A 143526-nucleotide genomic window follows, 5' to 3' on the forward strand; every position below is an offset into this window, starting at 1 on the left:
CACAGCAGGTGGGGAAAGGGTGGGGGTATACACAGCAGGTGGGGGTGGTGTATATAGGGGACGGGGTAGGATGTATCAGCAGTGAGAGGGTGGTGTCACATCCCGGGACTCTATAGCAGGTGAAGGGTGTGCTGTGTGTGGAGGATTAGGCTGGCCCTTGTCGCGTCCTCCTGCGACAGGAATGAAGAGTCCATGAAGAAGTGGAGAGGAAGAAAAAGTTGTCACTCCCGGAGAGGTGATGGCAGGTGTCACAGGCGCTGGATGGAGGAAGCGGCAGAGGGCAAGAGGGCGGGGCTGAAGGGCAGGAGGTGGGGGGAAGGCAGGGCTCCCTGTGCGCCCTGCGCTCAGGGACAAGCGCGGACTCGGGGGGGCGGGGCCGGGGTCTAAGGGGCGGGGCCTCGGGGCTCGGAGAGGCGGGGCCGGGGTCTGAGGGGAGGGGCCGGAGGCGCGGGGAGCGGGGCCTCGCGCGTCCGCCGCCGCCGCCGCCGCGAGCCCGGCGCTGTCCTCCGCGCTGTCCCCGCGCGTCCCGCCGCGTCCCAGTGCCGCCGCCCCGGTCCCGCCATGCTCCTGCTGCTCGGGCTGTGCTTGGCGCTGCCCCTCTGCGCGGGGTCGCTGGAAGAGGCGGGGACCTGGGGGGACACTTCGGAGCAAGTAAGTGGAGCTCTGGGGGTCCCAGGGCGGGCCTTAGGCGCCGGCTGCGGTCCCTTCCCACCGCCTCGTTCGCGCGCGGCTGCGGGACAGGCTCCTGGACGGGAGGGAGGGAGGGAGGACCCCATCCTCTGGCACATCGTTCCCCTTCTCTCTGTCCCCAACCTTCTGCTCAGGAGCTTCCCCGTCTGCTGCTCCAGGCGAGCGTCTGGATGGTGAAGTTTCTTGTAGAATTGTTCTGCCACCTTGGAAGTCCTGCAGAATCAAGCCTTCTTGGCCTCTGCTACCTGCGCGGATTTCTGGTAGTTTTTTTGTTGTGCATTTCTGAGCCAGAGCCCCAAGTAAACTACCACTTTCTTTAAGACGCGTGTATGGGGTCGTGTATTGCTGCTGTGGGTTCCTAGTTACTCCAGAGAGAAAGCACATTCTAGGAAAAGTTCCACGCACCTGGAAGGCTCCGCTTTTCCCATAGGAAACCCCAGAAAACACAGCTTTCGGTCAGGTTCTTGTCAGTGGTTTAAAGGTGGCAAGATGATAGCAGAGGACCAAAAACCAAAGGGTCTCAGTTCCATTTGTTCTTTGCTTTTTAGGGCCACACCCGATGCATATGGAGTTTCCCAGGCTAGGAGTGGAGTTGGAGCTGCAGTTGCCAGCCTACACCACAGCCACAGCCACAGCCATGCCAGATTCCAGAGGTGTCTGTGGCCTCACAGCAACGCTGGATCCTCTAACCCCCTGGGTGGGGCCGGGGATCAAACCCACGTCCTCATGGATCCTAGTCAGGTTCTTTACCGCTGAACCGCAGTGGGAACTCCCCTTAGCTGTTATTCTGTGTAAATGGCTTAACCTCACAGCTGAATGAAATGAAATCTGGAGCTATGAAATCTGGAGCAGCAGCAGCTATGAAATCTGGAGACAGTGCCCGTGGGAAGGAAAGCACTTTGAAGAGTATAAAACAGGTTCCTACAGTTATCAACGCACAGACCATAGAGGGAGAAATGGCTCCGACCTGATTAAAGCAGACAGGGCATTTCTTTTTATTTTTCTTTTTTCATCTGGAAACCAGGAAAATTTTATTTAGATACAGCACTATGATCGAATCACTGAGTAGATACAGATTAATCTTTTTATAATTCTGAAGATTTTGGACAGAAAAGTTCAAAACCCTGTTTACTATATTCAGATGCTTTAGACCCTGCCTTTCTGCATCTCCTGGTACTGTTTCCACATGGTATTTAAATTGTTTAGCTTAAAGCGTGTTTTCACAGGATGGAAGAAGAGATAAGCAGGTCGACTTTCTGTCCCCTTTCTGAGCATCTTGGTGGGAAGAGCAGATCTGGAAAACAGAATCTGCCTAAACAGCCCGCGCTTCCTTTCATGTTGCCTCTGCCTCAAGGATGTGCTTCTCTGGAACTTGGCAGAAACGGCCATTCTCTCACAGGACTGTCAGGAAGAACAATCCATACAAATTCCAGGAGGCCAAGCGGTGGAGGGGGAATATGTGCAGGCTTGGGATCCGGAGAGCACAGAGGCTTGGTCTTCCCGTTGCCATTTGCAGCTGGGTGGCCTGGACAAGCTGCTGACTCTCTCTGTGCTTTTCTTTCCAGGCGGTCACAGCAGGGCAGCCACCCCCTCCTGTGTGTTACTTGTAAGGACCCAGATGCTAGTTTGTGCAAAGGACCTGGTATACAGTGGGTGCTCAATAAGTGGTGGAGGTCTCGGTCAGTGGGTAAGGACGTGGGCTTGGTGCCAGGCTGGCTGCGTTTGGCTCTTGATCCTGGCACTTTGCAGCTCTGTGGCGCAGGGCAAGGTCCCGGGGGCTTCAATTTCCTGTTGTGTAAAGTGTGGAAGCATGAAATGAGGATGGGGTCTGTTCATACACCTGGCGGGCTCGGAACGCTGTGGGCACTTACTGGTAGCGCCTGTGGGCAGGCAGGGCTGCTCAAGTGCTGAGGGAAGGAATTTCGGGTAAAGATCTTAAAAGTTTTAGGGGGCGGAGGGCGGAGAGTGTGGGAATCGCTGGAACAAAGATTGTGTTTATGAGCGAAGAAGAGGAGGATTTAAAGCTCTGACATCTGCGAGTCCAAGTAGGCTTCACACTGAACTTTGCTGCATAGAATAACACGGATTTGGCCCGTCTGAGTGATTTCGTGCTGTTGTCAGTCCCTGGCCCTATTTATATCCAGAAAAGGACTAAATCAGAAAAAAAAAAAAAAATGCCAAGTAGAAAGTTCTGTGAAAATTGGCAATTTTACCTTTTGATCTCTATTCTATTAAAAAAAAAATTGTATGTGTTTCAGATGTGGGATTTGAGGAATTGCTGTTGTGGCTCAGTGGTAATGAACCCGACTAATAACCATGAGGACACAGGTTCGATCCCTGGCCTCGCTCAGTGGGTTAAGGATCCTGCATTGCCATGAGTTGTGGTGTAGGTCGCAGACATGGCTCGGATCCTGCGTTGCTGTGGCTGTGGTGTAGGCTGGAGGCTATAGCTCCTATTTGACCCCTAGCCTGGGAACCTCTATGTGCCGTGTGTGCCACCCTAAAATTGCAAAAAAAAAGAGTGGGATTTGAGAGCACAGACTCCAGAAACAGACTTTCTGGGTTCAACTCCTGGCTCTGCACTTGCCAGAGAATTGCTTAACTTCTCCAAGCCTCTATTTACCCATCTCTAGAATGGGGATGATGAGGTGACTTAAGTAGAAGAATTCTAAAGATGAAAGTAATCTACTTAGGAGTTCCCGTCATGGCTCAGTGGTTAACGAATCCGACTAGGAACCATGAGGTTGGCCTCACTCAGTGAATCAAGGATCTGGCGTTGCCTTGAGCTGTGGTATAGGCCACAGACGCGGCTCGCATCCTGCATTGCTGTGGCTGTGGTGTAGGCCAGCAGCAATAGCTCTGATCAGACCCCTAGCCTGGGAACATCCATATGCCACAGGTGCAGCCCTAGAAAAGACAGAAAGACAAAAAAAGAAAAAAAGAGTCATATACTTAAAACTTAAGGCGATGCCTGGCAATGGAGTCAGTGCTCGAGCGTCAGTCATTAGGGTCTTTAGAATGACAGGTGAACAATTTAAAAGTATCAATGAATATGTGAGTATTAATGCACCTGTTAGCATTGGCTGCAATGTTTGTTATTTACCTTTAATTGAAAATATTACTAATAATATCCTGGATTCAAGTTCCTTCCTCCCCCACCCCCACCTCAGCAGTACACAGTAGTTCCCACAGAGAGGGGCTCCCGTTAGCTGTGGTTTTCACACTTCCTCTTGCAGAAAGACACTCAGGGAGCTTATTAAACATTCAGATTCCTGAGCCCCACCGATTTCGATCCACCAGGTTGGGGTGAAACCCAGATGATGCTGATGCAGAGATCACACTTAGACTGATTCGGATGTGAAAGAATCTTGTAGGAGCTTAACCTTCACGAGCAAACCTCCCTGCTTTCAAATTGATATGATTTTTCCTTAAATAAGGAGGAGGCTGCACTCCTGTGATGACAAAAGCAGCTTTTGGTTTACAGAATGACAGGAGCCACTAAGTATTGAGTGTCACGGAGAGTTTGCTGGGAGCTTTGGGTAAAAATAAGAGGAAGCAATAAAGGATATGGTTAAGATCATTCCAGATGGAGCCAGACCACCCTGGATCCGAATCTGGAGCCGCCATTTACTGGCTGTGTGTACTTGGGCAGGTCACTTAACCTCTCTGGGTCTCTGTTTCCTTACCTGCAAGATCGTGTGGTTAATGGTTCCTACCTCACAGGCAAGAGGGGATCTGAAGTTTGAGAAGGGGGTCAAGTTTACCTCATTAGCAAAGCCCTCTCAAAGAAAAAGAATCTCAGAGTTCCCACTGTGGCTCAGTGGTTAGCGAACCCAACTAGGGTCCATGAGGATGTGGGTTCGATCCCTGGCCTTGCTCGGTGGGTTAAGGGTCTGGCGTTGCTGTGGCTGTGGTGTAGGCCAGCAGCTGTAGCTCCAGTTCGACCCCTAGCCTGGGAACCTCCATGTGCCACAAGTGTGGCCCTAAAAAGACAAGACAAAAAAAGAAAGAAAGAAAGAAAAAGAATCTCAAGTGGTGACTACCAAGTTAGGTGGTAAAACAAACATTTATTTAGAATGATAAATAAATCACCACAAATGACACATTTTGACAGGCTGACAAACACCCCACACATCACCCTTTGTTAAGGGATCAAGCAAGGGAGGGACCTGAAGCTTATGTTTCATTAGCCTCTAAATAATAATAAATTATTAAGTAGAAAATAATAAACCCACTTCTGCTCTTCTGCTGGTTGTGAGGATGAAATGAATTAATTCAGGCAAAGCACTTACACAGAATGAGCCCTCAGGCCACATTAGCTATTTTTTTTTTTTTTTGACTGTACCTGAGGTGTGTGGAAGTTCCCAGGCTAGGGATTGAACCCACGCTACAGCAGTGATTTGAGCGACAGCAGGGACAAAGCCAGATCCTTCACTGCTGGGCCACCAGGGAATTCTACCAGTAGCCATTTTATTATTTATGTATGGCCTGGTCGAATCTCTACTGCAAGAAGTGTCTCAGGAGAACTTTGGCGGCCCAAAGTGACCGGGAAATGACACACCCATGTGACATTGCAGGACCTAGAGGAGAAGCCAGGCATGCTGAATGCAAAGGCAGGCTCTCAACGACCCCTCCAAAGACAAAGCCACTTTCATATTTAGAGCGTAATGTCATTTGTTTAAATGCAATTTGTGTTCAGAGCTCCTGGCACACAGCTAGGGTTGAGCATAGACTTCTGGTAGCACATCCTGCGTGGCGATCCATGTCTGATTCCCCGAGCTGAGCAATTGTGCGGTTTTACCTTGTGTAATCTCTCACTGGGAACCTTTGCACTTGGGAGAACACAGAAAATCAAGGCGACTTAAAACTCTTTGAAAAATAAAGTCATTGAAAGATTTTGTGAGCTCCAGACCACTCAATAACGCCTCCTTTATGTGCATGGGTAGGATGTTGAGACGGAGTCACAAGGCTGAATGGGGAAGGAGGAAGTTGTGGGAGAGATGCCAGTGGTTTGCTCACCGCCAAACCAGCCGAATCTGGTTTTTTGAGGGGAGATGGGGAGAAGGGTCAGGGAGTCCTGAGAGTTGCGTGATGAGTCGCGTGTGACTTTGGGTTCCTGCCTAGGACTTGTCCCAAAGTCTCAGATGCTCTAACCTAAAGCAGCCTTGCCCACCGTGCTGGCAGAGATCCAGCTGGAGATCAGCGAGCTTTTGGTATCTAAGGAACAGAGAATCGATTGAGGAAGGTGGGGCCGTGGGATGGAGACCTGAGACTCTTTTTTTTTTTTTGTCTTTTTGCCATTTCTTGGGCTGCTCCCGCAGCATATGGAGGTTCCCAGGCTAGGGGTTGAATTGGAGCTGTAGCTACCAGCCTACACCACAGCCACAGCAACACGGGATCCAAGCCATGTCTGCGAGCTACACCACAGCTCAGGGCAACGCCGGATCCTTAACCCACTGAGCAAGGCCAGGGATCGAACCTGCAACTTCATGGTTCCTAGTCGGATTTGTTAACCACTGAGCCATGATGGGAACTCCATGAGACTCTTTTTTAAAACAGGATTCCACCCTCACCATCATTTTTCTAGAGGCCAGATTCACTTCCCTTATTTCTAATAGGTTGAAAGAAACAGGGTGGCTTGCCTAAGGCTGGTGGGTTTGGGTTTTATTTTGTTTTTTCAGCTGCCTGGCAATGGTCAGGGATTTTAGCCTCCAGATGTCATTTCTTCTTCCATTGCTGAGGGCGTGGGGACCCCGAGTTGCCAGTGGGTGATAGCCAGACAACCTGCAGCAACATTTCTCCGAAGGAAGAGGACTTCTGTGTGGGTGACAGGGACCCGATGGGGATCTCCCCAGACTAACTCTCCCCTGCCGGGTGGCGGACGGCATCTCCCCTGGCTTTCCCACCCGCAGTCCTGGGTTTTATGTCAGGTCTGGTACCAGATCTCTGGGGGCAGCTGACTCCTGAGTTCCTGGGTCTTGGTTTCTGGGATTCGGGGTGCCCTCAGAAGATGGAGGCCCACTGGGGGTAACTTCCTGCCCCAGGGCCCTCTCACTGGGCTTCACCCCTGCAGCCGTTTGATGGTGTCTGGCTGAGGCCGACCGAAGTGCAGCCTCGCCCAGGACCTATGGTGACCGAGCCGAGCCCGAGCTCAGAGGAAGAGCAGCCGGCAGGAGCCCCCCCTTCTGTCTCTTCCAGTGGACCTGGGGCCTTAAGGCGTCCACCCCCAAAGCGGAATCTCCCTCACCCTGGGTGGGATCAGAGTTGGCTCCCGCCTCCTTCCGTGCTCTTCCCACCTGGGGACGTGCCTTAGCCGCCTTCCGCTTCCCTCCAGATCCTGCTCCAGCCTGTGATTGGCCCTGGGCAAGAAGTACCACCTCTGTGGCCCAAAGGATGACCATTAAGTCGTGCCTGCTGTGTTGTGTTTCCTGTGGTTGGACTGTCTGATGATGGGGTGGGGGGATGTTTTGGATTCTCTGATGCTGGGGTGGGGGAGTTGAACTAGCTGATGATTGGGTGGGGGTTGTTGGACTCTCTGATGATGGGGTGGGAGGGAATTCTAGTCACCGAAGCCGGGATGGTGTCATTGCTACATGCTTTGGGCAGAGGAGATCTTTAGCCGCCACCATTGCTGGTAGTGCGTGCTGCTTGGTCTGTGTGAGTTAAAGACTCAGTATCATGTCTCAGCATGGTTCCTGGTGTGGGATGTGATTCTCTTTAGCTTTCTCCTCTCCTTTCATCCCACTCCTGCAAACACCCATCCCTCCATCATAAAGTCACCCAGGTATGTCTTTTTCCCACTTCCTCTGTAACTTATAAAAATGACCTTGTCTATTCAGTTTTCACGAGCCTATTGCTTTCCAGTGGGAGAGTACGGTCTTTGGTGGCAACCGTGGTGGTTGATTTTTCTCCGCACGTAGATGTCACACCTGGTCTGGACACCTGTTTCAAGGCTGGAGAAATCAGCTCAGCTCAGGAGGAGCAAAGAATCCTATCTGGGCCATCTCTCTCTCTTTTTTTTTTAATTAAAGTGTGGTTGACTTACAGTGTTGTGTCAATTTCTGCTCTATGGCAAAGTGACCCAGTCATACATTTATAGACATTTGGGCTGTCTCTAAGTCTGTGATTTGGGGCCGCAAGGGCTAAGATTACTCTTCATGACTGTCCCTGACATTAAGCTGGAAGTAGTTCCTCGTCCATCACCCCCGCTCCCAGAATTTTATAAGGCAAAGGGGAAAACTCTCAAGATGAAAAGGGATCAGGACTCCCTAACTAAAGACAATAAGGACGCTATGGCTGTCATTCCCATTTCTGCTGCTGGCTGGCACCAGGGACCTCTGAGCACCGGGAAATGTTGATCCTGGTTCTGAGTCTAAATTCGGACTGAAGGGTAGCCATCACGATCCCTTGGGATGTCAGACAGGCATCTCAAAAATGAAATGTTCTCTTGTTCTCCTTGCCGCTTGCTTATTTTCTTGGAAAACTTATTTTACGAAGGAGGAGACTTCAAAGAAAATACTTTAGATCAACCAGAGAACATAATACCTGAGAGGGGCCTGGCTTCCCTTCTAATCAGAGTTATTTCAAGTGGTCCCCAGCCTATTCCACAGGCTTGTGAAGGGAGAGGCCTGAGATGAACCTGCAGAACTGGTGGAGTTTTTTTTTTTTTTTTAGCTTTTTAGGGCCGCACCTGCAGCATATGAAGGTTCCCAGGCTAGGGGTCTAATGGGAGCTACAACTGCCGGCCTACACCACAGCCACAGCAACGCCAGATCCAAGCCATATCTGTGACCTACACCATGGCTCCTGGCAATGCCGGACCCTTAGCCCACTGAATGGGGCCAGGGATCGAACCCACATCCTCATGGATACAAGTTGAGCTCGTGAGCCCTGAGCCACACGGGAACTCTGCACCCACAGAACTGGTGGAGATTTTGCCTTTGCTGGGCAGTTGCATACAGCTCACCTCCTTTTAGAAAATCAAAAGCACTGCTTCCTCGGAGTTGGTTCTCACTTGGAGCCAAGGCAGCAGCCAACCTGGATCCTGTACTGATTCTTCTGTTCCACGTTCTGTAGCAGAGGAGGCCCTGTAATGGCTTATAATGGTAATTTCCAGTAGAGTATGTGCATCTATTTGCAGGGATTAGGGAGAGGATAGCAATTAAACCAGTTTCTGTTATACTTTTAGTTGACAACATGGAAGTATCTTTACTGTCTTTTTCTATTTGGAAGTCATACAAGGTCCTTTGTCCAGAACTGAGGTCTTTTGTCCAAAACTGAGAAGAGTGTGAAGCACAAGAATTCAGCCGCCTGGAGGTAACTGCCATTAGCATCTGGGCACGTTCTGCACATATGCAGACACTTATTTTTTCAAAAATGAGATCGTGTTAAATGCAGCATTTTGTTACCTGATCGAATTACTTAAAATGCGCCTGAATATAACAGTCAGGACGGGCGAGGCTGTACTGGGGTGACAGCCCTCAGATCTCAGTGACCTCAAGAACAAAGGTGCATTTCTTGCTTGTCCGTCTTGTCCGTCTTGGGATGTTGGTGGAGCAGGTGTGTAGGCTGTGGTGACTGGGAACGGGGGCTTCACGGGGCAGCGACGTCTCAGAAATCACTCACCTCTATGCCGTCGAGGAAAGGCAGCTGGAGGATCTCACACCTGCAGTCGAGTCCTCCGTGCAGAAGTGACACCTGCCCCTCACCTTCATAGCTCATGGGCCAGAACCAGTCACGTGGTCCAGTCTTCCCACAAAGGGGTCTGGAAATTCCATCCTTTTGGCAGAAAGGGAAATATTTGGTGAACAGCACAGAAGTCCAGTTAACAATTATTTTAAAAGTTGCAAAGGTTTTTTTTTTTGTACGTTCCTTTTTTACTCTTGATTTTTTTCCCCCATGTGATACTTTCCTGAAAGTAGGAATTGCACTGATATCAATAAAGTTAGGTCCATATCATTATTTTCGATAGCTGCATTCTCATTACTTAAAGTTTCATAATATATTTCACCAAACCATTATATATTTTACCTTACTTTTAAAAATTTATTTTATTAAAGTATAGCTGATTTACAATGCTGTGTTAATTTCTGCTGTACAGCAGAGTGGCTCGGTTATACGCATATATTATATATATATTATTTTTTATATTCTTTTCCGTTATGCTTTATCACAGGATGTTGAATATCGTTCCCCGTGCTCAACAGTAGGACCTTGTTGTGTTTATATTCTGTGTACAGTAATAACCAAACCACCTTTAAAGGGTATGTTAGGCTATTCCCAATGATTAACAATTATTTTAAAAGTTGCAAGGAATTTTTTTGTACATTCATGTTTTTTCCTATTGATTTCCCCCCGTATGATACTTTTCTGAAAGGAGGCTTTCTCAAGTAAAAGACATGCATTCTGGTGGGAAAGTAAAAGGTTACAGGCACTTTGAAAACTGGTGTGTCAATTTCTTAAACGTTAAGCTGAAGTTTACCATGTGACCTGGGAATTCCACTCGCAGGTATCTGCCCAAGGGAAATAAAAACGTATTCCACATAAAGACCTCCACGAGAAGGTCTGTGCAAGTCCACATGATAAATAAATAATAGCTCCAAGGTGGCAATAACCTAAGGGTCCATCCGCTGGTCAATGGATATACAGAATGCCGTGGAATGTTTATTCGGAGGTAGAAAAGAATGAAGTACAGACATATGCTACAAGCTGATGCGAGTGAAAAAAGCCGGTAATAAAAGACCACATATTGTATGATTCCATTTATAGGAAATGTCCAGAATAAGCAAATCCATGGAAACAAAGTAGATTACTGGTTGCCTAGGGCGGGGGAAAGGCTGGGGGTGGGAGGTGTTGGCTAAAGGGTGCAGGGCTTCTTGGGGGATAAAAATGTTCTAAATTAATGGTGATGATGGTTGCACAACTCTGTGAATATACTAAAAAAACATTGAATTGTGCACTTTAAATGAATGAGTACTATTGCTTATCAAGTGCACCCCAAAGAGCTATTTTAAAAGGTATGCATAAAATCTCAGCATATTTTCCAAGTTTTTGAGCAGCATTGTTAAACTGCCCTCCAGAAAGGCTGATTTATTATTATTTATTATTCACTGCAGCGATAGTTCACACCTCTGTTGTTTAAACAGGGATTTGCCCTGATAAAGCTGGGACTCTTTGGTTAGTCCAGAGGGTCTGGTTAATTCATATATGATTTTTTAAAATAAGGATGTTGTCATCTTCCCACCGCCCTCACTGCGTGTGGGAAGCACAGCACATCATCCAGAAAGCACATGGAGAGAAAGGTCAAGGTGGGTCCAGTTTTGCTTCCAGAGCTTCCTGGAGTTTTGAGGGGAACAAATGAGCCCATCAGAGCAAAGCGAATGTGTTTACTCGTTGTAACAGACACAACAGCAAAGAGCTTATTTTCAGGCCAAAAATAAATGGAAACCAAACACAGATATGCTTTTTTCTTTTTCTTTTTCTTTTTTTGCATGTCATGGGTCAGTTGTATTAAAAGCATCGTTGCTACAGTTGGCAGCGGTTTACATTAGATCTTCCATGATAGCAGCTTTCAAAGAAAAAAAACATGCAAGGATATCACAACAAAGAAAAACAATACATTTACCAAGTCCTGTCTGTAAACATCAAGGCTCGTTTAGAGCTGAGGTCAGGCTGCTTTAGCGTTGTGGCTAAAGTAACCAAGTCTTTAATTTAAAAAGGGTGCCTGTGAGGAGTTCCCACTGTGGCTCAGTGGGGTAAGAACCCGAGTAGTATCCATGAGGATGCAGGTTCAATCCCCGGCCTCGATCTGTGGGTTATGGATCCAGTGTTGCCGTGAGCTATGGTGTGTGTCCCAGATGGGGACGGGCCCTGCCTTGCTGTGGCTGTGGTGTAGGCCTGGTGTCCGTTTGACCCATAGCCTGGGAACGTCCATATGCCACAGGTGGGGCCCTTAAATAAATAAATAAACAAATAAATATATAAACAAATAAATAAAAATTTAAAAAAAAAGTACCTGTGGATACGGATATTGTAATGTCCTCTGTTCTGGTCATTTTGTCTGGTCATTTCTTCCCCAAGATGTGGGAACCGTGGGAATCCAAGCTCGTGGGGCCAGGGGTTCGGCAGGTAGCCGGGACTGAGCAGATTGAGTTCTGATCCTGGCCTGGCTCCCTGGGGAAAGGTCAAATCCACTTTTCAGGATGGATAATGCCTGGTGCAAATTCAAATGGGTTTTAACCCCCCTCGTCTAACTCACTTGAGAAGGACCTCACAGTCATGCTTCCTGTCTCGTTTCTTCTTCTAGGTTGGCCTCCGGGTCCCAAGGCAAGTCAGGCTGTTGCAAAGGCTGGTACGTATGTTCCCGACACAGCTCTCGGGTCCGTCCCCCTCACTGTTCAGTGTGTTTTGAACCAGGCCGTAGCTATGCTTGCAGCTCCTCCAAAGCTTAGAAAGTCGCATGTGGAAGAAATCGAGCATGAACTGGCATAACTTTTATTCATATGTATGTATTTTTATATATAAATATATTTTATATATTTGTATATCTCATATACATATATTATATATATTAAATACATATAGTATATAATATATATTTTTGTAAAAAAAAATATATTTTTTGTCTTTTTGTTCTTTTTAGGGCCATACCCGTGGCATATGGAGGTTCCCAGGCTTGGGGTCGAATCGGAGCTGTAGCCACCGGCCTACGCCAGAGCCACAGCAACGCGGGATCTGAGCCATGTCTGCAACCTACACCACAGCTCATGGCAACTCCGGATCCTTAACTCACTGAGCGAGGCCAGGGATCAAACCCGCAACCTCATGGATACTAGTCGGATTTGTTTCCACTGAGTCATGACGGGAACTCCTGATGTAGCTTTTATAAGGTTTTCTTTTATAGGCCTTTCTTGTATAAGACTTTAAGTGCATTTCTTTTTTTTTCCTGCAAAGAGACCTGATTATTTCAGTAGAACAGTCTGGACAAAGAGTGAGGTTTTCAAAGACCTTCTTAGTGGAGGAAAAAAAAACAAACAAACAAAATAACACAACACCTAAGCGAATCTTTACTTTCTTATGACACAAGACCTGACGGCTCTGCTGGGACGTAAGCAGCTGAAGCAAGCAGAGTTCACATTTGTAAGTTGAAGCTTCGTGGGCAGGCAGGTAGGCGAGGCTCTCAGTGCTTGCTGGAGGCTCACCCAGAGTGGTGGCAGGTGCTCAGGAGTTCTCAGAGTGCGTTTGAAATGATCCCAGCCCTTCCTCCCCACTGTGTGTTCAGTGTCCTATCGAAACATGGGGACACACCTTCGGCCCTGAGGACGTGGATGGCTCAGCAGAGCCGCGTGGGTGGGTGGGGCGTTTACCCACCGCCTCAGCTCCTGGATGGTTTGAGTCTTCATCAGGTTCATTGTGACCAGTGTCACAACCATCACCATCTGCATTTGGGCCAGGACCTTGCTGTCTTCTCTTTTTTAGGGCCGCCCCTGTGGCACGTGGAGGCTTCCAGACTAGGGCTCGAATCAGAGCTGCATCTGCCGACCTACACCACAGCCACAGCAACATGGGAGCTGAGCCACATCTGTGACCTATACCACAATACCGCAGCACAGGGCAATGCCCGATCCTTAACCCACTGAGCAAGGCCAGGGATCAAACCCGCATCCTCATGGAGACTATGTCGGGTTCTTAACCCACTGAGCCACAAGGGAACTCCTGGACCAGGACTTTGTATTCTCGTCATTTTCTGCTTAACTCCCTCCTCCCTGCTTTCCCTGATGCTCCCAATCCTGCCTCTCCAGACCCCAGATTTGTTAACCTTGGATTCATTCTTTCACATGTTTCTCCATGCTCACATCATCGTAAGCCATGTGGGAACACAAACATATCAAGAAGTGTGAAAAATCTAGACTTCTACCCTACTTCCAAGCCAACAAGCTAGTTTGTTGTTGTTTCACGGATGCGGGCACAAAACAGGAGACTCCTGGGCCAGAGACAAAAGATGGTTTATTACTCACAGTACGAGAAGTGTCCGCATATCAGGATCTGTGCCTGCACTCAGTTCTCATGCAGTGACACAGAGAGGGCCAGGTGACACCTACACGTGCAGTTGGTTCATCACACATCACAAGAGAGGGGCCCCGAGCCTAGGGAACCCGACTCTTTTATAACAAGCACCACACCTGCCTGATCTTTGCAGAAAGAGACGTTCTCTTTATTCTTCTCGACTTTAAGCCGACCTGCCCTTTGCCTGAAGAGAAACCCCACCTTTCTCTTCCCAGGCCGTTCATCATACAAACATCCTGGGAAACACAGTACAAAACAGATGGAGCCAGTGCCTCTCCTCACAGAACGTGCAGAGATACCAGACTCATGGACAGGAGTCCCCCAGCAAAGACCTAGATACACACCCCCATGCTTTCAACAAGTGTTTTTCTTGAAACAGCACAGTTCAAAGCCTTGAGAACATAGCAATAAACAAAACAGGCAAAAGACCCTGTCTTTCATGGAATTTGAATGCCACAGGGAGGCAGAGAGAGAGAGAAAGTAAAGAAAATAAAAGGTTTAGTGTGTTAGTAACAGAGAAGATGACAAGTGACACTGAGAAAAATGACACGGCAGAGGAAGGTAGGGGAGCTTCCTACAGGCCACAGCTCACTGAGGCATTTTACAGACGAGGAAACGGATTCTGAGTCACTTGTCCGAAATGACAGTTTCAGTAGGAGGTGATCAAACCAGGATTTTGAGTCCCGCAGTCTAGCTTCTAAATCTGTGCTCACCGGTGCACCAAACGCCCTTCCCAACCATATGTATTTTTCTTATTATTTTTACTCGACGGTGCATCACCTGGCCGGGCTCTATCTGTTCTTTTAGATGGTGAAAAATAGGAGTTCTTATTGTGGCTCAGCAGTAAGAACCAGACATAGTTTCCATGAGGATATGGATTCTTCCCTAGCCTCACTCAGCAGGTTAAGGATCTGGCATTGCCGTGAGCTGTGGTATAGGCACAGCTCAGATCCTGCGTTGCTGTGGCTGTGGTATAGGCCAGCAGCTGTAGCTCTGATTCGACCCCTAGCCTGGGAACCTCCATATGCATCAGGTGTGGCCGTAAAAAGAAAAAAATATATACCAGGTCGTTGGCACACTATAATTTAGCAAAGATTCTACTATTGATGACCTTTCAGTATGTTTCCAGGTTTTTGCTCCTATAAATGCTGCTGGAAAAAAAAAAACAAAAAAACAAAAAAACTTTTGTTTTTTCCAACACATGGGTGCTTTTAATTCTGTGGCCTAGAGTTTCAGTAGGGAGATTGCTGGATCAGAGTGTGTATATGCTTTTAATTTTTTTTGGCCACTCCACAGTGTGCAGAAGTTCCCAGCTTAGGGATTGAACTTTCGCCACAGCAGTGACCTGAGCCACAGCGTTGACAACAGCAGATCCTTAACCTGCTGAGCCACCAGGGAACTCCTACACTTTTAATTTTGATCGATATGGTCAGACTACTTTTTGAATACTCCTAGTATTTTCTGTTTTCCATTTCTTTTTTTTTTTTTGTCTTTTTGCCATTTCCAGGGCTGCTCCCACAGCATATGGAAGTTCCCAGGCTAGGGGTCGAATCGAAGCTGTAGCCACCAGCCTACACCACAGCCACAGCAATGCGGGATCCAAGCCTCGTCTGCAACCTACACCACAGCTCACAGCAACGCCAGTTCCTTAACCCACTGAGCAAGTCCCGGGATCGAACCCACAACCTCGTGGTTCCTAGTCGGATTCGTTAACCACTGCGCCACGGCGGGAACTCCCTGGTTTCCATTTCTATCAGCAATGATTAATATGCATAGTTCTACCGGCAATGCAATAATTGCTCGTTTTGATTAGTCAGTCTCTTAGGTGTAAAGTGGTATCTCATTGTTCTTATAATGTGCATTTCCCTGACTACTTAAGAGTTTGGACTTTTCCCCAGACGTTAACTGGCCGTTCAGAGTTGTTCTGTGAATTTTTTTTTCAGGCCCTATGCCCATTTTTCTATTGTGTTTTTTTATCCCCTCATTGCCAGTACGTGGGAGATCTTTGTATGTTACAGATACTGTATCTTCTGAGTTGGAAGAGTCCTAGATCTGTCATTTGTCTATTAACTTTGTTTGTGGTTTATTTCCCATAATTAAAGCTTATGAGTAATACATAAGTTCATCTGGTCTTTGTACCCTTAAAGGTTTCATTCTTGGTTACAAAGATTTTCCTGCCCCCTTCTCTTAGATTCTATCATCCAATCGCTCCGATATTCTTAGCAATCTCTAGGGATGTTAAAAGCCTTTTACGGGTATTAGCATTTTTTTTGATGCGGATTTTATCTGCCCATCCAAACAGTAGCAGAATGATTTTTCCAGCACAGGCCTGGTGCAGATGCCTTTTGCAAATGTCTTTACAAAATTGACCAAAAAATATCCTTTGCGAATATCTCCAGTGACTTTGTATCCCCTGCGGGATGTAGTCTGAGGACCTCTAAAGCTCTGTGTGGTCTGCCTCCTGCCGGGCTCTGTAGCCTTCGTGTACCGGCGGCGTCTCCTTGTGTTTCGTGTTCTGGCCACGCAATGCTAATCTGATTGTTCTCTGCTCTAGTGAATGAGGAGGATGGTGGTGACAACAACTGGCAATCTCCTGTCACCACCAGCTCATGGACCCCCTTGGAGATTTGCTTGATTTTATTTTTAATTAATTCGATATCCTTTTTAATGAAGCTCTCTGGCATCAGAGACATCAAAAATGTTTATATTTTGGAAAGCACAAGTACCCTCTTTTTCTGCATCTCCATGATGCGTAACAGCGACTGGTCTGGTTTTCCTGCAATAATTCTCTGTCATTGTTTAACCTCCTGATGGCAGGGCTGTGTCTTGGCATGGCCTTCAGAGCAGATATTCTAAAATTTGTAGCCAGGATTTGTTTTGAGCAGATGGGGTGAGACACGCAGACACAGAAACGAGGGTCACAAAGGAGGAGGACATTTGTACTCACAGGTCCCAAGGGAGAAGAGGCACACGAGGCCAGGCAGGGTTTCGTGGGGCAGCCGCAGGGCCGGTGGGGGTCGGCAGGGGAGGGAGTGGCCAAGGGTTTTTAGGGTTTTCGCAGGAAGGAATCGATGAGTCAGGCTAGGTTTGCAGAACAAGCTTTAGGACTGGACAGGTTGGAAAATGTTGGCAGGCTCTGGGCTGGAGGGATGGTCCACAGTTATCAGGTGGCTGGCCCCTGGGGTGGTTTGGGGCAGGGGAAAGGTTGGCCTGGGGTGAGTGCCTGGTGAGGGAGGTGGTAGGGGTGGACCCTGGGCTGGTTGGTTGTATATGGAGGCTGTGTTCACAGGGCACTCTTTGTCCTCTTCTCTAGGCATCAGCCCTGCCCTGGGAGGAGCAGCCTCTCCAAGATCAAAGCCCCATATGCCAGAGCATCAAGCATAGGGGAAATAGGAGTTCCCTGGTGGTGCAGCGGGTCAAGGATCTGGCGTTGTCACTGCTGTGACTCTGGTCACTGCTTTGGCGTCTGTTCAATCCCAGGCTCCCTGTTTGGGAATTTCCACATGTTTCTGGTTCAGCCAAAAAAAAGCAGGGGAGTGGGGGGAGTTCCCATCGTGGCTCAGTGGAAATTAATCTATCATCCATGAGGACGCAGGCTCGATCCCTGGCCTTGCTCAGTGGGTTAAGGATCCAGTGTTACCGTGAGCTGTGGTGTAGGTCACAGACGTGGCTCGGGTCTGACATGGCTGTGGCTGTGGCTGTGGCATAGGCTGACAGTTACAGCTCCGATTCGACCCCTAGCCTGGGAACCTCCATATGCCACAGGTTCAGCCCTAAAAAGACAAAGATATATATTTGAATGACAAATACATATATAAAGGAATGAGAAAATACTGTCAGTCCAGCAGGTAGCGTGGTGCTGGGCGCCGTTCCCTCTCTGTGTGTGTCAGTCATCCTCTCCCAGCTCTGCCATCACGGCTTATCCTTTTTGGGAGGTAGATAGAATAGGGATTTTTTTTTTTTCTTCTGAATAAAGGTCATGATTGCCTTCTGTGTTTCCTCTCGAAACATCACATGCACTATTGCTAAATAGAACGTATTTCTGCACATGGGCGATCCAGCGCCCAGGACACCCTCTGTCCACAGAGGGAAGATTCTGTCTCCAAGGTGGCAGATGCGGTCCTCCAGGCCTTCTGCTTCGTGTCGTAACTCTGTTTCTCTCCAAAAGGAGAAGCATTACGGCTTAGCAGAGATCTCTGGCCCGGGAGGCAGCCAGCTGCTGGGCCCCAGTGAGTTTTACAGTGCGGGGCACCGGTGGTTTCTGACCTGATTTCTCCTAATGGTCTATGAGGGTCGGTTAGGCTGGAATAAAACAGCAAAGGTCACTCTTCTGGGGAGAGGCCTGGCTTCGGGCAAAGGCAAGCGCCTCTCTGTCCCTTTTCCAAACGGCATCTTGGCGGGTTGAGGACGTCCTGCGCGGGGGCTGGATTTTAAGGGACTCACATGAGTCACACACACCTCTGGTCCCCCCCAAGCAGCAATTAAGACGCTCCGGCCTCAAAACGCTTTTCCATCTGTTTGGCTTTTGGAGGGAACATAAGGAAGGAGTGATCATGTCACAGGAAGACCGGATTCCGCCCCCTGTTTTCCAGCCTGCGGCCCCAGACAAAGTCCTGGGTCGAATAAAGACATGGAGGGCACGGCAGACTCTTCAAAACTGTGCTTCGGGGAAAATGGAGCCACTGTCATCTGTCCTTTCTTTTAGGACATTTTTGTCGACTTTCAGGTTCAGTCTTGGCCTTTGGGTGCTTCACCTCCTCACAATTGTATATGCCTGGCCAGTATTGTTTGCACAGTGTACCCTCCATTCTTTGTCATCTTGGTGGGGGGGGGCGGATGTGGAGTGCTGCACCTGCAACCTGTGGAGGTTCCCAGGCTAGGGGTCCAATCAGAGCTGCATCTGCGACCTACACCACAGCTCACGGCAACGCCGGATCCTTAACCCACGGAGTGAGGCCAGGGATCGAACCTGCGTCCTCATGGATACTAGTTGGGTTCTTAACCCACTGAACAGCAACAGGAACTCCCTTCAAATTAAGCTGCTCTGTTCTTATTCCAGAAATGGGTTAAGGTTCATTCCTGTTTCTGTGTCTTTTGTGATTTTAGAATATTCTTTTTTGTTCTCTTTCACCGCATATAAATGCTGCATCTCTTTCAGAGCCTTTTGTCACTTTTACGATCTTGACTGATTTCCTTCTGAGCTCTGGAAAATCTTCTAGCCAATAAGTAAACGTACATACATCTCCCCACGCCTTCCTGTGTTTCTCTCTAATTTTTGCACTTTCTTTCCATTGTGATCTTAAGTGCCTTGAGAGGAGGGAATGGGTGTGATATTTCTTTCTGGTCCATCACAGAGTTCAGTCTATTGCTTACTAAATACTGGTTTATTACTATTTCCTTTGGGGGAGATAGATACTTTTCTTTAATTGTTCAAGATGCAGAGAATTCAATTGTATAAACATTTTTTGCTTTTGACTCTATAGTGAAAGCTGTGGATGAAAAAACAAAAAAACAAAAACCAGAATCAGCCACAGCCCCTGTTTTCCACGTGTTTACCGTCCAGGAAGGGGCGGGGGAAGGGACGAGTAGGGAAGAGACGTCGTTGTCCGTAGATGGGGGTTGGAGAGGTGACTTACCCGGAAGGCAAGGGCTTTGCTTGTAAATAACAGCAGGGCTCCTGTGGGAAAACAGTTACTGGGCAGAAGCAGCCAAACTAAAATAGATTCTTCAGACTTTTCTCGGCCCGTCTCTTGGGGGCTTCCTCTTCTTGATGTAGTGTTGTGGAAACTTCTGCTACATCCATATGCTTAATTTAAGGCCAAAGAAGATGGCAGAGTAGTCAAACTGTATTTTGTCAGGCGTCTTCTAATTTTCACATTTTTAAGTTCTGTGAACTTTTAAGTGAAAATTGGGAATTCCCGTTGTGACTCAGCAGAAACGAACCAGACTAGTATCCACGAGGATGCGGGTTTGATCCCTGGCCTTGCTCAGTGGATTAAGGATCTGGTGTTGCTGTGAGCTGTGGCGCTCAGGTCACAGATGTGGCTTTGGACCCAGTATTGCTGTGGCTGTGGTATAGGCTGGCAGCTGCAGCTCTGATTTTGCCCCTAGCCTGGGAACTTCCATATGCTGCAGGTGCAGCCCTAAAAAGCCAAAAAAATTTTTTTTCAGTGAAAATCATATCATCAGTGAGAACAAATTAGTGTGACATCAAAAAGAGTCAACAGGACACCAAGCGCAGAAAGTCTTTACATTAGAAGCAATACTGGACCAAGACTATCTAGGGAAGAAATGCAGTTTTACTTGGAATGCTGTGCAGCTAGAGCTGGTGTCTGTTTATCACAGTCGGAAACCTCACAGTGTCTTTCCCTCGCAGCCCTTGACTTTTGCGTAAAGAAGTGACAAGTTGATAGGGAAAAAATGTTTGGAAAATGGCAGAACGAGACACTAGTGCAGAATGGATTCAGCTCCATGTCCTGTCTTGAGTGTTTATAATTTAAGGGAGAAAAACCATGGTTCCCAGGTATCTCTTTTCTTTTTTTTCTTTCTTTTTCTTTTTAGGGCTGTGCCTTTAGTTCCCAGTCTAGGAGTCAAATTGCAGCTGCAGCTCCAGCCTACACCACAGGCACAGCAACGCCAGATCTGAGTTGCCTCTGTGACCTACACCACAGCTTGTGGCAATGCCAGATCCTTAACCCACTGATTGAGGCCAGGGCTCGGACCCGCATCTTCATGGATACTAGTCAGTTTCTTAACCTGCTGAGCCACAACGGGAACTCCCAGATGATCAGTTTCTCTTGCTGTATGAACATCTGCTCCAAACTCAGCAGCTTAAAGTAAGAGGTTTTGTCCTGACGAGACTAGATATTCATAAAGAATATTTTGAAATCGACTGTTTCAGATTTCAGGAATAATTTCCTAAAACCCAAGGTTTTCCTCCTTACTTTTGGCTTCGCCTCAGGTTCTTGGATCTCAGAAGAAAACATAATTTGGGTCATTTACTCAGGCCGTCTCCATTTAGAGATATTTTAAAATGATAAAAGAAATATATGCAGAGTCATCTGTGCTGCAGCTGCAGCAACACAGGATCCTTAACCCACAGCGCTGGGCCAGGGATCGAATCCACCCCAAGCCTCAGCAGTGACCTGAGCCACTGCAGAGACAACCCGAGATCCTTAACCTGCTGTGCCACATCGGGAACTCCCCTTTAATGCTTCTTTACTCCCTCAGCGTCAGCTGTCAAAGGAGGTAGCATTGTGAAAAATGTGAAAAACACTGGATAGATTTGCTTTTCTATTTAAAGATGATTTACTTTGGCATTTATATGTTTGTTCTTCAGACAGATAAGTACCAGCCAAATGTCAGATACTGGGCTAAATATTTATAATACAGAGATGAATAGCCAGATTCCCTACTTTAAAGACATTCTCAGCCTAGGGAGGAAGACACTCAACAGAAATGATAATGCAGTGAGATAGAAGCATACACACACGTTACAGGTGCACAGAAAACAGTGAGTAATTTTAACTGGCTTTTATTTATTTATTTTTAAATGATTTTTATTGTTTCCATCACAGCTGGTGTACAGTGTTCTGTCAATTTTCTACTGTACAGCAAGGGGACCCAGTCACACTTACGCATATACATTCCTTTTTCTCACAGGATCCTGCTCCATCATAAGGGACTAGATACAGTTCCCCGGGCTGCACAGCAGGTTCTCATGGTATTTTGGGTTTTTTTTTTTAATTTTTATTTTTTTATTACTCAAATGAATTGATCATATGTATAGTTATATAATGATCATCACAATCCAGTTTCACAGGATTTCCATCCCATAACCCAAGCACATCCCCCCACCCCCCAAACTGTCTCCTCCGGAGACCTTAAGTTTTTCAATGTCTGTGAGTCAGCATCTGTTCTGCAAAGGTCAGTCTGTCCTTTTTCACATTCCACGTGTCAGTGAAAGCGTTTGATGTTGGTGTCTCATACGGCTGACCAGGTTCTCCTTGTTAACTAGCTTTTAAATTCACACTCTCTAGCTAGTGTCCTTATCAGAAGCTTTAGCATAGATATTCCTCTTTCTAGGCTCTAATTCCTCAAATACTTTCTTGAGCTCAGTATTGATCTTATTTTACAGTAATGTGATCGGAGGCCAAGTGGGAAGGTCTTGGAGTATCATTTCTCCAAGGGGATGCTGAAATTAATTTGGAAAAATGAAAATTTCCTTTTTTTTTTTGGCTTTTTAGAGCCGCACCCGTAGCATATGGAGGTTCTCAGGCTAGGGGTTGAATTGGAGGTGCAGCCGCCAGCCTACACCACAGCCACAGCAACTTGGGATCTGAGCCATGTCTGTGACCTGCACCACAGCTCATGGCAGCGCCAGATCCTTAACCCACTGAGCGAGGCCAGGGATTGAACCCGTGTCCTCATGGATGCCATTTGGGTTTGTAACCGTCTGAGCCACAACGGAAACTCCTGAAAATTTCTGCAGGCATGCTCTGATGTTGTGATCAAGTCAGTGATCCTAGAGAGAAATGTGATCTAAAAATTCACAACAGAAAAGTGTTACATACTTCACGCACTTCCAACATTCCAATAATTTATTAAACTCTTGAGGCAGAGTGTATTCTCAGTTAAAATGGAAATCATAGCTGTTCATTTCTTAAAACCTGGCTAAGCAATTTGTTTCTGTCTCCTGTGCTTGTTCAGCAATGTTTTGCAAGCGGAGGGGAAAATCAGGGAAAATCAGGACAAGACAAAGAAAGAAGACAACAGTCGCGTGTCAGGGGCTCTCAGGTTGAAGACTATTTCTCTTATGGAAAAAAGAACCACACCTAACCCCCACGGTTGAATCATGCGTTCATGTGCCGTTGAAAAGAGTGTGGTGTTTTTACGCAAGTACACCTGATTTACAGCGTCGTGAGAGTTTCAGGTGCTCAGCCCGCTGTGCGTTTTGATTCCAACAGAAAACCAAACCCTTGATGACGGAATTCTCGGTGAAATCTACTATCATCTCCCGTTACGCCTTCACCACGGTTTCCTGCAGGATGCTCAACAGAGCGTCCAAGGACCAGGAAGTCACCTTCCAGATGCAGATTCCAGCCGCAGCCTTCATCACTAACTTCACGATGTAGGTGACACGCTGGTCAGAGACCTGGGGACGAAGCTTTCTCTGCGGGGTGCTGGGGGGCGGGGCTTAGATGCTCTGAGGACCGCAGCTGCTGAGACTCAAATTACCAGCCCAGCAGATGGTACAGGAAGGTCGAGCAGCTCCCTCCCGCCGCCTTCTTCGCCCGCCCATCTCCTCTCTCTCCTTTCCATCATCTCTCCTTCTGTTCCATCCCTTTCTCTCTCCCCTCCCTCCTTCCATCCCCTCTTCATTTCCTCTTGCTTTCCAACTCCACCAAATGGGTGCCCGCCTGGGCCGGGCATGCTTTAAGGTGACTGGTCTACTTCTACGAAAAAGAGGCTTTTCTCAGCTCCAGAGGTTCCAGTGGGGAGAAACAATGCATAAGCAAACAGATGAAGAAATGGGACAACTGCAGAGATGAGTGGATGCTGTGACGATGGCAGGGGCTTGGGCGGGCGGGGGAATCTGGAGGAGGCAGGGTCTGAACGATGGGACAGCGTGAAACCTTCGATATACGAGGTTGAACGTATTTCCTCTTTTCTCCTGAACTGAGTGGTAAAGAGATGCAAGATGGCTGTTTGGGTTTAATTTTAGGTCTGGGCCAGAGTCAAGTCGGTGAATTCGCTTGGAAGCTTGTTTGGGCAAATCTTCCCATTTCCTCCTGGGAGACTCAGAGGTCCCAGGAGTTGAGTCTTATGATTTGGATCTGTTGAAAACTGCCCTAGAACGAAACGAGGGATGCAGGGGCAGTGCCCTGGTCTGGAATGCATTCCCTCTGCCTGTCCAAGAGGCAAATAAAAACATTTGCTAGGGTTGCCATGGTTATGAGAGCCATGCTCGAGGTTGTCTTGGATGGCAGGCTGGCAACGCAGTGGTCTCTTGTGTTTCAGGCTTATTGGAAACCAGGTGTATCAGGGAGAAATTACGGAGAGAGACGAGAAACCTGGCGGTCAGGTAAAAGAGAAGAGGAATAAAACCACGGAAGATATCGGGTAAGTACCGCCTCATTCAGGAATGAAAAGTCCACATCAGCCGAGTGTCAGATTTCCTACCTCTTTGCCTACCCACCTTCTTCTCTCCCTTTTTCAACTATTTATCTTTTTATTTTGATCATAATCATACGGTATTAAATATGTCTGGTTAGCAACATAGTAGTTATGAGCTTATGATGAAAAGGACCATTTTATCACTTCTGTTCCCCAGTTCTTACTTCCTAGAAACATCCACTTTGAATATTTCTGTCATTTTCTGGTAGTTACCTCCCTCCCTCTGAATATGGCGATAGTCTTGCTTTTTAAAAATGTGGTCCTTTGAGGGCAGCGAGGGCGTCGGGAGTGCGGGGCGGGCGGGGTGGCGGTCCGCGGGGGAGCTGGAGCGAGAATCAGCGAGAGTCTAGGAGAGCGAGATGAAGCGCTCGCGCTCCCTCCCTCCCTCCAGATCTGCTCTCTCCTCACCCTCCCACCTCCCTCTCTCTCTCTCTCTCCCTCTCTCTCTCTCTCTCTTTCTTTCTCTTCCTTTCTTTTTGCTTTTTAGGGCCGCACCCGTGGCATGTGGAAGTTCCCAGGCTAGGGGTCTAATCGGAGCTGTAGCCGCTGGCCTACGCCAGAGCCACAGCAACACGGGATCCAAGCTGTGTCTGCAACCTACACCACAGCTCATGGCAACGCCGGATCCTTAACCCACTAAGTGAGGTCAGGGACCGAACCCGAAACCTCATGGTTTCTAATCGGATTCGTTTCCTCTGTGCCACAACGGGAACGCCTAAAAATTTCTTAATTAAAGATCAGAAATTATCTGTTGATTCTTTGCTGCAAAGAAAGAGAATGTAGCATATTTACAATGCTCCACTTTCCCTCCGCATTCCAGATTTTTGTCCTATTATTTCTTTTTCTTCTTCCATCAAGATAAGCAGAGTCGTACCATCGTAGAGGAGTCCTCGTGTCTTAAATGATAATAGTTTCTCTCCTTCGGGTCGCCCTGCCTTTCCTTTTCAGCATCACTTTTCCGTCTTAATCACGTACTTTTGCATTCTCAGTTATCCACATGTACATTCCCACAGGTCAGAGCATTTGCATTCTTTCTCTATAAATCGAATCTAAACATTGAAAGCCAATAAATCAATTCACTTTTTTTTTTTGCCTTTTTGCCTTTTTGCCTGTTTCAGGGCTGCTCCCATAGCATATGGAGGTTCCCAGGCTAGGGGTCTAATCAGAGCTGTAGCCACCGCCCTACGCCAGAGCCACAGCAACGCAGGATCTGAGCTGCATCTGCGACCTACACCACAGCTCACGGCAACGCCGGATCCTTAACCCGCTGAGCAAGGCCAGGGATCGAACCCTAGTCGGATTCGTTAACCACTGCGCCACGACGGGAACTCCCTCAATTCACTTTTAATGACTCCATAAATAACATTACCTGCAGAGCCACCTAGGATACTGAGATTCTTTTTCCTTCTCTAGCAGCCCATTTGGGAAAAAGTCCTCTGTTCCTGCTGAGAAGACAGATCATAGTATCCTGAGAAAATGGGGTGGGACTTAGGCGGATTATCTTTTCTTATGCTTCATAAATTGTTCAGAATCATGTCACCGTTCCCTTTAGTGAGGTCCCAACACATCTTTTTCCCGGAGGTCACCAGTTTCCCTCCCCTTCCCCTCCAAGCCCTTGGGTCTGGTCTGACTCAGGGAGAGCGGGTCTCGAGAGCTGAGAAGGCTCTGACTCGCCTGCTCTTTAGTAATCCTGCGACCTGTGCTCGTGCAGCCTTTCTTATCCTCGCAACACGCCTAGCTTTTCTCCCTAATGTCAACTGAAAAATATGTACCACCTAAAAGCCGAGAATTATGTTTCCTTGGGGGCATTACCGAAGACCCTAGCCTGGGGGTGCAGCCCCCCAGATCTCCCTGAGGACCAGTCCCAGAGAGGTGCGGGAGGAGCCAGGCTGTAGAGGAGTTTTGGGGGGAAATGTATTTGAACATCACAGGATTATTGCTAACCCTCCCAAAGCCCCCCACCTCTCCAGTGAATGATTTTCCTGCTTTTCTCTGTACAGGAGTCTGGCTCAGTGAACTTATTCCTTAGATATGCATCTTACCCATCTCGGGCCAGTCTCCTGCTTTTCTCCATCCTGGATGCCCTCAGGGGGCACCGTGGGGGCGGCTGCCGTGCCTGGTGGCTCCATGGCCGTTACCCTCGTGGTCCACGCTAAGGCCTCTCATTGCGAGAGTCTGGCCAGGGTCCTGGGGACTCAGAACCTGGCTTTCTGCCGCCCCATGTTCCCCTCTCTCTTCCTTCCAGGGAGAAGGGGACCGAGATGTTCAGAGCCTCCGTGGTGCTCCCCAGCAAAGACAAGGCTGCCTTCTTCCTGAGTTACGAGGAGCTCCTGCAGCGGCGGCTCGGGAAGTACGAGCACGTGGTCAGCGTGCGGCCCCAGCAGCTGGTGGGGCGGCTGACCGTGGAGGTGAACGTTCTGGAAAGGTCAGGCATCGCGGAGCTGGAGGTGCTGCGGCTGCAGAACAGCCGGCGCAAAGGCAGCGGGAGCGGAGGAGGTGAGTGGGGCTCACGGAGGCGCTCGGTGTCCTGGGCTGATGCCCAGCTGGGTGGGGGCGCTGAACCAGATGGTACCCCCTCTGCGCAGGCCCCCCTGTGCGGCAGAACAGAGATGGTGTCCTGTGTGTGTGTAAATGTCAAGTCTCTTATTTTTCATTTTTAAAACTGTTACTGAAGTATAGTTGATTTACAGTGTTGTGTTCATTTCTGCTGTACAACAGTGATTCGGTTATACATATAGACGTACCCATGCATTTTCAGATTTTTTTCCCGTATCGGTTATCACAGAATATTGAGTAGAGTTCCCCATGCTCTACAGCAGGTCCCTGTTGACCAACCATCCCATATACAAGAGTGTGCATGCGTATTTTTAAAGCTAGGCTCTATCAGGAGATTTTTATTTTATTTTATTTTATTTTTTGTGGCTTTTTAAAATTTTTAGGGTGCACCTGCAGCACATGGAAGTTCCCAGGCTAGGGGTTGAGTCAGAGCTTCAGCTGCCAGCCTCCAACACAGCCACAGCCATGCCAGATCCAAGCCTCATCTGCAACTTACACCACAGCTCATGGCAATGCCAGATCCTTAAGCCCCCGAGCGAGGCCGGGTATTGAACCTGCGTCCTCATGGATGCTCGGCAGATTCATTTTCACTGAGCCACGATGGGAACTCCAGATTTTTTTTTTCTAAAATGCATAATCCTAAGTGAGAGAAGCCAGTATGAAAAAAGCTACATATTGCATGGTTCCAAATATATGATATTCTGGAAAAGGCAAAAATATGGAAACAATAAAAAGATCAGCACTTACCACAGATGGGAGTAGGGGATGCAGAGGCAGAGCAGAGAGGGGCTTTTTAGGACAGTGGAAATACTCCCTATAACATAATGACGTATTGTCCTGTGTCATTGAGCATTTGTCCACACTCAGAGTAAGAATGTCTAACACTAACAATGAACCCTAAAGTCAACCATGGCCAGAGGGAACTCCAGCTTCTTAAGTGCTTAAATCATTTGACACTGTCATCTCACGGCTGGGCATCTAACCTGGGTGAAACCTCCAAGATATTGGGACCGTTATGCCTAAGGACCCGTTTGATAGTATGTGTAGGACCCAAAACATTCCATCATCCTAAAATAACCACATGGGTGTGACTAGTAAAATATGATTATAACAACAATTCGGCATGTGATAGGGAAAAACGAGCCACGATTATACATCCCTTTTATTTCTTTATTTCTTTTTGATTTGTGAAAGTGGATAGTTTATTTGCAGTGCCCTCCTTAAGGCTCAGTTATTTCCTTGGGGTAAATTCCTAGAGGTGGAGTTTTTGGATAAAAAGGTCTGTACATCTTAAGCCTTTGGAGAAACCCCGTTCTCCAGAAATGGACCACTTTCTGCTCCCACGTTTCATGCTCAGTTTTGCCATCATTGATGCTGTGCATCCAGTTTAATGTTAAATACATTAACTGTGAAGCTGACAAAAGAAGACTGGTAGGTTCTGTAAAATCATCACTTTATATTAGGAGTCAGGGATGATGGGGCCATTGTCTGATACACTGCTTTTATTATTTTATTTTATTTTTTAATACTCTGTTTTTAAAACAAACCTTGGATGTTAACATAAACATCTAAATTCAGGTCTTTGTTACATGTTGACTCTGAACAGTGAGCTGGCACTCCATCCGGGTCTCACTCAGGAGTTAAACATGTCAGAGTTCCCTGGTGACTCAGCCTGTTAAGGAGCCAGTGTTGGCACTGCTGTGGCTCGGGTACAATCCCTGACCCAGGAACTTCTGTGTGCCATGGGAGCAGCAACAACAACAAAAAAGTTTAAAATATAGGGAGTTCCTGTCGTGGCTCAGCAGAAATGAATCTGACTAGCATCTGTGAGGACACAGGTTGGATCCCTGGCTTTGCTCAGTGGGTTAAGGATCCGGCATTGCTGTGAGCTGTGGTGTAGGTCACAGATGTGGCTCGGATGTGGTGTTGCTGTGGCTCTGGTGTAGACTGGCAGCTGTGGCTCCAATTTGATCCCTAGCCTGGGAACTTCCACATGCCGCAGGTGCGGCCCTAAAAAGACAAAAAAAAAAAAAAGTTAAAAATATTGTCAAGGTACCTGGCATTCAAAAGTGCCATGAGAAAAGTACACCATCCTTAGGTCATAGAAGCCACTGCGTATCTGGTTAATGAGTTTTCGATCGGTTATGAACTATAACTTTATCACTTTATGTTTGCCTTTCTTCTCTGCAAGTCTAATCCCCTATTAGATTATAACTGATTTTGAGGGCAGGTCTTTGACAATCATTTGTCTCCTTACAGCATGAGACACGGTGCCTTTTAAAGAGTAGATTATATAGCTCATTAGGTATCTGGAAAGAAAAATACACCCCCAGGGAGTTCCCTGGTGGCTCAGCAGATTAAGGATCTGGGGTTGTCACTGCTGTCTGCTGTGACTCAGGTTTGATCCCTGGCCTGGGAACTTTTGCCTGCCATGGGCCAGGCCAAAGAAAAGAAAAGAAAAATACACGCTTAAACTAGCAGCAAAGGATCCTTTAAAATTTCATTTCTTCCCTATCACAGTTTAGTGGGAACTCTTGCAGGGTACAGCTGTGTGGAGGGAGGGTGTTTTCAGGGGGTAAAGGCGGGTCAGTCGGGCTTTGGGGAGTGCTGAGCAGCGGTGCTGTGTCAGGGCTGGAGGCGCAGGGCTCAGCAGCTCTTTCCGGGCGTTCAGCTGGAGACTCTGAGGGGCGTCCTGCCGCAGGGACGCAGTGTGTGTTTCGCCTGGTGGTCGGAACCTCTTCCAAGCTGTGTCTGCGTCCTGGTGTGGCTTCTGCTTGGAGGGGCAGGTGTGAGTCATCCCCCCAGTTGTAGATTTGCTCGCTGCTTATCTGCAGGGCCTGTGGGAATCTCAGAGGAATTGTTCCAGACCATTGATCTCTGGAGAGTCTGTTTATTTTTAAGAAAATCGTTTCCGTGGCTCTCTGTCCCAGAGCAGAGATGTGGCCTTCCTGAGCACGAGGTCTCACAGGCATTTCCCAGGCCAGGGGCAGCAGGCCACCCCCCCCCCCTTTTTGTCCCCGTCTTTCAGAGCTCAGCTGTTTTTGTTTCTGGAGCCAGAGGCCCAGGATGTTGGGATTTTGTCTGGATGCTGTTGCGTGTCTCCAAAAAGAGATCCAGGGCAGAGATGAAGCTCGGAGGGCGCTCAGACGGGGCCACGGGCTGGGGCGGGTGAATGTGGGTGGGTGTCAGCGAGTTCCCCTGATAGATCTGGCTGTGCTTAAGAGGCTTCTGGGCCTTCTCTGAGCAAGTCCCCGACCCAGTTCAAGATGAGGATTACTATGCACTCGCCACTAGACTGGCCCTTGCGGATATTATCTCCTCCAGTCTCTAGAACAACCCTCTCGGGCAGCTTCTGTAAAATACCAAGGGCGTGAGTTCAAATTCCAAGCCCCTCCCTAGTTACATAAAAAGAAAGAAAAAGGCTAAAAGCGATGGAACCTATTCATGCCTCAGTTTACCTGTCTGATATATCTGGAGGGGGACCCCGGCTCTTGAATCACAAATTAACAGGCTTTTTCTCAGTGTGAAAGCCGGTTCTATGAGAGGTCTTTGGAAGCCAAAGCATTATACTTTCAGGCTTATTAAAATAGTTAACTCAGAGTTCCCCTTGTGGCTCAGTGGGTTAAGAACCTGACTAGTATCCATGAGGATACGGGTTCAATCCCTGGCCTCGCTCAGTGAGTCAGGGATCCGGCCATTGCTGTGAGCTGTGGTGTAGGTTGCAGATGAGACGTGGATCTGGCATGGCTGGCGGCTACAGCTCCTCTTGGACCCCTAGCCTGGGAACCTCCTTATGCCATGGATGCAGCCCTAAAAAAAAAAAAATGTAATTAGATGATTTTTGAGGGCATTTGCAGTTTCGAAACCATCCATACCGTCCAAGTTTAGAGCTTTCCTGTCCACCCCCCAAAGGTATTTACACTATTTGCAGTCACTCTCCGTTCCCACCCCAGCCCCGGGCAACCCCCAATGCACTCTGTCTCTATTTTCAGACGGCTGCAGTGTTCAAAGCACCGCAGGTGATGCGCAGGCTCAGCAAACGTCAGGGACCCTGACTTTGGACTTTCCAGCAGAATTTAGGGACATTAAGTTGACCTGCAGAAGCGACTTTTACATTAAACCAGAATGTCCCTTTGACCCCCCGGGGCCCTTTAGAACACTTTGACCTTTGATCCTTATTAAGATGCATATCGTTCCTTTTTTCCACCCACTGGTTTTACTGTTGGATCCAAGCAACACAGAAATAATCACACAGTTGGTAGAAAAGAACCCTTTCCATAGGCGGCTTCTTCTGCTCATCCAGGTAGATGGCGAGTGCCCACAGGCGGCCCAGGGAGGCGGGTCCTTCCTTGAGCCCATGAAACTAGGGACCCCCTTGGCAAAGGTAAACATGCTTGCTCAGTGCATTTGGGGTATCAGAAGAGCCTCTCTGCTCCCCTGGCTTCCTGGACCTGAGAGAATTCCTCCTCTGCTCTTCCCCCACAAGTCCCCCACCCCAGTGCCAGAAGAGGCTCCTGCCTTTGGGAGCCTGGCTTAGCACCTGCCTGCATCCTGGCTGTTCTCATACCCTCGCCCAGTGGGTCCTGCACGCTGGCGCACTTTAGAATCAGCCTGGGGGCCTTTATAGATCTGTTGCCCAAGCCTGACCCACGCCAGTGAAATCCGAATGGCAGGGATGGAAACCAAGCATTGGAATTTTTTTTTTTTTTTTTGGTCTTTTTAGGGCCACACCCACAGCATATGGAGGTTCCCAGGTTAGGGGTCGAATCGGAGCTATAGCCGCCGGCCTACCCCACAGCCACAGCAGTGCCAGATCCAAGCCACGTCTGCAACCTACACCACAGCTCACGGCAAAGTCAGATCCTTAACCCAATGAGTGAGGCCAGGGATCGAACCTGTATCCTCATGGATCCTAGTCAGGTTCATTTCTGCTGCACCAGGACGGAACACCTGGTGTTTTTGTTTGTTTGTTTGTTTGTTTTTTAACAATCCCCAGGTGATTCCATTGTGGAGCAGAGTCTGGGGTCTAGATCCTGACCTCTTGTTTTCAAATGTTATTTGGCTTTAGTTCCTACCCCTTTGTTCCCTAAGATTCTTTTTAAATTTTTTTTTAATTTTTAATTTTTATTAAAGTATAGTTGATTTACAGTGTTGTGTCAATTTCTGCTCTGCAGCATGGTGACCAGTCATGTACGTTCTTTTCTCATATTATCACCCATCACATTTTATCCCAAGCGACTGGACATAGTTCCCTGTTCTGTGCAGCAGGACTGCGTTGCTTAACCATGCTATTTAAGTATTTATTTATTTATTTTGCTTTTTTTTCTTCTTTTTTTGGTCTTTTTGTCTTACTGGGGCTGCACCCTCAGCATATGGAGGTTCCCAGGCTAGGGAGCTTCAGCTGCCGGCCCACTCCAGAGCCACAGCAACGTGGGATCTGAGCTGCATCTGCAGCCTACACCACAGCTCGCAGCAGTGCCTGATCCTTCACCCACTGAGCGAGGCCATCCTTGTGGATCCTAGCCATGGTGGTTAACTGCTGAGCCTTGAAAGGAAGTCCTGCTTATCTTTCTAAATCGAATAGCTTGCATCTACCCCACACCCACCCATCCCACTTCACCCCACCCTTGTCAACCACAAGTCTGTTCTCTATGCCCGTGAGTGTGTTTCTGTTTGTAGATTGGTTCATTTGTGCCCTATTTTATGATTCCACATATAGGTGATATCATATGGTGTTTGTCTTTCTCTTTTTTGACTTAACTTCACTTAGTATGAGAATCTCTAGTTGCATCCATGTTGCTGCAAATGGCATTGTTTTGCTCTTTTTTATGGCTGAGTAGTATTCCATTGTGTATATGTACCACACCTTCTTAATCCATTCATCTTTTCCCGGGGGGCTGACTCTGTTTCCAAGCCTCTCGTCAGGAGTTCCCAAGTAATTCCAGCTCTTCCTCGTCTGTGAGAACTGATGGACTCGTGTGACCTGACCCTAATCTGACATTCAAAGGAGGTTTTTGTTCCAGGAGCGAGAAGACTTTCATAATGTTCTCATGTTCTCTGTGTCTGGTTCACCATTGAGGGTGCTCCACACTTGAGAACATCACCTTGTGCTCCTTTTAAAAAAAATACATCCTAGGAGGTCCCTTCCTGGCTCAGTGGTTAATAAACCCGACTAGTATCCATGAGGATGTGGTTTCAATCCCTGGCCTTGTTCTATGGGTTAAGGATCTGGCCTTGAAGTCAGCTGTGGTGTAGGTTGCAGACGTGGCTCGGATCCGGCATTGCTGTGGCTGTGGAACCTCTATATGCTGCAGATGAGGCCCTAAAAAGACAAAAAAATTAAATAAATAAAAATAAATACATCCTAAAAAGACAGCCTACAGAATGGAAGAAAATATTTGTGAATCAGGTATTTGGCAAGAGTCTAGTGTCCAGGAAATATAAAGAATTCTTACAGCTCAGATACACAAAGGCCAACAATGCAGTGAAGATGTGGGCAAAGAATCTGCGTAGACATTTCTCCAGAGCAGATGCCCAAACGGCCAACACACGTGTGAAAAGATGGTCAAGGCCATGGTTCCTTAAGGAAATACAAATCCAAACCCCAGTGAAATGCCACTTCACACCCGCTATGATGACTGTAAAAGGAAAAGGAAACAGACATGGAAAAAAACAGGTTTAGGCAAAGATGCGGAAAATCGAGACCCTTTATAACACAGTGGGATTATAAAAGAGTGTAACCACTGTGGAAACCAGTTTGATGGTTCCTCAAGAAGTTAAATGTAGAATTACCTTAGGACCTGGCAATTTCTCTAAGTATATACAGGAAAGACTTGAAAACGGGTACCCAAGTGTTTGTACATGAATGTTCATAGCAGAGCTATTGACCATAGCCCACACTCAACCCAGATGTCCACCAGTGGAAGAATGGATCAATTCACGGGGTCTCTCCATACGATGGAATATTACTCAGCCGTGCAAAGGAGTGCCATGCAAACACAGGCTGCCAGGTGGATGAACCTTGACAACGTGATGCTAAGTGAAGGAAGCCAGGCTCAGAAGGTCACCTGTTGTGTGATTCTGCTCCTATGAAATATACAGAATAGATAAATCCATAGAAACAGAAAGCAGAGGAGTTGTCGGCTGTGTCTGGGGGTACGGAGGGGTGGGAGTGACGGGGATGGGGTTGGCTTCGGGGGTTAATGAAGAGGTTTTGAAACTGGACAGAGGTGTTGGTTGCACAATGTGGTGAATGTACTCAGTGCCCCTGGATGGTTTGCTCTAATTTAATTTAATTTTTTTCTTTTTCTTTTTTAGGCCCACACCAGAGGCATATGAAAGTTCCCAGACTAGGGGTCTAATCGGAGCTGCAGCTGCCGGCCTACGCCACAGCCACAGCAACGCCACATCTGCGACCTATACCACAGCTTAAGGCAACGCTGCATCCTTAACCCACTGAACCAGACCAGGGGTTGAACTCAAGGGAACCAGTTGGTTTGTAACCGCTGAGCCATGACGGGAACTCCTGGTTCACTTTAAAGTGGTTAGTTTTATGTGATACAAATTCTACCTCAAAAAGTAAAAGGGAAAAAGTTGTATTTTATTTATTTTTTAAAATTATGATATTTTAAAATTGAAGGATGGTTGACTTACAGTGTTGTGTTGGTTTCAGATTGTAGCAAAGTGATTCAGTCATGTATACTTCTGTATCTATTTTTTTCAGATTCTTTTCCCTTATAGGTTATTGCAAGACATTGACCCTGTGCTCCGTAGAAGGTCCTTAGTAGTTTTCTGTATATAGTGGTATGTGTGTGTAATTCCCAAACTCCTCATTTATCTCTCCATCCCCAGCTTTCCCCTGTGGTAGCCGTAAGTTAGTTTTCCATGTCTGTAGGTCTGTTTCTGTTTTGTATAATACAAGTTCATTTGTATCTTTTTTTTTTTTTTTGGAAAAAAAATACATTTTAGGTTGTTAGAATCTCACTTGCCCCAAGGGCTCTGGAAGCAGTGTTTGCTGTGCTCTCCAGGGTTAGGCATGCCTCGAATGTGCCCAGGAACTCAGCTTCCAGTTTGCTTTGTAATTGTGTCACTTCTAGGTAAGATTCCCATTGAATAATCCTAAGAACCAAGCATGCTTAATTAGAAAGAAGAGAACCCCTCAAAGTACAGTTTCATGACCTCTTATGTTGGAAGGTGGGGTTGTTGACCCCACAGAGGTCATTGAGAATAAATTGATGACCAGCCACCCATCCTGCAAGATCAAGGCACCTTTGCGGAGGAGCCGGTGTGTCTTGACTATCCATAGCTGCTCAGTGAAGGGTTCATTGAATCTGTTTGAAAAACCTTACTTAGCTTTTTCTTTCCTGGGTCCGTTATCCTCATGACTCTGCCTTTTGCTGTGAAGGCTTTCTTAGGACTGTGTTCTGGGTACCTAGCATGGTGCTTGGCCTAGAAGGGGATACTCAGTAAAGAGCTGTTAAAAGAATTTAGGCATCCGTAAGTTTTGGCCATGAAGATGCTATTAGGTTTTCAACACATTCTGGGTTTAAGTTCATTTTTCCAAATCTTGGGTGTAGCTCTTATTTTATTGTGAAGGAAGGATTAAGAGACAGAATTTGGTTCCAGATGGCTGGTTACAAGAATCTAGATCTCTCCTTTTTCCAGAATTGCCAGATAAAAGACAGGCTGCTCAGTTCAATTTGAATTTCAGATAAACGATATTCTCTATGTGAAACATACTAATCCTGAAAAAAAATCATTGTTTATCTGAAATTCAAATTTAACTGGGCATCCTGTCTTTTTATTTGCTAAGTCTGGCAGCTCTGTCCTGTCAAGGGCTGCATTGTGACTAACGTTCGCCCCCAGCTGCAGTTCCTGCTGTGGGGTGTCCTTCCCCAGATCCAAGCCCCACACCACAGCTGGAAGGGCATGGCCCCATTTGGCCTCTGTATGTTTGCCAGGAAACAGTCTGGTTGTTATTTGAGGCTTTCCAACATTGTTCCGTGCCTAAATCATTTAGGTATGAATCATCTGGCTCCATCGCTGGATTTGTTTTTTGTTTTGCTTTTCATCGCTGACACGAAAGCCATGTGGCCTTGTTTGTTCCGACGTCGGCTGTAGCTCGGCGAGGATGGTACCCAGGAGGGTGAGCAGGATGGTACCCACGAGGGTGGCCTTCTCTCTTTTATGTGATGCTGGGTGAGCATTCTCCCCTTCCGTGGCAGACCTCACTCCGCTTCTTCCTTTTTCCTGCTGTCTCCGTTTGCTCTGTGAGGTGGGACGCTTTCTGGGTCCATGGCACTGTCTACCACGGGTGTGGCTGAAGCCCGAGGTGGATGCAGGGCTGATGACAGGTGGTACGCAGAGCTCCTGCCACACCCACCAGAACACTTTCCTCTGGAAAGGCCCCTCCATCCATCTGCCCAAGATGGGGCCCATGTGCTGACATGTGTCCATGGTAACTGTTCAGCAAGCTTATCTTGAGTCCTCACCACATTCCTGGTCCTGGGCTAGATGCCTGGCAGCTGCAGACGTCCAAGACATTGTCACTGCCCTTGAAGAACTTAGAGTCAGCAATTTTTAAAAATGAACAAAAGTGTTTTTTTAAAAAGTTGAAGTATGGCTGCTTTACAATATTGTGTTAGTTCCAGGTGTACAGCACAGCGATAGATAGATTCCTTTGCAGATTCTGGTCCCTTATAGGCAACTGCAAGCTGTGAAACAGTGGGTCTTTGTTGGCTATGTATTTTATAGATAGGAGTGTGTATCTGTGAACCCCAAACTCCTAATTTATCCCCCCACTTTCCCCTTTGGTGACTGTAAGTCTGTTTTCAAAGTCTGTACATTTATTTTTGTTTTGTAAAGAAGTTCACTTAAAAGTTAACAAAATTTTAAGTTGTGGTAAAAAGCGTGTGACATGAAACCGACCATCCTCATGACAGTTCCTGAGTGTACAGTCCAGTTGTGTTGAGTTTATTCACTGTCACGCAATTTATCTCCAGAATTTTCTCATCTTCCCAAACTGAACCTCTATATCTATTCAAAAACGACTCCCGGGAGCGCCTGTTGTAGCACAGTGGAAACAAATCCTCCTGGTATCCATGAGGATGTGGGTTCCCTCCCTGGCCTCACTCAGTGAGTTGAGGATTTGGCGTTGCCGTGAGCTGTGGTGTTGGTCACAGATGCAGCTCGGGTCCTGCGTTGCTGTGGCTGTGGGGTAGGCCGGCAGCTGCAGCTCCCATTCGACCCCTAGCCTGGGAACCTCCATATGCCAGAGGTGTGGCCCTAAAAACATAGAAAAAAACAAAACCAAAAAACCCCACTCCCTCTTCTCTCACTGACACCAAACCCTGGCAGCCACCATTCTGCTTTCTGCCTCAATGCGTTTGACAACTCTAGGGACCTCGTCTAAATAGAATCACATAGTGTTTGTCTTTTTGTGACGGGCTTCTTTTACGTAGCGTCATGTTGTCAGATTCATCCATAGTGTGGCATATGACAGGCCCTTCCTTTTCATGGCTGAGTAATACTCCATTGCATGTATAGGCAACATTTTGTTCGTCCATTTACCTGTGAAAGGACACCTGGGTTGCTTCCACCTCTAGGCTGTTGAGAATAGCGCTGCTCTGAACAGGATGTGTAGGATCTTTGAGACCCTGCTTTTTATTCTATGGGGTGTATGTCCAAAAGCAGAATTGCTGGATCAGAAGATGGCTCTGCTTTTAATTTTTTGAGGAACTGTCATACCGTTCTGCATAGCTTTACACCATTTTACCTCCCCACCAGCAGTGCACGAGGGTTCCAGTTTTTCCACATTCTTGCCATTACTTGATATATATATATATTTGAAATAGCAACCATCCTAATGTGTGTGAAGAATAGGCAGTTTTGAATAAGAGTTCAAGAAGACCCTCTGTAAGGTTGGCGATCAGTGCCACCCAGGTTTTTTCCGTGATTGAGCCATGCACTACCTGCACAAGAGAGGACAGTGTAGAGGATTTAACAGAAATTGCTCCATCTTATATTCCTTTGCTGCCTTGGCACTGCTTTTGGTGGGCTTCCATTTGGGCCAGTTTCAAGCACCGAGGGCTGCTAATATTTCAGCTCTGATGGACACAAAATGGTATCTTGAAGGGGGTTCTGCCTGTTTTTAGGGGTTACCTGAATTTAGAATGTATAGGTTGTTGTACTTGTTTTCATGCATAGTTTCTCTGGGCAGGTCAATTAAATAGGGAAAACCCAGACTCAGTAACGTTATTTGGGGGGGATAAAAAGAACTTTGAGTTTGTAGTGAAGTAGCAAACTAATTTGCTAAGACATCTGGGTAGACACTGCTTAAACTATAAAGTGAGGGAGTTAACTTCGAACCCCTTCAATTGTAAATTTACATTATCTTTCCATGCTATACATTCTGTCATATCTATATGATGCTATTTTCCAAAAGGATTTAAAATACCAACTGTTTTGCAGTTCCCTGGTGGCTCAGCAGGTTAGGGATCCAGCATTGTCACTGCTTGTGGCGTAGGTAACTGCTGTGACACAGTTTCCATCCTTGGCTTGGGACCTTCTGCATGCTGAGGGCGTGGCCAAGAAATAAAATAAAATACCAGCTATCAATATAGGCAGAAAGTCCCTTTCCAATTAGAAAACAATATATAATAGGAGACATATGGTTGTATTTTAATTCCGTTCCACCTTCATTGCCTCAACTTTTCCTCCTTCTCGGAGACCTCGCCGATATAAATGCTTTTTGCGGTACATTGTGTTCGTTTCAAGTGTACAGTGTAATGATTTGACATGTGTACAGGAGGCACAGTGATGACCACGGCAAATCCAGTGCACACCCCTCATCACACACCACCCCAGAACGCTTTTTCTGGTGATGAGAACTTTTAAGATCGACTCCCTTAGCAGCTCCTCAGTATGCACTACAACAGTATTAAGCATAGTTGCCGTACGATACACTACCCTCCCATCGCTCTCTTTTCACCCTCGGCCCATGTGCTTGAACGTTGCGTTCATCAGAGGGAAGGACAGTGGCGCAGTTTTTTCATGTATTTTTGACAGCCCTGTGGTGAAGGAATCTCCCCACGGGAGCCCAGGTGAGCAGGTCACATAAACAAACAGAGACAGTTTAGCCTCTTTTCCAAGGGGAAATGAGGAGACGGTGTTTGTTTGGAGATCCTTTTGTCAAATCACCAGGTGTTGGCTGCTTTTCTCGGACAGTAACCAAACCCAAAGCCCACAGGAAACAGAGGCCAGGAAACCCCTTCCCTGCCCTGCCCCCGGTGGACCCAAAGGGGCGTGGCTTTTAGCTGATGACCTTGATGCGGGTTCTTTGCTCCAAAGCCTCTTCACCTTTAGCCATTTTACATAGCACTTGGCTTCCCTTTCCCCCGAGGGGTTGTCTAGGAGGGCAGTGTTTACTTGTGAATAACATCCATCTTCTTTGTCTTCCTCCTTTATGCAGAATATCGTTACCAGATAGAATCAGTGGGAAGCACAGGAATATTTAATAGCTCTTGTCTGCGGGATTCTTAACCTTATAAAGACTCCTTGGAGACTCTGGTGGAAGCCATGGACGCTCTCCAGAAAAAAGATACGCATTGTACATCTTCATACAAAATTCTGTGTATAGTCTCAGAGCTCTTAGGAAGCTCCTCGCTCCGTTATGCTTTACAGGATTGTTCTCTACATAAACATTCTTGAATTCTCTGTTTGTGAATGTTCATTATAATGTGCCTTTTTTTCCCCCTGCAGATAATAATTGTTTTTACTAAGCTCTCAGTGGTGTAGAGAAACCTGTTAGGGGAAAGCATACATGGTATGTTATCCAGGAGTCTTTTTTCCCTCTTGCATTGCCTTTCATCCTAGACAAAGAGAAGAGGGAGGTGCTTCTGAGGGGGGGGGGTGGAGGCTGGGGGCGAATATGCATTGAGCACCTACTGTGTGCTGGTCACCATCCACAGTTCCTTTTATGCATCCTTGGTGATGTGATGTCACTTAATTCGGACCAGGAGTCTATGGTATGGATTTCAAAGATGTGGGACTGAGGCTCAGAGATATGAAGGCAGTCATTTTGAGGCTACCAAACCCTAGAGCCCACGTCCTTCACATTATGTGGCTTTGAAAATACCGGGCTTTGGACAGGAAGAGGGCAGCGTGGGGATGCAGATGACCCAAGGGGCAGGGGCAGGTAGAGAGCAGCAGGTGGATCTTGCCAAGGGCACACTCAGGCAGTCGTGTGACCTTGAAGGTCTTTGTGCACAAGACCACTGAGGCTTGGATGAAAACAGGGAGGTGAGGGAGTTCCCTGGTGGCTCAGTGGGTTAAGGATCTGGTGTCATCACTGCTGTGGCTCAGGTCACTGACGTGGCGAGGGTTCGATCCCTGGCTCCGGAACTTCTGCCCCCAAAGCCCCCAGAGAGGTGACATAAGAGGATAGCTTCCTCCAATTCAGAGCAGTCACCACCATTCACTCCTCCCCGTGGCCAGCCGGCAGGAAAGAGGGCAGACCCAAAGGAGGGAAAGACAACGTGTGTTCTCATTAGGAAAGTAGGTCAGGTCTCACTCTTTGGGTCTGCTCCCAACCTGTTTTCCCGTGCACTCTTCATTATGTTTGGGGTGCATCCCTTGACTGCCGAGGGCCCTGCTCACAAAGCTCATTGTGCTTACGAGTCTGTGGCCATCAGCGCAGTGAGCCTCAATTCACAGTAAGGACGAGCAAAATAGTGCTGTGCTGCTTGGAGATTTGGTCAATAACTGTGGGCAGCCTAGACTAACCTCACAGATGAAAATCCCTTTTTCTTCCTCTAATGAAAAGAGGACTTTATTTTCCAGAGCTCCTACTCTGGAATTTTCCCCAGGAGACTTTTTTTTTTTTTTTTTTTTTTTTGCTAGGTAGTGGCAAATTCATCAGGTCCCACATTGTGCTCTGCTGCTTAATGGGTGGTGGTCAACCTTAGGAACTGGGCTTCTCAGTGAATAAGCCAGCTGGGAATTGACCCGCTCTTTGGGTGCATAAAATAAGCCCATTTAGAGGAATCTCATGAATTTTCATCATGAACTAGCAAACCTCAGAGTCCAGTAGGAAACTGAAATAATAATACCCTATCCTTTCTCATGGCTTCTATCAAAGACCCTAGTCAAACGAATTGTGAAGAGAGAAATGATCCATTTTTAATCCTCAGTGCTTTCATTCAGCCATGAATGGTGTTAATTCAGGGTAGTTCTAAAGACCATTTGAATGAGAGGCTTGAAACATGAAATAGTAGGTATATCCTGACAGTGTAAAGAGTCAAGTCTCGTTAATGTAGAATTGTGTGTGTGTGTGTGTTTAGAATCACACTCATGGCACATGGAAGCTCCCAGGCTAGTGGTCAAATTGGAGCTGTAGCTGCCGGCCTACACCATAGCCCGAACAATGTGGGATCCAAGCCGCGTCTGCGACCTGCACCCCAGCTCATGGCAACGCCAGATCCTTCACCCACTGAGCGAGGCCAGGGATCAAACCCGAATCCTCATGGGTATGAGTTGGGTTCATTACCACTGAGCCACAATGGGAACGCTTTCATTAATGTAGAATTTTAAAGTCAGAATTTAGTGCTGCCCAGGTAATCAAAGGCATGTGACCATTGTCTTTGTGCAGGAACCAGAATCACCTGGAAGCCTTCTTTTTTGAAAAAAAAAAAATTATTGTGGTTGCTTTATAATGTTCTGTCAATTTCTGTACAGCAAAGTGACCCAGTTATACCTTCTTTTCTCATATCATTCTTTTTCTCGTACATTCTTTTTCTCATGTCATCCTCCATCATGTCCCACTGCAAGTGATTGGGTAGAACACCCTGTGCTGTGCGGCTGTGGAAGCTTCATAGAACAGATCCCTGGTCCCACCTGCAGGGTTTTGGACGTAGAGTTTCCAGGATGAGCCCGAGAATTTGTGTTTCCAGCAAGTTGCCAGCTGATGCTGATGCTGCTGGGCCAAAACCACGTGGTCTGCACCTACCTGCAGGTGGCGACCTCACCTGGGGTTCGGTGGAACACGTCTGGTGAGAAGAGGAGTGACAGCTGCCTCTGCCCACCAACCATCTTTCTTGGAGCTACAGATGCTGCTCAGCCCGTGCTTCTCTTAACTCTGGGCCTGGTCATCATTTTGCCAGCTGGAACTAGGCTCACGACACCTCATCCCCGTATAGGTGCCCACGCCGACAGACTTAGCCTCAGGACAGTAACAGGTCGAGGTCCAGTTGGCAAATACTACTTTGTGCCATCCTGGGGATGGCTTTTTCGATCGATTATGCTGTCCAGCTGAGTGTGCATGTCTTAAAAAATGGGGGCATGCACAGAAATAAGGATATAATGAATTTTTACATGTGTAGACAATCAACCCATTACTTTCAAGTCAAGATGTGGAGTATTTTCAGCGCCCCAAAGGGCCCCGTTATCCTCTTCCCCATCAGTGTTCACCTCTCAAAGGGAACCGCTACAGTGCTTCAGTTGCCATGAATGAGTTGTGTTGGCTCTTGAGCTTTGTGTAAGTGGAAGCGTAGTGAATACAACGCCAGATCCTTAACCTCTAGGCTGCCAGGGAACTCCGTGAATTAGTTCTTCCTTCCTCCCTCCCTCCCTCCTTCTTTCTCTTTTTTTAGGTCCTTTCATAATGTTCTACCAAGACAGGTATTTTTTTCATCAGCCGCTGGTTGGTTTACATACTGTGTTGAAACCCATTCGTTGACATTAGATTGCAACTCTCAGAAATGTTACAGTCTGGCCTCTAATATAAAGTACTCTTTTTTAAAGTCCCAATTTCTTTTCACATAAAGTAGCATAAAATACAGGATCTTTTTATTTTATTTTATTTTATTTTTTCTTTTTTTGGCTGCCCCTCGGCCTGTGGAACTCCCAGGCCAGGAATCAGATCTGAGCCCCAGTTGCAACCTACAGCACGGCTGCAGCAATGCCGCCAGATCCTTAACCCACTGTGCTGGGCTGGGGATTGAACCTGCATCCCAGCATGCAGGAGACACCACTGATCCCGTTATGCTACAGTGGGAACTCCAGTATTTTCTTTTGTATCTTAAGTTTTCACTCAAAATGACTCTGAGATTCGCTCATGCTGTGAATGGAGGTGGTTCTTTTCTTTTCACTGCACATTGTATCCCAACTTTGAGACGTTGTATTGTCTTAATTCACCCGCCCTTCTTCTATTTTGGACCTATTCAGGGTTGATACCCTTGTGTGACTGGTCACCATGGATCAGAATGGCGCCAAATACACCACATCACAGTCGTTTCAATAGCGTGAGTTTGGTTGGCCCTTAATCCATTCGGTCGTCAAGATAACCAAGTATCTCGGGAACTTGCCCAGTGTCTCCTAGATAATAAGCGGCAGACCCAGTGTTGAATGCAGGTTCTTGTCACACTGGTCATGCTGAGTTCTTAGCGAGGGGGCTGTCCTGCCTCTCACTCTTGGTGCTTTACCAATAATCACCAATGTGAGATTGACTCCAGAGAACATAGTTTCATTTTTTTTTCTAGGACCTTTCCGTTTTCAGCTTCTCTCCTTTCCCTCATCTAATGGTTCTAAGGTACCATCGGATATCAAGCTTTCGAGCTGGAGGCTGGCGCTTGTCAACGTGCCCCCAAGACTTTCCCAGCTCCTCCTTCAGATGCGCAGATCTGGTGGAAGTATGTTATCTGGCGCACAGCGATCTTTCTGCAAGAACAGACTTTCCTGTTTACTAGCTCTCTGGTCACTCCTGAAGCCCCTGCCCTTGAAAAGTGCAGAAAATAGGAGAATTAGTTCTGCCCTGTGGTTCTTGTTACACCTAAATGGTCTCTAAGGATTGTCTGTTCTCTTGAAGGAAATGTTTAAACTTCCTTTGACTTTTGTCTAATGAGCCCTTAGCAGAAGGAAGTTTATTCTTTTTTTTTTTTTTTGTCTTTTTGCCATTTCTTGAGCCGCTCCCGTGGCATATGGAGGTTCACAGGCTAGGGGTCGAATCAGAGCTGTAGCCACGGGCCTACGCCAGAGCCACAGCAACGCGGGATCTGAGCCGCGTCTGCAACCTACACCACAGCTCACGGCAACGCCGGATCCTTAACCCCCTGAGCAAGGCCAGGGATCGAACCCAAAACCTCATGGTTCCTAGTCAGATTCGTTAACCACTGAGCCACGACGGGAACTCTGGAAGTTTATTCTTAAGTACAAATTACCATGGGCAAATTATGTCTCATTTCCTTTATTATTTTGCTAATTAGGGATGGAACATTGCTGGTCAGTGTATTCTGTGGTATCAACTTGAATAGATTTAAAAAGAGAATCAGAACAGACTTGTGGTTGCCAAGGAGGAAAGGGCCTGGGGGAGGAGTGGACTGAGAGTTTGGGGTTAATAGATGCAAACTATTACATACAGAATGAATAAACAACAACGCCCTACTGTACAGCACAGGGAACTATATTTAATGTCCTATGAGAAACCATATAGAAAAGAATATAGAAAGAATGTATATATGTGTGTAAGTGAGTCGCTTTGCTGTGCAGCAGAAATTATCACAACATTGTAAATCAACTATACTTCAATAAAAAAATAAATTAAAATAGAGAGTCAGGAGTTCCTGTTGTGGCGCAGAGGAAACAAATCCGAGTAGGAACCATGAGGTTGCGGGTTCAATCTCTGGCCTCGCTCAGTGGGTTAAGGATCCGGCGTTGCTGTGAGCTGTGGTGTGGGTCATAGATGTGACCCGGATCTGGCGTGGCTGTGGCTGTGGTGTAGGCCGGCAGCTGCAGCTCTGATTGGACCCCTGGCCTGGGAACCTCCATATGCCACGGGAGCGGCTCAAGAAATGGCAAAAAGACAAAAAAAAAAAAAAAAAGAGAGAGAGAGAGAGAGAGAGAACCATATATTACATGCCTCACAGCAGTTTAAAGCCAGGTTTTGATTCAGTATCTGGATTAAAAAGTCTCCATTCACTGATGTTTGTGAATTGTCCAATTTATTTTCATAATCTTCATAATGCACATGCAGGTCTCAAAAATGTGGATGTTGTTTGGGTGTGTAAAGGTAGGGAGTCTGTGAAATGACCCTCGGTGTGTTCTACTGAAGGAAGTCAAGGTCATGAGTGAAAATGGGGATGCTCTTTGCCTAGTCTGTCATCTCACTAATTTTTCCTTTTTTTTTTTTTTTTTTTGCTATTTTAGGGCAGCACCCACAGCACATGGAGGTTCCCAGGCTACGGACTGAATTGGAGCTACCGCTGCTGGCCTATGCCACAGCCACAGCAATGCCAGATCCAAGCCGTGTCTGTGACCTACACCACAGCTCACAGCTACACTGGATCCTTAACCCGCTGATCGAGGCCAGGGATGGAACCCGCATGCCATGGATCCCAGTCAGGTTCATTAACCACTGAGCCATGAAGGGAACTCCTCACTAATTTTTCTTAAAGTACATAAAATCCACTTAGCTGTTCCTGCTTCTGAAATCCTAATTTATATCCTGAGTTTTGTGCTGGAGGAGGCTTTGGGACTTTTTTTTTTTTTTTAAAGAGTCATAAACTTTCTGGACTGACAGTGTGTAAGGGCAAGCAAATGATGAACGGAGGAAAAGGGTTCCTTCCGGGAGAATTCAGTATGGAAGGAATGATAAAATTAAACCACCCTTTTGCGACTCTAGTGAAATAGTGAACAAGCATCATCCGTGATTGATAAAACTATGACAGGGAAGATTGATGAGGAATTTTATCCTGGGTAATCAGATTCCCAATACCAGAACTCACCATTCGTCTTATTACAACTCAAAGTAGACAGCTAGATCTGAGGTACCTTCTGATGTGATAAAGTGCTAAGCACTCAGCATCACCAAGACATGTTCTTTCTCAGTACCATTGAACCTGAGTCTAACCAGCCTGGAATTCTATCCACCAGAACACAAGGAAATGCAGGGGATTGAACTGTGCTTCTCAGCCTTGACTGGGCATTAGACTCACATGGGGAATTTAGAAGTCCTGATGCCCAGGGCTTTTTCATTTAATTGGTGTCCCAGACCAATTAAATGAGCTCTGGGCCTGAGCCAAGGATTTTTTTTCTACTCCCTTGGATGTTACATGGGAGCCAAGATTGGAGAGCAGAGCAATAGAAAATCAAGTTCTAAGATAGGACAAGAGAAGTTCCTGCTGTGGCACGATGGGATTGGCAGCGTCTCTGCAGCGCTGGGATGTGGGATCAACCCCTGGCCCAGCACAGCAGGTTAAAGATCTGGTGTTGCCACAACGGCAGTGTAGTTGCTACTGCATCTCAGATCTGGTCCCTGGCCCGGGAACTTCCAGGGGGTGGCTGCAAAAAGAAAAAAAAAAAAGGATAGGACAAGAAAACAGTCATGAAATACAGAATGTGAGAAAGCCCATAGGACAAATGACCAGTATTTTACAACTCGTATGTGTAGCCTTAGAAAAAAGGTAGGGAGAGGGCACACTTGTGGATTAAAAGAGCTTTAAGAAACAAACCAAATGTGATGGGGGACTCTGGTTTGATCCTGATTCAAAACAAATCACCATTTCAAGACATGTTCTAAAGCATCAGGAAAAATTACTTACTTGTATTTTTTTAAAGTCCACACCGGTGGCATATGGAAGTTCCCAGGCTAAGAGTCTAATCAGAGCTTCAGCTGCCAGCCTACGCCACAGCCACAGCCATGGCGACACTGGATCCAAGCTGCACTGTAACCTACACCAAAGCTTGTGGCAAGGCCAGATCCTTAGCCCACTGAACAAGGCCAGGAATCGAACCTGCGTCATTACAGACACTGTGTCGGGTTCATAACCCGCTGAGCCACGATGGGAACTCCCCAAATCAGGAAAACTTAAATACAAACTGAATATTCAATGATAATAAAGCACTGAGCATTAATTTCGTTACTTGTGATGATGGTTTTGTGGTTACTCTAAAAAAAATTCTTGCAATTAGAGATACACACTGAGGTATATATGGATGAAATACGATGGCTTGGATTTGTTCTAAAATTCTAGCAAAAATAGTGATCAGAGACGTTAAAAACAGATATAAAAGATTGGTAAAAAGTTGATAATTGTTAAAGCTGAGACATGGGAGTTCATTTTGCTATTCTCTTGTGTTTTAAAATTCTTATAAGAGGAGTTCCTGTTGTGGCTCAGCAGGTTAAGGACCCAATGTTGTCTCTGTGAGGATGGGGGTTCGATTCCTGGCTTTGCTTAGTGGGTTAAGCATACGGTATTGCCCTGAGCTTCAGCGTAGGTCGCAAATGTGCCTTGGACCCTGTGTTGTTGTGGCTGTGGTGTAGGTCTCAGCTGTAGCTCTAATTTGACCCTTAGCCTGGAAACTTCCATATACCGCAGGTGTAGCCATAAAAAAGATTCTTATAAGAAAAAAAAAATTCTTTTTTTTTTGGTCTTTAGTCCTTTTAGGGCAGCACCCATGGCATATGGAGGTTCCCAGGCTAGGGGTCTAATCGGAGATATAGCCGCCGGCCTACACCAGAGCCACAGCAACGTGGGATCCGAGCCACATCTGCAACCTACACCACAGCTCACGGCAACACCGGATCCTTAACCCACTGAGCAAGGCCAGGGATCAAACCCGCAACCTCATGGTTCCTAGTCAGATTCGTTTCCACTGCGCCATGATGGGAACTCCCTAAGAAAAAGTTTAAGGGAAGACATAGAGGTGAAATATAAGCTAACGTATCTTGTGCCCTGTGGTATGTGATCAGTACAAACCTGTAATAAAATACAATCTAACCTTCCATGTCCAGGCAAAACAGACCTTACTTCTTTTCAGAAAAATATTTATATGTTCAGTTATTAATGATGTTTCTATCTCACTTGCAGATGATTCTGGGCCACCTCCTTCTACAGTTATCCACCACAACGAAACTTTTGCCCACGTCGTGTTTAAGCCCAGTGTGGTCCAGCAAGCCAAGATTGCCCAGAATGGCATTTTGGGAGATTTCATCGTTAGATACGACGTCAATAGGGAACAGAGCATTGGGGACATCCAGGTAAGGGTTCCTCGTTGCCGTTCCATGTTAGGTGCTTGGTACTATTAGTAGAACCAGAACTAGGGCTTTCAGTACTCAGCTAAGGGGAGAGGGAGCTGCTGATTCTTAGGCAATTTGTTTTAACTCCAAGCATGTCTCTGAGAAGACCGGTGGCGTTCCACTGCTGGAGGCTGTGGGGATCGAGCTCCTGCTCCAGTGCAGGCAAAGGAAACCTATGATGTAATCTGTGGTGTTTTAGATGAAGTTATAACTTCGCTCATCTTTAATTTTAATTTAGACGGGCCCTGGGTTAGATTGCTTCAGAGTCAGGGTGGGAATTCAAAAATGCGTTTGTGCGCATCCAGGATGCAGCCACAGTCCTGATGTCTTAACATGAAAGATGCTTCGTAAAAACCTGACATTGAAGGAAGCGGGGTCTCAAGGGACGGGGCAGGAAGGGATGGGTAATTCAAATTGATTTTGTCGATGTAGTGGATACACTTTTAAGGAACGATTGTATCCTTATACAGATTAAATTAGCCATTTGCTGGAAGGGTCGGGACTGTAGGGGCTTTCACCCTGCGTGTGAAATCTGGCCGTCGACTCTGTTTCCTGCTGTCTTTGACTTTCGGAAGTTCCATAGACTGTCTGTTTAGGTCAGCTTTCCTGCCCAATCTGGGAACTACCATTTTTTCCTTTCTTTTCCCTCCACCAGGTTCTAAACGGCTATTTTGTGCATTACTTCGCCCCCAGACACCTTCCTCCTCTACCCAAGAATGTGGTGTTTGTGCTTGACAGCAGTGCCTCCATGGTGGGAGCCAAACTCCGGCAGGTGGGTGAGAGCCGGCTGCCCATTCTTTGCTCTCTCAGCGTTTCCCGGGGACAGTGATGTCCTCAGGGAATACAGTTCAGCTGATGCTAAATGTCTGCTTTACCATCCAGCTATTCCTGCCTACAGGGGACATTCCTCAGCTGATTCAGTTAAGCCATTGACATGAACCATCCTTTCAGCATGGCGGTCTGAGGAGAGCAGGGCACTATAGAAACGTTTCGAAAACAGGGCACTGGGAGGGTGTTTAATGTGAGTGAGACAGGAATAGACTGAAGAGGCCCCTCGAGGGCGAGACTGTTGATGGAATGACTCTATTCGGGAGTGACGTCCTTTGAGAACAATGGAATAAGATCATTGGCAGCCCCCTTGTCCTGTGGTTAGAAGGACTTGTATCTCGTAAATCAGGACTGATAATCTCACAGTAGGTAGGATGATCGGGCACTTCTAAGGATGCAGGGACATTAAAGGAACATGTAGTCCATGTTGAAAAATTAAATGATCCTGAAACTAAAACTGTTTACATTTTTTTACAAACCACTGGAAAAGGCTAGTCTTTATCTTCCTCTGATAGTTATCACAAATATCAGAAACTTGCATTTGTAATATGTTTCCAGCTCACTTTCATAATATGTTTATAGTATGTTTCCAACTCTTTCTGGAAAACAGAAAGAGCTACCAGTTGTCAGACCCACGAATATCTCTATATTCCATCAAAAATTCGATCTCTTCCATTTTCTTTCTTAATTCATTATCTGTGTTTATCAATGAATGATACAGATGTAGTCTCATGAGTAAGATAATAACATCTCAAACCTCGTCCACTCTCTCCATCCCTCTGTTTCCATCTCCAGGTGCTCCTCCACTTAGCAGTTTACAGTCTATACCCGATAATTCCAAACTCTAGAGCCACTTAGCTGTTTTTATCATTACTCATCTTCTTTCTTTGCATGACTGGTTATCTTTGATTGTGTGATAGACAGTATAGTAAAAAATTGTGGAAATAACTTGAGGCCTAAGATCATGATCTATTCCCCTAGAGAAAGTTTTGGGTTGTTTCTATCAGATATCTGGGGAATTTCAATCTGGGATCATTTTAGTCCATTTTCAGGGCTTGAAATTTTTCTGGGCAGCCCAGGTGGCTCAAAGCCAGATTGCGGCCCTTTCAAAAGGTGGTGTATCATTTCTGTTTTGCACCAAGTGTAGAGGGTTAACCTGAACACTTATCCTTGGGGGGCTCTGAACCTCAACTTTTTGACCATTAATCCTAGATGCTGTGCCTTCCTCTTTAAATTTTCATCTTCTTCCAGATATTTTTTCTCACTGTTTTGTTAACTCTCTGATACTGTAAGGCTTTTAAAACATATACATTTTGTTTAGCCTTTTAAACTGTCCTTGGGGAAGAGTGGATATGAATTGCCTGTAGGTTTTATTTGCAGGTACCATTTCCCTATGTTTTATTCATATATCAGTGAAGCATTCGTTCATTGTGGTAGATTATTTACTGTCATTTGGGAAGCTTCAACCTTTCCAGATTTACTAAGTACTCTTTAAAGTTCTTTGCTTTATATACTCCAAGTTCTTAAATGCCACTTGTTGGCCGAGTTGCTTTTGTGACTTTGGTGGGTGGATAATAGATATTGTCAAAAGGCTCATCATGGCTTCTTTTGAGACCTCTGCTGGCCACAGAACACACTCTCAATTAGGCCTTGGCTCTGACCAGTGTAATAATTCCCATTTAGAACTTGAATCAATTAACAGCTACAGAGTAGGTACCACATGCTAGGTTTCTCTGTGTCTCATTATATTCCTATACACCTATGAATCTTCAGATTTTTTTTTTCTTTTCACTTTAAGACAACAGTCTTCATGAGGGCGGGGTTTGGGTTTCCTCTGGGGAAAAAAAAAACATAATTTGATGGAGGCATTTATGATTAAAGTTGCTGCCGCCAATTGGAATTCATGTTACCATTAGATATTTTGTATTTTGGTATTTTTACTTACTACCATATTATGAATATATCCAGTGCTTTAAAATGTTCTTTAAAAACCTGGTTTTAGTGGTTTTTTATCACTATTAAATAGAAACATCTATAAGCACCGGTATGCTCTGTACCTCTGCTCTCCAGTGTGGTAGCCACCAGTCCCGTGTGGCTGCTGGACACTTGAGTATCTGAGGAACTGAATACTTAATTTATTTCATTTTAGATACCACCTGCAGCTAGTGGGTCCTGTGTTGGACTGTGCAGTTGAAGGGCATTTTCTCTCTATACCACCCATGAGAGACCTTGAGGTTATTTCTGGGTTTTTTTCTTTCCTAAATCGTGATGACTCTCTTCATCTACAAATTGTTGGCCACTTGCCTAAACATTTTCTTTTCTTTATCTTTTTAGGGCTGCACCCGCAGCATTTGGGGGTTCCTAGGCTAGGGGTTGGATCAGAGCTGTAACCACCAACCTGTACCACGACCATAGCAACGTGGGATCCGAGCTGCATCTGTGACCTGCACCACAGCCCACAGCAACGCTGGATCCTTAGTCCACTGAGTGAAGTCAGGGATTGAACCCTCGTCCTTATGGAAACTAGTTGGGTTCGTTACTGCTGAGCCATGATGGGAATTCTGACATTTTCTTTAGGGTTTTTTTAGAAGTCAGGCAAAGAACACCAACTCATTTGTGGGTTTTGATTCATACTGCAAAAGCATTTTCCAGAAAGACTATACCAATTTATAGCATTTAAACCTGTTACCAGAATAAGAACGCTAAATGAATTAAGCAGTTAAAAGTAATCAAATGAACCACATTCAAAAATGTGTAAGGAAAGATAGGTACAGGTGCATATTTAACGCCTTTTGAAATGAGAAAGACTTTCTAAGCTTAAAAGCAATGAAAGTAATTATAAAGGAAAAAATCGATAACATTAGCTATGTAAAAATTTTAAACTTTTAAATAAAAAGAATAAAAACAAACAAAAGACAGAGAAACATTTATGCAACATATATCTTTAATGTATCAAGTCCTATATCACGAAGAAGGAAGTTTAATATGCAAAGAGCTACTAAAGATGTGAATCATTTTAAAAAATGGATATTGAATCTTTACGATGCTTTCGGTGTCATCCCCATTTTACTGGCAGAGAAACTGAGGCTTTGCAAAGGCAGATAACACAGCAAGGAAATGGCAGGGCCAGGCTTCAAAGCCAGGTCTGACGCAGAAGCTCATGAAGCAAACCAGGAGGCTGTGGGGTCTCAGTGCAGGTCACGGTGGGATGGCGTGGTGTCCCCATGTGCTGTGATAGACGTGCACTTGGCCTCGAGGTCAGCGCCTTGACATTTCAAGACGCAAATGAGAAGGCTGCCTGTCAGCAGCGGGATTTCCTTGCCTTGCGCAAGACCAGGGTAATGATAGATGCCACTCTGTTTATTATTCTCCCCCTTCCTTCATTCCTGGAGAGTGACATCCATTCCTTACTTGGCTCTGAACGTCTGGCATGCACTCGGTTGGCTTTTGCGCCACAGCGTGGCCGCTTTCCAAGAGAACCAGCCGACACCAGCCAAGCACATGTCAGAAGCCCTCCAGGCAATTTCTAAGGCCCACGGCTGCCTTGAGTGGTTTGGAAAACAGCTGAGTGTGTTTGCAGCCCTTAGCTTCTCTAAGTGAACAGCTTAGCTGGCTCCCTGTTGAATCTGGAACACAACACCCTGTCCACTGGTGAGGAGGAAAATTAGCCCCAAGCACAGGGGCTTTGGCGACATGTCCACAGGCTTGGCGACATCAGACATTTGTCACATGTCCCCTGGAAGGATGTGAAAAATCATTCCTTCCCTGTTTTCCTGGATGGTCTCAGCTCCTCTCCTCTTTGATGGGCCGGAGATGCTTCACTGCATTTATCACGGTCTCGGGCACGTCACGATACCGAGTGAGGGCTTGAACCATCGACCTATAAAAGGTGGCAAGGTCATTTAATGGTAAGCTGTGCTCTTAATAAGGACTCTGTCGGTTCCTGGGGAGCCTGAAGTGGTGTGCCTTTGGCTTTTCTGGTTCTGGTCCTAATCCCTGTGGGAATGTGGGTCTGGACGCCAGGACTAGGCATCCCGGGCACCTTCAGCATCTCCCGCAGCTGCTGGCACCGGGCTTGGCTCCGTTTCCTCCCCACGTGGTCTTGCTGACAGATATGTTGAAATGACTCTGAGGCGGGGTCACTAAGACGTCTCAGTGAGGGGGGAGCTGAAGGGGACAAAAAGCCGTGAACACAGGAGACCTTTTTTTTCCCCTCTAGTTGCCTCCTCCTGGCTTGGTGTGAGCAAACACCTGTGTCCGTGGGGACACTGGGCTCAGTAGGCGTCCCCTAAATACAGGTTTCCTTGACCAGGGTCTGCACATACCTCACCTCCTTTCCCCTGATCTGTATAATTTCTACCACTTCTGCCTCCTCCGAAAGAGCTTGGCTAAAGCACCCCTTTGGCAAACAGAGCAGTGGCATGTGAGTCACCAGGTGTCTGTCACTCTATGACCTGCTACAAACTTGTTCCCATAACTGGTGCCATCCCGTGTCAACCCCAGATCCCCACATGCCTTGGGAAGGTTGTCTTCCCTCTCCTTTGAATGTGGTCAGCACTTTTAGAGGGTAAAGAACAAGCCCGGTGTTTCTTAGCTGCAGTTCCCAAACTCAAAAGAGGGCCAGTGTGAGCTGGCGGATCAGAGGGCTGGCATCCGCGTTTTACCTGTGCCCCCTTCGCTGGCTCGCTTCATGCTCTGGGACGTGGCTCTCTGCGTCTCTGTGAACACTGGGCTTCCAAGTGCTATTGGGGCACCATATGTGTCGCCTTATAGGAAGACCATCTGTGAACTCCAGGGATTTGGGGACCCTCACTAGAGTACACACTCCCAGCTCCTAGCCCTATACCTGGCCTGTATCAGGTAATGGCTTTTGCTGAAAAACCCACCGGCACATACATTGCTAACCATAACTTGCATTTTCTAAGGCACAACAGCTACTGCCTGTGGGTGATCAGCAGGTCCCCAGCACTCCAAGGGTTTCACATAGATTTTTTCATTTCATCTTCCGGCAGCCCAGTGAAAGAGACGTGGTTATCCCTTTTTTATAGATGAGCCAGGAACGTGACGTACCTGCACGGAAATACCCAAAGTCATAAGTAGGAAAGTTTGGGGTCAAGCCCCGGGCCCCCCACTCTGAAGCTCTTTTCCGTAACATTCTTCCCAGTATCGCGATTCAGCTTCAGACCGGCTCTCACGCTCTCAGGCTCTACCTGTTCTTATGCCAAGAGGTGAGAAGGCTTGAGTGCTTGCCCATGTCAGGTGAGTGCACGCCAAAGTCACCTGCCCAGGGAGGTGCCAGCCAGCCGCGTGATGCTGGTGGTGCTGTGGGAATCGAGCAGGCTGCTCTGCTCTGGGGCGTGGAGTTAACTCCTGGCGTTCGCTCGTCTGGCTTTATGCACGCGTGGGGCATGCACAGGGCTGAAGGCTGCTTTCCCTTTTGCGATTTGGGTGGGACAGGCGAAGAGCAAGGATGGAGACCTTAGACGTGCAGAGTGAGGACTCACTCAGTAGGGGACCACGAGGTCCAGAGATGCCTATGGTCCGTTCCTTCTGGGAAGAACAGTTTGAAAGGAAGGATGCTGGAAAGACATTGATGCGGAGGAAGTAGCTTTTAATCCTTTTTATTTTATTGATTTACAACGTATAGTTGACTTACAATATTGTATTAGTTCTAGGTGTTCAGCAGAGCGAATCAACTATGTATATATGATGCATTCTTTTTTCCCATCTGGGTTATTACAAGCTCTTGAGATTTCCCTGTGCTATGCAGTACGGTCTTGGTAATTATCTATTTTATGCAGTGTCTGTTACCCCCATCTTCCTGATTCCTCCCTCCCCGCCACGGTTCCCCCTATGGTAGCCTTAAGTTTGGTTTTGAAATCTGTGAGTTTGTTTTCATTCTATAAATAAGTTCTTTTATATCATTTTTATTAGATTCTGCATGTAAGTGATACCACATGGTATTTCTCTGTCTGACTTACTTACTCACATATGATAACCTCTAGGTCTATCCACATTGCTGCAAATGGCATTATTTCATTATTTTCATGGCTGAGTAGTACTCCGTTTTGTAGATGTCCCACATCTTCTTTATCCAGTCCTCGCTCAGTGGGTATTTAGGTTGCTTCCATGTCTTGGCTATTGCAAATAGTGCTGCAGTGAATGGAGAAAAGTAACTTTTAAGTGAGGGGGGGCGGGGAGGGGGGTGTCTGAGGTTCACTAAACAGTCCAGAAGAATGTTGAACAAGGCCAGCCCAGCCTAGAAGGGCCAGTGGGAGTTGTGAACTGGTTGGAGGAGAGAGAGAGTTCCCTGAACAAATGAAGGCTTAGAAAAGGAAGGATGCAGGAGTTCCCGTCGTGGCTCAGCAGAAACAAATCTGAGTAGCATCCATGACAACACAGGTTCGATTCCTGGCCTCACTCAGTGGGTTAAGGATCCAGCATGGCCATGAGCTGTGGTGTAGGTTGCAGATCGTGTGTTGCTGTGACTGTGGCGTAGGCCAGCGACTAGAGCTCCGATCTGACCCCTAGCCTGGGAACCGCCATATGCCGCGGGTGCGGCGCTGAAAAAGACAAAAGCACAAAAAAAAAGAAAGAAAAGGAGGGGTGCAGGCTTATGAAGTGAGGCTGTGTCTGAGAAATTTGGAGAGTCTCCAGGTGTAGCAAGCACCATGTAGCTATCATGCCAATAAAAAATGGCCAATGTAGGGCTTGGGTCCTCCTGCCTGACTTTTTCAGGCTGCAGGCCTTGCCATAAGCCCCTGAAAGCCTTGCTCCAGTTCATAACAGAATGTTCAGCCTCCCTCTTTCTGTTTTTTTGTGACAGGGATCAGCAAGGTTTTTTTCTAAAAATGACAGATTAGCAAACATCATCAGCTTCGCAGGCCTCTGTTGTAATGACTCAATTTCTCTTGAGTGGAAAGGCAGCTGTTGCAACAGCAAAGAAATGGGTGTGTGGTGGTCCATGTAACCGGACTTCTTAAAGACAGGGAGCAGCCTGGATTCACCCCCAGGCCGTGGTTTGCTGACTCCTGGTCTAGAGCGAAGGCTGATTGGGATTGGCTCTGAAGACGAATTCAGTCGATAGTATTTACTCTCATCTCCTGAGCTGCCCTCGTCCAGACCGAGCCGCTGGCAGATGTGTGTCTCAAGAAATGCATTGCAAAACGGAGGTCTGGGCCTTGGGGCTGTGGACAGAAGGTAGTGGGGGAACTGCTGTCTTTTGACTCAGAATATGAGGAAATAAATGATGTGCAGAGGGCAAAATCTGTCTCCCCGAGGTAAAATCCAAATTTTTTTTGTCTTAAAAAAATGTGCTCTTCAAAAAAAAGGGCTCCCCAACAATAAATATGTGGATAATTTAAAATAATTTCGAGGCACCCATTTAAAAAAATAGTTATTGAGGCAGTTAAGATTTGGCCCAGGGAGGTCATGTTTAGAAAGTTTGGGGCGTCTCTGAGCAAAGGTACTACGTGGCTGCAGAGCTTTGGGCAGGCCCGTGGCATCATCGTCGTCATCATCATTGTTATTATTTCAGAGGGCAGGCTTGTTGTTGGACGCATGGTCCTGGCATAACCCAAAGCCCAGCTTTCCCTTCCTGGCATCCAGATCTTGCCCTTAAGCCTCTCCAGTGAGGATGGCAATCAGCAGACTTTCTCTGTAAAGGGTTCGATAGGAAACTTATGCTACAATTAACAACGAGATAAACTCCTAAGTCAGTGAGGATTAAATGAGATACCCAACGAGGACATGCTTGTCGGCATGTCAGGAAGCTTTGTTATTCCTGGTTGCACCTGCTTGATGGCCTGAGCGATGCTGCAGCCGGTGCGATTCCTAAGAGCTGCCGGTGCCTGACGTCACGGCAACCTCCTCCTCTGGTTTCGGACACCACTGCCCCTCCGGATCCCATCCTGGCTTTCAGTCCAGACTTTAGATTCTCCAAGAATGAAAGACGTGTTGGTGTGCGCTATAGGAGAGGCACTAGGTGTAGAGGATACAAAGATAAGTAAGACAGAGCCTTTTTCTCCCAAGAGGCGGAGAGAGAAGAAAAGTCATGTGGAAAGTTGTGTGCGAAGGACTCCCTGTGATACAGATACACGTGGGGTCCCGCATGGCACGATGGAGGTGCCCGTGAGCTCGGTTAAGGGGTGCGGATGGATAACGAATGTGTCTCGGAGAAGGGGACAGTTGAGTGAATCTTTCAGAAGTTACTTCCGTGGGCGGGAGGAGAAGGGGGAAAGAGGCAGAGCACACGTGCATAATACAGAAGCAAGAGGAAAGAGTATGTACAAGAAAAGCATCAGAGAAACACACACACCTTATGATCTTTTTTTGCTTCCATGCATGGCGTTTCCGTGTGGAATCTACAACAGTGCAACAAAGCAGTGGCTGTAACAAAGAAGCAGGCTCACAGGCACAGAGAGCCCCAGGTTCCCCGTGGGGGGAGGGAAGGAGGGAGGGCAAAGAAGGGGGAGGGGATGAAAGGGTAACAGCTGTTGGATATAAGATAAGCCGCAAGGATATATCGCATAATATGGGGAACATAGCCAGTGGTTCATAATATTTAAAAATTGTGAATCCCTATATGGTATACCTGTAATTTATATATGATACATTAGGTATACGTCCATTAAAAAATTTAAGTCACTGTAATGAAAGAGCTTAGAATTTGGCTGTGGAAAAGAAACGTGGAACAATCACACGTCTGTCAAGTGAAAATGTGCCCCCTGGATAGCCGAAAGAATTTTATGGAAGAAAAAGAGCTTGTGGTAGTGGACAAAAGATCAGTGATGGAGGTGACATGGGAACTCATCCCTAACAATGGAATATACAGTGTTCGTGGCAGGAAAGGGGGCGTGAATTCTTGGTTGGGGAAAAACAGGACGAGAATGACACGAGAGTGAATGGTGGTGGAACCAGGGGGTTCTGTATTATTTTGGACTGGAGGACTTGAAAACCATCCTGGTGGGAACCTTTGGAGAAAGGTTTATGTAACAGGTCCTCTAGGTGCAAGCTGAGCAGGTAAGAAAGCAAAGGAAGCTGCAGATTCTCAGAGTGGAGGGGCACTGAGAGGTGACAGACCCAGGGGTCCTGCCTGGGGGAGGGTGGCTCCCCTTGCTCTCTCTTCTTGTGGAAACGGTCTGCACGTGCTAACGTGCTGTGTGTCCTTCTTGCACGACTGTCCCACTGCTTCACACTTGCCATGGCGTTTTCACAACCTCTCCACATCTTTCTCTTCTGTTCTTGGTGTTTGTCAAGGCACATGCCCAGGGGTGGACCTACGCCAGGGACATGGGAATCATGAGACACACACATAAGGGGAGGTTGAATGGGTCCAGAGGCAGTCAGTCAGTCAGTCACTCCACAAAATCTATAGAATCTATAGATTTGGGCAGGGCTCCAGAATCCAGACATGGATGCTGTAAACTTCAGAATCTACACCAGGCACTGAGGACAAAGAACTCAGTCCTGTCGGCCAGTAGGTATGTCACAACGCGGGTGAAGGATGCCAGGTACAAAGATCTGTAAGCGCCGGGGAACGTGTCCTGGTCGGCATCCTCTTATCTACTTCCTGTTCGAGCAGGAAGTCATCCCTGTGGATCACCCGCTGGAGCTGACAAGTAGGGATGCTGAGGCTGTGTTCTTGGCCGGAGTGAGCGATCTGGGATCAGCCATGTAAGCAAATTCTGATAAATACCAACCTTTTACATGAACAGGAATGAAAAAATCATCTCTTTTGAGTCTTGAGTTATTTCTACATCAAGCATGAGAAATAGATGTGCTTAATACATCATAAAGAATCAAAAAAATGCTATTGGCCAAGAGCTCTTTAGAAAAATGTGGGATGACATATTGGGTAAATATTTGATGCATTTGTCAAAGCAAAGTCAAAACATTAGATGATGAATCTTAACATTATCCAGGGCATTACTCTGAGAGAGAGTTTGCTTCTCAAGTTAGAATAATTGTTATCCAAACACAAGACAAATGAAATAGAGTTATGTTTATATTGCAAAAGATGCCCTAACATCTAAACCTTTTCAGACTTTTTTTATTTAGCCAGAATTTAGTTGTTAACTAAATTGTTAGGTTGTTAACGAAAGAGTTATTCACTCTTTGGAACCAGTCCTGAAGTAATGCTGGGATTTTTTATTCTATTCTATTCTATTCTATTCTATTATTTTATTTCACTTTTTGCTTTTTAGGCCTACATCCGTGGCATATGGATGTTCCCAGGCTAGGGGTCCAATCGGAGCTACGGCTGCCGACCTATACCACAGTCACAGCAATGCCAGATCCAGGCCACATCTTCGACCTACACTGCAGTTCACGGCAATGCTGGATCCCTGACCCACTGCATGAGGCCGGGGATCCAGCCCGCGTCCTCACGGATACTCGTCAGATTCGTTTCTGCTCCAATACTGGCATTTAGATCTGAATTTTTACTAGAACAGGGCTTTTCTCTTGTTATGAAGGAACAACCATTTAATATTTTGTTAAATATATGTTGACATATGATTATTTATTATATGTTGATTGGGTAAACATGTCAGTGAATAGGTGATGGGGAGTTCCCGTTGTGACTCAGCAGTTAACGAACCCGAACCATGAGGTTGCAGGTTTGATCCCTGGCCTCGCTCAGTGGATTAAGGATCCGGCGTTGCCGTGAGCTGTGGTGTAGGTCGCAGACGCAGCTCAGATCCCGCGTTGCTGTGGCTGTGGTGTAGGCTGGTGGCTACAGCTCTGATTCGACCCCCAGCCTGGAAACCTCCCTATGCCATGGGAGCGGCCCAAGAAATGGCAAGAAAAGACAAAAAAAAAAAATAGATGATGGGAACCAGAGTTGCGATATATCTAGCACAGTACTGCATTGACAGAGCATTTGAAATTAGAAATAAAACAGTAAATGAAATTATAACAGCTTAACGTAGTAGTGTGTTTTTTCATACGGGAGCCTTATGATTTTCTTTCATTTCCAAAATATGATCTTTATGATCATGTGGCCATTAAAATGTAGATACCGAAGAAATGCTGTTTTCTCCACTTCCTTCTTCATGAAATTTCAAGTGAATATTTAGCATTTACTAAACTGTTTTGAAATAATGGAAAATACAGTGACTTCTAGCCCCAATTTTCCAACTATATGAAGAAAGCTTCTTCGGTTTTATGCTTCCTTTAAAAATGATACTTTGGCCAGGAGAAAAATACTGTTAGTTTCTTTCAACAAGCGTCCTCAGACTTGACAGAGACGGCTTTTTGATGCTTTATGTTTCTTATATTACAGCTTAATTTTTTTTTTTACTTTTAGTATGAATTGTATAGCGGGTTCGTTTCAGGAGATATTTGTGGCAGAGAGGGGAGAGAGGGGACCGGGCTTTGTGTTATCACCGTTTTCTGTTACGAGGTGACGTAGCCGTATATACTGTCATCAGTGCAGTAACATTTTTTTTTCCTTTTTTTTTCTTTTTTTTTTTTTTTGTCTATTTGTTATTTCTTGGGCCGCTTCCGCGGCATATGGAGGTTCCCAGGCTAGGGGTCTAATCGGAGCTGTAGCCGCCAGCCTGTGCCAGAGCCACAGCAACGCGGGATCCGAGCCGCATCTGCGACCTACACCCCAGGTCACGGCAACGCCGGATCGTCAACCCACTGAGCAAGGGCAGGGACCGAACCCGCAACCTCATGGTTCCCAGCCGGATTCGCCAACCACTGCGCCACGACGGGAACTCCCAGTAACATTTTTTAATGTCTTGGGTTCTTCTCTGAAACTAGTCTGTCGCCCGACTTTTTGGAAAGTGTGGCAGTGATATAGGCACGCCTATTTTAAGTATAAATGGTCTTTCTGTTTATTGCCTTGCTCCTAAAGTTGGGTATATTGGGTTTTTGTTTGTTTTTGTTTTTTTAAACTGGCTGTTTGGTGGGTCATCGTAATACAATTTCAGAAGACTTTCGTCCAAATCCTCCAAAGGATTGGAGTGTGTCCATATAAGGTTGTGCTGCCTTTTACAGGATACGTTTTTTGTGATCTTGAAGTGCCGTGGTCTTGGAATACCCCCACTAAGTGTAATGGATGCCCAGGGACTGGCAGCATCTGCTCTGATCTTAGCCGTGACCAGGACTCCCAGGTGACTTGGGATGGAGGCCTGGGAGCAGATGCTGGGAGGGGGGACATCTCCGTCTTCCTCGCTGCCCGCTGAGACAGGTAGTGTGAGGTTGCAGTGGGGACCTGATGCCGCACACTTTGATGGGGTCACAGACTGTTTGGTCTCTGTCCCTTCCCATGGAAGGACAGCAGGGCCAGACTCCATCGTCCTGGGCTAGGAGGGGTCCCCCTGCTGGCAGCAGGAGGGACTGCAGCTCACAGGAGCACCTTCTGGATTCACTAACTGGTGGTCCCCACCTGTGTCCATTATCTCTGCCCACCTGTGACCTGTTCCTTTGGTACCCCCTTCACCAATATGGTCTCTCAGAAACTCAGGGATGTTTTCAGGATATGTATCTGCTTATCATGATTCTTTTTCCTGGCTCAGAGCGGACTTCTGCAAGGTCTTGGATTTCTCTTGTTTCCAATGGCAAGACTCCTAGATGATTTTTCTCTTGGTTTCATTCATGAGGACTGGGTGGGCCAAGGAAGGGGAGCCTGTCATCTTCGGTGAGCATCCTAGAACAAGGCGAGCGATAGGACTGCCTAGGGGAACAGCAGGACCATTCTGCTCAGAGCACAGCATGGCTAGTATCTCATACCCTTGAACTTGCATTTCCTCTGAAATGTCATGGGCTCACCTGTAACAACCTAGGGCCTGCGGAACAAAAGGCTTTTGAGTCAGAGTTCATTCCTGGTGAGCGCGGTTCAGTGCAAACACAGAAGCTGCATCAGCAGCTTCCCTGATGGGGCGGAAGCAGGAGCAGGTAGGCAGCTGGGTTTTTCCTGGGTCCCACTGACCACTCGCTCTGAGGGGCTTATTACAAAATGCTTCTCTGCTTGGGGAACGTCTCATTGTGGTTCCAGACGTGGCAGGTAGCAGAGGAGAATCCTCGCCCCTGAGGGCTGTGCCAAGAGCCCACAGCTGCTCGGGCTCGGTTTTACGGGGAAGGGAAGGGACCTTGCACCCTTGAACCTGGGACAGCTTAATGCAGGGGCCCAAAGTGTGCAGGATAGAGCTGTCTCCGAACACCCCCTTCCCTGCGAGCAGCCCTAATGAGGTAGCGAGGTAGCAAGAGTGACACGTGAAAAGGATCCCCAGGGCCCAGCCAGTGGGGGGACCACATAGTTCCCTTCCCTGGAGACCCACCCAGATGGGAGGACCCTTGCCAAGCACACAGGATGAACAGAGAATCTGAAACAGAGCTTATCTTTATTTATATTCACCTTGTTCCTGAAAGAATTTAAACAGACAGAGCTTAAAAGGCTTACTTAAGAATAAACCCAGAGCAGAGCTGGAATCAACTTTTAAGACATTGTTTTCAAAGGAAGTACTGCCCCCCCCCCCCACCGCCCTTTCAACCCAGGGAAGTCCTGTAAGTGGAAAAGCCCCCCCATGGAAGGGTTTCAAGCAGAGGGTCATTCCTGTTCTTTGGGGTCCTGCATGGCTCGGATTAAAAGGAGTGTTGTCTACATGCTCCTTCTGGTGCTTCTTTACCAACTGCATGATAAGAAATCTATCCATGGAGCTCCCCTTGTGGCTCAGCGGCAATGAACCCAATTAGTATCCATGAGGACGCAGGTTCGATCTCTGGCCTCACTCAGTGGGTTAAGGATCTGGTGTTGCCTTGAGGCACAGTGTAGGCCACAGACACAGCTCGGATCCCTCATTGCTGTGGCTGTGGTGCAGGCTGACAGCTGCAGCTCCAAACTGACCCCTAGCCTGCAAACTGCCATATGCCTCGGATGCGGCCCTAAAAAGATTAAAAAATATATGTGTATACATATATATGTGTGTGTGTATCTCCTTTTCCTCTGTTCATTGTGTACCTTTTGTATCTTCCTTCAGACCAAACAACCTTGAAAGTCACAAGGAGCCCTTTGGGTTCCGTGTAGGGACTGGTGTTTGCTGACTGCCCTCCTGGGATCCCCTGGGGGTGGATCCAACCAAGCGATGCCTTCAGTGTAGCTTTGGCCTTCAGACCAGCTTGAATGTACATTCTCTGCCTTTCTGGGCTGCCTCTGATCTTTCTGGAATGTGCTTACACTGTTCTCCAGTCCGTGCTCTTGGGAAAAATCCACCCCAGTTTCTGTTCATCTTCAGCGTATAAACACAGGCGCAGGAACAGCAGCTTCAGCCTCTCGAAGTCACTCTTCTCTCTGGACACTGGCCTTCCTCCTGCCCGCGCCTTCTCCAGAACGCAGAGATGCCAAGGCCTTGTGCCCATTTGAGGAGAGGGCCAGGGCTCGGAAAGGGTTAACGGTGGTGGTGGTGGCTCCAGGTGGCTTCTGCCCGGGCCCCTTGGGAGGAGGACCTGGGGACCGTCCCAGAGGTCCTAAGGCAGCAGGAAGGGGGCCACGAGGAGCCCACGGATCTGCCGTCCCCAGTGCATGTGAAGATAGGTTACAGCCATGGCCTTACACGGTCGTAAGAAACCCGTCGATGCTAAGCTCAGGGGAGGAAGGGGGAGCCCGAACAGCTATTCCCAGAGCAGAGCATCCATCACGATGGGAAAATATCAGCAGAGGAGCCAGGCCAGCCGTTGTGGAGGGCAGTGGCACACCATTTAAGGATCCTAGAAGCCTTCTGAGCGGCCCCGTGTCCCAGCCCGCACCCTGGGTGCCTGGCCCGCTCTGAGCTCCGCCGGTGGGAACAGTTCCAAGTGCCTGTTTGTTGCGTTCCCGTTGGGCCCTTCCTGGCTGTGGACCTTCAGACTTTCCAGAAGTCTAGACGCCAGACTGAGACCGATGCTAAGCCTTCCTTGCTCACGCTGGGGTGGTGCTCACGCTGGGGTGGTGCGGGCTCTGGGTGGGAGAAGGGGTGGGGGCCAGGCTGGGGCCAGCTTCCCGGCAAATGCCAGCGTCAGCACTCAGGGCCCTTCACCCACATCTGTGTACTGCAATGAGTGGTTCTATTTATTTTTGTGCTCATGCCATCCGTCCGTTGGCTCTGCGCTCCCCCCACCCCCCGCAGGGTTCCCCATCTTCGCTTCTCAGGGATGGGGGCCGTGTCTCTCTTGCATCTTTCCATTCACTCCATCGAATCCCCCCAACCCCGCGTCCTCGTTCAGTAGATCTTTACTGACGGCCCCCAGCAGGCCCGCTGTCGTGGTGGGAGGTGGGGGAGGAGCACAGGAACAGCTGTTTGGAGGAGTCTAGAGACCGAGGGACAGTTTTTTCCCGTTTCACTTATTCAGGAAACATGTGTCCAAGAATCTGCCGTGGCCAGGCATGGCTGGGTGTGCCATCGGAGTGATGGAACAGAAAGAGCTCCTGGCCCAGAGGCATGGACCGGAGTCGGACCGACAAGTAAACACACAAATACGTGCTGGCTTTCTCTCCATCAGCCCCGAGAGGGAGAGAGCAGGGTACTGGGCTCGAGAAGACAGAGAGGTGGGGAGTGAGCCCAGGACTCAGCTCGGGGCTGTGAGAAAAGAGGTGCAGCCTGCCTGCAGAGAGCTTGTCCTGGAGCAAGAGCGAAAGGCACAAAGCGGGCCGTCGTCACCCTGGCAGACGGCACGTTCCCTTCGGAGCCCTCGGAGGACGGTGTTGGCCTGAGGGAGAGAAGACCTGCTCTTTGGAGGAGTTAGGAAACGTTTCCAGTGGAGAACACAGCGCGATAGCTGGGGCGTGAAGACTATCTAGGGGTTTATCAGGTGTAACGCGGGCACAGGGCAGTGGGGAAGAATAGTCCAGAACAAGGGAACACATGGTGGAGGAGGTTCAGAGGCCGATGCGCTGTGGTTCCAGCAGACGTGACATGTCACATCTGAAACGCCCATTCGTGTCTTGTATGAAGTCGAAGCACATTAATGCCATTTTCTTCCCGCCGGGGGAGAGAGGGCTTGACGTTGATCAAGTCCCTCTCTGCAGCAGGCACTTAGCAGACCCCGGGACTGTTCCTGGTGTCTCCGGCCAGGGGACGTGCGGGCGAACGCGGCGGAAGTGAGTGACCGGTCTTGCCTTTGTGTTTGCCTAGACCAAGGATGCCCTCTTCACGATCCTGCATGACCTCAGACCCCAGGATCATTTCAATATCATTGGATTTTCCAACCGGATCAAAGTGTGGAAGGACCACTTGGTGTCTGTCACTCCCAACAACGTCAGAGACGGCAAGGTCTACATTCACCACATGTCACCTTCTGGAGGTGAGTGGCCACCCCGCTTGGCCGGGGAGCTGCGTGGATACGTGAGTAGCTCATTTTCTGCCCAGAGGCGAGATTGGAACGCTGACCCTGGTCACAGGAAAGGAGATAACAGCAGAGGGCTTTTTCCAGAAGGTTCTGTTTCTGCTCTTCCAGGCCCCTGAGTAAGATGGTCGGGGGGGCGGGGGGGACACCCATAGGCTTTGGAGCCTTTCCTGGTTTATCTCATGGATCCCAAACAAAGAAGCTGTTTTTGTCCCTTGTTCCTGGGGAAGGGCATGAAAGCCGAGTGGATGACTCAGTGTTTTGTGTGTTTGAATCCGACACCTTAGGCAGCCGAGGGTGGAGCCTGGCTCAGCCGTGGGTCCTCTGGGAGGGGTGGGGGCAGCCTGAGCAGAGCGGGACCCTGGGTGGCCTGGGAGATGCTCTGGGTACAAAGGGCTCAGAGTCTTGGCACCCTGGGCTGCGGTGCTGCCCGGGTACGAACGCGGATGACGGAAAAGGCCATCAAGACCCCTGGGAAGTCTGGAGAGTCAGAGCTGTGTGTTACCCAGCTGTGCTCGATATAATCTCCTTCAGCCCAGGACCTGGGTCTGATCCTTACTGTTGTCACTTGGACGGGGGCCAGGACAGGTGCTCCATACCGCAGTGTCTGCTGGACCTGAACCTGACACCTGACATCTGTCCTTAAGGCCCCTGGTAGAGGCGCCATCTCCTGGGCGTCTCGGGTAGTTCCTCTTTGGCTACCTGGAAACAGAGGCAGCAGGCTCGGTCTTCTTTCACCTGCCATTTCTCGTGTATTCGCTGGTTCCCGACCAAGGCCGAGCTCTGGTTTCCCAAATGAACTTCAGTGAAACTTGATCTTGTTGGGATGGGATTTTGATTTACCATAGGATTTCCTAGTAGTTGGCACGGCAGTGTGATCTAGGATTGTTTTACTGGGTGAGAGGAGAGATCAGGGGTTAGATTGAGTGTTATCGTGGTGACGGAGGATGGGACCTCGACAAGACAGTCCCGTCAAGGGAAGACACTCTTTCATCTCTCACGCTCCTGGTTCCGGGCGTAGCTCCTGACAGGCTGCCTGTGCTCAAATATGCATTAAATAGAACTGATGTTGTTGGTACCACTTCCCATTAGAATGCTCTGGGCGTTGGGGGGGAATAGAGCTTCCGAAAGCAGTCAGTGTGCACGACATACTTTTGGAATCTAAACTTTGGAAACCTTACTGGTTGCCTTTATTTTGTCTTGGGACTTCACTGCCCCAACCTCTGCAGGTGAACAGAAAGTTAATCCATTCCCCTCGGGGAAGTAGAGGTTCTGAAGGCAGACAGTCTGGATTTGAACTGGCTCCACTAGCTGAGTCATTGAACCTCTCTGTGCCTCGGTTCCCTCATCTGTAAGACAAGGGTCACGAAGGACCTGTTATTAGGGTGAAAAGAGCCAAAGTATTTCAAGTGCCGAGAACGGCAATGGACTTAAGCAAGTTCTGTAAGCGTCAGCTATGGCTGTCTCTACCCAAGTGGTCCCTCCAGCTGGTGCCCTGGGGTCCTGCGGTGACCCTGGTCGGGGGAGGGCTCTCAGTGCGATGGTTGAAGTGACTCTGTGGCACTCTCCCTGGGGAGAGGACCTGACCGTTGTTAAGTGTGCGGGCGACACCACAGCTGGGTGGAGGCTGGGTGCCAAGCCCTGCTGTGCTTTGGTGTCTGGTGTTAGAAAAGCTAAGTACCAAAAAAATAAAAATAAAAAAAAGAGAAAAACTAAGTACCCCCTTTGCCTGGGCTCTGCGTGGCTTTGAAGTGGAGTGGAAACTTCAGCATCGCTGCCAAGTTCTAGACTAAAGAGAAAATAAACACCTGCCTTTTGGTCCAAATCCCTGTCTCAAGAGCCAACATGAAGCTAGGCTGGGCATTCAAAACAGCAAGTTGATGAACCCGAGGAAGTGTTAAATGCTGCTTCAGCTGTAACCTCTCCTGAGGTTTGGACCACGGGTACATCCCAGAACAAATTAGTGATGTCTTTTCACAGTCACATGCATATATATTTTATTTACTTTATTTTATTTTTTTTTGTCTTTTTAGGGCTGCACCCATGGCATATGGAGGTTCCCAGGCTAGGGGTCGAATCAGAGCTACAGCTGCTGGCCTACGCCACAGGCACAGCAACACCAGATCAGAGCCGCATCTGTGACCTACACCACAGCTCACAGCAACAGTGGATCCTTAACCCACTGAGCCAGCCCAGGGATCGAATCCGAAACCTCATGGTTCCTAGTCGGATTCATTTCTGCTGTGCCACGACGGGAACTCCCGCATATATATTTTAGCCGGAAATGCTGGAAGATGTGAAGCAGCGGGGAAAATAGTCTGGTTCACGCACATTTGGTCCATTTTGCAGGTGGATGAAAACCACTCGAATCAGGTGGATGGATTGGGGTGATGGGCATACAGCTTTATAAATTCACTAAAATTCATTCATCATGTACTGAAAATGGGGGACATTTTTGGTATGTTGACAAGGCCATTTTAAAAAAGCCACTGGAGTCGGCAAAGGGAATCAGTGTTTGGGGCTGCAGTAAGAACTCTCGGTTTTTCTCAATGGTGGCAGAATGGTGGCAGCAGGCTTGAATGAAATTCTTAGTTAATCCATAAACCTCATGTGAGCTGGCCGTTTTAACTTGACCTCTGGTCCATCTCTCCATCCCCCAAGTGAAATACCTGTGCACCTGCCACAGACACTGTCCCCTGACTTTAATCAGAACGGCTAATGACCAGCACCTCCGAAAAAGAAACGGCGGGGCAGGAGGTATAAGACTGAAAGCCCTGCTAACGAGCTCCTAACGAGCAGAGGTCATCTGGAAGGGGTGGGAAGCCAGGAAAGGAAAGTCAGTGAGAGCAATACAAAGAAACTGGTGAGTTCTTTAATCAGCATCCTCGGGCCCCAAGCCACACAGGAAGTCACCTCCGGTGGCCCCCTTCTCATCCCGAGCCCTTCCCTTCACTCTGGAATGCTTGCTTTCTTTTCTTTCTTTCTTTTTGGTTTTTTAGGGCCACACCTGGCAGCATATGGAAGTTCCCAGGCTAGGGGTCGAATTCTTGCCATAGCCATCAGCCTACACCACAGCCACAGCAACGCCAGATCCTTATAACCCACTGAGCGAGGCCAGGAATCAAACCCATATCCTTATGGATCCTAGTCGGGTTCTTTAACTGCTGAACCACAAAGGGAACTCCTTCCTTCCTTCCTTCCTTCCTTCCTTCTTTCTTTCTTTCTTCCCCACCCCCCTTTCTTTCTTGTCTTTTTAGGGCCATGTCTACAGCCTATGGACGTTTCCAGGCTAGGGATCCACTCCGAGCTACAGCTGCCGGCCTATACCACAGCCACTGCCACTTGGGATCTGAGCCGCCTCTGCGACCTACACCACAGCTCATGGCAATGCTGGATCCTTAACCCTCCAGGGATCGAACCCGCGTCCTCCTGGATACTACTCGGGTTCGCTCCCGCTGAGCCACGCTGGGAACGACGCCCCCCTCTGTGATGCCCTTTTCCTCCGGATCCCTCCACCCAGCACCCTTCGGTCCCTTTCCAAGCCCTTCTCGGAGAAGGATGTTGACACGGTTGAAGCTAAGGGAGGGCAGGCTTCTAGGGCCAGGTGCCCGCAGACCCCTGGGGGAGGATAGTAGAGCTTGGCGCCCTTCCTGTCCATCCCGCGGACCCGGGTCAGGCTCCTAGGCAGGCGGTGGACGCGGCATCACCACGGGGTGCACAGGTCTCTCCTGCGGATGCGCGTGAGGGGGCCGGGAAAGTGAGACCCGGCCAAGGAGGCTTAAGCTGCCGTTTCGTGTCCCACAGGCACGGACATCAACGGGGCCCTACAGACGGGCATCGCGCTGCTCCACGACTCCGTGGCGCGCCACGACCTCGAGGACCGCAGCGTGTCCCTGATCGTCTTCCTGACGGACGGGAAGCCCACCGTGGGCGAGACCCACACCCTCAAGATCCTGAACAACACCCGAGAGGCCGCCAGGGGCCGCGTCTGCATCTTCACCGTGGGCATCGGCGACGACGTGGACTTCAGGCTGCTGGAGAAGCTGTCCCTGGAGAACTGCGGCTTCACGCGGCGCGTCCACGAGGACGAGGATGCCGGCGCCCAGCTCATCGGGTCTGCCCGGGGCTCCTGGGGCGGGGAGGGTGGGACGCAGCGGGGGGGCTGGGACAGGAGGCGGCCCTGCTGCACCCGAACCCCGCGTCCGATCACCGCTCCCTCCGGGGCAGAGGTCACTACGGGTCCTGAAACCAGGCAGGTCCGGGTGTATGGCAGCTCCTGTCCTGTGACTTGAGGCTTTAAGGTCGTCTGCGCCTTGGTCTCCCCACCTGTAAAGTGAGCACTCTGGTTGCAGGAAGGATTTTTGTTTGTTTGTTTTGACCGCATCCTGGGCACGTGGAAGTTCCTGGGCGGGGGGATGGAAACCGAGCCACCGCCTGGACGACGCCTGCGTCCTTAACCGGATGCAGCCAAAAAGAAAAAAGAAAAACCCCATGACCCTAACTGGAAGGCTCCAGGGCAGGGTGCAGATTGGTCTTTGGTTGGGAACTACTCACAATTTTCTTCCAGCGTTTTCGTCAAAGTTTTTTTTTTTTTTTTGGTCTTTTCTGGGGCCGCCCAGATGGCATGTGGAAGCGCCCAGGCTAGGGGTCAAATTGGAACTATAGCCGCCGGCCTCAGCCACAGCAACGGCAGATCCCAGCCGCATCTTCGACCTCCACCACAGCTCATGGCAATGCTGGATCCTTAACCCACTGATTGAGGCCAGGGTTCGAACCTGCGACCTCATGGTTCCTAGCTGGATTCGTTAACCACTGAGCCACGACAGGAACTCCTTTTTTTTTGTTTGTTTGTTTTTGTTTTTTTGTCAAAGATTTAAATAGAAACACAAATTTGCTTCCCTTGTTTTCAAAATTATTCGAAACCCCATTCAAGGAGGGAGGATCCAACACAGTGTTTAAGAGGTGAGCTTCAATACCGTGTTCGTAGACAAAGCAGTGACCTGGACACAGATCCACTGCGTCCACCCACTGCTGTACCGCGGACACGCTGTCAGGACCCACCGCTCACAGGGCACTTCCAGAAGCCAGGCGCGTCTGCAGGCGTTCTCTCGGGGGTACCCTCACTCGAGTCCTGGGAGCAGGTGCATGAGGGCGAAGGCCTAGGGGCCACGCAGATGACTCTCCCTGCGTGGTCTGGACGGGCCCTGTTCTGCCCCATGACGCCACTCAGACTCTCAGGTTCCTTCCCATTCATTGCGCTGCACCCCTCGGGGCTCGCCCCTCACTGCAAGGCTGAAATTAGGTCACCAGCGCTTCAGTGGTCCAGCCCCAAAAGAGGGAAAGGAAAGGAAGCGTGCCACCGTAATTGCACGAGCATCATGGCTGTTGCATCGCCTCTCATGATTGGCCACAGTGGAGGCTGGAAGGTGTCCTGCGTGTTGGATGGGCCTGCGCCTGATGAAAACTCAATTATGGTGAAAGACGGGGCCCGTGGGTTCGACGGGACAGTGTTATAGAGGAAGAAACTGAAGTTCAGAGAGGTCAAGTCCCACGTCTAAGACACACAGTCAATAAGGGGCTGAGATCGAAGTCTAACGCCACAGCCTGCGCCCTCCAGATCTTCGGAAGGGGACTGTAACTGTCTCATGAGACGTAACCAGGAGAAAAGCTAAAATAAGCAGATGCCCTGTGGCCAACAGCACAGGGTCAGGGTCAGGGTCAGGGTCAGACCTGTCAAGTGTAACGGGCTGCTTAGAGCCTGTGGGGAAGGTGTGTTTGGCTCTAAGGAAAACGTTTTAAGAGGCCGCAGGAACAAAGGAGAGTTAGCGGGAGGGGTTAGCGGTTCTGGAAGTTGTATCGTATTCGGGATGGTAGCAGGTTCTGTGACCGAAGACTGTCAGGACCACACAGCAGTGTCTGGAAGCTTCTCAACGCCAGGGTTTTCAAGCATCTAAGTGCTGAATGGATCAGATGCCTTCATGCCCGGCTGCTCCAGGAGCAAAACTGAGACCCGTGGGTGGAAACTGCAGGAAGAAAGATTGTGATTCTCAGCAAGGTGCTTCCTCCTCTTCCCCAGAGCCACTGATGAGAGGCGGGGAAGCTTGAGAGACAGTGAGTTACCCGTCGGCAGCAGCGTTCAAGCCACTACTGCACAGCCTCCCATCAGAAATGGTCTGCTGGGAGTTCCCGTCGTAGCTCAGCTCAGCGGTAACGAGCCCAACTAGCATCCATGAGGACGCAGGTTCAATCCCTGGCCTCGATCAGTGGGTTAAGGATCCAGCGTTGCTGTGAGCTGTGGTATAGGTTGCAGATGCGACTTGGATCTGGCGTGGCTGTGGCTGTGGTGTAGGCCGGTGGTTACAGCTCTGATTCAGCCCCTAGCCTGGGAATTTCCATATGCTGTAGGTGCAGCCCTAAAAATAAATAAAATAAATTAGAAAGAAAAAGAAGAAAAACAAAGGTTCTGCTGCCTGAAAGTTGGACGTGGTTGCCTCTGAGATCAGACCCGCCCCGATGGCCCGGGACGTCCTCCAGGGCTGTGCCACCCACAGCGGGCAGGCCTGATCCCCTCCCCCTCCTCCTCTCCAGGTTCTACGACGAGATCAGGACCCCTCTCCTCTCGGACATCCGCGTGGATTATCCGCCCAACGCGGTGGAGCAGGTCACCAGGACACTGTTCCCCAATTACTTCAACGGCTCAGAAATCATTGTGGCGGGAAAGCTGGCGGACAGGGCGAAGGACCGCTTGCACGTGGAGGTCACGGCCAGCAACAGTAAGAAGTTTGTCGTCCTCAAGAAGGACGTGCCCGTGGAGCCCCGGTGGGGGGGGAGTGGTGGCCCCGGGGACCCCGGGCCCCAAGGCGGCGGCCAGGAGGACCCCAACCCCCTGGAGCGCCTCTGGAGCTACCTGACGCTGAAGGAGCTGCAGAGCTCCTGGCTGCAGAGTGACCAGGAGCAGGAGAGGGACCGGCTGAGACGGAAGGCACAGGCACTGGCGGTGGCCCGGCGCTTCCTCACGCCGTTCACCTCCATGAAGCTGAGGCCGGCACCACAGACACACACCCCGGAGGCCACCTACGGCCTGGCCGGCATGTCCGCGGCCACGGGGCCCGAAACGGTGATGCAGAGCCTGTGGGGCACCCACCTGCAGCCAGGTAACAGCACAGCAGCAGGGGGCGGGGACCCGGGCGGCCACTGTGGCTCCTTTTCAGGCCAAGGTCACCTGTTTTATTTTCTTGTATTATAACTTCTATAAACTTGGGAGTTCCCATCGTGGCTCAGCAGTAACGAACCTGACTAGCATCCATGAGGATGTGGGTTCGATCCCTGGCCTCACTCAGTCGGTTGGGGATCCAGCGTTGCGGGGGGGTGTGGTGTAGGTCACAAATGCACTTTGGATCTCGTGTGGCTGTGGCTGTGGTGCAGGCCTTAGCCGCAGCTGCAATTTGACCCCTAGCCTGGGAACCTCCATATGCCTCGGGTGTGGCCCTAAAATAGTAATAATAATTTTTATACACAGTGTTCTACCAGCAGCTCCTAGCTTTCTGAGACTGGTTGGCGCTTACATGCTGTGTAGGTATTGTTATCAACGATGGGTCTCTGTAGAGAAACTGGGAAAGGTGAGGTCAGTCTATCGACGCATCGTCAATAGGAAGTGCCTGCCATGAGCCAGGCATTATTGGAGGCATGGGGATGAATAGACATGTAAACAAATCTTCATTTTTAAGTGCCTTTCTATGTCTTCAAGTATTTCAGAGTTGTGTTGTTTTATGTGTGTGTTCGATTTCATGTTCCTTAGACAATGAGAACGCCATGAGGAGTGAGGAACTAGAAATGTATTGAAAAGGTCAATGTTGCCTTTCTAGAAAGAGCGGGGTTTGTCTCAGCGTCAGGGAAAAGCAAATTCAAATGACAGGAGACCCAGGAGCCGAGAGCACAGATGGGACACAACCAATGGCCCAGAAGAGTTGTTAGAGTAGCGTTTCCTGGGGGTTCCCGTCATGGCTCCGTTTGTTAGAAACCCGACTGATATCCTTGTGGATTCGGGTTCAATCCCTGACCTCGCCCAGTGGGCTAAGGATCTGGTGATTCTATAAGCTACGGCGTAGGTCGAGGATGTGGCTCTGATCCCACGTTGCCATGGCTGTGGTATAGACCTCAGGTTCAGCTCCAATTCAACCCCTAGCCTGGGAACTTCCATATGCTGTAGATGTGGCCCTAAAAAAAGATCAAAATAATAATAATAATAATAAAAGAAAAAGAAAGAAAAAGGAAGGGAGGGGATTTCCCTGAAGCATCAGTTAAGTATTCAGGACAACCTCCCCTTTTTTAAAGGTCTGATATTTAAAAAAAATTTTTAATTTTAGGGTTTTTAAAAGTGTCTGTGACAGTTGAAGGCTCCTCAGAGCAGCTGTCCAAACTGAGATGTGCCTCTCGTGGCCCACCTGATTCTGTCCGTGTCCTGCTGGCCAGGGACCCGGTGGCAAAGGGGGCCTTAAAAACCTTGAGATACTGCGATCTTGGTTTTCCGGGAACACACGTCAGTGAACAGGAGCATAAACTTGTTAAAACAGACAATTTGAAAGAAGATACTCATTTTACTGACAGAATGTAATTTCCTTTCAGGTTATTCTTTAATTGGGATATTTATTTTTGCCTGCTGCTTTATGAATTATGCACATGGCTAGAGAACTGGATTATCACTCTGTTTCTTTTACAGGTGTCTATATTTAGGAGGGTTTAACCTGATGTCTTGCAAAAAACACTCTTAACACAAAATCCAAAACCGTAACTATGTTTCGATGTAGGGGTTCAGCAGTGCCGAGTATATTCACATTGTTGTGAAGCAGATCTCCCAAATTTTTCGTCTTGCAAACTTGACACTCTGTCCGCATTAGACAACTCTCCTCTCTCTCCCCCACCACTATCCCTTAAGTAGGATGGAACATTTCCTCCTATTATATACCCAGAAATCACAGACAAAAAGAACATTCGCTAATTTTAAAAGAATAAAATATTGGAGTTCCCGTCGTGGCTCAGTGGTTAACGAATCCGACTGGGAACCATGAGGTGGCGGGTTCGGTCCCTGCCCTTGCTCAGTGGGTTAACGATCCGGCATTGCCGTGAGCTGGGGTGTAGGTTGCAGATGTGGCTCAGATCCCACGTTGCTGTGGCTCTGGTGTAGGCTGGCAGCTACAGCTCCGATTCGATCCCTAGCCTGGGAGCCTCCATATGCCATGGAAGCGGCCCTAGAAAAGGCAAAAAGACAAAAAAAAAAAAAGAGAGAGAGAGAGAATAAAATATTTAAACCTCCTCCTGCTGCATCTTCACTTTGTGTTGTGAGGCCAAGCTCCTCCTTGAGAAGAGAGGTTTTAAAATCATGACAAATGTATCCGAAAGCTGTATTTGACTCACCTCAGCCCTCGGTACCTCTTACTTCCTCCTCCGTAAAGAGTCACAGGGGTGGTTCTCTTTCTTCCTCTCCAGGACCTGCTCTCAAGAAACCATATGACCCAAGAATTAAAATCTCCAAAACATCAGGTAAAGGAAGGACTGCGAGGATGTGATTTGAGAGTGTTTATGTTTGGGAAGCAGACACCAGGAATCCCCTGAAGCCACTTAGGACTTCAGCTCATTGAATGAGATGTGAAGGCCCATTTTCAATTTCGTTTTTAATAATGATTTTTATTTTTTCCATCATAGCTGGTTTACAGTGTTCTGTCCGTTTTCTACTGCACAGCAAGATGACCCAGTCACACATACATGTAAACGTTCTTTTTTCTCACAGTATCAGGCTGCATCACAAGTGACCAGACATAGTTCCCAGTGCATATACAGCAGGATCTCATTGCTTATCCATTCCAAAAGCAATAGTTTGCATCTATGAACCCCCAATTCCCAGTCGATCCCACTCCCTCCCCCTCCCCCTTGGCAACCACAAGTCTCTTTTCCAAGTCCATGAGTTTCTTTTCTGTGGAAAGGTTCATCTGTGCCGTATATTAGATTCCAGATATAAGTGATATCATATGGTATGTGTCTTTTTCTGACTTACTTCACTCAGGATGAGAGTCTCTAGTTCCACTGAAGGCCCGTTTCCATTCAGCACAAGCTGTCTGCACCAGGCAGTCTCAGATGCAGGGTCATCATCAAAGCATTACATAAACGCTGTGGAAAGCACGGCCTCCAGAGTCTGGCAGGACCTCTGATGGAAGCATGGGTGAACAGAGGCCCAGGTTCATCACGACGGAGTCCAGAAGACATTTATTTTCGAGATCTGAAGCATGCGCGCTTCCAGCTTCTGGTGTTTCATATCTGCGACACGTAGGGTTGCTTGGTTTTTAATTACTGTTTTATTATTTTCTTAATCCTTGGCTTTAGAAGGAAAGAGCGGAAACAATAGCAAAAACTTGCCCTTGGCCCAGTTCCTGGGATGATAATAAAAATCTGGACGGAGTAGCGGCGCAAGGGCCGGCTTTTACTCTGAAAGTGCACACATCTGCCCGGTGGGTCTTTCTTATGGCCTGGCCGCTGGTGTGCTGGGTGACCCGTTCGGGTGGCCAGTACCAACCTGGATTAGCTCCGGGAAGAGGAAACACAGTCTCGGATGGGCAGCGCGTCCTTGCTCTGAACACACACGCTTTCTGGAATGCAAGAACACTTTCCTCTCGGGAGCCACACAGAATAATGACTTCCAGACCTCGCCTCTCTGTGTTGGAGCAAGCAGCCGCTCTCCTTGTAAAGGCATTTGGCAGATTTGAGTAGACATAATGTGTGAGCACGAAGACTTTCAGACAACTGTCACTTGGTCATATTTGTACCCAACGAGTGCCAGAAATATGGACCAGGAATTGAATCTTTTTTTCTTTCTTTTTTTTTGCTTGTTAGGGCCACATCCACAATATAGGGAAGTTCCCTACAGGTTGAATTGGAGCTGTAGCTGAATGCCAACCTACATCATAGCCATGGCAACGTGGGATCCTTAACCCACAGATTGAGGCCAGGGATTGAACCTGCATCCTCCTGGATACCTGTCAGGTTCATAATCTGCTGAGCCACAACGGACACTCCAAAACTTTAATTTTTAATGTGTGCCATCTTTTCATCCTACAAAAGATCAGTATCTTATATTTCTTTATGAATGTTGCCATTCACTGAGGGCCTGAGGCACTTCGCAGTGAAATCAACCAGATTTTTACAAGAGCCCTTTTTGAGCCATACTAGGGACAGAAAGGGTTTTTCTGCAAATACTCCAAGAACATTAACTGGGGAGTTCTCATCATGGTGCAGCAGAAACGAATCCGACTAGGACATGAGGCTGCGGGTTTGATCCCTGGCTTCGCTTAGTGGGTTAAGGATCCAGCATTGCTGTGAGCTGTGGTGTCGGTCACAGACATAACTCGGATCCCGCATTGCTGTGGCTGTGGTCTAGGTCGGCAGCTGTAGCTCCAATTAGACCCCTAGCCTGGCAGCTTCCATATGCCATGGATTCGGCCCTACAAAGCAAAAAAAAGAACATTAATTGCCTTGTAGCTTGAAAACACCAAACTCCTGGCCCAACCCCCCCAGCACATACAAATGCAAATGCATAAAGTAGAGAGAACGTCAGAAACCCGTTGTGTTTGGTGTATAAATCACAGAGAAATCAGCTCTCCAGTCTTGGAAGAAAGGGAAATTGATGTGGATTCCTGGGAACTGTTGATCTGAACAGTAAGAGGCAAGATTGTCCATCTTCTGCAGAGGCGAAGACGAGCTGAACGGGCAGGAGCAGGCCAGCCCAGCTTTATGGGCTTATCTGTGGTCCAAAATCTGAGAGCAGGAAGGTCGGCAGGACGCAGAGGACAGGTTTCTGCAGTCACCACTGGCCGCACCGCCCAACCTCCCAGGGACTCTCTGTCCTTCACTTGTCACCAGCCCTAAACAGGGCCTGGTCGTTACTGTCACCCAAGGGTGGCCTCCATCTGGCGCCATGCACGTCTGGAGTTCCCGGGGCGCTCTGGTTGCAGGAGTGCATGTTCTCATCCGTGTCTCTTCCCTTGGGTGCCCCAAGGAGGAGCCAGCGGTTGGAGGGGACCCCTCGGGGAATGGGGGAGCATGGGCTCAGGAGGAACGGGGGCGGGGGTAGACAGCGCTGCCCTTTCCTTCTGGGCCCCGCTTCCCTCTCAGAGCTCAGGGGTCTGTGTTTGCTGCCGTCTGGTGAAAGGAGCACTTGTATTTGAACTTGGGGGAACCTGCGTTCACATATTCACTTTCCACAAACTGTGTCACTGGTGCATCGCTTCATCCACCAGGGCCCTTCCTCCCATAGACAAGGAAGACCCCCCCCCCATTGACAGGATTAAGTCAGTAGCTCACGGGAAAGGGGTGCTTATACAGGGAGGGCACCCCGTAAATGCCTTGTCTTTCTTTTCCTCCCCCGTGCTGGTCCCGCCTGGCAGCCGATGGAGACCCTCACTTTGTCGTGGATTTCCCCCGGAGCAGGCTCACCGTCTGCTTCAACATCGACGGGCAGCCGGGGGACATCCTCAGGCTGGTCTCCGACCACGCGGACTCCGGTAAGTTCTGCCTAGAAAGGGAAGAACTTTGGCGTTACAGGATTAAAAAAACAAAATGCTAACGTTTGCCTCCCACCACACTGCTCCATGGAGTCCCAGCATCTCCAGATCAGAGGTAGTGGGAACAGGTGGCTAAGAAATGCCGTGTCAGGTTGGCACACGCCTTCCTGGCACGGTAACCAGGCGCTGGAGTGAAAGCAGACAAACGTGCCAGCTCCCTGGCATTTTACCTTCGCCCAGACCCATGTCAGCCTGCGCGCACCGGCTATTGGTCAGACGTGGGAAGGAATCCACGCACGCACTCATGCATATTCATAGGCACTGAGTGGGCGCAAGTTCGTGGTTCTAGAGACGCAGAGGAGGAGGGGCATTCTGATGAGGCGCCGTCACGTGAGGGGGGGCGTTTTTGTAACCCGTGTTTCCCCCCCCCTTTGAGGTGTGACAGTGAACGGAGAGCTAATCGGAGCCCCCGCGCCCCCCCACGGCCACAAGAAGCAGCGCACTTACTTCCACGCCATCACCATCCTGGTCAACAAGCCCCAGAGGTCTTACCTGGAGATCACGCCCAGCCGAGTCATCGTGGACGGTGGGGACAGGCAGGTCCTCCCCTGCAACCAGAGCACCGTGGTGGGGAGTCGGGGGCTGGAGGTGTCCGTGTCCGCGAACGCCAACGTCACCGTCACCGTCCAGGGCACCGTGGCCTTCGTCATCCTCATCCACCTCTACAAAAAGCCAGCCCCCTACCAGCGCAACCACCTCGGCTTCTACATCGCCAACGGCCAGGGCCTCTCCGGCAACTGCCACGGCCTGTTAGGTAGGCCACCGCTCGCCCCGCGGACTCAGGGGACAGAATTCAGGTTCCTCAAGCAAAGACAATGCTGACCGTCTCGTTCCTTGGTTGAGAAATTCCATAGGCACGTGGTCTTTAGTAGCTGGTGAAAAGTCTCTCCTTTGGGGGCATACTGCCAACATTTTTTTTGCTTTTTTATTTTTTATATCATTTTTAAGGTTACAGCCCATTGATGGTTAGTGCATCATACTGGCTCTGCTCCCCGAGTAGCACAATGCTGTGTCCTTGAGCCTGTCTTCCTCCCCGTAGTTTGTAGCTCCCACTCCCTCGGGCCTCTCTTGCCCCTCCCCGCCCCTCTCCGCACCCGTAAGCCCGCCTTTGTTCTCTGTATCTCTGAATCTGCTTCCTCTTGGTTACACACACTACTTGGTTGTCTTTTTTTGGATTCCACCCAGGAGTGATATCATACAGTACTTGTCTTCCTCTGTCTGACTTAATTTCACTTAGCATAATGCCCTCCAAGTCCACCTGTGTTACTGCAAATGGCAGAATTTCCTTCTGTTTATGGCTGAGTAATATTCCATTGCCTACATGTACCACATCTTCTTTATGCCTTCATCAGCTGATGGACACAGGCTGCGTCCATATCTTGGCTGCTGTAAATAGTGCTATGGACCCTGGGGAGCTCGTATCTTTTCAAATTTGTGTGAAAAGTGAATTTCTTGCCCCTGACAACTTTCTAGAAGAGGAATGGGTTTTATAAACTAATTCTCACTGGCCTTCTGGGGAAGGGAGCAAAGAAAGGGGGAGCCCTTCTCTCCAGGTCTGATTCTTTACTCTCAGCAAGAAGATGCAAACCCAGGGCAGCCCCCGGCCCTCCCTGGGTGGCACCTCCAAGGTCAGGAACCGTGGGCAACCCACTCTTCCCGGCTTTCCTCCACACGTGGTTTTGGGTGAGCCCATTGCCCGCAGGTAAATAGGGAGCTGCCAGGGCTCTGTTTAGAAAGCAGGATTTCCTGGCACTCGAACCAAACACGTTTCCGACCAGCCTGCCTGCCAAGTGAGAGCTCCTCCCCCGGACAAACTACTGTCCCTTTGTCCTTAACGATGCCCGCCCTTGACCTGGAGCATTTCAGCAGCTGTTTTCCACACCCTCTGTTCAGTGTACACCCACTAAGTGCATGTGTGGAAGGGGCCCGACAGCAAGAGGCGGGGGAAGGCCTGACCCTTCTCCCCTATGTATTTGCCCCAAATGCGACATCCAGCTCGGTAGGAGGCCAGTTGTCTCTGGTTGTGGGTTGGGCATCTATCCTGTGTTGGCTTCCAGAAGTGGAGGCCACTGGACATACAGCCTTAGATCCTTCGTCCCCACACCCTCCCCGGACACTGGAAAAGGAGTGGGTGCCTCTGGGAGAATCCAGCCTAGGACCGCAGTCAATGAACCTCCCCACCCTGCCACCCTGATGTCACAAATCCCCTTGCTCCGGGTATCATCTGCTGGTCCCCGGTGCCAGGACTGAGGTCACTGGTTCAACAGCATTGCTTGCCCTTGACTTAGACCTGATGCCTCTTTTTGTCCTCTCAGGTCAGTTTCTGAACCAGGAGGCCCGTCTCACCGAGGAGGCTGCCGGGCTCAGCAAGAACCCTACCAATCCTCCAGTCCCCGAGGCGGGCGGGAGGTCCAAGGCCATCCTCAAGGTGAAGGGACACCAGGTCCCAGTGGTGTGGAAGCAGAGGAAAATCTACAACGGGGAAGAGCAGGTGGACTGCTGGTTTGCCGGGAACAACGCCGCCAACCTGATCGACGGGGAGTACAAGGACTACCTGGCGGCGCATCCCTTTGACTCAGAGACCACCTTCGGCCCGGGCGCACCCCGGGGACTCTGACACCAGCCGCCTTAACGCTAGGGTGCATGGCAGGGAAGCGTCTCCGGGGACCCCGTGGTGTGGTTCTTGGCACTTGCCCGTGCCTGGTCTCCTGGCCGGTGGCCCCCACCCACGTCCCACCCCGGTGGGTGAGGAGGTCCGCCAGCTGCCTGAGCAAAGGGTGGGGTGGGGACATGAATGCGAGAATGGGGCTTCCTGCTCCTCTCCCGCCCCCATCTCCAGTAGAGACAGATGATGGCACCGAAGCACAGTTAACAGCAAGAAGCCTCCACCTGGTGCCAACCGGCGTGTCGGTCTCGCAGCCCACCCTGAGCTGACTCTGGAAGGAAGGTGGCCGGAAGGTGTGTCTTCTCTGCGGAAGTGGCCGAGTTTGGGCAGCCTGCTCTTTGCCTTACACTGATGCTTAGGAATCTCCCGTCTTGCACTGCTGCCTTCTCTCCGGGTGTGTGGCCAACCTCAGGGGAGCCTCTCCCGTCCAGGACGTGGGTCAGGCAAATAGCACACAGATTTAATCATTGTACACGATTCGGTCTTTTAGGAGGGGGTTTTCTTCTGCTGTCATCTCTTGCCCTTTGAACATTTGTTTTCATTTTAAAAAAAAATGGATTCAAATAGAAACGTTGCAGCCCAGATACTGCCATCTTCCTAATGGGCTTTGTAAACCTCCTGACTTTGCTCCTACTTAGTCCAGAAAGCTGAGCGCTTCGTCTCATAAACAGGGCCGCCCTGGTGGGTGTATTTCGCGGGCCTGTCTTGGGGCTGCAGAGCCGGCCAGTGGGATGATGAGTCTTGCACTTGCATCTCCAGCCTTGGCCCTGATCCTGACCTGATTTGCTTGCGGTCCCCCAGGAGGTGATAAATCAGGCTCTTGCAGAACCGGGAGGGGAAGTGAGCGGTTGCACGGAGCCGACCCGCGGGGCTCCGGCTTCATGTGCGCGGCCGGAAGTGAGGACCGGTTTCCAGATCTCAGAGGCCCTCCCATGTCCCAAACAGGCCAGGCCAGGAAGTCAGCGTGAGCCAGGGGCTTTGGTTCCAGAGCATGAACAGATTGGATTCCATCGGGGAAGGGCTGACATCAGGGGTAAAGGGGGCTTCAAAAGCCAGGGAGGCCCACCCTTCCCCCCGTGGAGCCTGTGAATCCAGTCACACTATCAAGGGGAAGGGAGGCTGCTGGTGGCCTCGGGGTCCCCCTTCCCCCACCCCACTCCCAGCTTTTTCTCGGCTTGGTCTTTTGGGGACCATGGAGGGTCAGGAAGCCTGGTCCTCCCTGTAGTCGGGGTGCAGCTGGATGCGGGAGGCGTTGGAGCCAAACAGAGAAGGCAGAGTCGGGTCAGAGAAGTGGGATATTTGGATGTGAGACCAAATCAAATAAAGCCTTTGTGCTGGCTTCATGGAAGGTTTCTTCCAGTGGGTGGTGACCCTAGAATTTTCATGCCACGTGGAAGCAGACGCAACCCTGGGAGGAGAATCAGAGTGGAGGGCGTTGTTTATCGCAGCAGAATGACAGCCACGTGAGTCTGCGGGCCTGGCAGCTGCGGGAGCTTCAGAGCCAGAGCTGGGGCGGGGGCGGGATGGAGGCTCAGTTCTCTCTGCGTCTCTCTCCACTCTGTGACCCCACCAGACCGGGCCGGCAGCTGTGTTATCTTTGACTCAACTCAGCTGCCTGTTTTCATGGCAGGGAGCAGCATGAGAAGCACCAGGATGCTGGCAGCTGCTCCCCTAACGCGGAGCTCAGAGGAGGAGGAGTGGGGCCCCGGCCGGCCAGGGCCTGGGCAGGCTCTGCGGGGACCTTCCTGTTACATAAACCCTGGTCCCAGTTGGGCAGACATCCCTGGAGCCACGTGGCCTGCCGGCTGTGTGAGTGTCTAGAGCTGGAGCTGTGTCCCAGGTGTGGCCTCGGAGCTGCAGAGCGGGGCCAGGTACCCCGGCTTCTGTGGCTGCCTGATCTCAGAGCACAGAACAGCATTCCAGTGAGGTGTCTGTCACCTACTCTTCTATTCAGAAATAAAACAAAACAAAAAACCATTTTTTAAAGTGGGAAGGTTGAGGGAGTTCCCATTGCAGCTCAGCGGTAAAGAACCTGACTGGTATCTGCGAGGACGCAGGTTCAATCCCTGGCCTCGCTCAGTGCGTTAAGGATCCGGTGTTGCTGTGAGCTGTGGTGTAGGTCAGCAGCTGCAGCTCCGATTCGAACCCCTGGCCTGGGAACTTCCACATGCTGTGTGTTCATCCCTAAGAAGAGAGGAGGAGGGTGGGATTAGAAGGATACACTTCAAGCTACATCATTGCTAACTCGATTTATTTATTTTAGTGGCTGACCCCATGGCTCATGGAAGTTCCCAGGCCAGGGGCTGAATCCCAGCCATAGCTGTGGCAACGCTGGGTCCTTTAACCCACTGTATCGGCTGGGGATTGAACCCACACCTCTGCAGCAAGCCAAGCCCCTGCAGTCGGGTTCATAACCCTCTGGGCCACAGCCAGACCTCCCCTCGCTGATGTGAATGAGTCGTGAAGGGTTGAGGAGCTGGGCTCCTTAGCAAGTCTCCACCCCTGGCTGAGAGAGCCGTCTGAATGGGTCGTCATTAAGGGTCCCCTAATTGAAAGAGGCACCTTCTTCCCCCCCACCCCCCGCCAAGAAAAGGGACCGGACGTTTTCTATCTGCTCACGTTAGGGGTGTCACCTGTCTTCTCAGTGGTGCACTCGTTCGGGAGGCCGGGGCTGGGCATTCGGGAGGATGACGCATCCTGACCCTCCAGCACAGTGGGCTCTGGGCACGCAAGAGGGCACCCCTTCGTTTCTGTGACGTGACATTAGCACTTCAGCCGCATCACGCGTCCTCGTAGGTGGGTTAAGCCTAGGATGTATCGCCCCACCTCACGTCTTGGCTGAACAGATGGCTGTGGGCAGAACGTTTCTGCCCCCCGGAATTAGGAGCGGGAGCCTGACTGCACCCCAGTGTGAGGGCGTCAGCGGGTGGGAGGCGGTGAGGTCCTGACGGTGGAGTCCTCGTGGCGCGATTAGTGGCCTTGTGAGAGGAGAGAGATGAGCTTCCTGTTCTGCACAGCGTGAACTGCACCACGAGAAGAGCGCCTTCCAGAGCCCAGAAGTGCCCTGACCAGACAGCACCTGCTGGCGCCCCCATCCAGGTTTCCCAGCCTCCTGAACCGTGAGAGAGACGTGTGCGTCGTACAAGCCACGTGATCGATGGGGTCCTGACAAGCCGCCTGAGCTGGGAAACGGAACCATTCAACTGACGAATTCCTTTTCTTTCCTTCAGGCTCCCAGAAAGCACCCGAACATGGCTGTGATTCAGCCCAGAGGGTTCCGGGCCCTTTCGCCCACGAGCCAACGGAAACAAACAGCACATAAAACAACACAGCCCTGCAAATACGTAGACCCGTGACTGTAACTATTTACTTTAGTCACTTTAAAATAACGCAGGGCACAGGCTACTTCACCCTCAAGAGCTCTCTTTCTTCAACAAAAATGTGTAAGAGAGTGACATGTAAGGCCAGACAGCACACGGGTATATTTGTTTTGAGGGAACATGGCAAGAGAGAATAAAAACTTGCTGATTCTAACTGCCCTGCTTGTTTGCAGGAATTGCTGAAGTCCGTAGACTCCTGTGTAAATGAAGCAAGTGAGCGACACTGGAAGAGTCATGTTAGGAGCTCCCGCTGTGGCTCAGTGTGTAATGAGCTAGTGTCCATGAGGATGTGGGTTCGACCTTGGCCTCGCTCAGTGGGTTAAGGATCCTGCGTTGTCATGAGCTGTGGTGTAGGTCACAGCCGTAACTCGGATCCTGCGTTGCAATGGCTGTGGTGTAGGCCCACAGCTGCAGCTCCGATGTGACCCCTAGCCTGGGAACTTCCATGTGCCATGGGTGCAGCCCTAAAAAGACAAAAAAAAAAAAAAGTTAAAACAACACAATTCCTGCAGCCGTGTACAGCAGCCATTCCTGACCTTTTATTAAACTCAAATTCATAGAGAAATATCTTAAACTGCAGTCCTTGGTTTTCTGGGGACTCTGGCATCCCAAAAAGTTTGTCACCTTCTTGGGTCATTCATTTGCACACACCACCTGTCACCTTGCTTCTACTTCTTCCATTGGCACAGGGCGTGTCTCTCTTGTGGTTCTGGAATTCCTATATCCAATTCCCATGGTCCTGCCAGATCTTGCTTAGCTGTTAAATTCTGAACTAGAACCAAAGCAGACCTGGAGCAGAGTGAGACATCACGGGGAGGCCATATTAAAGAGAAAAACAGGGGTTCCCACTGTGGCTCAGTGGGTTAAGAACCCAACTAGTATCCATGAGGATGCAGGTTCGATCCCTGACCTCACTCAGTGGGTTAAGGATCCAGCATTGCCGTGAGCTGTGGTGTAGGTGATAGACACAGCTCAGATCTCGCATTGCTGTGGCTGTGGCTGTGGCGTAGGCTGGCAGCTGCAGCTCCAATTCAGCCCATAGCGTGGGAACTTCCATTTGCCGCAGGTGCAACCCTAAAAAGCAAAACAAACAAACAAACAGAGAGACAGAAGACCAGTCGGCCCCTTGTCTCCAGGATGTGACGTCCGCCTGTCTGGGCTTTGGCTTCTTTGTCTCAAACGAAGGGACTGGACCAGGTAACCTGCTCAGGTGCCGCCGTCTTTATCTTCTGCTTGTAGATGAAGCTACTCCCCGAACATCCAAGCAGTTGATGCAAAAAACAATTCATTCAGTGACTCAGGTCTATTCTGAGAGCCAGCTCAGGGGTTCACGGGAAAACAGACAAAGCTCCTGCCTGCATGGAGTCCAGAGTTTCGAGCAGGAGATTTGCAGAGAGGGAGCAAAGCGTGAGAAACCCTGCGGGAGCGCTTTGCGGGACACCGCGATGGGAGGGGGAGACACTTCAAGATGAGAGGATGAAGATGAGGCCCGTGTACCGAGGGACCCACAGAGAGCATCTCCTTCCTGCATGTTAAGCAGCTGAGGCCATCGCAGCGATTGAAGCCACCTTCTTCCTTCCCTCCGCTTCAATCTGTTTCACGCTGTGCCCCGTGGACGCAGGGTTCCTGAGAACTCCCAGTGGATGGCGCTCCATGGACACGCAGGCTCCTCTCTCCCGTGACCCTGGCCCAGCTCTGTGTCCATCCCCACACCCACGTCACCTGCTTGCTTCCCTCTGCCCTCAGGTGCACCGGAGCCGGGATATTCTCGGAGCTCTGCCACGGGACCGTTCAGCCAGCAGGGCTCCTGCTGGCATTTAGCACAACTTATATGATCTGTTTTCCCTGGAGTGCATCGTCTTCCAGGACTCCTGAGTTCTGCTCCAGCTTCTAGAACACATCCCCCACCCCCCACCCCACCCCACCCCGATCCCCACAGCAACTCAAATCCTCTTGTGCTGAGAAAACTGCGGAAGGAGCTCCTCACCCCGAGGCCTTCCAGGCAGAAAGACTGAGCTCCACCCATCTCATCTCACTCCCTCCAGGCAGCTGCTTCAGTGATTTCTCATCTTTCAAGCATCTCCAGACTCTTATTCCCCAGAGGTTCTTCCCTCTCGGTTTCAGAGACCCTTCTAGAAATCTCCAGTCTGAAACTCTTGTCCCTGGCCAGGCTCCCTTGCAGCATCTACCTTCTCTTGTATTTCAGTGTCAGCTTGTGCCAATGGTCAGCATTTGAACCCTTGTTTTTTCACCTCCTGGTCAGTTGCTTCACTCATCAAATTCAGCTCTGCTTTATCCGGTTAAGCAGACTGTTATCTCAGACGTCCTTTCTGGCGATGGGCGTCTCTGAGCCTACGGCTGGACGGTTTGGGCCTCTTCCTCTTTTTCTCAGATGTTGGATCCCTTTGCTTCTCGTAGGGGATTAAAAAGCTTTTTCGCCAGCCTCCTTTGCTGAATGTCTTACCTCTCAGCAACCTGTGGACATAACTGAGTTCAGGCTGGTCTCCCTCCCGCCACCCCCCCACCCCGCAGTGATCTCACCCACTTCGTGGTTTCAGGATCTGGCGCTGCGTAGACTGCTGAGCACATTCCTTTTCGTCATTCTGCCGTCACCACACACTCAGGAATAAAAGCAAACGTTCCGTCTTCAGAGTGTCTGTGTTTATGTTGCAGGAAAGGAAGACCTTCTGGCACCATCTTTTAAATTTTGATGGTTGCAAATAAACGTGGAAATGTGTGCGCGTCATGCGTGTGTGTGTGTGTGTCCTCATGCACACATGCATGGGTGCGTGTGTCCAAGGTACCTTTCATAAGGCAACTCAACATCAATTTTTAATTGATAGAGAATTCTTCCTGAAAAGTCTCTGTTAATTGTATTATTTTCTCAAAACACCAGCTGTGCTGGTGTCAGAGAAGGTCCAAGCTTCTGATGACTCGCCGGGAATTTCTGGTTACATAAGATGAAAAGCACAGACAGGCCCTAAGTTTATCAAGGCGTCGCATGACTTCATTGAACCACGAGTACGAAATGCATTGTAAATAGACATGAGTGTGCTTTTTGAATACACTGGATGGGACGTGTGGGATTGAAGTGGACAATACAGTGAACCCTGCAGGTGCCTGGGTGCAGATGGGTGTGGGGCTGGGGCGCTGCCCTGCCGCCTCCTGGCACACTGCCTCCTGGCATGTTGGCGCAGCTGCTCCATCCTTCTGCCACAAAGGCAAGGTGAGCTCTGTAAGGGTTACGAAGGCCCTCTGAATGTCACGTGCAATGTCACAGGAGAAACCACCCGTTCCAGAGAAAGGAAGAAACCGCTCAAAGTCCGAAGGTCCGGCTCCAGCATGAAGTGTTATTTGTTTTGGAAGAAGGCTGGACCCCAGGACTCGTCTAGAAACCAAAAGATCTCCTGTGTGACTTGGAGGCAACTTCTTAGCCTTTCCATTTCTTCCTCAGCCTGGCCGGGAAAACTAAATTCCACCCTGAGACCTGGTGATGAGACCGTAAGATAAAAACCTGTGTATCATTGAGTGATGGGAACATTTTGAATGGTTCGTGCAGATTTCCCCAGAAGAGAAAATGCTTCACAACAAACACATTCACGTAGTCATTCGACTAATGTAGAGACGGCGCTGACCGTGTGGGGGAGATAGGGTGTCCTCCCCAGGCCGCCCTGGAGGTCATGGTGGGTATAATCCATTATAAGGCAGACAGGTGTTCCTGCTGTGGCACAGCCTGATCGGTGGTGTCGCTGAAGCACCAGGACACAGGTTCGATCCCTGGCCCCCGCGCAGTGGGCTAAAGGATCCAGCGTTGCCACAGCTGCAGTGTAGGTCAGAACTGTGGCTTAGATTTGATCCCTGACCCCAGAACTCCATAGGCCGCAGGGCAGCCAAAAAACAAAAAAATAAAAGACCGTACTGTGCCCTTAAAAGATTCAGAAAAAACCATGTGTGTGGGGGGTGTGGATGGGTTTTAAAAAGGAAGAGACTGCTCTCAGCGGGGGGTGAAGAGGTGCTGGTGTTTGGTCGGGGTCCCACAGAATGGCTAAGGATGGAGGGGGAGACGTCCAGGAGTATTTCATAGAAGAACTTACTGGAATGCAAACACTCTAAAGGACAATAAATTGTAGAGAAGAACTAAACTCCCAGGGAGACGGGACGGCCTGCCCTGCTCCCCAGGTGATGTCTGGGCTTAGCCTGGATGCAGTGACTCCGCTGTTCCCATGACCCTGGGATGCTCTGGACAAAACAGGAGCAGTTTCTGCAGGAGCTGCTGAGATTGCTGGGCCCTGGATGCCGGCTCCCTCCGGTTCCTGTGGGCTGAGCATCCCAGGGCGGAGAAGCAGGCCGGCGAAGGGGGCTCTCTTACAAGTCCCTGAGTGTGGTGTTTGCAGGGTTGCCTTTTCTCTCTAAAAGTGGCATCTGTTTCATGGAACCTGGGGCAACTTTTTGCCACTGGCCTGGGCTCGAAGTGGGTAGAGAATTCTGCGAGCCGGAGACACAGGCTTGCTCCAAGCTCATCTTTGTCCCTCTTCCTTGGAAACGACATCCTAGGAAGCCTCTCCCAGTTGGCAGCGTCCTGAAACCAGTCGCCCTCTGCTTGAAAAACATGGAAATGTATCTGCAGAGCTTGGGCAAGGAGAGCCTGCAGGGGAAGGGGGGGACCCAAGCCAGCGAAATACACAGAAACGGAGAGAGACAGAGCTCACGTGCCCATCCGGTGGCTTTTAAGTGTCACTTGTCTTGCTCGGGAGCGGCACAGACAATGCAGCTCTTGACATGATTAATGAGCCTCTGGCCACATCTGGCAGAGAGACTCAGGCTGAGGCGATGGAAGCAGGGGAACTTTCCTCTTTGCCTGTCAGGCACTCAGCGCCGGGCTAGGGCGACGCGCCCTGGTTTCTTCAGTGGTGATAAGCCAGCCTGGTGGGGAGTCAGAAAGCAAAGGGCCAACTCAGACTGAGGGCAGGGTCCACAGGCCAAGCCAGGGAGTCTGCTCCCAGCTGCTGGAGAACAGAAGGAGGGGGGTGGGAGGTCTCCGTGGCCCGAAGGTGACATCCTTAAAGAGAAGCTCTCCCGGCTCCCTGTCCAGCCTCGTCTGCACATCCTTCACCACCACAGATCACCCAAGAGAAGCAAAATGGAATGAGGAGCTGCCCTCGTTCAGAGCAGGTGACAGATGCCGAGGTTCTGCTGGTGGCCCCAGCTTGGTTCCCACGAAGTGCAGGTGCACTTTCCCTCCCCGGCTCCTCCTTTACTCTGCACCGTGTATCTGGGGGCCCCGTGGCCTCTGTCTGATCTGCCTGCCGTGTCCACTGCCCCGGCTGCTTCCGCTCCAGGCACCTGGTCCCAGAGCTCTGGAGCAAGAGCCGATGGGGGAGGCGAGGCAACTTCCCAGTCACTTGGGAGCCAAAAGGGACCTTGACAGATTGCAATGTCCAGGTTTTTTAAAATTTGTTTCGCTTTTATGAATTTATTTCATAAGCTCACATAAATTTGCAAAGGTCATGAACAGGATGTGACTTGCCACTTTCTAATAAAAATAAAAACAAATGCATAGACACTAAAAAATGGCCCAGACTTGCCCTCGTGGATCAGCGGGTTAGGAACCTGACTAGTATCCATGAGGGTGTAAGTTCGATCCCTGGCCTCACTCAGTGGGTTAAGGATCCTGTGTTGCTGTGGCTGGGCCGCAGGCTGGCAGCTGCAGCTCTGATTCAACCCCTAGCCTGGGAACCTCCATCAAAAGACAGTAACTCAGGGCACACTGATAGAGTTTGCAGCTCTGACAAGGAAGGAGCTGTGTGTCGTGTGATGTGTATTAACGTAGGAAGCTGTCTAACGGAGGGAGAATTAAAACCCAAGCTGCAGAAGAGCGTGTACGGACGGCTCTCAGCAGATCACGGCCTCCTTACGTCTTACCTCTTTGGAGTCATGGGCACTTCTGGGCACATGATAAAACATGACATCCCTCTGTTTGAAAAAAAGCTAGCTCCCAGGTTAATTTCTTACTAAAGCTATCCAAAGCAGGTCTTTTGCTGCTGCATTCAGGTGGCAAATCGCAGCCAAGCCTGAGTGCCCTGTGCTATGCTTTAAGCCGCATTCCCCCAGGATGGGTCCTTAAGGGACCCTCCCTCCTCGGGTCGGCTCACTGCCCATCTGCCCATCCCTTTGAGAGGCGGAGCCTAGTTCTAAGTCAAAGCCTAGAATTGTTGTTGCTGTTGTTTTCCCCACTGGCTCCTCAGTGCCTTTCCTCCGCAGGACTTTCACATTGAGACCACAGTGTGCCCAAGCCCTCCTCCGGGGGCAGGAGAGGCAGGCCCATTCTACCCGCTTCTGGGGTCAAGCTGGTGGAAGCTGAGCCTCAGCAACCGCTGATGACCACGCAGTCTGGCAGCCGGGCTGGGTGCCCTTCACCCCTCCTAGAAGCCAGGGCTGGGCGCGCCCCTTTGCCCGGGCGGCTAGGGTTTCAGCCGAATGGCCTGGAGAGCAGCCCTGCCGGTTCAGCAGAGCCGAGGCGTCCCCACGCGGGAGGTCCAGGGCGGCGGCTTCCAGCCGCGGGGAAGAATGGGGCTTTTGATGTGCAGTGGGGAGGGGGCAGTGAGGTGTTAAGCAGAGAAAATGGTTGAAACCCAAGTCTGGGGGATGCGGGCAGCCCGGCGCCTGCTGTTAGACAGATGAACCCTGATAAACGCCCCCCTTCTCCCCCGGCACTCTCCGCACGCCCGCCCTCTCCCCACCAGGCCGGAAACTTCAGCATCACTGGGAGAGCAGAGGGCGCGAGGGCGTGGGGAGGAGTCGGGGGATGGGAGCCCCAGGAGGGGGCTTTCTGCATCCCTGGAGGGCAGCTAGAGGCCGACTGTGCTCAGGTCAGGGCTGTCAGTGCAGGCCTGGTGACAGGATGGGGTCTGCAGGGGACAGTGCAGGGGCGGGGTGGGGGTGCGGCCTGTGCAGGAGTGAGGGGAAGAGGGAGGCTGCAGATCAGACCGCAGTGGTAGGGACCAGAGGATGGGGAGGGAGGTCCTGAGAAGCCCACCTGGAGTTCCCGATATGGCTCAGCAGGTTAAGAACCTGACTGGTATCCATGAGGATGCGGGTTTGATCCCTGGCTTTGCTCAGTGGGTTAGGGATCTGGCATTGCTGTGGCTGCAGTTCCGGTTGGACCCCTAGCCTGGGAACTTCTATATGCTGCAGGTACAGCCACCCCCACCTCGCCCCACCTCTCAAAAATGAATAACCTATAAAATATGGTTAAAATAGTAACTTTTATGTTCTATGTATTTACTACAATTAAAAAAAAAATCTCCTGAGTCCTTTCCTTTCCAGCCTGAAACCCTCAGAGGCTCCAGAGAGAAGAGGGAAGGCCAGCTGAGCATCTGGGCCAGGCCCATGACCGTGGGAAATCCCGGGCAGGTGCCAGAATGTTCCGGATCCCCGGCAGCGGCACAGCTGGGCTGGGGGTGGGGTGGGGCCCAGAGGGTCACAAGCTCCTAGGATGTCTGTGACTCACAGTTTGGCTGGGTCCATGGGTGGCGAACATCTGCGGTGAGAGGGATGCCGGGACCCCCAAAGCAGGGCCCTGACCCTTAGGAAGAGCGGTTATACGACAACGAGAAGAGTCTTGAGAGGCAGGAGGCAAAGAGAAAGAGCACACGTGGATTTTGGCGCCAGAAGCCTTTTTTTTTTTTTTTTTTTTAATTCTCAAAATATGGAGCTTACCTGTAGCACAGAATAGGGTAAGGCCTCCCTCTCCTTTTCTCCCTCCTCCTCTTTCTCATCTTTCCACCCCCCCTCCCCCTCCCCCCTCCCCTCCCCCTCCCTCTCCTATTCTCCATATGACTCCTTTACTTCTGCTCCCATGATGCTTCCCATCACCCGAGTGTTTGTGCTTAAGCCGAAGGCGCACACGATCCTCGTGCTCAGGTGATCGTGTGACCCAGGAAGAGCCCTGGGCCTGTCACCTCCTTGTCTCATCTACACACCCAGGACACTCTGGCTGAACTCTCATGGCAAGAATCTAAACTTTGAAGAAACAGAATCCTCTCAAATGACTAGTATTTGTCATAATTCCAAACCCTGATCGTGGACCGCCGTTCAGCCATTGCGTCAACAATGGGACATCGTTGTTTTTCAAAGAAAGGGGAAGGTAGTTGGTTGGCAGGGGTCTGTGAGATGAGCAGCAGAGACTCCAAAGTTACCTCTTCTTCTTTTTTTTTTTGGCTTTTTGGCTTTTTGTCTTTTCAGGGCTGCACCCATGGCATTTGGAGGTTCCCAGGCTAGGGGTCGAATCGGAGCTGTAGCTGCCAGCCTACACCACAGCCACAGCCACGCCAGATCCAAGCTGCATCTGCGACTGACACCACAGCTCCCGGCAAGGCCAGATCCTTAACCCACTGAGCAAGGCCAGGGATCGAACCCGCAACCTCATGGTTCCTAGTCGGATTCACTAACCACTGCGCCACGACTCCCAAAGTTACTTCTTAAAGTATTGCAAATATATTTGGCTTTCTAGTCTGTTCTTTAAGTTTCCAAGTGTTGAAAAGGACTTTGCTTCACTTGTGAGTAGCGTGCAGAGAAAACGTGTGTGGAAGTGCTGTGTCCCTTGACTGGGAGGCACTGCATTAGCCTCCTGTCAGAAGAGCTTCCAAGGGAACATTCCATAGAGCAAGCATCCCAAGGGGAGCGAGAGATGGGGGGGGGAGAGGGAGGGAGGGAGGGAGGGAGAGAGACATTTGGAGAGGACACCGTGCCAAATGCTCCTTCCCGGCTCCCACGGGAAGTTAGGCACCATTTTCAATGACAAAGCACAATTGTTATCTAATTGCAAAATAAGACACACAGTTAAGAAAATAAACCCTTAGAAAAGCAGATCACAAAGAATCTATTTCTTTTTTTTTTAATTTATTTTTATTTATTTATTTATTTTTTACCATTTCTTGGGCCGCTCCTGCAGCATATGGAGGTTCCCAGGCTAGGGGTCAAATCAGAGCTGTAGCCACCCGCCTACGCCAGAGCCACAGCAACGTGGGATCCGAGCCGCGTCTGCAACCTACACCACAGCTCACGGCAACGCCGGATCGTTAACCCACCTCATGGTTCCTAGTCGGATTCGTTAACCACTGCGCCACGACGGGAACTCCAGAATCTATTTCTTTTTAATTTAATTGCTAAAAATCTTTTGGGGGCCCTCTTGGACCCCAAAACAAAAAATATTTTCAAAGGGGACCTATTTCCGAGAGATTTTCTATATGAAATAAGGCACCTCTTCTGACAGGTGAGAAATGTCCAGAAACAGCAGGAAAATATATTTTCCGCGGTGAGATTCAGAATCATCAGCGAAGATTGAGAAAAAGGGGTCCCAGTAGTCTCGTGTTATTGGTGTTCCTGCTTGTGATCAAGGGAGTGGGGTCCTGCCCCTCCCCAGGAAATTGAGAAGAGCCCTTGGCGAGCAAGCAGTGAAGGAACTGGTCTCCCCTGGGCTGGACCTGACCACGAGGGCTCAGGACGGTCCGCGGATGCCTCTAGAGCATTCCTCGTGTGTAAGATGGAGATCTCAGAGGCTGCCTCCCAGCAGCTGCGAGGAAGCAAGAAGAGACTCTGGGGCCAAAGATGGCCTTCCCTAAGTATTCCAGAAAGACCGCTACCTACCCAGATACGTAGCCAAGCAAGTGAATTTCTCTAGGAAGCAACACTAATGCCTCAAGGCAATCGGGACACCTGTTCTGAACTGGACTTTCTGAACCCGACAGCAAAGACTCCCAAGGATCGTCCCGCCCCCAAGTGATCTTTGTCTGTTTCCCTGGCTTCTGAGGCCAGGAGCCTGCCTGGCACCACGAGACGCCAGGGATCTGGGTGGAGGTGCCAACCGTGGGTGTGGAGGAGACCTCCTCCTCGTGTTTCTCTCTTTCTGCTCTGCTGGCAGGGAAAAGTGTGTGCTCCCCTGGACCCTACACCCGAGGGGGAGTTAGAAGGCAACTCGCCAGGCTGGGAGTGAATGCTGAGCTCCTGCCCTGAATTCTCCGGCGGTCACTCTATCCCCTCCCATTGTCCCAAACACTACTGCTGCCTTCGGGAGAAAACGAGATGCAGCGATAGACTGAGCCGACCCTCTGGCTCCTGATCTTCGCAGATGAAACCCATCCAGCCTGACACTCCCTGTAATTGAGGAGACCGCAGTGGATGGGGCGCTGGCACCTGCACCCTAACCCTCTCCACTGTATCAGTCACCACCCTGAGCCCCTGTCTCAGCTGTGTCCTTACAGATGGAGGTTTCGTGCCTCTGTGAAACCCCTGCTTATTTCTCACATGCAGCACTGGGGTTTCCTGATCTTGGCATGTGGCATCTTCGTCTGCTCTGGCTGCCGGAACAAAATGCCGTCAGCTGGGGGGCTTGACCAACAGATATTTCACGTCTCACGGCCCTGGAGGCTGGACATCCAAGACCAAGGTGTTGGCCCATTTGGTCCCCAGTGAGGTCGAATTGGAGCTGCACCTGCCGGCCTACGCCACAGCCACAGCAATGTGGGGTGGGACCCGAGCCACATCTGCAAGCTACACCACAGCTCATGGCAACTCCAGATCTTTAACCCACTGATTCAGGGATCTAACCCGAATCCTCATGGATACTGGTCGGGTTCGTTGGCACTAAGCCACAGTGGGAACCCCAGGGCTCTATCCTTATGAGCTCATTTCACCCTAATTCGTTCTTTACTTCAAATACAGTGACATCGGAAGTGAGGGCTTTAACCTACGAGTCCTGTGGGGCACCTTTCTCGCTGCAGGATATGGTGGTAACCCGGTCTCTAGGGTCCTGGGTCCAGGTAATTCCTGGAAGAGCTGAGCTGACAATCTTTTAGGCAGCTCACCATAGGAAGAAGGCATTTGGGGAGGGATGAGGAGGCTTGGGTTCCCGTCTTGTCCACCAGAGCTAGAGAACCTTCAGGCAGGTCCTGCGCACAGCATCCTCTGGGCTTCCTTAACCTTGGGTGGAGACCACCAGCGTGGCGAGGACGGTTGGAAGAGCCCTATGAGTTGGTGTCACTGTTAAGGTCCGACCCCATTAGTAGAGGGGGAGGGAGGCACATTCCACAGCGATCAGAGCTCTTAGCTCGCCCCGGCCAAGGTCAGCTTCCTTCCCACGGGGAAATGGGTCACGTGACCCAGGTTCTCCTACAGAGCCCTGAGGGCAGCTTGGGCAGCATCCACACAGCGTCCACTTCCAGCATCTGCGGGAAATGTGAGGCAACGTTATTATTCAGCATTAGTTCCCAGGTACATATGGCAAAGAAAGGAGTGACCCTTGGGGGACCACAACTCGAAATCGAGTAGAGGCCGTCCTCGGTTTTCGTGGCAGTGGCCATCGCAGAGGCAAGAAGGAGTCTGCAGACTCCTCCCGGGCTCAGGGAACCCACTGAGGCTCACGTTCTGCCCTGACATGGGTTTTGCCAAAAGTGCTTCATGACAGATACAATGGACTGGTTTACTTACGTGCCCTGGAGGACCAGGGTTCAAGTGTGAGTGGCAGGTGAACCCCGATCATCAGAGCCTGAACAGCCAGGACTCAGCAGGTCCCAGCCTCCTCCTGGCTCCGAATCTCATCACTGCCTTGAATGTCAACCCCCAGGACTGGCGGAAATGCCACCCGGATTCTTACTGCCGCCCGGTCTCGGATGAGCAGGACGAGGCTGGTGGCCACCGTCTCAAACAACCAGGGTCAGCAAGTTCCGGAGGGACAGCCCAGCCCAGGATGAATCACCCGGAAAGGCAGGATGAGCCTCTGATCAGCAGCCACCTCGGGGTGGGGGGCACCCACAGGAATCACCTCAGGCCATTCAAGTGAAGCTGCTGGTGAATTCCAAGCTCAGCCTCTCATGGAGACACCAGTACTTCTGGGCTTTGGAACTCGAACGACCAGTGCCACCTGGTGTCCAGCGTTGATCGTCCACTCTCGCAGTCAGCGGACCCTAGTGGAGCAGGAAGCAATACTTGGCCCCTGGCCCAGAAAGCCAGGGGCCCAAGCAGCTGTGACACCGTGTTCTGTTATACGAAGCGCGCTGGTGTGGCGTTGATCACTCTCCATTTCCCGCAGCATTGGAATACGCGGTTAGGCGGCTGCCGCCTGTCCCCCAGAATCTGATTCGGGTGACTTCCTAGCAGGTCCCCCAGCTCTCCACCCACCTCTCTGTTTTCTGTAGCACTAAAACATCTCCGGAGGACAGCAAGGCTCTGTCCTCGTGGCCCTAGTGTCTAGGATGTGGAGGCAGTGACCTCGCATAGAACGGATGAGGGCACATGGAGACAGAGCATCGGGCCAGTTGTAACTGTTTTTCTTCTCAGCGCTGTTTCTTTGAGAAAGCTACTCCTTGGCCAGTTCTTTCTGATTCTGACAAGGAAAAGGAGAAGCTCCCGGATCGTGTTACCGTGCCTTTAACTCCTCTCAAATATCCACTGTAACAAAGTCACCTGCAGGCCACAGTGTCTGTCTATAACTGAAACAAAGTTTTCTTTTCAAACTCCTGAGACTCAGCTGTTTACACTCTGGATGTAAGTGCTTCTTGCAAAGTAAACCATGAAGTTTACTGGGTCGGCTTAAAGGAAAACAGCAAGTAAACCAATGAAAAGATAGTACCGGGTTATGGCAAGAGAAGCGGAAAGTGGCATATGATACACGAGTGACCTAAAGTTGGGGAATCCTTTGCTACCCAGACTTCTGTTCCTTCCTTTCTCGCCCTTCCACACATCCACACCTGGCACTGCCTCTCCAGGACTTGCCTGGCCGGTTCAGAAAAGCCTGGGAAATCCGTGGAAAGTCTAGCCAGAGGCAGGCATTGCTCAGACAGCCGTTTCTGCCGTCGGCACTCTGCCCTTGCGTGGATGAGGCCGGCCCGTGGACCCCAGTGAAACACCCAACCCCTCCTGCGTCCTGCGTCCTCCCCCCCGAGGCTCCCTCACTTTGCAGCAAAACGCATGCACCCCGCTCAACTTCGGAGAATCTCATTCATCAGAATCACTTTAGGGTGACAGGCCGGCCTCTCTGTCAGGGCCACATGTGGGCAGATCGGGTATCCGGCGGCTGCCGACCCTGGCGAGATTGACACAGAAACATGTGGTGACTAAAGGTCTCGGGAACGAATCAGATCTCCATTATACCCGGCGTTCCGGGTAATGCAATCTGAAAATCAATTCTCATTAAAAACAAGTGACACTAATACCTCTGACAGGTTACATCTTAAGTGATAATTAAAAGCATATTTCCTGACGCCTAGCCGCTATGAAATGCATCCCCCTTTTACGGCACAGTGGGGGTCTCAAGCTAAGACCCCTTGGACCGTCATTTGTTCCCCCAGGAAACCTCATAGTTCCTGGAGTGTCATTCATTATTTTAATCTGATTTTCTCTACTGAAGTGGAACAGAACCTGGCATTGGCACTTTCTCTCCAACTCCGCTGACAATCCTTAAAAAGCAATTAATATTGTCATAAACCAAGCAATGAAGGCTTATTTTGCACGAATACGGTCTTTAGTGCGATGTGCGGATGGAGTTTATTAATCATCAGCAGTATCCCACTAAGTTTTATGAACCTTCCTCGATCAAGAAAAGGAGGAGACGTGCCATATGCCGAGGGTGCAGTCCTAAAAAACAAAGAAAGAAAGAGAGAAAGAGAGAAGAAAGAAAGAAAGAAAGAAAGAAAGAAAGAAAGAAAGAAAGAAAGAAAGAAAGAAAGAAAGAAAGAAAGAAAGAAAGAAAGAAAGAAAGAAAAAGGAAGGAAGGGAAAGAAAGAAAGAGAGAAAGGAAAGGAGACGTGGTGGCTGAGATCTTAAGCTCTTTATTTGCGGTGTCACATCAGAAAGAATGCCAGCGCTAGATGCCCAGGAGTGAGTAGTGGGGCACACAGGGGGCTGAGACTTTCCGAAAAGTATGAGAATATTTGCGATGGCTGGTAATAGCTGCCGATTTGGTCCTTTTGGTATCAAGATGTCAGATTGTATCTACCATTGGGGAAAATGGGAATATTCAAGCTGTCTTCCTTCTGAACTAGATTTGCAGGTCATTTAAACATACCATGTTATCACTTATATGGGAAATCTAGGAAAATGATACAAATGAACTTAGGTACAAAACAGAAACAGACACACAGAGGTAGATAACAAACATATGGTTACCAAAGGGGACAGGCAGGCTGCGGAGGGACCAATTAGTTCGGGGTTAAGAGATACACACTATTGTATATAAAATAGACAAGCAACAAGGACCTACTTACAGCACAGGGAATGATATTCGATAACTTTAAATAACCAAGAGTGGCAAAGAATATGAAGAATACATATGTATGTGTGTATAACTGGATTGCTTTGCTATAACCTGAAACACTGGAAGTCAACGATACTTCAATTAAAAAAAAACATTGTTAAGGCACAGAAATAAGTCGCCAGGCCAAAAGAACAAAAACGTGTTCGTTGTATGTGGTTTTAGTTTCCTAGAGCTGCCATAACAAAGTACCCCTGACTGGGTGGCTTAAAACAACAGAAAGGCATTGTCTTGAGACTTTGGAGGCTGGAGCCTGGGATCCGGGGGCCCTAGGAAAGCAGCTTCCTCACCTTCACCAGCCTCTGGCTGCCCAGGGCTCCTGGGTTTGTGGCTCCATCCTTCCACTCCAATCCCTGCTTCCCTCTCCTTACGGCCGTCTTCCCCCGTGTTTTTGTCTTTTCATCTTCCTCTAAAGACACCGGATACACTGGATCAAGTGGCCCACTCTGTCCAATATGACCTCATCTTAACTAATTTCATCTTCAAGGACTCTACTTCCCTATAAGGTCACATCAACGCCTCTTTTGGAAGGACAAGTTCAACCAATAAAACATGTGGAAAGGGCTTCGTCCATAAATGAGATTTGGATAACTGGCTAACCATGAGGGAGAAAAATGAATTCCTTGGTTTCTTACCTCCTCCTTACAAGAAAATAGCAAAGGGATCTAAGTTTGAAGTGTGAAACATCATTAACCCAGAAACGTCTGTTGCAAGCATGGTGTGCAGAGCTTTACACGTGTCGAAACGGCATCCTCACAACAACTCTGCCGCTATCTCTGTTTTACAGCAGCGGAGACAGAAGCACAGACTAGTTAATGAATTTGGCGGAGATGACACAGCTGGTAAGTGCTAGAGCTGGGATTCCAACCCTGGCAGTTTGGTTCCAGAGTCTGTGCAGCTACAGACAGACTGAAGCACTCAGCACGCCCTGCAAAGGACAGGAAAAAAGATAGAATGCATTCCTTCAACACCTTCTGAGGAACTCCAGGATCCCTTAGGAGGTTGAGCCTGTGCTTCTGTGCATGCCTGGCTCTAGCCAGAGTTCAACTTTTCACACTCGAAAACCAGAATAGCAATCCCAAAGTGCCCTGGATCCCTTTCCAGCCTCCCTAGCATCATGCAGGGCAAGCCGTCCAAGCTGGCTTGCCTGGAAAGTGGGAAGGCTGTGTTATGGAAACAGTGCATGGAGTCATGGCAACAAGAGCAGACAACATCCCCCACGCCGGCCTCCACGGCTGGCTGGATGTGTGTCTAAGACGAGACAGCAAAGGCCAGCACATTCAGAATCGATCTTATTTTAGGGAGGACTCAAGTCTCCATGTCCTTTGGAAGATGAATGACCACAACCCCAAAGGGCCATATCTATAGAGAGAGTCATGGGAAACAAAGAAAAAAGACCCATGATTTGCTTCAGTTCAGCCCTCATCTGAATAGAATGTGTAGTTTCATTCTCACATAAGGAGGAGAATTTATGTCGGGTTTTGTACATATTACTGAGTTCTCACCATCAGCCATGCTGTTTAGTGTTGTATGATGAGCCATGGGGTTTTCTCCTCCAGGAGCAGCTGTCTCTGCCCTGAAGGTGTTTATACTCAAAAGCGCAAAAAAATGAAAAGGGCTGGGAATTCTCATCGTGGCTCAGCAGTGAACCCATGAGATGTGGGTTTGATCCCTGGCAGAGGGTTAAGGATCCAGTGTTGCTGTGGCCGTGCATAGGCCCGCAGCTGCAGCTCCAATTTGACCCCTAGCCCGGGAACTTCCATATCCTTGGGTGAGGCCCTAAAAAGAAAAAGAAAAAAAGGCGGGACTTCTCCTTGAGACTCCATCTTTGCTTTAAAAGTAGGTAGGGAGTGAAAGGTTTGCCTAACATGTTAGAATAAATATTTTCTCACCTTTTTGTCAGTCTCATAGCTCTTAACTGTCAACTGAGAATGCAAAAAAAAAAGAAAAGAAAAAAATCTACTATCTGTGAACGGCTTCCTGGTACAAACTTGCATTCCCCCTGAACCTAACGCGTTTCCAGGACACAGTTCCCCGCCACGCATTGGCATGTGCTGCAGGCAACACAGAGACACTGTAGAACTCAACAGGAAGGACCCAATGTGAAATGCAAAATTCGACATGAAAACCGCACATTACACTCAAACCCAAAAGAGCTGAATTTTGGTTGACCCTCCCATATCCCTGGATAAGCAGTGCTATCATTCCATTCCTCTACACCTTGGTCCAGCCATGGCTCACCCCAGAACCCAGCGCCCAGCACCCCAGCACCCAACACCCCAGCACCCAGCACCCAGCACCCCAGCCCTGCCTTCCCTCTCCTTGCCTCTGTGCTCCTACCCCTGCCAGCACATCTCATGGTCTGTTTCTCACCTCTGATCAGGACACACCCTCCGGGTCCCAGGGAGGGGTTCTGCCTGCCCCCTCGGCCAAGACGTTTCCTGAAGACAGCTGGGAGCAGGGTTCTTAAGCGAAGAGCTGGGAGGGGGACAAACACGTCCTCTCCCCACTGGGCTTTTCAGATTAAGAAACACGCATAACCTTCCATCAGTAGAGAAAACCAAGCTTTAATAAAGTCAGTGGAAGTTGCCTGTGAAAATTCACAAGCACAGGCATTAGGTAGAGCTGGAGGGCTTTGTTGGAAGAGCTTTTAGCCCCCTTCCCAACAGGTCAAGGCCAAGGCCCCACCATGGCTGACAGCATGAACTTGACCTGACAGTGACTTTTATTCCCACCCACTCCCAGTTTTTGGAGCAACTTGAAATAGTCACTTCTTCTGCCCTCTCACCATCTCCCCTTCTCCCACACAAAGGGGGACAGACAGAGAGATGGCCCCCAAACTCCAGTGTTCTGACCCTTCCCTGCGTCTTTCTTTACTACCGCCCCCAGAGTCACATGCCTCCGTGCTTTTCATGTTTAATTCGAAGCAACCCTGAAACATTCAACTTTCCCAGCCCCAGAGGTACAAAGCCAGGACTGCAGGAAGATCAGAAAAGCAAGAAGACAAATCCGACATTTATTTTCTGGTCTTTGAAGGGCAGCCCAGCATTGAAATGAGACGTCAGACTTTTAAACACGCCAGGGGGCGGGGCCGGGGCCGGGGCCGGGGCCGGGGGCGGGGGTGGGGGTGGGGCTGCCGTTTCCTTCCCTGTTGAGGTGTCACCCAGGGACGCCAGCTTTACCGTGATGTCAGGAATGTACAGTGGAGTCAAGAACCACTCACCAGAAGCTCCCGCTGTGGTGAAAGGGATCAGCAGTGTCTTGGGAGCGCTGGGACCCAGGTTCGATCCCCAGCCGGCACAGTGGATTAAGGATTAAGCTGCAGCCTAGGTCGAAACTATGGCTCAGATCTGATCCTTGGCCTGGGAACTCCATACGCCACAGGGTGGCCGCAAAAGAAAATGCAAAAAAAAAAAAAACCCAACTTATTGAACGCTGTGAACCAGAGCAGCAAGGAAAGGCATTGGCGGTGGGGGGCTGAGCCTTGAAAGATGGGAGAATGGCAGAAGCTTAGAGCAGAGAGGTGTTCAGTGTCCCTGGGAAGAGGCAGCAGAGGCTGGCCTTGGAGAGCAGGGGGACCTCATAACTGGACAAGACAATCCACTGTCAACCGAGCTGCCCCTAGAGCCCTCCGGGCATCCTGCACAGTGGACTCTGGGGCAGACCGTCGGTCCGGAAATGCACATGGCCGTATGTCTAGTCCAGTGTGCTCTTCTGGAGCCATGGTCCCCAGGAAGAGGTGGCGCCTGTTTCCACTGCCCTTGAATTGGGGTGGGCCTTCCTTTGAGGCTGCCAGAGTGAATGACCGCCACGGAAGTGACAAGGTGCCTTCCAAGGTCGGGTCAGCAAGAGTTAAGTGGCTTCTGCCCATCCCTCCCTCAGACTGCTCGCCCTTGAACTCGGCTGCCATGTTGTAAGGAAGCCACGTGTAGATGCTCTGGCAGACATGCCAGCAGCCAGCCTGGACCACCAGGCCTGGGGATGGATGAGCCTTGGGAAGACGGCAGCCCCCAGCCTTGAGCAGAGCCGGGACCAGCCGGCCCTGCCTGAACTGCAGACTCACGAACAAAGCTGTTGTTATTGCCATTTTAAGTGGCAAACTTTTGGAACGGTGGGTAATCCTGCCAGGTCTCCAGCAGGAAACAGCTTCTGAAAATGCAGTGAGGCTGCAGTGACCCTTCAGCTGAATACACCTTGCCTTTCCGTGTCACTGATGCCAAAAAACGGGCTTTTCAGGTCAAATGTCCCCCTTTGGCTGCATTGGGATGAGTGGTCTACATCTCCTCGTTTATTCTCTTCTTCCTGTTCCTGTGGCTCAGAGAGAGTGTAAGGGTCACTGCATTATTTACATTATTCTTTTTTAAATTTAATTTTGATTTATCTTTGACAAACAAAACTGGATATATTTAAGATGTACCATGTGGTGTTTATGTTTATATAAAACATACACATATAATCTATACACACACTGACAAGCGGTTATTACTGTCAACCATACCCATCTCCTCCCATTTTCATCTCTGCATGTGTGTGTGTGTGTGTGTATGTGTGTGGAGAACAATTAAGATCTATGCTCTGCCACTTTCAAGTTCTACGGCTCATCATTAGCAACCAGAGGCACCACGCGGCACCTGCCGTCTCTGGAGCTTATTCACCTGATGACTAAACGTCTCTACCCTTTGGTTAGTACCCCCCCTTTTCCCCGCCCTGCAGCCCTGGTCACCGCCATTCTCCTCTCTCTTACTATGAGCGCCACATTTTTTTTTTAGGATTCACATATAAGTGAGTTCGTGTGGCATCGGTCCTCGGTGTCTGGCTTATCTCTCTGGCATAATTGCCCTCCAGATGCGTCTGCGCCCACGTCATCCTTGCGGCCCCTCAGACAAGCCCGTTTCTGAGTCTTAGATGCAGCTTTGGAGGAAGAGACACTTGCATTTACTTAAGAACTAAAAACCATTCCAGCTTCCAGCGTCTATTTTTTTTTCCCCCTTTTCTGATGAGCTGACGCCAGGACTAGTTTCAAACACTCATGATCTTCTGCCATGAAGTCAGGTTGTCGTTAAGCCTGAGCAGGACTGGGGACTCTGCAAGAGGAACGCAGGCGTCCTTCCCGGGCGAGGTCTGTGTAGGAAGCTGGATGTGAGCGCCTGCTCGGTCCCCGCCTAAATCAGCAGGCAGCTGCCAGACCCCGTCCATCTAGAAAGACTCCCCAGCCTGCGGTTCACTGCCAGGACTGCTGAGTTTCCAGGTATCCACTCCCTAGAGCTCCAGAAATGTTCTCCTCCCCTCCCCCGACCCCTTCTCTGTCTTTCTTCTTCACTATGCAAACTTCCTGATTTAACAGCAACAAAAGGGGGCCACCAACTCCAAAAGAAAGCTAAGGGTAGCTTGAACTTCCTTTTTTTTTTTTTTTTTTGCCTGTGCCCATGGCACACAGAAGTTCCTGGACCAGGAATCGAACCTGCACCACAGCAGTGACAACACCAGATCTTTGACCCTCTGAGCTACAAGGGAGCTCCCTACACTTAAAAAAAAATGTATGAGCTGTGGTGTAGGTCACAGACATGGCTCAGATCTGGTGTCACTCTGGCAGCAGTATAGGCCTCAGCTGCAACTCTGATTTGACCCCTCGCCTGGGAACTTCCATAGGCCATAGGTGTGGCCCCGAAAAGCAAAAGTCGGGGGGGGGTAGCAGGGGGCAAGAGACTCAAGCTGGTGTGGACACAGCCGAGTTTGTGGACACTGCTGAAGCGGCAGGTGGCTTTCCAGTGATGACGGAATGGCAGCTTCTTGGTGGCCGGTTTGTGCACTGTGACTTTGGGATTTGCTCCTTCAATTCCTTCAGCGCCACCCGCGGCGCCACCTGGAGTCATGTAACGCCTGGTAACAAATCCTCTGCTTAAACTAACAAGCACAGCCTCTGCTTTTGCAAGTGAACCCTGACCAATGTGGAAAGCCCTGAAGCTCCTACTGTTAACGGAACCCAGGGGCAGCAGTGACCCCACAAAGGGCCTTCTGTGAAGACCCCCCGAGGGAGGGACATGAAGCTGAGCTCCCAGCACACAGCAAGTTGACACCAGGGTCTCCTCTGATGCAAAGACTACCCCCTCCCAAGCTGGGTTCTATCTCAGTTGCTCTCCATACACCCCCAACGCCATGAGGAAGAATCCTGACATCCCATCAACCAGCGGGCTCATTGCCCTCCAGTCCACAGGGCTGGCATTCCCCAGGGACACCCAAGACCCAACCCAAAATGTTGGGTAATTAGGCGAAGAGGAGAAGGAACAGGAGATGCGAAACCCACACTCGTAGGCTTTGCCCATCAAAAAAAAAAAAAAAGAAGAAAAAAAATCCACAAATGGGTCTCCAGTGGGAAACACGGCTTCTCTTTTACCACCTGAAAAAATCCAAGGCTTGGAGTTTCCACTGTGGCTCAACAGAATTGGTGGCATCTCTGTAGCGCTGGGACACGGGTTCAATCCCCGACCTGGCACAGTGGGTTAGGGATCCAGGGTTGTTGCAGCTGTGGTGTAGGTTGCAACAGCAGCTTGGATCTGATCTCTGGCCCGGAAACTCCATATGCCTTGGGATGATCACAAAGAAAAAAACAAAACAGAACACCCAAGTCTTTAGATTGGTGGCCAGTTCTGTGACTGCAACCCCATTTGATTTACAGGATCCAGCCCCCACCCCAGTTCTTGGGCTAAAACCAACATTTCCAGGAAGCAAAAGCTGGGGAGGTCTGTACCCCTGTGGGGAGAAGAGTCTGCATAGTCTTAAGGATTTCAGGAGGCCACCGGATTATTTTCTTCTGCTGTGTTTCCAAAGCTTCTTAAAACAACAACCAACCTTCTGGAAATTGGTAACTTTCTTCTTCTTTAACTACACATGGAAAGTTGTCAAACGGGGCCAGATTCTCCAAGGATCTCTTACTTTCTTTGGTTCCTGAAAACGTTCCGCTAGGAGAGAAGACGAAAGAAAAATCAGAATGCCACCACAATATTTTCAGATCCATCCAGGTAGGAAAAGTCAAAACAAGAACGTAAACAGAAAGACCTGAACCCACCCGATATCTGTGCGAAGTCTTTTTTCCTACTGTGATTGATCACAAGACTGAAACCTTTGAAGCCATCTCCACTTCTTCCTGGAGGGGCAGGGGATTGTGGGACCTCCCCCACCCACCACGAGGGGCCCCCTGGGGCCTGATCAATTCCAGTAAGATGTTTGAGGCATGCGGCATTGTATTCAAGTGAGCCCATTGTATCTACGTCAATCCATAAAACAATAAATCTGTTGTTCAGGGGATCTTTTTTAAAAAGCAGAAGGGCTGGCTGGACCTGGTCTCAATCAATCACTCATTTTTAGAGTGGCTTCTCCAGAGCACTCACACAGACTCAAAGGATGCCCGCAGCCCAGGAAGTGTCTAGAGAAATTGACAAGGGCATTTTCTAATGTGACCTCATGTTGACTATTTCAATTTCTGAACCAAAGGACCAAACTTTTGATTAGTCCCTCCCATCAAAGTAACCTAGCTTCCCAGCGTCCCTGCCCTGCAGAGGGCTCCTGGCGGGGTCAAAGGGCAGGGCTCACAGATGACATGCGATCCGAATGCCAGGGCTCCTGACAGGGGACACACGCAGGGTCCCACGGAGGCCTCCTAGGCCTTCTGCCGTTTAAAGGCAGGATACACACCACGTGTGTCCTCCTCCTTCTGGATTCTTACTCTGCGATGGGCAGAGAAAGGCCCTCCTGCTGCCCCAGAACTGCCGGCCTCCTCCGAGGACCAGGGTCGCAGCCTGTCCCGACGCTGCCGCATCCTCACAGCCTCTGCTGGGAGAGCTCACACCAGAGGAGCACCTGGAGCTCCTTTCACCAAAAATATGCAAACAGCTCATCTTTAATAGGATTTCAGTATAAAGTTAACGAATAAATGATTTGTGCCTTTTCTTTGGATGACCTTTGTCGTTCCGAAGAATACGCTGAACTAGAGGGTCTATCTGACCACCGCCCACTTATCATCTGTGTATCCTCTGTCGTCCATCTGCCTATCACCAATTTATCTGTCTGTCTTTATCTGTCTGTCTGTAGGTCTATGTGCCCATAACCCCTCCCTCCCTCCCTCCCTCCATCCACCCAATCTGTCAATTCCCCCCCCCATCGCTCTCCGGTTAAATAAAATGAAGCCCATCAGTCCACTCTCCCAGGGATGCTACTTAGGCTGGAAACCTCACCCCCACTTCCCCACACGCTTCCTTCTTCAACCTAAAAAATAAAATCCGTTTGGGGAGGCAACCTAGCTGAGTGTCTTTAGAAAACCTGGGCCAGGTCTGCCCATGTGAATGTAACAAATACCAGAAAGACCCTCAAATGGGTGGAGGCAGGCGTGAGCTGAGGAGAGCCCCCCCGCCACCCCGCACGTGCCCCCCCAACCAAACTTTTGGCCACACAGAGTGGGGGCGGGGCAGGGGGCCTGCTTGCCTGAATTCCTCCCAAAAGTAAGGAAAGCAACGAACGTGTCGGGGGAGCCTTCCTGAGGAGCTTGGAGCAAATCACAGGACTGACATTAATGCCGGCGGACACGCTGCAGGGTGGTCTGGGCAGGGCTGTCACCCCCCATCTCATCAGCCTGAGGGTCCAGCGCCAGGAGCGCCCCCTCCCAGCCCCCACCCGCCGCCGCCAGGCTGGTGGGGGGTGGGGGTCCTAGGCAGCAAAGGTCTGTAAATCATAGCCCACCAAGGACAAGTCTGGTTCCTGGTGGATCTGAAATAATCAGATTATTACCTTTTAATAAAAATACTTTAGATGAAACTTTGCAAAGGGGGAAAAAAAAAGTGGCAGATTGTTCTGGCCGGACGTTACCAAAAAACAAGAGCCAGAACATTGTAAATCAACTCCACTTTAATAAAAACAAACAAACAAACAAACAAAGAGCCTGACAAAGAGGAAGGGGGGCAGAGGGAGTCAGAAGAAAGGCTCTGGGAAGAGCCCGGGCAGCCAAGGTCACGGCTGAACCTGTGGAAGGAGGTGCCAGCACCACCCCCACCCCGCCCCGTGGAAATGTACCCTTCCCGTGCCAACACGGGGCCCAAACCCAGGGAAAGGCCTGGAAACACGGGCACCGGTCCCCAAAGTGACACCAGTACTTTGGAAAGTGTTTTTATGACTTCCAGATGGTGGTCTGTCCCCGGCCCCCTCCCCCCTCCCCGGGAACCCGCCCCAGCGCTGGCCGTGGGAACCGTGGGCAGAAGGGGACGGAAGCCCGCAGAGCTCGGGTGCACTTTCCAGGCAGCAGCAGCACTTAGGAAAATGAGAGGCGCTGCTCCTATTTTTTTCCTGGACGCCTCGATCCACCTCCGGAAAGCATCGCCCAGGCTTTGGTAACAAAATGCCCTCGAGGGAGTCCTTTCCTTGCAGCCAAGTGAGCCGCGCAGCTAGAAGATTGGGACCTTCATAGGCATTTTGTATTCAAGGCGATCTTAATGTTTTCATTAAGAAGTCATTTCTAAGGAAATCTTGCCCTCTAGCTTTCGAGTCTCAAAATTGGGTGCAACCCGGGGGGGGGGGGGGGGGGGGGGGGGGCGGGAAACCTGCGCGCAGGCAGATAAGCGGGTGGATGGCGCCATCTAGTGGACCACTGTCATAAGGCACCCTGAGTCAAAGGAAAAATTGAGTGGAAGAGGATGGACAGGCGAGGGGTTTCTCTCATGGCCCAAGATGAGGCTCACGACTGTACATTTTCCACCATCAGTGGATTTCTCGGAAGTACATCTATATTCTTTGGGTCCTCTACTTGTACACTCTCTCCATAAAAGAGGACTCCAGGCACCTCCTGTTGTCACTTATTAAGATGACATGGAGGAGTTCCCATTGTGGCTGAGCGGGTTAAGGACCTGACACTGTCTCTGGGAGGATGCGGGTTCTATCCCTGGCCTGGATCAGTGGGTTAGGGACCCGGTGTTGCTGTAGCTGTGGTATAGGCTATAGGTGCAGCTTCAATTTGACCCCCAGCCTGGGAATTTCCGTATGTCGCACGTGCAGCCATAAAAAGAAAAAAAAAATAGATGACATGGATTTCCCTGGTGGCCTAGCAGTTAAGGATTTCCCATTGTCCTTTGGTCCCTGGCTCAGGAACTTCCACATGCTGTGGGCACAGCCCCTCTGCCCCAAATAGGACATGAATAGATTTTTTAATTCATCCATTTGTTATAAAAACTAGGGAGTAGCCAATTCTAATCTTCCCCATAATTACTGGGGATACGGGAGGCCAGGGAGCATGAAAAGGGCAAACACTTCTGATATGGACCCAAACCAGTTCATCCATTGGTAACCTACTGGTTCGGGAAGAGCCTAAAAGGAAGATTATGACCTGGGTGTGCCAGGCTGTAGCCAAAAATGGTACCAAGGTGAGCAGGTGAGCCGCCGAGAGAGCTCTGACCGGCCTGCTGGTGCCTGGGTTTGATCCAGTCATTTACTACCTGGTGCTAATTCTTTTCTACAAGCTGAGTAAAAGATGCATTTCCCCCTCAAGCATGAACGTGCCCTGTGGGAGCTGGAAAAATGCAGCAGTTTCCCAACCTGGATGGGAGTGGGCTGTGAGGAAGAGCTGAGGCTGTTGTTCTGATCAAAATCCTTTAGGGGAGGGACATTTCTCTTTCCTTCCTTCCTTCTTTCTTTCTTTCTCTCTCTTTTTTCTTTTTCTTTTTTGTCTTTTTAGGGCCAAACACTCGGCATATGTAAGTTCCCAGGCTAGGGTGAGATCAGAGATGCAGCTGCTGGCCAACGCCACAGCCACAGCAACGCAGGATCTGAACTGAATCTGTGACCCACACCGCAGCTCACGGCAATGCTGGATCCTTAACCCACTGAGCGAGGCCAGGGATCGAACCCGAGTCCTCATGGATACTAGTCAGATCCGTTTCCACTGAGCCACAACAGGAACTCCGGGAAGCACATTTCCAGTTGTCAAAGACCCTCCATTTCATCCTCATCCATAAGTGACAATTCCCTCCTTTGGTTTCCCTGGAAGTTTGGAATAACCATCACTCAGGTAACTCTGCTGCAAATTCCAGTGATTTCTCTCTAGTTTCAGCCTTTTTCACAGCAAGGCTTAATTTTTTTTTAGTTAAGACATTTAAGACTCTACAACCATATGACTATACATAACACCATCGAACTGTACCTTTAAAATGGTTAAAATGGTAAATTTTAGGGTATATTTTTAAAGCACAATTTTTTAAAATGTATGTATTTACTAGATCCTGGAAACTAAAAAATTATTTTAAAAAAATCTTGCATGAGCAACAGAAAGATCTGATTCTAAGAAGCAAAGTGAACTTGCTTTTATCCCCTCTCACCTAATTTTACACACTCTTCAAGAAGCAAAGTGAACTTGCTTTTATCCCCTCTCACCTAATTTTACACACTCAAAAGGTTGGGTATACTCAGAACAACTAAATTCAATAGCCTCTGATGAAAGGGTGATGGGAGGCCCAGGACTCAGCTGTGTGCCGTGTGGTCTCCCTGTGGGTGAGGAGAGCAGAGACTGTCTCCCAGAAGGAGCCTACACACCTGCATGTGTTGTTCCCTCAGATGTTCTGGAATGTTCTTACCATGATCTCACGGCTGCTTCGTCACTGGGGTCTTATAAGAAGTGTCCTCTCCTCGGAGACCTTCCATGGAGCCTGGCTCACCCCTCCCCCAGCACTCTGCACGCCTCTCCCCCTCAGCATCATGTTTTACCATCATCACAACATTGTGTCACCGCGTGCAGTTATCTTGGTATTTGTACTTGAAGGCTGTCAGCAGCTGCCCACACTGGAAGGTCCGTTCGGCCAGAGCCGGGCTCCTGGCATCTTAGTCCCACCGCATACCCCTTCCTCAGATTACCCATTACTGGTGGAGCTGCACAATGGTAAATCCCTATTAAAGGGAATCTGACCTCCCCAAAATGCAAACGTTTGTACCCTCTGATCCAGAACCCCACCTCCAGACATTCCATCTACAGATGCATCTGTCCTTGTCCAATAACATGCACAAAAGTTCACTGTGACATGGTTTGTGTCACAATAACAAAGGGTTAGAAACAACTCATGCCCAGAAATAGAAAAGGAATTGGTAATGGAGTACTATACAGCCAGGAAAAATTCCAAGGTTGATATCTAGGTGTAGGTACAGAGAAATCCAGGTACAAAACAGTATATGAAACAAGGGCCTGCTGTGTAGCACAGGGAACAATACTCACTATGGTGATGAACCACATGGAAAAGAATATGAAAAAGAATATATGTATAACTGAATTGCCTTGCTGTACAGAAGAAATTAACACAACAATGTAAATCAACTATTCCTCAATAACAGTTTTAAAAGTAGTATATGAAAGATGCTTTTTTTTGTGTGTGTGTCTTTTTGCCATTTCTTGGGCCATTCCCATGGCATATGGAGGTTTCCAGGCTAGGGGTTGAATCAGAGCTGTAGCCACCAGCCTATGCCACAACTCATGGCAATGCCAGATCCTTAACCCGCTGAGCAAGGCCAGGGATCAAACCCACAACCTCATGGCTCCTAGTCAGATTCATTAACCACTGAGCCATGACGGGAACTCCTGAAAGATGCTTCTTAACACACAAACTAAGATGTATCTATTTATATTTGCTTGTAAATTAAAAAAAAAAAGTAACAATGCTACCAGAAGGGGAACTTTCTCAGTTTGTATCTTTGTATCTCATTTTGAACTTTGAGTTGTGCAAATGCATTCTTTATTTTATTTTTTATTTTTAGGGCTGCATTTGGAAGTTCCCAGGCTAGAGCTGGAATCAGAGCTGCAGTTTCCAGCCTATGTCACAGCCACAACACCGGATCTGAGCCGAGCATCTGTGACCTACACCACAGCTTGGGGCAAAGCTGAATCCTTAACGAACTGAGCAAGGCCGGGGCCACACCCACATCCTCACAGACACTGTGCTGGTTCTTCATCCCCTGAGCCACAACGGGAACTCCTTTTTTAAATATAAGAAATTTTATTGGGCGTTCCCGTCGTGGCACAGCGGAAACAAATCCAAGAACCATAAGGTTGCGGGTTCGATCCCTGGCTTCGCTCAGTGGGTTAAGGATCTGGCATTGCTGGGAACTGTGGTATAGCTGACAGATGCAGCTCAGATCTGGTGTTTCTGTGACTGACTGTGGCGTAGGCTGGCAGCTGTAGCTCCAATTCAACCCCTCACCCGGGAACCTCCATATGCCAAGGGTGTGGCCCTAAAAAGCAAAAAAAAAATAAAAGAAAAAAATTTTATTGGAATATAGTTGACTTACAATGCTGTGCTGGTTTCAGGTGTACGCCAAGTGAGTCAGTTACACATGGACACATATCCATCCTTTTTCAGATTCTTTTCCCACACAGGTTATCCCAGAGTGTGGAGCAGAGGTCCCTGTTCTTGACGGCAGGTCCCCGTTGAACAAGTGACTTGACTTTGTGTCTTCCGCAAATAAGAGAAATCCATGTGCTGGGGTGAAAACCGACCTTCTGGTCAAGATGCGTGTTTGAGGTTCATTTGGAAATCACAGCGGCAATGCCAACAAACGCTTCCCTCTGAAGTTCTTTTATAGAAGCCGACTTCGAAGAAGCTTGGAAGCAAAGAAATAAATAGACCACCCTCAGGACCCCCTCTCCTACCCTCAAATGATTTGGGGGTGATGCAGCGGAAGTTGGTCTATGGAATAAGGGGGAGAAAGAAAACCTAAAGAAATCCGTTTTGACGGCATCGTGACTCCACGTTGATCTACACCCCAGCTCACTTCGGAAGCAGATCCAAGGGGACTGACTACCTTATCTTTCTGCCAGGCTGATGTGTGCGTCTTGGCAACCCAGGTAGCAATGAACTTTCAAGACAACTCTCAGGAGCATGTTGATCGGGATGAGGAATTAGGCTCAGAGAGGCTAAGGCATCTGCCCGAAGCCACACAGTTGGCGAAAGCTCAGCAAGACCACCCAAGCGTCTTTTGACGAAACCTCGTGCTCCATGCGTGATCCATCTTCCTGCTTCTTTCAGGGGCTGTTGAGACAGGACATTAGAATTCCCGGGAGCAGGGATGAGAAAGCAAAGGAGGACCCTCCCTAGAGATCTTATTGTTGCACTAGTGGAAAACAGATTTATCCTAGGGAGCCCCTCGACCTGAATTGTGGGTGGGATTAAATGCTGGATTGTGGAGTTCCCTTTGATGCTCAGTGGTCACGAAACTGACTCGTATCTATGAAGCTGTGGATTTGATCCTTGGCCTCAGTCAGTGGGTTAAGGATCCGATGTTGCTGTGAGCTGCGGTGTAGGTCGGCAGAGAGAGCTGCAATTCCACCCCTAGCCCAGGAACTTTCATAAGCCACAGGTGCAACCCTAAAAAGCAAAAAAAAATTTTTTTAATTTAAAATAAAAAATGAATAAATGCTGGATTGTGGGTGGTCCCGGAGGTTCATTAAACACCAGTACTCAGTGACGTGACAGCTGGTCGCCTCACACCGTTTTGCCAGTGGGAAGTGGCTGGTTCGTGCCTGGCTGGTGGTGTTGTAATGGGGATGATAGGATGACACCGAGGCAAGAAGCTAATGGCGTGTCGCCTTGTTAAGCAGAGCTGGGCACGCCTCATTAGATTTAAAAGAGTTATCGAGACAGAGTAATTATCAGAGGCAATAAGGCTGTTGTATTAAAAGATGAAAAAGCCAGTATCAAAGAGAAATAATTAACTGCTTAATCGGGCATCTGGTGAGCTGCTTAGTCCAGGAATCAGACCATGAGGGGTGCGGGGGTTGGGGGGGGCCCTTCCACTGGGTGGGACCTCAGGCACTGTTAGTCATTTTAGGCCAGATTTTTTTTTCTTTGAATTTGTTTTCATTGTGGTGAAATACAAATAACGTGAAATTTATCGTCTTCATCATTTTTGAGTCTTCAGTCAGTGGCATTAAGTACATTCATAATAATACCACCATCCTTCTCGAGAGCACTTTCTTCTTGCAAAACAGAACCTCTGTCCCCATTAAAGGAGCGTTTCCCATTCCCTCTCCCCGCAGCCCCTGGAAACCACCAAAGTACTTTTTTTTTTTTTTTTTGGCTTTTGTCTTTTGAGGGCTGCGCCCGACGTGTATGAAACTTTCCAGGGTAGGGGTCGAATTGGAGCTGCAGCTGCTGGCCTACACCACAGCTCACGGCGATGCCAGATCCTTAATCCACTGAGCAAGGCCAGGGTTCAAACCTGTGTCCTCATCAGTGCTAGTCGGGTTCATTACCACTGAGGCATGATGGGAATTCCTTACCACAGTACTTTTGATCTCTGAGTTTGACTTTGATAGGTTCCGTATGAAAATAGAATCATATAGCCTTTGTTTTTGTCTTTTTGTGGCTGGCTTATTTCGCTTAGCATGATGTCCTCAAGATTCACCCATGTTGTAGGATGTGTCAGAATTTCCTTCTTCTCTAAAGCTGCATAATGGTCCATTGTCTTCTGCTTGGTTCACCCATTTATCTGCTGATGGACTGCTGGGTTGATTTCATCTTTTGCCTGTTGTGAGTAATGTGTGCAAATGTCTGTTCCAGACTCCGCTTTCTGTCCCTCTGGGTACCTACAAGTAGAGTTGCAGGATCCCGTGGTAGTTCTTGATTTTTTTTTTCATGTGGATTTGTTTCTTTAGATTTCAGGATGTACTTGGAGTCTATATGAGACTACTGTGAGGTACCACCTCACACCAGTCAGAATGGCCATCATTAATAAGTCCACCAATAACAAATGCCAGAGGGGGTGTGGAGAAAAGGGAACCCTCCTACACTGTTGGTGGGAATGTACATTGGTACAACCCCTATGGAAAACAGCATGGAGGTATCACAGAAAACTGAATACAGAACTACCATATGACCCAGCAATCCCACTCTTGGGCATATATCTGGACAAAATTTCCCTTGAAAAAGACACAGGCACCCATATGTTCATTGCAGCACTATTCACAATAGTCAAGACATGGAAACAACCTAAATGTCCATCAACAGATGAATGGATTCAGAAGATGGGGTATATATACACAATGGAATACTACTCAGCCATAAAAAAGAACAAAATAATGCTATTTTCAACAACATGGATGGAACTGGAGACTCTCATACTAAGTGAAGTCAGAAAGAGAAAGAAAAATACCACATAAGTGATATCATATCTAGAAACTAACTTATGGCACAAATAAAGCTTTCTACAGAAAAGAAACTCATGGACTTGGGAAACAGACTTTGGTTGCCAAGGGGGAGGGGGAAGGAGTGGGATGGACTGGGAATCTGGAGTTAATAGATGCAAACTATTGCCTTTGGAATGGATAAGCAATGAGGTCCTGCTGTGTAGCACTGGGAACTCTATCTAGTCGCCTGTGATGGAGCCTGATGGAGGATAATGTGAGAAAAGCACGTATATACAGGTGTGACTGGTCACTTTGCTGTACGGCAGAAATTGACAGAACACTGGAAACCAACTATAATGGAAAAAAATACAAATCACTAAAAAATAAACGGGTGCGGTTCAGAGTGACCCCTGCGGCGACAGTAACATGATGAATTCCGCAGGTGGTGGGAGGGAAGAGGACACTTCCAGGCACACACGCTATCATTTGCATTATTTTATACAAGTCGGATCTCCTCAGTCTCTGCGTTGACTCAGTTCCTGTCACTGTGTTTCCTGGAGACATTTTATCCACTTAAGCTCAGTCAGAATTCAAAACTGGTGAATGAGGTAGGAGAAAGGGGAAAGAAAAAGAGGTATAAAATTGCACGAGAGTGATCTGATTTGGTAGCTCAATTATAGAGCAAAAACAGGGTTTACGACATTTTTTGTTCGCTTGGTAGAGGGAGCAAGAAGAAACCGATAACCATCTTTCCTAAAGACAGGCAATTTTCAAAAGATTGCAGGCCCCAGCATACTCACAATCTAGCATAAATTCATTTTACAAAAGGATTTTCTTAAGACCAATAAATGTCTCGTGTTAACTTTGTACCAAATGGGTCACAAGAAGATGCTTAAAACGAGGGTACATAGAGGTCCCCATTCTCCCCCGACTGGTAGAAGTTCTGATCTACAAAGCTGACAATTCAGAAATTTGAGTATTTTTAGGAGTCTCCATTGTGGCTCAGTGGTAACCAACCTGACTGGTATCCATGAAGATGCCGGTTTGATCCCTGGCCTCGCTCAGTGGGTTAAGGTTCCGGCGTTGCCGTGAGCTGTGGTGTCGGTCGCAGGCAAGGCTCAGATCCCCAGTTGCTGTGGCTGTGGTGTAGACCAGCAGCTGAAGCTCTGATTCGACCCCTAGCCTGGGAACCTCCGTATGCTGTGGGTGTGGCCCTAAAAAGGAAAAAAAGAAAGAAAGAGAGAAAAGAAAAATTTGAGGGGTTTTGGTTTTTGTTTCCTTTTTTTTAGGGCCACACCCACAACATATGGAGGCTCCCAGACGAGGGGTTGAATCAGAGCTGTGGCCCCAGGCCTACACCATGGCCACGGCAACTCTGGGGTCCTGCCGCGCTGAAAAAGAACTCCAATAGTGTCAACAAGTCGAATCCTACAAATTACTACCTGAAACAATCAGGCCTTTCGAGAATCACGGCCTCCCTTCAGAAGCAGAAGAAAACTACGTTTCCCCCACACTGAGAAAAAGTTACAGGTATAGACAGACACATGAGGTCTTTTCAACTCTAGTGAGAGGATTCAAAACCATTTTATACCTTTCAAAAGGGAAAGCTCCAGGAGTTCCCATTGTGGTGCAGCAGAAACGAATCCGATTAGTCTCTCTGAGGATGTGGGTTCGATCCCTGGCCTTGCTCAGTGGGTTAAGGATCTGGCGTTGCCGTGAGCTGTGGTGTCAGTCAGAGCCATGGATTGGGTCCGGCATTGGCTGTGGCTGTGGCTGGCACGTGCAGCTCTGATTTGACCCCTAGCCTGGGAACTTCCTTATACCATGAGTGGCCCTAAAAAGCAAAAAGCAAAAAAAAAAATTTAAAAAGAGGGGAAATCTCCAAAAGCGGGGTCCATGCCCTCCAGGCTAAGAAATGCTAGTCTAGAAATATCCAGAAAGAGGGAAACAAAGGAATCCATATTTAATTCTCTTGTTTAAAGATATCAGGAGATGGGAGTTCCCACTGCAGCTGTGGTGTAAGGTTTCAGCTCCGGCTCGGATTTGATCCCTGGCCCCAGAACTTCCATATGCTGTGGACGCTTAAATATATATCGAGTTATGTACAAAGAAGGATCAGTAAGATTTCATTCATTCAAAACAAAATGAATGTAATATATTTGCTCTAGGACCTGTGCACTGAATTTTCGTCACTGGGTGGATCAAATCACCAGAACGTGAAGGAGAACAAAGAGTAGAGTGCCTATTTCATAAATAATGCCGAGAAAAGAAAGCAGCTCCACATTTAACAGTTTATGCTTAATGTTTTGGAAACCGCAGCTTGAAAGTCCGGAAGCACTGGGGCTACAAATTGGAACTTTAGACAATGACCTCTCCAGCCTTTAGTTCACATCTATAAGACAGGTGAGGGAAGTGACCTGTCCCAAGGGGAAAAGCACAAAGGATGACAGTCTGGAGGATAAAGCTTTCAAGAGCTATAATTTCCTTGTGACTCCCACGCAGTTTCCCCTAGAAATCTACTCAGCCTACCTGTTTTTCCCTGCTGGAAACTATAATGTAATGAAAAAAGACTTTTATTCCACTGTACATCGAAGTTGCCAATTCTAAGTATGTTTAAATGTTTGCCTTGTGTCCCATGGGGAACTGAAACCAGACATCAGGGCATGGTCGCATCCCAGAGCCCTGTACCTCTGATGATTCAGCTCCTTTTAACGGATGAGGAGAAGGAGGTGAAATTACCTCCTCGAGGTAGCACAGCTACTTAATGTCAGAGCTGGGATTCACATCTCAGGAAACCCCTGCCATCTGTGTTGTTTCCCTGGCCACAAGGGACCCATCGGCAGCAGTGCCTTTTGGATACAGACCACAGCTTTCAACAACTCCAGCAAATCAACATACAATGAGGTGTCACCTCACACTGCTAAGAATGACCATCCTCAAAAAGCCTACAAACAATAAACGCTGGAGAGGGTGTGGAGAAAAGGGAACCCTCCTACACTGTTGGTGGGAATGTAAACTGGTACAACCACTGTGGAAAACAGTATGGAGGTTCCTCAGAAAACCAAAGATGGAACTACCATGGGATCCAGTAACCCCACTGCCAGGCATGGGTCTGAAGAAAACCATCATTTGGGGGAGTTCCTGTTGTGGCGCAGTGGAAATGAATCCGACTAGGAACCATGGCATTGCGGGTTTGATCCCTGGCCTCGCTCAGGGGGTTAAGGATCCTGCATTGCTGTGGCTGTAGTGAAGGCTGGTGGCTTGAGCTCCAGTTGGACCCCTAGCCTTGGAACCTCCATATGCCATGGGCGCAGCCCTAAAAAACAAAAAATTCGAAAAGATATATGCATCGCAGTGCTCATTACAGTGCTATTCACAATAGCCAAGACATGGAAGCAACCTAAATGTCCATCAACAGATGAATGGATAAAGAAGGTGTGGCGCATATATATACACAATGGAATATTACTGGAATATTACTCAGCCATAAAAAAGAATGAAATAATGGCATTTGCAGCAATATGGATGGACCTAGAGATTAAGTAAGTGAAGTAAGCTATACAAATATCATGTGATATCACTTACATGTGGAATCTTAAAAATGATATGAATGAAATTATTTTGAAAATAGAAACAGTTTTCCTGTGATGCCATGGGTTAAGGACCTGGTATTATCACTGCAGCAGCTATGGCTCCAGTTTGATCCCTGGCCCGGGAACTTCCACTTGCTGCAGGTGTGGCCAAATAAAATAAAATAAAATAAAATAGAAGCAGACCCATAAATATAGAAAACAAACTTATGTTTACCAAAGGGGAAGGTAGGGAGATGGATAAATTATAAGTTCGGGATTAACATATACACAGTCCTATAGATAAAATAGGTAGCCAGCCAGGACCTGCTGTACAGCACAGAGAACTCTCCTCAGTGTGTGGCAGTAACCTAAAATGGAAAAGAATCTAAAAAAGAATATACACGTATGTCTATATATAGAACTGAATCACTTTGCTGGACACCTGAAACTAATACAGAACTGTAAGGCAGCTCTGTTTTAATAAACACATTTTTAAAACTTCCATTTCTTTGGAGACATGCCTCAGTCTACCTGTATACAAAGCGAGAGGCTGGACACAGCCCACAGCCACAGCGTGGGGAGATTTCTACAAAAATATGGCTGATGCTTCTGGGAAACAATCTTTCACACTGTTGATGAGAGATCATTAGCCAGCTTTCCTGGGTGGGCACCCCTGTCACTGCTGACGTGACAGTCCCGTTTGGAAGGAGAAAAGCCCCCACAAATGCTGGCTTTCTGGGACCGGATTAAGCTTAAAAACCCAAGGGGATCTGACATAATTATTCTGTGTGCAATCTCATTTTCTCCACCATACCCGGGCAGCCCCAAACTTTGTCTTTGAGGGTCTAAATCATTTGAAAGGAGGCCTTGAAGTCCCCAGGAGGGAGGGAGGAAAGGAAGGAGCAGAGGGGTGAAGACACGAGGATAGGAGACGGCTGGTATCCCCGCAGCCATGAACTTCCCACAGTCTCCGAAAACCAGGCGGCAGGTGGAAGAATGCCTTTCTTCCCTCCTGTTGGATAAAGCAGCACAATGCATTGTGCCCGAGCTTTGACATGTGTCGGTGTTGGGCTGCTGGGCTCAGCGCTGCCCGGTTACAAAGCAGAATTCTCATCCTTAGGGCAGCTGGGAGCTCAAGGTGAAAGGTGCGGCCGCCTGGCTCCCAGGAACAGCAAAGGAAATGACTCTGATGGAAATTAGGCTGCACCATCATTTGCTTGATAATCACTTAAAAAACCATCAGCAGGGTCAGTATCCTTTGTCCTGGCTGCCTTTTTATTTAGGATGCTGGGAAATGGGTTGAGTAGAGACATCAACTCGGCCTCCCGGGAGACAACAATATGGACAAAGACGGAAAAAGCAAATAGTATCAGATAACCTACTAAAATAAAGCGGGGAAAGTCATTACACTTTTACTTTATTGATCCAGTTTCTGGCTACATGGGAAAAAAAACAACAACAACAAAAAGGTACATTGTTGAGGCTGGAGATTTCTAAGGCTACCATAACATGTTGTTTAAAAAGGGTACATTTATCTGCAGTTAAAAACAAAACCAAACAAGACATGGTATCGAACAGTCAAGGATATGCTTCGTGGTCAACCAATGATGCTGGGCTGCGGTGGTGGGAGAGCCACCAGCACATTCGCTTTTAGTTGGTGGACATGCTTTCTGAACAGACAATCATTTCAAGTACATGTTTTTATTGCAGCGTCTTTTAAACAGCTCTTGAGAGTGGAGGCCAGGTGCATCTTGTTCGTTCCTCTGTACCAAACTCATTATATGTTCATGAATATATACCCAGTAGGAGAATTTTTAAAATTTTTTATGTATTTATTTAGTATGTATTTATGTATTTATTTTTGGCAGCGCCTGCAGCATGAGAAGTTCCTGGGCCAGGGATTGAACTACAGCAATGCCCCCAGCCATTGCAGTGACAATGCCAGGTCCTTAACCTGCTATGCCACCAGGGAACTCCCAGGAAGAGAATATTTATTTATTTATGTTTTAATATACAGATGTTTATTTTTTTCCATTATAGCTGGTTTACTGTGTTCTGTCAAATTTTCTACTGGACAGCACGGTGACCCAGTTACACATACATGTATACATTCTTTTTTCTCACATTATCATGCTCCTCATACGTGACCAGACATAGTTCCAGGAAGACAATATTTAGCTGTTAAGATATTAACTTTGGAGTTCCTGTCGTGGCGCAGTGGTTAACGAATCCGACTAGGAACCATGAGGTTGCGGGTTCGGTCCCTGCCCTTGCTCAGTGGGTTAACGATCCGGCGTTGCCGTGAGCTGTGGTGTAGGTTGCAGACACGGCTCGGATCCAGAGTTGCTGTGGCTCTGGCGTAGGCTGGTGGCTGCAGCTCCGATTTGACCCCTAGCCTGGGAACCTCCATGTGCCGTGGGAGCGGCCCAAGAAATAGCAAAAAGACAAAAAAAAAAAAGATATTAACTTTGATAGTTGCATTAATTTATAAATGATTCCTACAGAATAGGAAAACATGAAGAGGGCAAGGATTAATAATTTCCTAGTAACACGCATATATATGCATATGTGTGGCTAAGTGTACATGCGCTTACATTCACCCACAGTACATACTGCAGCAAAAGCATCTTTATTTGACAGCCTCCGGGTTGCACACTCCCCATTTGCAAAGGGAGGGCTGCTTTTGCCAATAAAAAAGAACTTTGATAAAGTCACAGTTTCCTTACTGGGTTTATAAGATTATGTTTGCAAATTTTTTTTCACAGGTCAGGAGTCACTTAATCCTCCTTTAAAAAAAAAAAAACAAAACTGGAATTTTCTGGACCAGAAACTGAACCCACACCACAGCCGTAACCAGAGCCCTAGTAGTGACAACACTAGATCCTTAATCTGCTGAGCCACCAGGGAACTCCTAGCCCTCCTTTTATCACAAGAACCTTCCCAGTCCATCAAGTAACTAACAAGCACTTATTAAATTCTTTTTATAATTATTTTATTTTATCTTATTATTATTTTTTGTCTTTTGTATTTTTAGGGTCACACCCGAGGCATGTGGAGGTTCCCAGGCTAGGGGTCCAATTGGAGCTACAGCTGCCGGTCTACACCACAGCCACAGCAACTTGGGATCCAAGCCACGTCTGCGACCTACACTACAGCTCACAGCAACACCAGATCCTTAACCCCCTGAGCGAGGCCAGGGATCGATTCCACATCCTCATGGTTCCTAGTTGGCTTCATTTCCGATGCACCACGACGGGAACGCCAGCATTTATTAGATTCTGTGTCCCCTGCTGTGCTATACACTGAGCTGCTTGCCGTACGAAGAGTTAATGATACCACCCCTCCTACAAAGAAGCAGGATCAAGGAGGGGAGAGAGTGGTCTCCTGGGGAGCTTGTACTTTTGGGTTTTGGGATCTTTCCCATCATAAAACAGTCCCAGACCACGTGAGTAACAAAGACCAGAGCTGCCCTAGGAGCATAGATGGAGCGACGTCTCGGAGATGTATGCGCATGGGACCGCGCTGGGACCTTTGGAGAAGAGGGGGACACGGAGGCAGAGCCCCCAAAAACGTATGCAAATGAGAGTGATCATTTCCATGGTTTTAATCAACCACAGCTCTAGATTTTAGCCCAGGAGATGCCCAGAACATTCAAAGCCAACTAATTGGACTCGGCCCAATAATTTTAGCCTCACCTGCAGAAAACAGCTGTGCTTTGGTGTCATGCCCTCATCTAACCTAGAAGCAGTCTTCCAGAAAACATTATTTTTAAAAAAACAAAAACCTTACTAGTCTTTTCAACAAATGGTGCAGGAAAAACTGGACATCTACAGGCAAAAAAAAAAAAAAAAAGAATCTAGACACACAACTTTCGTAAAAAATTAACTCAAAGTGGATCACAGATCTAAACGTAAAATGCAAAACTCTACAAGTCTCAGACGGGAATGTAGGAGAAAACCCAATGACCTTGGGTATGGCAATGACTCACTAGATACAACGCCAATGGCACAACGCATGAAAAAATAAATGGTAATCTGGACATCATTAAAATTAGAAACTTCTGGAGTTCCCGTCGTGGCGCAGTGGTTAACGAATCCGACTAGGAACCATGAGGTTGCGGGTTCCGTCCCTGCCCTTGCTCAGTGGGTTAAGGATCCGGCGTTGCCGTGAGCTGTGGTGTAGGTTGCAGACGCGGCTCGGATCCCGCGTTGCTGTGGCTCTGGCGTAGGCCGGTGGCTACAGCTCCGATTCGACCCCTAGCCTGGGAACCTCCATATGCCACGGGAGCGGCCCAAGAAATGGCAAAAAGCCAAAAAAAAAAAAAAAAATAGAAACTTCTGCTCCATCAAAGATACTGCCAAGAGAAGGAGCAGACAAGCCATGGACTGGTCATTCCTGATAAAGGACATTGTCCAAAATATACAAAGAACTCTAGTTTTTTGTATTTGGGGTTTTTTTTTGTCTTTTTAGGGCTGAACACTTGGCATATGGATAGAGGTCCAATTGGAGGAGCTGTAGCTGCTGGCCTACACCACAGCCACGGCAGCTCGGGATCCAAGCTGCATCTGCGATCTACACCACAGCTCACGGCTACGAAGGATCCTTAACCCACTGAGCGAGGCCAAAGATCGAACCCACATCCTCTTGGATACTAGTCAGATTTCTTACCCATAAGCCACAACGGGCACTCTATTTCTTAATAATTCAGTCTTGGTAAGTTATGTCTTTGTAGAAATGTATCTATTTCTTCTAAGTTACCCAGTTTGCTGGCAAATAATTTTTCATGTTAGTTCCATGATTTGTTTGATTCTGGTGATGCCATTTGTAATGCTTCCTTTTTCATTTATGATTTTATTTGAATCTGCTCTCTTTTTTCTTAGTGGTTTAGCTAAAGATCTGTCAATTTTGTTTACCTTCAACAAAAATAATTCTTAGTTTTGTTGATTTTTAAATTTCTTCAAATCTTTGTTTCATTTATTTCGGCTCTCGTCTTTATTATTTACTTCCTTCTGCTAATTTTGGGCTTGGTTCGTTCTTTTCCTATTGCCTCGAGGTACAAAGTTAGGTTGTTTATTTCGTGTGTTTCCTCTTTTTTAATATGGGTGTATATTGCTCTAAAGTCGCTCAGTACTGCTTGGGCAGCATCCTATACGTTTCAGAATATGTTGTATTTTCACTTTTGTTTGTTTTAAGATATTTTCTTTACCTCTTCCTTAGCAGCTCAAACAAATTTATCTAATTGCTCAGGTTTACTGGGCCACCTTCCCTGAGATCCTTGCCTACATCTCTGCCAAGTCTAAGCCTCCACTGCACAGAAACACGCGAATAAGCCACAGCCCATCAGTGGCCAAGAGCTGCCAACCAAAGGCCCAGGGTGTTGCTGCAAAGGGCGCAGAGGCTCCGGTCAGGAAGCAGCACTCCAGGGGCCGGTCTGAGGCACAGCTCTGCCAGGTAGGGCAGCATCTCCGGGAAGGAAGCCAGTGGTCCGTGGCCAGGAGGCCTGGAGAAAGAAGCGGGGGGATCCTGGTGCACCCCGGCATCTTTCTCCTACACCACTCACCACCTCGGACCAGAGTTTGGCCCCCTGTGGACTCCAGTGAGCCTGGCTTGCTCCAGGGGCCCCAGGACTCCAACTGTGACACGTGGGATTCTCAGTTCTCTGTTGCATCAGCTTCATGAATACAAGTGTGAGGGTTCCTCCACCAGCACCTGACAGAGAGATGGATGCCGGCTCCGGTCTGTCCTCTGCACCCAGGTCCTGGTACATCCAGATGATACAGGTGGGGAGTTCCCATCGTGGCTCAGCAGGTTATGAACCCGACTGTATCCATGAGGAGGTGGGGTTCCATCCCTGGCCTTGCTCAGCAGGTTAAGGATCCAGTGTTGCTGTGAGCTTGTGGTGTAGGTTGCAGACATGGCTCAGATCCTGTGAGCCTGTGGTGTAGGCTGGCAGCTACAGCTCCAATTGGACCCCTAGCTTGGGAACTTCTATGTGCCGCAGGTGTGGCCCTAAAAAGCAAAAAAAAAAAAAAAAGAAAGAAAGAAAGAAAGAAAGATACAGGTGGACCCACCACAGCCCGCCTGCCATCCTTGCTTCCCTTGAGGAGAAAACAGAGTGTGTCCTGCCCACTTCAGACTGGCAGGTTCCACGAGGAGTGGAATGTGACCTACAGGAAGCCGTGCCAGCAGCTCTGGAGCATGAACCCAGGAGAAGCCGTGACCGGTGCCATGGGAGAACCTGCGATCCTGGGAGATGCTTACAGATGACGCAATGGGCAGAAGAAAGGGCGGCTTCCTGCTCAAGAGAGAAGCCCTGCTTGAGGCGCAGAGCCGGGGGGGAGGGGTGGGGGAGGCGGAAGGGTCCCGCCTTCAGGGAGTCGACAATAGACAATACCAGGAACCACGGCTAAACCATAAAGAGGATCAATGGGTAACTTCTCCATCAAAGGAAATTGGAGCCAATCAGAAACCTAACTCTTGGTGTCACCTGTGCAAAAGTGGCATCCCCTTGGGAACACATCCCTTCACTGAATAAACGGCTCAGAATGGTAGCATCACCGTTCTCACCCGCAGGGCAGGGCTGCACAGCGGAGACCGCAGCGATGGGCCCGAGCCCACAGTCAACAGGAAGCTCCTCTGGGCGCAGACCAGCGCCCCACCCGCCCTCAGGGCTGTAGCCGCCCCCCCTCCCCGGGTTTTCTGCTCAGCCATCTAGCTTCAGTGGGTGGTGGCCTTGGGGGAGCCGGGAGGGGGGTCGGAGGTGGTGCTTTGCTATTTTTCCAGGATGAATAAAGCCACTGCTTCTACACATCAATCCCGCAGGGAGAGAAAGGCACAGGTTTCAGCAAATATTCTTTGCTACTCACCCCACCCCCGCTTTTCTTTTCTAACTTTCCTTTGCTCTGGCAACGTTCCAGTCTCTTTTTCCAAAGCTCCACTAAGGCTTTAGAGAAACAGGCAGGTGGGAGACTCGGGAAACTCAGAAAGCCCCTTAGCACAGCTCCCTCCCTGGCAATCATCTGCGGCTCTGCCCCCTGCCCCAAGTATTTATAGCTTCTTGTTTTGGCCCCCTTACCAAGCCCTGCTTTCCGAGCCCCAGAATCCGGTTTTCCCTCCCCCACTTCGAAGAAATAACAGGACAGAGTTAACTTCTCATCACTGTACCATTTCCTTCCATTTCAGACAAAGTTGCTCTTGCAAAGACTTGACTGAGGTCTGGTGGATTATTTGCCTCATCTTCAGCCACCGAAGAACAAAAATTACTTTCTGACTTTTCTCATCCTCTCAGATGGACTTAATAATCAGCATTCAGTAGAATATTGTATATTAAGCCTTTGGCATTCAGTCCCCCCTTTAAAAAAAAAAAGCTGGCTTTCTTCACAGTTTGGGACATAATATTGTGGACCTAGAAAATCACAGGGCTAAGAACAAGAGATGTGAGCACGTGTAACAAGTGTAATCAGATCTATTCATCCTGGACGAACGGGAAAGCCCTCCGCTCCAAAGAGGAAATCAGCTCCCGGCAATCAAGACTGACCCAGAGACCCGGAGTCTGCGGTCCTTTGTCGCATGCTTTCGGGAACATCAATTTCTTCATTCACATATAGGACCAGCTGGTGGGCTCCAAATCCTTGATGAAGATGGGCTTCCGGCTTAACCCTTTCCTTTGCTGGGATCCTAAAGCTCTGAGCGGCTCTCGCCATCCACAGGTTCTGGGTGGTCGGGTCCCAGGGAAGTGGTACTATGTACTTTGCTAAGCACCCTTCCCTACATCTCCCCCCCCCCCCGCCCCGATCCTAAGGCACACCTGCCCACACCTGCCCAAGAGCTGCCGACCGCCCGGGGACACATTAGCCAACAGCCCAAGTCTGGATGGGACTCACCATAAACTCACAGACCACCTTCTGCATTTGGGTTTAGAGTAACAGGTCTCCCCAGGAAGACCCGAACTCTAAGCTTGCACGTCAAGGTGCCGGAGGTGCCCACAGCCAGGAGGGCTTGCAGGGTGACCTAGAAGGTCCCACTGTTACAGCTGCAGGGCAGAATCACAGGGAGGGTGTGTGCAGAGAGGGGCATTGCCAGGAGGACAGTCCTCGGGGTTGGCTGTGTTGCAAAACACCCCCCTCCCCACCACCATCCACCTGTGCAGGAGACAGGTGTGCAGGAGAGAAGCCCTCAGGTGCGGGGCACAGACACACCATGTGGACAGGATAGTGCAGGGTCAGGGGAGTCAGGAGGGGTGAGGGCGACGACCCCAGAGTCCCCATGCACACTTAGGGGGTGCAAGCACAGATTTCTGAAAGGGATCTGGGACCTTCTTCTCCAGCCCCGTCCCTTGTGCAGACAGGACACAGGCTCTGTGAACTGAAGGAACAAGATGACTATAGAAGTGGCAGCGGGAACCCATAGAAGGCTACAGGGGTGCATCCCAAATGCTGGGGAGACCTGGGACCCTCCCCCCGCAGGGAGAGTGCCCACCTCACTGGGTGCAAATTGACCTGGCCTTTCTCTTTCTGCAAAACAGTTTGCTGACAAAGTATTGCATTGCAAAGGTTTAAAAATGTTCCTTCCTTCTATTCTAACCATCTCACTCTGGGAATGGCGCACTGAGCCAAAAAAAAAAAAAAGAAAAAAGGTATAAGTTATTTATGACTTTTTTAAAAAAGGAAATAATCTAAATATCCTATGATAGGATAGTTCAATAAATGATGGCAAGTCATGCCATATTGAAAGGTATAAAAATTTTCTACATAATTTTTAGTGACAGGGATAAAAATATGATATTAAATGAACAACGTGGCACTTTTCTGGCAACAGCAAGAAGCCAATTACGGACCTAGAACGGAAGCAGAGCACAGATCTTCCCATATTTCCATACCCCACGGTTGGTAGCCATTCTAAGGGAGGGTTTTTTCCTGTAATAGTCTGAATTTTCTATCGTTTTTATAGAAATATCTACGCCATCAGTACATATCTCCATTAAAATGGGAAAGCAGGAGTGCCTTTCATGGCGCAGTGGAAACAAGTCTGACTGGGAACCGTGAGGTTGTGGGTTCGATCCCTGGCCTCGCTCAGTGGGTTAAGGATCCAACGTTGCCATGAGCTGTGGTGTAGGTCGCAGACGCGGCTCGGATGTGGCTTTGCTGTGGATGTGGTACAGGCAGGTAGCTGTAGCTCAGACCCCTAGCCTGGGAACCTCCATATGCAGCAGGTGTGGCCCTAAAAAGACAAAAAATAAATAAATAATAAAATAAAAAATAAATAAATAAAATGGGGAAACAGGATGTTTAAACTCTCTTTGACCAGAGCATCAGCCAATTCAATAGATCAGCCAGGATGTGTGGAACCACAGGCATCCCCGGCTTTGTTCGGTGACCCAGGACCACTCAAATCACACCCCTCCCGCCCCCCAACCTCATGACATTGGATTTGTGTTTGTGTGTGTGTGTGTGTGTGTTTGTCTTTCTAGGGCTGCACCCACTGCCTATGGAGGTTCCCAGGCTAGGGGTCAAATTGGAGCTACAGTTGCCAGCCTACACCACAGCTCACGGCAATGCCGGATCCTAAACCCACTGAGCAAGGCCAGGGATCGAACCTGCAACCTCATGGTTCTTAGTCGGATTCGTTGACCACTGAGTCACAACGGGAACTCCTCATGACATTGGATTTGAGCCTTTGCTGTGAACAACCTAGGTAGCTTCACAAAAACTGTGGTGGAAAAATGCCTAAGAATCCCATTATGCATTTACATCCTTTTAATGATAATATCACTGAAACATCCATTTCTTCCTCCCGTGGTCCTCAAAACCAAAGCAAATACATAAACTAACTGCAAAGAAAACCTTAAAGCAAACTAGGAAACCTAATAAAAATGGCGGCTCTGCCCCTTCTAGTTGGTGATGCTCTGAGCTTTGCTCATCTTCTTACAGTTTCCGCTTCTTGCTCGGTTGAGGTATGGTAATGACATTGATGTGTTTTGTTGCTTTTTAGAGGGTTCGATGATGTGATGAATGTCAACCCTGCTAAATGTTTGATGTAGTCATTTTCCAAGTCAGCAAAGGTTTGGCGTAGCAATAGTTCCTTGTTGCTCTGGGGAATATCAAACACGGGAACACTCAGAGAGAAAGGCTTTTCCAGGCCTTACCTCTTCCTTCTGAACTATGGATCCCTGGAGGCTCCCAGGTGCTTGGCTGGAGAAAGCCCCTCCTTAGTCAAACTACTCTTTTTTTTTCCTGGGGGCGGGGTGGGGGGGACACACCTGCAGTATATAGAAGTTCCCAGGCTAGGGGTGGAATCAGAGCTGCAGCTACCAGCCTACACCACAGCCACAGCAACATGGGATCCGAGCCATGTCTGTGACCTATGCCACAGCCCACCAAAATGCCAGATCCTTAACCTACTGAGCGAGGCCAGGGATCAAACCTATATCCTCATGGAAACTAGTTGGGTTCTTTTCTGCTGTGCCACAATGGGAACTCTCTATTGGGTTTCATTTTATTTTATTTTATTTTTGTTTTTTGTTTTTTAATGGCTGCACCCGTGGCATATGGAAGTTCCCAGGCTAAGGGTCCAATCGGAGCTACAGCTGCCGGCCTACAGCACAGCCACAGCAACACCAGATCTGAGCGGCATCTGCAACCTACACCACAGCTCACAGGAATGTGGGATCCTTAACCCACTGAGCGAGGCCAGGGATCCCACCCGCAACCTCATGATTCCCAGTCGAATTTGTTTCCGCTGCGCCAAGACAGGAAGTCCCCTTGGCTTTTATGTTTTAGCCAAAACGAAATTCTGGGTCCTGAGAAAAACTCCTTCAACCCAATGCTTGGGTATGCGCCTTTGGCACGGTTTGGAATCTAGAGTTTTAGCTTCTTTTCTCTGGGTACAGAAGTTCCCATTGAAATCACAGAAGGTCATTGTTCAAACATCATTTGGAAAGAAAACTGGGCTCATAAAGAGAGCAGAATTTGCATGAAGCCTGTGGGGATCTTCCTCGTGGAGCTGAGAACCTGGTTATGTGGAAGCCGTGAACGCGGGAGGATGCTGTGACCTCGCTGAAGTCCCTGAGTCCCCAGACAAACAGCCAATCTGGACTCGATGCGCCAGGCACACGCCTCCAGCCAAGACTGTTGGTCTTGCTCGAGGCCACAGACCGAGTTGAGCATGTGTTTGCTACACATTCCTCTGCTCAGCTTCACGGAAGACAAAACCAAAGGGAGCTCGCAGGTCAGGAGGGGTTTTTCCAGTATTTTTAGGAAGAGGACCCATCTGTGTAAACACAGCCAACAATGGAAGGCCATCGGAAAAGTAGCAGAAGGCATATAAGTTAAGACATAGGAAGAAAACAGGAAAAGCTAGAAAATGGGAATAACTCAGTGGACTCAGGGGTTTTAAAAGTGTTTTTCCAACAAATTCCTCCGCTTGCCATCGACACAAACATGTGAGTGAAGCCAAGTGCGACTCCGCCCCTGATGCCGTTGCAGAGGAGTGGAGCCGCGACATCAGCCGACCCAAGCTAATGACACACGGACTCACACCCACACCAAATGCTGTCAGAACTGCACCCGGACGCCTCGCGACTCAGCTCCTAACCTGTTCCACGAGAGCAAGGTGCCAGCTTGGAAGGAGAAAGAAAGAAGCGTTTCTAAACATCGTTGAGGTCATACGTGAGCCCATGGAGGTTTTGTTAGAAACAGCCAGGGAAGAAGGAGGCAGAGATGAGAGCAATGAGATCCCAAGCAGGTTTATCAACCAGCAGAGGGACCAGAGGCACTGAGCAGAGGGAACTCAGGCTCCGGGAAGCTTAGGGAAGCAGCTAGTTATATAGGGAAGGGGTACTTTCTAATTTTAGCCCATTCTATTTTTAGCACAGGTTGTGATGGAGAAAGAAACGGGGAGATCCAAGTTATATTCTTTCAGTTTAAAGGTTTCTCCAGCTATTCCTGTCTTGCAGCTTTGTGTTTCATTTTGTAGTTACCACCTAACAGATTTTATTGGCGTCTCCTGTTCAAAAGCACCTGCCCATCCTAGTGCATTTCCAGTAGTTCACATTGCAGTGGGAGCTTTTTTAGAATTGTGACTACATAAAACTGTGAAATCTTCATTTCAGGCTTATCACTGATAATGCAGACACACTTGGCAAAGGACAGCCGATTGTTGAATCTTTGGCAAAGGGAGCGCTCTCTGGCAAACGCTGGCTTGGGTGGTTTGCAGACAGCTCTGCAGCCGAATTGCTGCAGAAACACGGAAGGGTAACTGCCAGCTCCTCGTCGTCTCTCTGATTTTGGTCTCGGTTAATGTGTAGACTGACTTCAGAGTAAACTTGTGAGGATAAAGCTCTTCTACTGAGCCTCAGTTAGGAAACCAAATTAAGTGCTGGCAGCCACAGGAACGGCTGTTCCGTTTTTTTTTTTTGGTTTGGTTTGATTTGGTTTTTTTCAGTGTTACATGTTGCTATAACTGTCCTTTTTAAATGGAAAATCCCCACGGTTGAGCTCTTGGTATGTTTTCTGTGTTATCTCAAAACTTCGCCTAAGAAGGAGCCCTCTGAATTTTTCTGTGGTCTTCTCAAGTTTCAAAATAATGATACCAAGAAGGTATTCTGCAGACTTTCCATCAGTCAAGGACACAGAGTTCTGCAAATCCAGGGCTGGGAGGGCAGACAGAACCATTGGCTGCCTGCCAATAGATTTGTGCTGTTTTCCTCTTTAACTCACCGCCCTGGAAATTCTGACGGTGTCAGCATGTCAATGGTTTTCTAAGTATCTGCTCCTTCGCCTGTTGGAACTGCTTCTTGCTAGCTGGTGAAGCTTTAGAAACTTGCAATTTCTTGCTTCCCTGGTTTGTAATAATTAAGACGTTTCTGTTGAGTTTAATTCAGCTCAAGAAACAAAAAACACATGACTCCTAGAACAGGAGGTCTGAAAAGGACGTTTTGCTGCACTTGCAAAGGGTAGAAGGACGTAAACACTCGGCTTGGGAATTCACTGTACATGACTTTGGGCAAATCCCATCACGTCTTGGAGCTGCGGTTTTGTCATTTGCAGGGCGGTTGTGAAGTTGAGAGATAATCAGTGTCCGAAGTGCAAAAACATAACATTTTGGCCACTGTCCCTCCACTTGGATATATTTGTGGTTTGGGGTGGTTTCTTTATTATAGATGATATTTAGAGGAAATTGTCTTGTGGCCAAGAGATTCTTCAAAGATTAAAAGGTCGTCTGAGGTCCTGTGTGCTCTGGGTGCTCAGATTGTCACTTTCTCGGTGGCCGGCAGGGTATTGTCCCTCTGATTACGGTGTGCGGGGATGTGGGAGAGGGTACGGTTGCCCTGTGAGGCGACAGACACAGTTGCATTAGAGGCTTCAGTCCAGAGTCCTTTTACGTAACAGGGAAGCCACATGCCATGGGCTTTGTTTAACCGCTGGAGTTGATTCCCCAAAAAAGACCGTTGCCCTTGAGGTCCTCCCTCGCAGAACTAGTTCATTTCTGGACCAGCGGTATCACTCCATCACCTGTTATTTCGTCATCTTCCATGCTCTCGCGTTGGTCTCGCTGTCTGTCTCTGTCACGGTCTTGCTTGGTCAACTTTTTCTCATCTTCTCTGTTCCCCCACATCTACTTAGTCTCCATGTTTTTCGAACTCCTTCTCGTCTTCTGTTCTGATCCAAAATATGAAATTAAAACCCTTCTTTAAAATTCTATATTCTAGTTAAAGACGACAGGCAAAGTTCCTGCATGCCACCTCCGTTCTCTCCCAAAACTTCGTAAAGCAACCCAAGGGAGGTTATCGGAAAAACAAGCAGTCATCCTAAAATGTACATCCAGGAGTTCTCTCGGGGTGTAGTGGGTTAAGGATCCGACACTGTCACTACAGCGGCTCAGGTGTCTGCTATGGTGCAGGTTCGATCCCTAACCCAGAGGAGGTTCTCAAAAAACAAGCAACCATCCTAAAATGTAAATCCAGGGAGTTCCCACAGTGTCTCAGCTGTAGCAAGCCAACTAATATCCATGAGGATGCAGGTTGGATCCCTGGCCTCCGCTCAGTGGGTTAAGGATCTGGTATTGCCCTGAGCTGTGGTATAGGTCTCAGACATGGCTCGGATCCCGTGTTGCTGAGGCTGTGGTGTAGGCTGGCAGCTGCAGCTCTGATTCAACCCCTAGCCTGGGAACCTTCATATGTCGGGAGTGCAGCCTTAAAAAACAAAAACAAAAAAACAAAAAAAAGAGTAAATCCACATAGATAAGGAGAATAGAAGAAGGAGGGGAAGTGAGGGGGGAGGAATCTGCAAACTGAAAAAGAAAGCATTGAGTGTCTCTTTGGGGGAAAGACGTGCAGATCAAAGAAAGATAAATTCTAAGCCTGCAGTCAGGGATGCCAAGAAGCAGGACCCTGGGAGGCTCGGGAGTTTGCTGCACTGATAACCCCTAGAATCGGGTTGCAAGTGCTGTGGAAAACGGGAGGGTGGGGTGGAAGTCAGTGCGGGAAGCAGCTGGGCCCCTGACGCCTACGCTCCTTCCTGCCCAAAAGAGACTAGACAGTGAGACCACACTTCACAGGCCCTGTCTACACAGAGAGCACCCAGGCTTTTAGTGCTCCAGCCTTAATTCAGGGTGGGACGCAAAGGATCACCGGGCATCAGGGGGAGACCCCCTGTAAGAGAGGGAGCGTGCCATCCGTGGAACACTCACCATCCCCCCATATTCCTATGCTGTCACCCAGCCCCAGTGGGATGGTGTCAGGAGGTGGGGACTTTGGGAGATGATCGGGTCATGAGGCGGAGCCCCCACGATGGGATTAGTGCCCAGAGAGCTCCCCGCCCTTCTTCCACGTGCGGAGAAAATGTATTCACGGAGACAGTGTCTGTCCATGAAGCAGGAGGTTCATGCCAGACATCTGATCTGCTGGCACCTTGCTCTTCAACTTCTAGCCTCCAGAACTAGGAGAAAGAAATGTGTGTTGTTTATAAAGCATCTAGTCTGTGGTGTTTTTGTTTTAGCAGCTCTAGTAGACTTAGAGACCAAAACATACGGAACACAGAGAATTGGATAAAACTATGTAGGGAGAATAGAATTCTAGGAAACATTCATTGGTTCGTGCAGAGGAATAAAAGAATATATCGCATTCTTGGAAGCAGCCCTCGGAAATTACAATATGACAGCCCCAAACAACTTGTTAGGAATGATAGAAGATAAAATCGAGACGATGCATAAAGAAAATAGGCGTGAAGGTGTTTCTGCTGTGGCTCAGCAAGTTAAGAACCCGACCAGTATCCATGAGGATGCAGCTTCAATCCCTGGCTTCACTCAGTGGGTTAAGGATCTGGTGTTTTTGTGAGCTGTGGTGTAGGTTGCAGACACAGCTTGGGTCTGGCATTGCCGTGCCTGTGGTGTAGACTGGCAGCTGCAGCTCTGATTTGACCCCTAGCCTGGGAACATATGCTGCAGGTGCTGTAAAAACGAAAAAAATAGGAATGAAAAGGTAAGACAATTGAAGATGAGTCTGGGGTATCCAAACACACAGATAACAGGAAGGAAAGAAACCATCAGAAGAACAATTCAGAGTTTTCCAGAAGAGACAGGAATAAGTTGCCAGGATGAAAGGGACCATTGAGTTCTTAGACCGTGGGTGGAGGGGACCCACAAGAGCACCTGTCACCGTGACGTCCCAGAACCCAGGGACAATGAAAAGAAGATTCTGGGAGAACCTTTGAGAGAAATAAAATGGTTTCCTAGAGCAACTTGATCAGAATGGTCTGGGTGTCTCAAAAACGCTAAAAACTGAAATTGAAGTAGAGACGTAGCTTCATATTTCAGAAAGGGAGTGAATTTCAGTCTAGATGTTGATGCCTAGAGAGGCAAGAGTGTATTCGAGGGCAGATTAAAAGACATCTTTGGCCAAACAAACCTGCCATGTATCTTCTGAAGCACATCACAGACACGTGGACAGGGGAACCCAGGGCGAGGGGAGGGCAGCGCCTCGGGTGCTGAGAAGGGGCTCCAGAGTGACTGCTGTGCCATGAGACTGGGGGTCACAGCACTTATGGGAGCGAACCCAACAAACCAACCAACCCAACCCCAGCACTTCCTACTGCAGGGACAGCAAACGCACAAGCAAGAGAGGAAAAATAATCAGTCTCCTACTTGATCCAACAGTGAGTGGTATTTACACGGCCACAGTAAAGTCAACAGCAACACTAAGCCTTACGCTATAACCACATTGGGACGATGAGAGGCTGGAAATGTGTGTGTGTGTGTGTGTCTGTGTGTGTGTGTGAGAGAGAGAGAATACTGAAATATTAAATTCCCAGAGTGAGAAAGCAATAAAGCAAAAAGCTGAAAAATCCAGAAGCAGCAGGATGAGCATTTTACTGGAAATTTGAAACTATTCTAAGGGAAACAGTTTTTAAATAATTTTATTGGAATGTAGTTAACTTGCCATGTTGTGTTAGTTTCAGGTGTACAACAAGGCGAATTGATTATACATGCAAATATATGCGTGGGTACTTATATCTATTTCCATTCTTTTTATTTCATGATTGTAGAGTTTATTACAAATGATTGAGTAGATCTCCCTGAGCCATACAGTCCGTTCTTGCTCATCATCTATTTTATACAATGTGTGTTATTCCCATTCTTCCAAAACCACGGCGGGGAGGCAAGAGAAAGAGTCGAAAGTCATTGTTTCTGTGGAGCAGGAGCCTCTTTAAATTATTTGCATGCATAAGTTTAATAAAAATAAAAAGGAAAGGAAAAAAGCAGCCAGGGGGAAAATATTCGTTATAATATTAATTACAATCTCTAGTGAACTCTTTTTTAGAAAAATAAGCAAAAAGCTCTTTCTTTAAAAATTAAGTCCCATTTTTCCTTATATGACATGAATTTCTTTCCCCTGTAAAAAAAAAAAAAATTACTCTCAATAGAAAAGATATTCCAAGGAGTTCCCACCGTGGCTCAGCGGATACGAAACTGACTAGTATCCATGAGGACGCAGGTTCGATCCCTGGTCTCGCTCAGTGGGTGAAAGATCCAGTATATCCCTCAGCTGTGGTGTAGGTCACAGACCTGGCTCACATCTGGCATTGCTGTAGCTGTGGCTGTGGCATAGACTAGCACCTACAGCTCTGATTTGAACCCTAGCCTGGGAATCTCCATATGCTGTAGGTGCGGCCCTAAAAGACCAAAAATAAAATAAATACGTAAAGAGTGAAGTACCAAAAAAAAAAAAAGAAAAGATATTCCTAGTCTTAAAAATAACACAACAAAATCTAACTTTAATAACTGTGATGCTTCTTAGGGCTGTGCTTTGTCTTTTGAGACAGAATATACATACAATAAAACACACCCATTTAAATTTCAGTTCAATTTGCTTTTGTGAAACTTCTACAACAGGATACCTATGATGAGGCATTTCCATCATGCCTGAAAGTTCTCTGTGCTCGATCTCAGGCAACTCCTACCTGGAGCTCCAGGTAAGCAGAGCCCCGTTTCTGTCACTTTGGATTAGCTTTGTCTCTTCTAGAGTTTCATAGAAACGAAATGAAATACATGTAGTGCCTATTGGCTTTTTTCGAAGGCATTTATTTAACAGTTCATCTGCATTATATATTATACCTCAATGGCCCATACCTTTTATTACCAAATATCATGAGATGGTATGAATACGCTGCAATTTGTTTATCTAAGATAAAAGGGTTTGTTTTGTTTTGTTTTGTTCTGGGTTTTTTTTTTTTGGCAAAACTTGGGGCAGTTCATTTCTTTAGCAAACTCTCTCCTTGGTCAATTATCAAAAAGGGAACAAGGACCTGACAGTGGAGTGAGCTGCTTCTAGGTAACCCAGCTCGGTTGCTTAGCAACAAACAGACTAACTGTATTCGTTTAGGGGATTCTGAACAAAAAGGTAATCTCTTCTCTCCCCAGATAGATGGAAGATGTGTGATTCCCAGGAAAGTGGGGGAGAAAGTCAAAAGCATGCGAATGGAAAGAAAGCACATCTGGTAAATAAACCCATCCCGCCAGCTCCTGTACTCACACAAGGGTTCCACTGAAAACCAGGGAACCCTCATTTACATTAAGTGTCACGGCGTAAGGCACTGGTGTGCAAAATCCTTTAAAAGGCACAAACAAATGATGCCAGAAATAATTATAATGGATGACTCCCCCCCCCCACCAAAGAAAAACACATTAGCCTTGGTTAGCAGGGCTCCTTCAAAGGATCGATCCGAAGTGAATGAGAAATCTTGTCCCTTAGGTATGTATCATCCAATCAAAAGGAAAACACTCATTAGAAGGCATTTTTCTGCACCCCGTAGTAACCGCCTTGCACAGCAAAGGTGCTGGCGTGCGTTCACCTGATTCCTTCATCTCAAAAAGAACGGCAGTCGTTTTGCAGGTGAGGTGGCTTAACGGGGCTTTTTTTTTTTTTTTTCATTTCGTCTGGCGTCTTGCCAAGCTGACACCACTATTTCCTTCTCATTATATGTGCCCCACCCCCTGCCCACGATACAATCTGGCAGATATAACTCTGCTCAGAACCACGGATTTAATGAGCAGAATGTCCCCCAGCCACTTAATGCAGAGTGTTGAATAATCAATCAGAGATCAGTTTCACTTAGTTTTACCGGATTGAGAGGGAGACAAAAACGCTTCACCATCATTTTTGAACAATCCCTGAAGCGGTTCCTCACTAGCCTCCTGACGACAGATTTCTTGGTTTAAATCATGCCCCAAGGGAATGGATGTGAAACTCAGGTCATGAAGGTTTTTGTCAGCATCTGGGCATCTGGTAAATGACAGCTTTGCAGTTTTGTTTATTTTAGGGGTAAAGTCGACTTTATAGGAACCAGTTAGGTTCATATTCCCCCTTTCCTTGGAGGGCAAGGATGAGTTCTGGAAACGTGCTTAACTGCAGCCTTCAAAGGAAAGGAGCTAGAGGAAACACATCTTCCAGAACGGCTAGCTTTTTATTTTCAGTCTAATTAAAAACTGTCTCAGGTTTTGAATTGCCTGAGACACCCACTTGTGTTTTGAGTTGTATGTTTTGGCAGAGCGAGGGGAGGCAGGTACACAGGAAGGCAGTCACTGCCAAAGAGCTTGCAAAACACCTCTTGGGGCCCCATGCAATTAACGAAAAACTCACCCCCACGCAGCCTGAGCCTTTGTCTCTGTGCTATTGGTCACCAAGTGCCCACAAGGTTTTACTCCCTGTTGTGGCTTTTTGTGGCTCTGCTTTCTGCTCTGGAGAGATGGATCAGGTCGAAGGAAGAGACTGGATGGAAAAGTCTGGCTTTGCCCATGAACAGATTCTGGTCCATAACTGTCCTGTTTATAGCCATTTTCTCCTTGGGGTGAAAAGACTGAACTTCTGACGGAACGTGTCCATTCCTCTATATTTTAAAATATACAAAACAAAAGCCAGGTTTCAGACTGGTTCAGTCTAACTCAGTGCTCTAGAAGCATAGATAAAGACGACAGAAACACATCGGAGCAGGGGCCTCTAAAATTCAGCGGTAGTACTAGGATTTCTGTTGCGTTCCATCTCATCTGTCTTCACCTTTCTTCCTTCCCTCCTTTCCTTCCCCACGGCATATGGAAGTATCCAGGCCAGGGATCAAATCCGAGCTGCAGCTGCACCCCCCGCGACATCTGCAGTCCTGCCAGATCCTTAACCTGCTATGCCAAGCTGGGGATTGAACCCATGCAGTCACACTGCCAGCTCCTTACCCACTGCACCGCAGCAGAAACCCCCTGTCTTCAGCTTTCTGAGCCTTGTTTTCTTTATTCTCTTCTGCTGTGAGTTTCTGCGGAGAGGACAAGAAACCACCAGTGATGAGAAAAAGTAAGACCCGCTCTCTGTGCAGCACCGATGAAGTGGAAACATCAAAACCGCTGCCCTGTGGACTTTCTGAGACGCAAGCCCATTATAACACAGAGCAAAGTGGTGCTTTTACAGTTGTTTTTCGATTTCTTTTTATTGCGATAACACAGGTTTGTAACGTTATACAGAATTTCATGTGTACACATCATATTTCCACTCTTATCCACCCTACAGCAGGCTCGCCTCCAAAGGTTTAGTTTCCATCCGTCAGCATAGAGTCGACCCCCTTAACCCATTGCCCCACCTCCCCACCGGTTCCCCCCCACCCACGCCCACCACTCGTTAGCTGTGGGACCATGGAGAATTCTCTTCATCTGCCCTACCATCCTGGGCCTTGTCTCCAACGAATCAAGGTCCCCTCTGACTTTTGTAAGTGTATTAGTCAATGCCCCAGAGAGACAGGAGCAGTAGGGCACCTATGTCTGTGTTTACAGCTACAGCTATACTTTTATCTATATCTAGCTATCTATCTAGTTTATAATTTATTTTTTTACATTTTTTGGGGGGGTCTTTTTATTTTAGGGCCGCACCCACAGCATAGGGAGGTTCCAGGCTAGGGGTGGAACTGGAGCTGCAGCTGCCGGCCTACAGCTCAGCCACAGCAATGCCAGATCAGAGCCCCATCTTCGACCTACACCACAGCTCACGGCAACACCAGATCCTCAACCCACTGAGCGAGGCCAGGGATCGAACCCGCATCCTCATGGATGCTCGTTGGGTTCGTTTCTGCTGAACCATGACCGGAACCCCTCTTTTATAATTTATACTCCTCATCTAGATAGATATAAATATTTGTATAGATCCTGCAGACACAGAAGTAGATGCAGTCGGGGAGATTTGTAGAAATGGCCATGGCTGAGGAAGCTGTCAGGAACCGGCGTGCGCAGTTGCTCAGATGTCCAACATCCGCAGAGCCCTGAAGCCAGAGGTGCGGTTCTGTCCAAGTCCAAATGCCTGAGAACCAGGAGCACCCCTGGCTCGGGGCAGGAGAAGATGGGTACTGCAGCTCCAGCGAGAGAAGCAGCCCCCCTGCCACCCCGTGGTCTCAGTGCATTAGCCACACACCTCTGTAGGAGAGGGTGATTTTTACAAAAAGCCCACCGACTCAAATGCTGGTCTCTTCTGGAAACACCCTCCCCGACACACGACACACGCAGAACTCAGGCTTTACCAGCTCTCTGGGTGTCCTCGCACCCAGTCAAGGTGAACACGTAGCATCAGCCATCAGAACTTCCTGTTAAGAGGGCCTTGGGCTGCAGCTGTCGGCCTCCCGGGGCCAGAAGAGGAAAGGCAGCCCCAGCCCTCGGACGTTCATTGCCACCCGTCCCCAGCCCGTGCCGGTCAGAGTCGAGAGGGCGAGAAAAGGGGCAGGTGTGGGTCAGTGGCCAGTGAGCGTCCCCTGCCCTCCCTCTCTCCCCCCTAAACTTCATCTCCCTTCTGTCTTGGTCTGTGCATGCAGGTAGGAAAAAGAATTTTCCAGCACAGTCAGGTGAAGAGGAAGAAGAGTTTCTTGAGATAAGAGGCACTGCTGGTGCTGCTGGACGCCCTTCCTGATGGTCAGGAAGGGCTGACACTGAGCACGTGGTCCTGTCTGGTTTTATCGCCCAGGGGGAGGGGTGGTCTCGGGATACACCTGTTGACCTGCTGATTGGTTGGAAAAGAGGGGTCTTCCGATACACTTGCTGGTTGGTTAGGGGTGTATAAGGCCCTTCTAGGGGTGGGGTGAGGAGTGGGCCACAGGCCTTCTCCAGGAGGGGGCAGGAAGGAGTTGGCCAGGTTGCTCCAGGTGGGGGAGGGGACATCACGGTGAGATGGTGGGGCGATAAGTGTCTGGTGGTTCTCCTTCTGGCCAGAGCCTTTGCGTTCTGTCTCCGGAAGAGCCCTTGCAGTCCCACACCCTCCTTCTTCTTCCATTCACGAAGCCACGAGGCACCCTCCAGGAGAGCTGAGGACAAGGCCTATGTAGGGTGTGTCGCAGGGTGCCAGTGTGGTGTGTGTGTTTCATGTATCAGTGTGATCCAAGATCCAAAAATTTACCCAATATGTTGGGACACACACACACTTTTAGGAACCAGTCCCCACGAAGTAATTAGTCTGCAGTTCCAAAGAATTCCTCCTTCTCGGTGTCTGATAGGACAAGTGACATTCATTTCATCAACTACGTGTTTGTGCATCAGATCCTGGGAGAGGAATGTCACAGCAAGCATTTCCTCTTTCCTATAAAGACTATTCCAAGAGCAAGCGTTCTGCATCTGACAGTACAAAAAAAAAAAAAAAAAAAAAAGACAAAAGCAAATTACTTCACCAGTGAAACCGGCCTAACACGGAGGCAGAGGGCCCTTATTTCAAATATGAATCAGTGAAGATTAAACAGGGAGGTCGCGCTTCAAGTACCGCAATCTGCAAAACTAAGGACCTCATTTCCCCTCCAAAGCTTTGATCCGGCGCTGCAGCCTGAGTGGCCGGAACTAACAGCGTTTGCAGAAGCGATGAGCTGAGAATTAAGGGCAGCATCTGATCCACAAGGGAAGTTTAGCGAGAGGGCTCCCATCCAGGGAAGCTCGATCTCTTTTGCACACCTAGGTGTAATTTATAAATCAGCCCTCTCTGTTCTGCCAACAGGAAGTCTCCAAAAAAAAAAAAAAGACATGTGCTTGGTATTCCTGGAAATGCCTTTATGGGGGAGGGGGAAGCAGCGTAGACTTTGAATAGAAATGAGCCGATTTTCCTGCAGTTCTACTGCTTAGGGAAGGAAGCACAGCCTTCCCTAAAAGTGAGACGATATCCTGGCTGGGCTTGGGTCTTGGTGGATAACCAGGGCACAGAATTATAACGCACTTGTAGGAATTCTTACATACGATCAGCCAGCATGTCTGACTCTGAAACAAAGGGTTACCAGAGGGCCTGGTTACCCACCTGCGTGAAAGCACCTTGTACGGAGACTATGAGCGTATCAACTGAAGGCAGTCTTACTAACTAAGACGTGTGTTTTTATGCTTGAATAGAAAGAATTTGGAGTTCCCGCTGTGGCATAACGGGATTGGCGGTATCCCTGCGGCTCCAGGACACAGGTTCGATCCCCGACCTGAGACAATGAGTTAAACGACCTGGCATTGCTACAGCTGTGGGGTAGGTCGCAAATGTGGCTCAGATCTGATCCCCGGCCTAGGAACGCCATCATCATTCAATTCTAAACTTTGTCTGTATGGACACAACTCGTGAGGACAACAGGCCCTCCATCAATCAAAAATCTCTCCTCCATCATTCATCTGAGGCTAGATTCTGGCCCTTCTTGGTGTCTTCACTTATTCCCGTTATTTCCGGCATCCTAGCTCCTTCGATCACGGGCTGTGTGACCAGCAGAAGTCGCTTGACCTCTCTGAGCTGCTGTTTTCTCATCTGTAAAACAGCGAAACGGTCTCTCCTTCAGACGCAGGACACATCCCGACCACCAGTTTGCAGTGTGCACTTGGCAGCGTGGATTTCAACCTCCCGCTTGACTCTCCTCCTCCACCCCTCCCTCCTGGTCCCCGCCAGAGCTCACAGCTGAACAACGGCTCTGACTCCCAGTGCACTTGTCTCACTTCCCTTTCCAGCCACCAGGGGCCCCTCTTCAAAAACACACGAGAAGCACAGGCTTGTGAATTCTGGGCTTCAGACGTCTGTGGCCGTCAATTCAAGACTCTCCAGGGACATTTCCGAACAGGAACCAGGTGGGTGATAAAGTCTACGGTCCACTAGGTGACAGTATTTCACGTTCAATGATAACCTCCTCCTTCCCCGCACAAAGGACGGGGTCGGCGCACTCAGGTTTGGAGAGAATTTTCTCATCTTTGCAGTTTTATCCACGGGAAAGAGAGGACTAGATAAAAGTCTTTGCCATGTGAGTTAATCTTTTCTCATCTTATTTTGTCCTTCATACTTTTTAAGGGCTTAAATAATGCGGGTGAATGTAACCAGGATGGAGGGGGTTTTTTTGTTTTTTTTTTTTTTCTTTTGAGGGCTGCACCTGTGGCATGTGGAAGTTCCCTGGCTATGGGTCAAATGCAAGCTATTTCACAGCCACAGCAACAGTGGATCCTTAACCCACTGAGTGAGGCCAGGGATGGAACCCACATCTTCAGGGTCACTGTGTCAGGTTCTTAACCTGCTGAGCCACAGCGGGAACTCCGAGAACGGAATATTTTACAAAATAAATTTAATCTGAAATGAAACTCCTGCTTTTCTGTTCTCCCCTAGAAAGATGGTTTTTACTGTACAGCACAGGGGACTATATCCTAGGAGAGAACATGATAGAAGGTAGCATAAGAAAAAGAATATATATATGTGTGGGTCACTATGCTGTACAGCAGAAATTGGCACAACACTGTAAAGCAACTTAACGAATAAAAAATAAAGTAAAATAAATTATACAGAAAAAAGAATAGTTTCACAATGTGTAACTTTCAGTATGCTGAAAATTTAAAAATGGTTTAGTAATGGCTTTTGTCTTTTTGTATGTGTACATTGTGTTGTGTCTCTGTTTTATGTCATTTAAGTATTTGATTTCCATTGCTATGCTATTTCATTGTTTTTCTCACTGTGCCCACTTAAAAGTGACAGTGTAAAAGTGTATAATCTTAGGTAGGTGAAATATTTTCTAATTATGAAATTGAAAGAATAAACCATCAGGGAAATTACCACTACAAAAATATAGTAAGAACATACCAATACGTATAGACACTACTAATATATTCTAATGTCTATCAAATATTTTGTACACAAAATTAGGAGGCAAATAATTCATGAGGAAAAGGTAACTTTAAAACATGTGAGAATCAAAAGTTTAATATTCTTTTTTTTTTGTCTTTTTAGGGCTGCACCCACAGCATATGGAGGTTCCCAGGTTAGGGGTCGAATCGGAGCTGTAGCCGCCGGCCTACACCACAGCTCACAGCAACACCGGATCCTTAACCCACTGAGCAAGGCCAGGGATCAATCCTGCATCTTTATGGATACCAGTCAGGTACTTAACCTGCTGAGCCACAACAGGAACTCTAAAGGCTTAATTTTAAAAAGAGAGAACTCTCAGAAATCAAGACATAAATAAATAAGTTATAGAAACTGAGTAAAAGACATGAAGAGTATTTCATCATGGAAGAACAGTGACTAAAGAAAGAAGTATACGGAGGCAACTGTACACCTCCAGCAATCACAGAAATACACATTAATCCCGTGAGATAAGGGATCTGGGCTAATTTAATTGGCAGAATGGTTTAGTTTTTTCAACTGTCAATTTAATACCAGTGAAGATGCAGAAAACAGGAACTTTCATATATATTGCTACTGGGAAATGACATTAATTTCCTTTAACTCATAATTCCCCATCTAATAATTTATCCTAACGAATTATTTGCAAAGATTTAGCTGCAATGGAATTTATTTTAGTGTTCTTTAGAGTAGTTAAGAAATAGAAACATCTTGGGGAGTTCCCTGGCAGCCTAACTGTTAAGGATTCAGGGTTGTCATTGCTGTGGCGGGGGTTTGATCACAGCCTGGGAACTTCTGAATGCCATGGGTGAGGCCAAAAAAAAAAAGGAAATAGAAACAAAATAGCCAACAAGGAATTAATTAAATTATGATTTACACAAGAGAAAACTAGACAGCTATTGGATAGGATATTATAGTCTTAGTGAATGCTTTTCTGTTGAAATCCACTTAAATAAATTCCGTAAAAGGGTGAAATATTGAAAGGTTAAAACAAGCAAAACTCATGAACCCCTAAGGAGAACTCAGCACAGTCACATGGGAGCTGGAAAAGGAAGTCCAGCATCAAGGCGCTCACTTTCTCACCCAGACACCTGTGGTCTCCTGCCCCTGCCTCTCTACAGGGCACTGTTACGCTGCTTCTGTTTGTAAATGGGCTCGCTTGGCTTACTCATAACATCTGCTCCTGCTAACTTCTGAGTGCAGGGGGCATCTTCTCTCTTCATTCCATCAGTCCCAGACAACTCAAGGACCATACAGCACAAAGCCCTCCCTTGTGGTCTAACAGACCGGTATTCCATGGCCCAAGTCTAAATTACTGGGAGAGAGAACGTGAGTGGTCCCACCCGAGGAGAGAGAGAGGGAGTGTGGGTGTGCGTGCGTGCGTGTGTGTGTGTGAGTGATGCGGGGTGGGGATGCTGGCCGTGGAGTGAGGGAAGAGGTGTCATAAGGTGTGATCAGCACCTTCCCGGCCCTCAGTTTGGGGGAAAAGTTCAGGTCTCCACAGACGGAC

At 48.6% G+C, this 143526-nt stretch overlaps 1 protein-coding gene across 1 annotated transcript; it reads left to right on the forward strand.

The window, feature by feature from the left end:
* Nucleotides 1-488: 488 nt before the first annotated feature.
* Nucleotides 489-80574, forward strand: ITIH5 (inter-alpha-trypsin inhibitor heavy chain 5). Its single transcript, XM_047754834.1, has 14 exons — nucleotides 489-651; nucleotides 11996-12040; nucleotides 22722-22885; nucleotides 23776-23877; nucleotides 26177-26427; nucleotides 47349-47518; nucleotides 48213-48329; nucleotides 64504-64672; nucleotides 68519-68828; nucleotides 71303-71868; nucleotides 74201-74254; nucleotides 77149-77265; nucleotides 77702-78079; nucleotides 79641-80574. The coding sequence occupies exons 1-14, from the start codon at nucleotides 562-564 to the stop codon at nucleotides 79940-79942; spliced, it is 2835 nt and encodes a 944-aa protein (XP_047610790.1). The 5' UTR covers nucleotides 489-561; the 3' UTR covers nucleotides 79943-80574.
* The last annotated feature ends 62952 nt before the right edge of the window (nucleotides 80575-143526 follow it).

The sequence above is a fragment of the Phacochoerus africanus genome, chromosome 12, assembly GCF_016906955.1.
Source record: "Phacochoerus africanus isolate WHEZ1 chromosome 12, ROS_Pafr_v1, whole genome shotgun sequence".
NCBI lineage: Eukaryota > Metazoa > Chordata > Mammalia > Artiodactyla > Suidae > Phacochoerus > Phacochoerus africanus.

Bases quoted from the DNA above. Each gene is read 5' to 3' on its own strand.
- ITIH5 (XM_047754834.1), top strand. From the start codon at position 562: ATGCTCCTGCTGCTCGGGCTGTGCTTGGCGCTGCCCCTCTGCGCGGGG. The intron at 22,886-23,775 runs GTAGGTGACACG...CTTGTGTTTCAG, and splicing joins TTCATCACTAACTTCACGAT to GCTTATTGGAAACCAGGTGT. The intron at 47,519-48,212 runs GTAAGGGTTCCT...TCCCTCCACCAG, and splicing joins AGAGCATTGGGGACATCCAG to GTTCTAAACGGCTATTTTGT.